Source organism: Symphalangus syndactylus, chromosome 18 (genome assembly GCF_028878055.3).
Source record: "Symphalangus syndactylus isolate Jambi chromosome 18, NHGRI_mSymSyn1-v2.1_pri, whole genome shotgun sequence".
In the NCBI taxonomy this organism is placed as follows: Eukaryota; Metazoa; Chordata; class Mammalia; order Primates; family Hylobatidae; genus Symphalangus; species Symphalangus syndactylus.
In genome coordinates this window covers 27,185,700-27,329,878 of record NC_072440.2, presented here as the reverse complement: position 1 = coordinate 27,329,878, position 144,179 = coordinate 27,185,700, and the positions used below count along the sequence as shown (strand labels likewise).

Here is a 144,179-nt window from a genome sequence, read left to right as displayed (position 1 = left end):
TATAAACCCAACCACATTTTTTTGATGAAACATGAAGGTTCTTAGAGCACCGTGTCTTGCCAGAATGTTTCGATAATGTACAGATTTGAATCCCAGACTTAATGTAAATATCATTAGCAAAACATTGAATTTTAGGAAAATCCAGGTTTTGATAGTTTTGGCATTCTAAGATGACCACATCAGGGTCCAGTAAGTCATTTGATGGCATGTTTATAATGCTTTCTATTTTTAAAGGCCTTTTATGCAATTTCTTAGGCAATAATCAAAACACCCTGAGTGTAGGATGAGACCCATTCACATTAGTAAGTTTCTGTTAGTCCTTTTCAGATGAGGAAAAGGTATGGAACATTCACCTCACCTGCGGTGCTCCAGAAAATCAGCCACGCCCTCGATGTCAAATTAGGAGGAATCTGAGGGGGCTGTGCGGGCTCTGTCTTGGAACTGTTCGGAACCGAATGGGCGGGTTTGTGCTTCTGATGGAGAGCCCTAAGGGAGCCAGGACAAAGGTTTTTCCAACCTCAGCACTTTGCCTCATATGCTTGTTACCCATGACCTGTGTGCTGTTTAGAAATTTTCTAAAGCTAGTAATAAGTATGCTAGAAATGTGGACCTGCAGGGAAGGTGAATTTTTGTGACCTTTCTGAACCTATCTGAACTTCATTTCCATTTCGAGCCCCCATTCCCTTTCCCAGGATTGTGGCTAAGTCCCACTTCATGACGTAATTCTAAGGTGTTGGGGAGGGGAGAAATGAGTCTGAGCCCTGCCTTCCACCTTTGCAGGCTGACATTCCGAGATGTATATTGTTCCATCCAAACATCTGACATCCGGGCAAACAGGCCAAGGGCAGGGGCCCCACCTCCCTGAGATTCTCAGACTTGGCTGGGACCTGCCCAGTGGTGGGGAAGGCCCCGCCACAGTGACCCGCTAGACTGCCATCTTCCTTCCCTTCTGACTGTCCTTTCCCTCAGTCTGGATAACTTTCCCTAGTCCAGGGTAAGGGATGGTGTCAGAGGGAAGGGAAAATAATTCTAACGAATTACATAGTTACCCGAATATTTTGTCTTAGGTTTAGGCTTCTGGACGGGAGATGCCAAGAGTTTGATTCTCTTCTCATCCATGCTTGGGTAGCAGCATCCCTTCCTGGGGGTGACAGAAGACAAAATTCCCAGGTGTTCAAATTGTTGCTGTGAGTGGGGGGGAAGCAGGGAGAAACTACCCCAAGGTTGTTAATACACGGTTGCCCCGCTACATGGGCATGGATGCCTCATTCTAAAATTGCTTCACCCAGAACGGTAAAACCAACACAATGCTCAGCAGGCTGTGATGCTGGCACCGGGATGCCTGCACATCGATGGTGAAGGGCTCAGATGCTCTCTAGGAGAGTAGGATGTCCTGATGACAGGCGTTTGAGGCAAGAGCCCCAAGCAAAGAGTGGTACATTCTCACATGAATTCTGGAATCCTGCTCAAAGCAAATTTTCCAGTCCTGGGGAAATTTGTTTTTAAGTTTCCATGTGATGGAGTCTACCTGGGAGGCCCCATCTCACTTGGCATCATCCCACTCCAAAGAGGCCTCACTTGAAAATCTCATTTTTCTTACAACAGATGCTGGGTTTCAGTCCAGATGCCTTAGACATGTTTTTAGTGTATATGCAGTGCTGGGGCTGGGATGGAAATAGAGCCAAAAAATGGTGGGAGAGTGTATGAAAGCCTCCCTCTTCTCCTGCCTGGCTCTTTCAACATATTTGTTTTCTCCAAGAAAATTGGCTGGAGGTAGCAAAGGCTACAGAAGTTGAACCTGTAAGGAGCTAAGGCTAGCAATCTGGACTCATGATAGCTTCCCAGTGGAAAATACTCCTGGCGATCTTAGCAGGACTCTTCCATCTCTGGGACAGTTGACAGCTTTGTTTGGAACAGCAGCTTTCAAACTTCAATTAGCACAACAATCGGCTAGGGAGTTTATCAATAATGCAGATTATCAAGCCTCCCCCTCATGATAGTCTGGTTCCTTGTATCTGGATTGGGGTCCAATAATTAGCATTTTTAGTAAGTACCCCAATGTGATTTTGATACAAATGTTCCCAGATCACAAGCTGAGAAGCACAGTGGGTGGGACCTCTTTGGTGGTTCTTCATGAGGCCAGCTATAAAGATGCCTGGGTTTCTGTGAAGTCACCTGGTTATTCCCCTCCGGTAGCTAATCCCTAAGCCCCAGAACTCACCTGTTCTCTACAGCCAGGTGAATCTAGATGCCTCCTGTACCTGCCCACCTATTTTCCATTAACAGTGAAATAGCACTTGGGCAACTTGTGAATAACATTGAGTCCACAGGACATCTCAAAACAGGTGTCTTAGAAGCCAATGTAAATAATGGAAAAGAAATTTGGGGCTTGCTTTTGCAACTCTGAAACAATTGTCAGTCCCACACAGTTTAAGACTTGCTTATATACTGCCTGGTCTGTTCTTGTGTGTCTTCATCTTCCAAATGTAACTTCTTGGGAAGAAGCCTCAAACTTTTCTTATTTCCCCTACAGCATGTACTATAAAATTGGTATTCAAGATAGGATGAGAGCTTAACTTATCAGGTTACTTCCAAAGGTTCATTTTTCAGCCAGTTATTTGGATTTTGTTTCTCATTAGGACAATGTTATAAAGGGTAGTTATGTTCCCAGACCAGCCCCCAAATGTCTATTTAATTGGCAATATAGCTGAGTAGTACTACGAGACCTAAAATCATCTACAATAGTGCTTTTGTGGGGAAATGCATTGCAGATTCCAACTGAAGATGCCAGGAGCTCATGTTTCTGACGTTGGTTCCAGGACAGGCCTTGACCCATGTGTAGTTAGAACTGTCCTCCTGCCTCCACACACGCCTACATATATTAGACTGGCCGTCTTGAGGTTCGTGTCCCAAAGTTGGGGAAAGGGGTGGCACAAGTTCCTGTTGGGAGACTGCACAGGGATACAGGGCAAGGTGCGCTCCTGCCAGAGTCAGGACAAGGGATTTGGAAGAAAGCACATACCAGGGATATAAGTGGGGAAGTGGTACTGGTGGGAGACTGGAGGGGTCCAGAGGGCACCGACTCCCTTGGCTGCAGTTGCAGAGGCCAGCTGCGGCTGTCTTGGCAGTCACAGCAGTGGCAGCACAAGCTATAATGGCCACATTGGCTGGGGTCCCATCATAAGCCTGCAGATATGTTTTGGGTAGTGGCATTTTAGTTATTGCTGGGTAACCATTCTAAAATGTGGTTTAAAAAAGCAACCATTTTATTTGCTAATGATCATGTAATGTGGGCTTGCCAGTGGCCATTGTGTGGCTGCAATCAGCTGGCGGAGAGTTTGGGGGTCTGTACTTTTGCGGAATGCCGGGACTACTGGTTTCTCCTTGTCTTCATGTAGTCGTGGGACTTTTCTATGTGGCCTCTCCAGTGGAGTAGCCAGACTTCTTACATGGCAACTTGAGAGCCAAGAAGCAAAAATAAAAACTTCTAGGACTCCGTAAAGGTAGGCTGACCACTGGCAGTTTCACTTCTGGTTTGTGGTCCCAGGACAGTCCAGATTCACAGGAAGGGGCTTCACAAAAGCATGAATTCCAGGAGGCATAGTCCAGTAGGGGCCACCAAGCCAACATATACCGTTTTTGGTGTCGTGTGAGAGGCCCTGAGGCCAAGAGTATTTCATTAAGAGTATTTCCATTACGACCACCACAACCAGATTGCTAACATACCTAGAAAAAGCCTCTAAAGAATTTTCTACTTCTCACATCTTTTCATGTCTAAAAGTAAGTCATCTTTCTGCAGAATCCATCCTGTCACTTTTTCCTTCATTTTCTCAGTCCATTTTTTTTCATCAACACAGCTACCTACTTAGGCAGCATTCTTAGTCAATGTCACAACACCTTGGTAAATTACAGTGGATTTTGAGGTGTGTCAGGATAGTAGCACATAAATCTCTAAAGTTTGCAAGTAGTTTATTCTTAAAAAGCCAACTAATGTAGGTACAAGGTTAGCCCTATAATAATACTCCTCTTTATGTATTTACTCGAGGGAGTAGAGAAAGGGGTGGAGTTTGGTGATAGTGCTTTGGAAATGGATGTGTAATCCTGGTATGGCAGAGGCAGACCTGGCTGCTTCCCCAGTCTCCTCTTCCCTCTAGCAAAACTTCTGTTTTATATGTGGTGGCAATGTGCCCAGCCTCCTCTCCATCTAAGTATGGGCAATACGACTAAGTTCTGGCTAATGAAATAGAAGGGGAAATAGTGTCTGAGACTTCTAGAAAGGTTGCTTAAAGGATGCAGACTTAACTGGGAAGGGAGCCTTGTGGCTCGCTTTGGATTTCTTCCTCCTGTTGCCTGTACTATGGATGTAATGATTGGTTCACCACCAGCCATTTGGGACCACAAAGTGACTTTAGGTTAGAAATCAGTTAAGGATGGTAGGTATAGAAATAGATGGGTTAGTAATGACCCATGGAGCTTTGTTCCAACCCTGGACTCTAGAAATAGAGATAAAGATCAGGGTGGACATAGGTTCTCTTTGTTTAAGCCACTATTTTGGATTTCCTGTTATAATTAACCCTATTTTCTGTACTTGGTCATGCCCATGAGGATATATAGCCTGTTGTGAATTCCATTGCTATGAATAGTGCAGCAGAAAAAATGGTTAACAACCACTGGTCAAGGTTGTGGAGAATTTTCACCGGGACTATCTCTCAATCTCTGTTCATCAGCCCTCTTGTCAATCCTTAATGGATTGAGGAAGTATTGTTCTGCTTGGACTATAGTGATGCCATTCTCCATCGCAAGGGCTTTCCATCTGTTTCCTAAAGATCTTTCTCATCTGCACTCTCATTTTTTTTTTTCTTGTGTGTCTGCATTGACTAGCATAGCACCTGACACAGTGTAAGTTTAATAAATAGTCGTTAAATGAACAAACTTTTCTTCCCTGTGTCTGTGCACAGAATCTAGAACACCTTTTCCCTTTCCTGTTCACTACCACATTTCTATTTTGGCTGTATAGCTTATGTTCACCAAGCCCAGGGCTGAGCCAGATAAGCTTGGTAACCAAACTCCATTAGTACCCATGAACAATACTTGCCAAGTAGATGGTGTGTTCGTTTCATGTTTAAGACATTGCTTTACTTGGGTTCTGTAAGAGGAAGGAACAGAGTCCCACTAGAAGACATTGCTTTACTTGGGTTCTGTAAGAGGAAGGAACAGTCTCACTAGAAGAGGAGGGATCATTCATTGCAAACCAGTCACTCTCCTAATCAAAGAGATGAGTACGTGATTTTAGTCAGGACAGGGGTGGGGAAATAAGGAATAGAAGTGACTGAAGAGATAAACTACTCAGGGGAAGAGGCATCTCTCAGCCTTGACGTTGAGGAGACAAGGGCATGGGGAGGTAGTTCCCACAAAGCAGGAAATCAAATGGCAGCTTCTCTATGGAGGTTTAAGCTGAAAAGCAAGAAAACTTGGGTACCATGGGATCTAGGGCCCACCTAGGTAGGCATTTCTAATGGGGCCATTCACCTGGTATTTTCCATTCTTCTCACATAACTTCATTGTAGTAGCCAAGTAGGTTCTCAACCTTGGTATCTCTTATATTTATTCCTATAGATTTTTTTTCTTGTTTACAATTAAACCATTTTATTTCAATTATCTGAATTAAGAAGGTACATATTTAACATAATCCAAATAACAAAACTGATAGTCCCTTATCTCTGCTTTAACTTTTAACTGAAGACTTTATGAAGATGATAAAAGGGCTTGATGAGTGATTACGCCCATATGCTGAAGTAAGAGCCAATGTAATTTTCAAATATTAACTGCATGCAATTAATAAAAAGGTATACCCTAAGCTTTATAGCTTTCCCGATTCCCTTCTCAGAGGCCCCAGAGACAGCCTTTAACCTGTGGGGCTAAGGGAGCCATCTCTCTATTGGTCTAGTCTCTAGAGCCTGTTGAATGTTCCATGGTAATCTTGCCTCAAACACTGTTACCCATGTTTAGGTGTGTGCTTCTTGCTTCAATGTATTCATTATTAAATTTTACTTTTTGGCTTATAATTTATCCAAATGCAGGTTTCGAAGATGATGTCTTTAATTGATTTCTATGGAAGATCCTGATTTCCTCTAATGTCTTCTGCAAAATATTGTGTGTCATTCTGGGATAAGGTAGCTCTGTTTATCTAACTCGAAGGCTTATGATTATCTTTGCAAAAATCAGCATCCTCTGTCCTGGTACCATTTGCAAGCTCATGGGAGGAGTTATTTAAATACTCATTGGTTGGAAAGAGGTTCTTTCTGATTGAACTTTAAAACAAAAAGGGAGAAATGCATTCCTGAGATCCAACCTGGTGGGCAAAAGGTGTTAGAAAACATGACCAGCCTTTTAAGCCACCCATAAGGAAGATCTCCATGTAGTGCTAAAACTGGGAAAGTGTGTGTGGTGTGTTTTGTGTATGTTATAACGGTTGTTCCATTTAAGCTTGCAATAGCCACCACTGCTCCTTATACCACATCATGTATGACCCTTTTCCCTGTTCGTGATATTAATATTTTCTGTAGATGTTTGCTTTGTTTATATTTGACTAAACATGGTTTGGCTGGTAGTGCATATTTCTCTAATGTCCATCTTTGTGAGTGCTATCTCAAGTCTTAAGTTTTTAGAAATATAGCTCCCTCCTAATTTGACTATTATATAGCACAGAGCTCCATGTAAACATGGTGTTAAAAATCAATTTTGATAATTTATCAAAAACTTTAGAGAATGATACTGAGATGCCTTTGAACAAGGTTGAGGTTTTGGTATAGCCCCACTGCTGGAGTGTCTTCCTTCAAAAGATGTAGGCATTTTAAAACCAGACGGAAGCACAGTATGAAAAGCATTTGGTCACACTTTCCAAGGGATTAACTGAACTAAAAAAGCATAAACATCTCACACAGATTGGCGATGCTGGTGTTGATTACGATCTCAACCTTTTACTTTAAGGAATCTAAAACGTTTCTGGAAATAAACATGTGGACTAGAAGCCAACCATGTAAATAAGAACTAGCCTCTATTGCTCCTGTCTGAAAAGAAATCTGAAGGGGTTGGTTGAGATTTGTTGCGCTTGTCTTAAAAATAAGTTGAATATCCTCAGCCTTTCCTTTCTCTTACCTTTATTGTTTATTTTTTTTCATAGGAATCTGTATCATTGCTCCAACATGGGCAAAAAAAAAACAGCCTTCAGGTCTAAACATAATTCCTTTTAATTTTTTTATTTTTTCTTTATTTTTTTTTGAGATGGAGTCTTGCTCTGTCACCCAGGCTGGAGTGCAGTGGCACGATCTCGGCTCACTGCAAGCTCCACCTCCCGGGTCCATGCCATTCTCCTGCCTCAGCCTCCCGAGTAGCTGGGATTATAGGCACCTGCCACCATGCCCAGCTAATTTTTCTATTTTTAGTAGAGACGGGGTTTCACCGTGTTAGCCAGGATGGTCTCGATCTCCTGATCTTGTGATCTGCCCGCCTCGGCCTCCCAAAGTGCTGGGATTACAGGCGTGAGCCACCGCGCCCGGCCCCAAACATATTTACTTGTTAGAGCTTTGTATTACAGTTAGAGCTGGAAAATGAATGCCAAACATAAATTCCTGCATGCAAAATGCTTCCCCATCTACATGGGCTTGACAATGACCAAGTCTGGGACTCAGGATGGTGGAGGCTCGTTTAGGCTGTAACCTCCATGAGGTTGCACCAGTTACGCTTTGAACTTTGCCTGTAACCCACAAAGTGGTACTTTCCTTTGTGCCTTGTTGAGCTTCGGAAATCTTTCAAAGTTACCATAAAATATTTAAGACACAAATAGAAAACTCTAAACTATTCCTGCATATCATTAGCGTGAGTGTGGAATCGTTTTTGCAATGTTGACACTGTCCATTTTTCCGTGTACTTAAAACTGTTTATTTTTAGTTTCTTTTCAGTCTGCTTTTCAAAGATTACCTGGCTTTCAAATATCATTTTCTCCAGGGAGTCTTTAATTTTGCAAACACTCTGAATAAACATTCCATGGTAATTAAGGCTGTCAGAGGAAAAAAACACTTGTAGTGTCTCATCATCTTCACCAAGTTGTCACCTTCTTAAGGAAACCAGTCTCAAAGTGACCCACTACATATTTTACTATGTTGACTTTTTGAAGGAACAAGGATATTTATTCATCATTTAATTATCCCCAGGGACCACTGTTTGACAAAACATTTTTAAAAGGAAAATCGGTGTTTTCAGGGTCAATTCTGCAACCTTAAACATTAGTCAGCATCAAATACCCTCTAGAGATGAAAGGTGACCTCAGCAGCAGCACACTGAGATTTAAGCTCAGCATATTTTTCCAGAAAATATGGATCTTGCTCTTGGCTTTCTAGTGGTGATCTAATTTTCATGGCTATGTTAAAAAGAAAACACACAATAAAAGGATTTGAAGAGCTCTGCTTGTTTCATGTTGGAAAGGCACTGGAATTTATAGTCATGTACTTAATCAAAATGCTTTATCTTAGTGTTAGGAACTCTGTTTCATTTCAAAGGGATATCTGAAGATCACCAAATGGAAAAGCCAGGATTATCTGGGTAAATTCCAGATATGTTCTTCTGCTGGAAGAAATCACAGCACAACTGCTTTCTAATGCTTGTCCTGGTGGATAAGGCCGAAGGCCGTGTTCCAGAATGTTGAATTCTAGAGCAATGGTTCTGAAACTTGAGGATGCTTCAAAATCACCTGTGGGAGGGGGGAGGTTATTAAAACAGATTCCTGAGCTACCCCTGGACTGGAGTTTCTGATTCAGTAGACTTTGAATGCATTCTGAGAATTGAATTTCTGTTAATGCTGTTGGCTCAGGGACTGTACTTTGAGAACCACTGGCCTAAACTTTGGGCAGGAGATGTTCATCAGTAGTTCAAATAAAACAGACTGGGAGATATCAGAACATAGAATTAAATGTACTAAGGGAATGAGGGGACACAAATTGAGGCAGGGAGGTCAGGCTTATATAGTGAGATTGAGCAGAGAACCTGAAAAGAAGCAAACAAGTTGGCACTGGGATATCACATCTGCCAAAGCACCTCAGTCCAGTGATGAGAGAATAGAGGTAAATTCTCCCCAGGCCAGATGGATATTTAGCATTAAGATAGTAGCTGTCAAGGTTCAGTTCACTCAGCTGGGGTTCAGGGATGGCTCCAAACCTGTGGGGACAACTGATAAGAGTATTGTAAGGCCCTAGTCCTCAAAAGGACTTGGAAAAACCAAAGAAGATGGTAACAGGTATTCAATGTGTCAGTTAAGGTAACTCTTGCTGCTGTAACAGATGCAAGAGAACCCCCAAGTCACAGTGACTCAATTCAGAGTTTATCTCTTGCTCACATTTCAAACCAAGTATTCTTGATTAATAAGTACCTCTTTTTAAGGAGTGACTCAGTTACCCAGTGACCCAGGCTCCTTTCATCTTGTGGCTCTCCCATCATCAAGTGTAAGTTACCAAAAGGAAAGCATAGAGGATCACATGTAGGAGGTTTTTAATGGACCAGGGCTGGAAGGGACCCTTATCACTTCTGCCTAAAATCCACTTATCAGGAATTGATCACGTGGCCACATCAACTCAGCAGATCTACTTGTGTCCATCAGCTAAGTGTCCAGGAGGAAGAAGAAACAGGTTTGCTGGCCAGCTAGCCCATCTCTGCCACATTCAGATAAGAGGAGTAAGGTGGAATTATAGTTATTAAAATTGAATCACAAGAGGAAGTTTTGCCCACCAACCAGTGATGCACTGGATGTGTTAGCTGGGGATGTTAGCTCATCATTGCATGGATCCTGTAGGTGGCGAGCAAAGAGGGTTGCAGGGCTGCAAGACAAGGACCAGACATGGATTAACAGCTTTTCCTGAATATGCTTGAGGAAGGTTGCATTCTTTCTCTGAAAACCTCTCATCTAAAAATGACACATTGAGGAACTCAATGTCCTACAGCCATAAAAGAAGATGGGTGTTTTCTCCATCTTACATCTTTTGAATGAATCCATCCAAAATATCATGGTAGAGTTCATGTTACTAGTGCAAGGTACACATTTCTTGTTCAATGTATTTTTAAAATTGTATTGTTTGGAAATGTCAATTGAGAAACATTACTGCCAATTTTCCTCTCTAACACATTTAGAGAAGATCTTCAATGATAACGCAATTGCACATGAAAGGTTTTCAACAAAGACTGAAGACTGTTCACTTTGGGGAAAATGAAGACAGAGTGGGAATATAATCACACATAAAAAATAGGGAAGTATCTTAGTGTCCCAATTCCCCTTTTCAGCACTGCTCAGGAGAAGTAGCCCACTCCCTACTTCAATTTGCCTTGAAAAACAATATAAAATCTAGGATTCTGATCTCAAAAAGCATGCCAATCACAGAATGATTCTTAAGTTTTCAAAGGCTCAATCCTTTTAAAGTAATCTTGCCATTTTGAAATAATTAGGGATGATGCCATGCCATGCCTGCTATGGGGTGATAGTGTGATCCACAGGCCAAGTCAGTGGGGTTAGCAGGGTCATGGTTGAATCCATGGTGATGTCATAGCAGTCTTACTGATTGCTCATGAACTTCCGTTGCTTTCCTTCTTAATTTTTTAGTCATTGGTTACTTATTCGTTGCAGCTGTTTTTGCTTGGGGATGGAGTAATAATTGGTTTAAAGCACTAATCTATATCATTGTGCAAAAATCTTACATAAAAACGTCTTTATAAAATCAGTGTGTTTTTGATCTTACGCTCCTTAAACACAAGGAATATCCTTAATAGCAATTAATTCAGACCTCATCATTTTGGATAAGCAGTCTTCTGCAACACAGTCTGCCATCCATAGCCGTAGGTTCTGCATCCACAGGTTCAACCACAGATCAAAAATATTTTTTTAAAAATAGGCCAGGTGCAATGGCTCATGCCTGTAATCCCAGCACTTTGGGAGGCTGAGGCGGGTGGATTACCTTAGGTCGGGAGTTCAAAACCAGCCTGGTCAACATGGCAAAACCCTGTCTCTACTAATAATACAAAAATTAGCTGGGCATGGTGGCGCATGCCTGTAAATCCCAGCTACTTAGGAGGCTGGGGCAGGAGAATCGTTCGAACCCAGGAGATGGAGGTTGGAGTGAGCCGAGATCATGCCACTGCACTCCAGCCTGGGCAACAGAGCAAGACTCTGTCTTAAATAAAAATAAAAAATACAAGTAAAGGCAGCTATTTGTGTAGCTTTTACATTGTATTAGGTATTATATGTAATCTAGAGATGACCTAAACCATATGGGAAAAGGTGCATAAGTGATATGCCCATCATATACCGTTTTATATAAGGGACTTGAGCATCTTCAGATTTTGGTATCTGCACGGGCGTCGTGGAACCAATCCTCTGAAGATATCGAGGGACAACTGTACTTAAAAGTGAATATGAAGAGAAAATAACCCTTCCGATTCTTTAAAGGAAGGAAAGGAGATGGCTCTTATACATCTTAGCTATTCACATTAAGAAGTATGTGCCAGAGGAGAGAGGGATTAACATCGTGCTATCAACCCCAGCTACACTTGAAAATCATCTAGGGAACCTGTGAAAAATACCACTCCCCGGGGTGCCTCCAGCCAATTAAATCTGAATCTCTGGGATGGGCTCAGCATTGGTATATTTTTAAAGCTCAGAAGAACCACTGGCCTGGAAGATTCTCACTCACCTCCCTTTGTTTACGTGACCTATGATTGAAAGTGTAGGTGGGGAAATGCCCAAAATAGGGCAAGGAGAACACTCTGGGAAAAGTGGATGGGAAAGTGCTATTGCCTTAATCTAGTCCTACAAACAGAAGGGCCTCAACCTAATCTGACCCGTACACAGTTCTACCAACTGGTTTGTTTGGGCCTCCCATCATCTCTTGTTTTGTCATGAGGATCTCAAGGTTCTCAGATGCCAAGAATCAAGAGTCCTAATTGTATTATGTGCATCCAAGCCTGCTGTAGTCATGGGACATGCCTTGTTTCCTCTCAGCATGGTTATCAAGCTGAGACAGGTGGCTCCAGACCCAGAGTGTTTTGCTGACCTTATACTCAGTGGCATTCATCCATTTACTTACAAATATATTCACTTGCCTATTCTAGGTACAGGCAACTTATTTGGCACCTGGCTTAACCTGTGTAGTTGAAGTAACCAGATTCAAGGCCTCACACTGGAGCCCTGTGGTTATGATGCCACCTCGCTCCTGAGCCTTGGTGATTGTTGCCATTGTCAGAGGCTGGCTCCTGGGGTGCAGCCTGCTTGCTGATGGGTAGTGACAAGCTCCCCAATACATCCATGCTCAAGCAGTGGAGGTTGCTAGTGACCAACACCTTTTATCAGGTTAATACCAACCAGTGCCACCTAGGGATTAGAATCTTTACAAGTTAAAATAACAGCTAGAAAACTCCTCTTTGATGCTAACCCTTTCTTCTGGGCCATGATTTCAAAGGAAAGACATGATTTGGCATAATGTTTTGTCATTGAGTCTCTGTTGGACCATGCAGAATAGCTTTCTCCAGGCAACGATTAGCCATTTCTGTTGCTAAAGAGGTCTCCATCCGACAGACACAAAAAAGAGGCTACATTTTGTAGCCTCTCAGAAGAACAATTCAAAGTATTACCTTAGAGTGTGCCATAGGTAGATTATTTTATGCCCACAAGTAATACCTGCCTTTAAAAGTTTCTGGACCAAAGTTGCCTCAACTTTGTGGGAAATTTCAAGCTTTAACTATTCAGATAATTATTTACTCACAGTAAATTCTGGCCCTAAGTATATAAGTATATGAGACTTTTAGCCTAGAAACTGGGAAAGGTAGGGTAGTCCTACTTTACAGATAAATGTTTATCTCATGTCTTAGTCTATTAGTGCTGCCATAACAATACCACAGATTGGGTAGCTTAGGAAGAACAGAAATTTATTAAAGTTCTGGAGTCTGGGAAGTCCAAGACCAAGTCACTGGCATCTTGTGTGGACATTCTTGCTGTGTCTTCACATAGCATAAGATACAAGGGCAAGAAGGAGTGAACACCCTTCAAGTGCCTTTATAAGGGCACCTAATCTCATTCACTAGGGAGGAGCCCTCATGACCTCATGACCTCTTAAAGGCTTCACCTCTTAATACTACTACATTGGCAACACCGGAATTTTGGAGGGAATGCATTCTAACCATATCATCTAATGATAAAATTTCAGTGTTGATACCTGTCATCAGAGCATATGGCTCACTTTGCTTTCAAACACATGGACTGGGCTCCCGCTTCTGCCTAGCAATCAGTACAAACAACTAAGTCTCAAGAGTGAGCATCTCTGAGTCATGCTAATCACCATTTTCTAGGCCCTTTGAGGTCTCTCTGTATGTCGAGATAAATCACCAGGAAGTTATGGGTCTAAACTCCCAAAGAAATATCTTCAGAGTTATGATTTAATAAACAGCTTGCCCTCAGTGTCTATTGCAGGTCAGTGTAAGAAATAGCTGCCTGAAAATCATTTCTACGTCTTTTGTAAGCCACTTTTTAGTCTATATTGTCATTTATGTAAAAATCAACCCAACAAAAACCTCCCTCAAATAATTTATTGTCAGGAGAAAAACAAGCCACTACCAAAGAACTTACAAGTTTCTCTTATCAGATACTGAAAACCATAAAGCTAAACATATTTCCCCTTTTCCTTCGATTGCTATGAGACTTAGAGTTTAATTTCATGCTCAGTTATAGCAATTCTATTTAACTTAGGTCTCTGATGTATCTATTTTCTCTCTTCTGATATCTAGTTTTTAGTCCATTTTGATCCTTATTTTATGGTTCTAATACACCTGTCTTTCAGAATGTGTTACTTTTGGAAGCCTCACTACTTCATGGTCTGACTGTTAGATAGCTCTCATCTCACCAAAGGAAGATCCCAAAGGAGCAAGATGCAAATTGTATTTATTTTCACAGGGTTTGGGATCTCCCATGTGGGTCTGGGCCCAAGAAGCAGACTGAGGTGTGGGGAGTGCCAAGCATCCTGGGAAAATCTTCGTCTGAATAGGGAGGCTAGGAAACTGAATGGACCAAGGTGGTAAAAGATGGGAATCCTGAAGACAAATCGGTAGTCTGGTGTCTGTTAAAACCATCAGCTCTGACTTGGAATATGTAGACTGCACATAGTTCTATCTTATAAAAATGATATTTGCTGAAAAGTTCATATGTTGCAAAGTCATTAAAGCCTTACTTATCGACATATTATTTCCTGCTCATTAACAAATAAAAAGTAAGAGGCAGAGCTGTGGATAGTCCTACTGGAATGTGCTGCCAGGTCCATTGGTTTTGAATAGTCCTAAATCTTTGAATTGGGGCCAAGTGGGTAAATGTCCTAGCCCATCTCTGTTTTAATAACATGCAACCCTTTCTACAGGGGTGTTAATGGCTACAGGAGTGTGATATTACTGATCGGAAAGATGACGCCTCTGTAGATTTTCCATACCTGAACTACTCACAGATAGAATGGAGGGGAAAGAAGAACAATCTGAAAGGCACTTGCAAAACCTTGGGAATCAAAGCAAGGCAGTAGGAAAGCCTTTACCCTGGACTAATGGCAGACATTTGCAAGTGGGGGGTTTTACTTGAAAGGAAGTCTGAACTTGATGAGAGGTGTGGATAGTGCATGGGAGCAGAGAATGGCAAGATCTTTGGAAACCCAAAGCAGAGGTTGGGGATTGGGGACCTGCTGATAAAGGGTTGAAACAGAAGAGATAAATAATTGCCAAAGGAAAGGAGATGCTGAATGCAGACATTTCTTTAAAAAAAAAATCAAAGATCAATACACATGACTCAGGCAGGTGAAACCAAAAGAAGGATCTCCAAAAGAATGAGCAGGTAGATGTAGATTCTGGGGCAGCTGTTAAAACGGAATCAGTAAAGTTCATCTTGCCAAGCTGTAAAATACTTGAACTGTGTGTGGGTTCTGGCCTGAATACAAGGTTCCTGTATAGACACAAGAGAGGACCTTCAGGTTGAAAGAAAATGAAATTATAAATGGAGATTAGGCATATTTTTGGACATCAAATGGTTCTTACAAAATGGCATTTTGATTAGTTAAGTATAAATGAATCAAACACATGAACAGAATTTCTCTTGAAGCATGTACACATTTTTAAAGAACTTCTGTAAAGCTGTTGTGTAAAATTTCTATCAACAAAGGAAGCTATCAACAAAAAGGCAGCTTGCGAATTGGGAGAAAATATTTGTGAAGCATATAGCTTGTAAGAGGTTAATATCCAAAATATGTAAGAAACTTACACAGCTCAACAGCAAGAAAAAACCCCAAATAACCCTATTTTTAAACATGAGCAAAGGACCTGAATAGATATTTCTCCAAAGGCATAAAAATGGCCAAAAGGTATGTGGAAAGGTGCTCAGCATCACTAATTATATCAGAGAAATACAAATCAAAACTGCAGTGAGATATCATCTCATATCCATAAGGATGGCTTTATCAAAAACACAAGAAATAGCAAGTGTAGATGAGGATATGGAGAGAAGGGAAACCCTAGTACACTGTTGGTGGAGATGTAGGTTGGTGTAGCTGTTGTGGCAAATAGTATGGAGGTTCCTAAAAACATTAATAGAACTGCCATATGACCCAGCAATTCTTCTGGGTATATACCCAAAGAAAATGAAATCACCACCAAATAAAGATATCTGCACTCCCATGTTCACTGCAGCACTATTCACAATAGCCAAGAGATGGAAGCAACCTAAGTGTCCATGAATGGATCAAAATTCTGGTGTGTGTGTGTGTGTGTGAGAGAGAGAGAGGACAGAGAATATTTTTCAGCCTTTAAAAAGGAGATCTTGCCATTTGCAACAACATGGATGAAACTACAGGACATTATGCCAAGTGAAATAAGCTAGACAAAATGAAAAATACTGTATGTCACTCATATATGGAATCTTAAGCCACTAAAGGCATAGAAACAAAGGGTGAAGCAGGAGTTACTGGGGTGAGGGGAAATGGGAACATGTAGATCACAATGTGCAAAGTGGCAGTTATGAAAGATAAATGAATCTAGAGATTTAATGTACAGCATGAAGGTTACAGTTAATAATAATGTAGTCTTGGAATTTGCCAAGAGAGGAGATTTCAGGTACTTACCACACATAAAAACAGAAAAAAGAAAGGTAACTATATGAGATGATGGGTGTGTTGATTTGTTTGACTGTAGTAATCACTACAGTCTTATAAGTATACTTACAAGTATATCAAAACATGTTGTACACCTCAAATACATATAACGAATACTTTTACAAATGAAAAAGTGAAAGTGCTCACATAATACATTTGGAAATCTGATAAATGGATGAGGTGGAAAACAGTTTGAGATGTTCTTCTCAACCCGAATGACTAGTGGAATCTCACAGTCCTCCCTTGTTATTTTCACGGTAGGATTTCTATCCTGTCTCTGTGTCCATGTTTTGGTGTCTCCTCTTAACTAAATGATTTCCAATGTCAGTCTGAAAAGTTTCCCAAAACCTTTCATTATAGATGTCTACTAAAAATACCATTTCTTAATCTGAGATTAGAACAAATGCATTGCCTTAATAATCTGTGCCCACTTAATAGCTAAAAATTTGTAGCTTTCCTTGTATCTCTTGGAAACAGCACCTTTGATAAACTGTTCTTGTCCAATCCTTCTGTGACATATTAATTATGTGAATGTCTTTGAGTCATGCTTCTGATAGCAGAGACAGAGATGCCCAAGAAACCGAGGGCTGCACATCTCAGCCTGCTGCTGAGAGGGGGATGCCAAGGCATAAAGTGTTCATTTTCCCCAAATGCCACTTGAAATTTCTGGTCCTGGTGATTTGGGCAGAATTAAGGACTTTAAACATCAAGCACTCCTTTTTGCTACTGTACACTGACTCCTGAGGGGAAAACAACACTTCACCAAAGGTTCTTAGACAAGTGCCATCCAATAGAAATGAGTCACAAATGTGAGCTACATTTTCTAGTAGCAAGTGAAATGAATTTTAGTAGTATATTTTAACATAATACATCAAATATTACCATTTCAACATTTAAGCGATAGTAAACATTTATCCTGAGATCTTACAATTTTAATTTGGTACTAAGTCTTTGAAATCCTGTGTATATTTTACAGTTAAAGCCCCACATTTCAACTTCCCATTATCCACATATTGAACAGCCTAGCCCTGGACCTAGATTTTAACACTGTCCTTGAGGTTGCATCACTGATGATGAGAGAAAGAATAAGATGTTGAATTAAAGAGAATGATGAAGCTGGGGAAAGAGGAATCCATCTCTCTAAAAGGAGTGTTACTCAGAGTGAAATCTATGAACCTCATATATCAAAATCACCCAAGAGGTGTGTTAAAAATGCAGAATTCTGGGTTTGGCCCTACCTCTACCTAATTATAACCTCCGAGGTTGGGACTTAGGAATCTGAGTTTTCTAGGATAATTCTCTTGCACACTCACCACTCTGATGTCTAGAAAAATCATGAACATGGGCCATTTGCTATTCGCAGAGTTAGCTGTATTTTCTTCATCCTTAATGGGGTTTTTAAATGTTTGAGTTGCTGTTTTGAAATCAGGATCATACACACACACTTTTAAATAAGCTCAAAAAAGTCAGAAAATCTGTAAATCTAGTGGCTGCATTTCCCACATGGCAACAATGGGCTAGAGGTGAGCAGTTGGGCATTCTCTAGATAGGACAAGAGCTGACCAGTTTGTGGTGGGCCCAACCTGGTCCACTTCACTCCTCCATATTACATGCTAGCTTCCATAGACTGTTCCAAATATTTTAAACATTTTTACAGGAATTTTAGATTTACAGAAAAAATTGCAAAGATAATTCAGATATTTCCCGTATACTCTTTACTCAGCTCCCCTGATGTTAACATCTTACATAGCCATAGTGTATTTGCCAGAACTAAGCAATTAACACCAGTATAATTCTATTAACTAAACTACAGACTTTATTCTGATTTTACCATTTCTACCTTAAAAGCACCTTTTCTATTCTAGCATCCAATCTAAGATTCCATGTTGCATTTAGCTCTGTAGCCTTTTGAGTTTGATTGCTGGTGGAGAGCAGCAGACCTAAGCTGGCTACTTCATACCCCTGCCTTTTTTTTTTTTTTTTTTTTTTTTTTTGAACCTTTCCCAGGTCCTGTCAGGCTCATCAGGAGGAGGTGATTCCTCTTAAGCAGTATGCAACCCCAGACACACTTTAATTCAACAGCTGCACTGGCTGTGCAACAATAGCTGCAGCCGCAAATTGAAGAACAGTCTTCACACATCCAGTGTGGAAAGAACTCTTCATTACAGGGATCTTTTAGCACACCTGCACTCACTAATGGCAATGCCAGTAGCACCATCTTCTAATAAGTCAGACAGCATTATGATTTATCTATGAAGATTATTATGACTATAATGTTCAGAAGGGACATGAGCTGCTGGATTTGTGGCCACACAACTTCTTATGCATGCACTTTCTCCAAAGGACTACCTAACCCAATGGCTTTTTGGCACGTGGAAATGCTTAAATACATTGCATCTGAATCTCCCATCCCAAGAAGTGAAATTTAGACATATAGAACTTTCACTTTCCTTTCTGGCTCTGTTTAACATGTAAATATTCTTTCAGTCCATTAGGACTAAACTTCTTGAGAAAGTGCCTTTATTTCTTGGCCACCTTTCCTTGAGCAGAATTCCAATTTTGCAGTGCCTGGAACCACTAACTAGAATATATGCTGATTTGCCTTAACGGCAAGAACAAATCCAATTAACAAGTCCACAAGGAATAGGGTTGGAACTGAGCCATTCTTGCAGGTGGAAACATCTTTCTGTTAGACATGTTTCTTGTACTATTCATCCCCGGTCCTCTGATTGTACAGACAATCCATGGCCTGACTGGGGGGATTTGGAGTCTAATAAATTCATCTTCACAAACTCTGGGGATCAATGACATATTCAGAGACTTTTCTTTCTAATCTTTATTATTTCCAAGGCTGTCGCCCTCTGACTGTAACACCTGAAATAATTTAATGAAGAATTTAAAACAGAAGCTTTTTGCATGTAGTGAAGTTCTGGAAAGGTTAGCTAGTTCAGAGAGCATAAAAGTGAAGGTTCAAATCAAAATAACTCCAGAGGTTGGGTTTCTATGGTTGAGCCATTAAGTGTCTCCTATCTTAAACATCTGATACTGCAAACATACACAGTCACTCGGCTTCCTGGATTACTGTCTAGCAGTTTCATCACTGTTTTGTTGTATCATAAAAAAGATGAGAGTTCCTAAAAATGCATGCACTGTTTATAGACAACTCTTATTTTTTTTGGAGATGGGTTCTTGCTCTGATGCCCAGGCTAGAGTGCAGTGGTGAAATCATAGCTCACTGCAGCCTCAAACTCTTGGGTTTAAGTAATTCTCCCTCTTTAGCCTCTGGAGTAGCTGGGACTACAGGGGCACACCACCATGCCTTGCTAAAAATCACTCTTTTAAAAGAATTTCAGCTCACTTCCAGTGTGTTTGTTGGTACCCGGTATCCCTGGAAGGTCAGCTCTACTTTATACAAGACTAGGAAATTGCCTTAGAAAACAATAGTCCATATTTGTAGAAGACTCATTTTCAAAATCATTTCAAACTATCATTTCATTCTATTCTGTCAGTAGCCTTGGAGTGATAAGATGTAGGGTAAGAATGATCATGATCTGTCAGATGGAGAAACTTCACTCTTATGAGACATCAACTTTCCTAATATATCTTCCTAGCAACAGGCTGGAAATAGAAACTGTCTCAAGACTTCTGTGCCCTATTTTCTCTAATGGTGCACCCACTGTGGGCTCCAAGGGCCTTTGTGAGTTCTCCCTTTTCCTTCCAAAATGCTTCACTTTTTGGGACATTTAAAAGTGTTGCCCATCCTACTGCTATTTGTGTCTTGCTGGAATTCAGAGCTTCAGAATGAAGCTCCCACTGTAGGATTCACAGCCAGCCAGTAAGTAGAAGAGGAAATGGGGAGAACAAAGTCTTCTGACTGCACTGAAATCACGTTGGTGGGGGCTTTTGGTTTCTTTTTTTGTTTGTTGTTTTTGATTGTGTTTTGAGTTTGGGAATAACAGAAAGGGCTTCTCTTCAATGCAAGGCATCAGGATAATGCTGGCCTGGTGCAGACATACTGATTTTCTATCTTTTAGAACTGGATTCTGTTGGGTTCAACTTCTAAAACCAGAGTCAGTGACAAGTCTTGATTAATAAGGTTCTTAGATTTGTGAAATAAAACTATCCAAGGAATTTGTCAATTCCAAGTTAGCATTTGCCTTTGTTTTATTGCTAGCTGGACGAAGTCATTATGCTACTGGCAAAATAACTAAATAAAATCATTTTTAAATTATCTGATAGAATGAAGTTAGTGGTACTACCCTGATCCCAAAAATATGCTTCCTAAGCCAAATAGTCAAACAGTATTGAAATTAAGAGAAAGAGGAAGAAAGTGCCAGAACTTGAATATGTTTTTCTGTCACATTTAACTCATTGTTAGAGGAATCCTCCAATGTCTGCTTGGCTTCCTCTCCCTAAGGGTTTCCCACGGGTCCTCAATTTCCCAAGACCTCCCAGCACCTGGGGTCCCACTTACCCCTCCTTTTCCCAGCAGTGTCCTAGGGACCTTGAGGGTAGAGGTAGTACCATGCATTTAATCCAGAAGCTAGTGACCCTCATGTGGTTTGCTTGTGTTCATAATGACATGCTCAGAGTGTCAGCCAGTACCATCTGGGGTGCCTGGAGCAGTGTCTGGGAGCCTGTGACAACTCAATCTCAGGCCCGAGGATGGGAAAACATTGGATGATTGCAATTCCCTTTTAGGCAGGGAGACTCTCTGGCATTAAGATGTCCACATCTGCTAAACCCATTACAAAGTCTCTATTCTTCATGAGTATTACAATAAGAATAGCCATTAATCTGGCTAAATCACAGTTCCTTTCTGGCCTGATCCAATCTGTTCCTAAAAACATGTTGGGGTGTGTTAGTTTCTAGTTACAGCTTCTGGCCAGTCTTCTGGCTGCTTATGTTGGAAAAGGCGAGCCAGGCCACTTGGTACTGAATTGACAGTCCCTGAAAAAGGCCGAGACCTGATGTCACCCTGGGGACTATTTGCTGGGGAAAAGTACATGTATCCAGAATTCAACGCATCTGGCCCTCACAGCACTTAATCTCTGTACCAGTGCTTCTCAGTCTTTAGAATGTGTAAAAATTACCTGGAGAATTTGTTAAAACACCATTCATGAGCCCATCCCCATGGATTCAGATTCAGTGGGGTCTTGAGAAGGGCCTGGGAATTTGGTGACCGTACTTTAAGTAGCAATTTTCTATCCTGTTGCAATACAAAGTGTGGTCCTCATCCCAACAACATTGCCATCACCTGGGAATCTCTTGCACCTATAAGTACTAGGGCCCCACTTAGACCCATTAAATCTGAATCTGTATCTTAACAGGCATTCTTTGCACTTTGAAGATTGAGGCACACAAATCTATATCACTCATTCAGTGTCTAAAACAGAACAGCAAATCATGGACTTGGAAGGGACCCTTAGGAGTTCAAGTGCTTTAGGTCACTGCCTACAAAATGATACGTTATTAATTCTATATTGCTTTTTATTGACTTTCTATGGATATCTGTGTCTTTCACCTAAATTGTAATAACCTCAAAAGGCAGTGGCCTTGTCTTAAAATTCTTGCACAAAATATCCTGCATATAGTAGGCACATATCAAGTATTCATTGGTTGATTGGTTGGTTGTGACAATATTCCAAAAATATCTCATAAAATGAAGGGATGGTCCCTGTTTCATTCAAAAAGGTGTATCACCAGTTGTGGTCTGTGCTTATTTTTAAATTTACAAAACACTGTTTTAAATTTACAAATTCACAAAGCAGAAAGCTGGGGAATAATCTAAAATTGCAACATCTGAACTCTCACTGGCATAGTCCCCCCTGTTCTGAGAGTTTGTTGCTCATTGTTTTATAGGGAAGGTATCAACGGTAAATAAGGACTCTATTCAGCTAGGAAGCTAGTGATCCTTTCCATCTCATTCAGTGCTGTATTTGGAAAGTTTTGCTTTAAGGAATGATGAAAGGAATCATGGGGAGAAGGGAATAAAACCTTCAACAGGAAATGGATCATATCAGGCCTTGAAACCACTGTGGGAAGCTGGTATTGTTCTCTAAGAGCACAACAAGGCCCTGATAGATCTCAAGCAGGGGGAGTCATTATCTGATTCAGACTCAGGATATATGTTGTTGTTGTTGTTTTTAATCCATAGGCTTCGCTCGTTAACTGGATGTAGGATACGGCTGGGTGAGCAGGGGCTGAGAAATAGAACTTGAGAATAATTTCTTGATTTTTGGAAGATTATAGTGCTATTGCCAAGGTTGGGGAGGTAAAAGCAATATTGGGGGTGGAATCAAATGTTATGTGTCAGATGCCATGAGACATATACGTAAAGAGGTGGGCTTGGCAGTTAGATACCAAAATCTGGAGATGAAGGCAAATCATGGCTAGAATTTGAATTCTGTAGCCTCTCAGATGCCATGTTGTCTTCAACTTTAAGTTGCAGGCAAACGGCCATTTGTTTCTAGTGACATTGAGCCATTTTCAATATTATTCTCCATATTCTGTGGAAATACCAAAGCTCTGCATTTCTGAAGAGCCATGAAGTGGATAGTCCCATTGCTTGGGAGTTGCTAAGAAGTGAACAGAAATGGACTCTGAGCATACAAGGTTCTTGGATCCTAGCTATTCTTATTTTAAAAATTGAGACAGTCTTGCTCCATCACCCAGGCTGGAGTGCAGTGGCACCATCTCGGCTCACTGCAACCTCTGTCTCCCAGCTTCAAGTGATCATCTTGCCTCAGCCTCCCAAGTAGCTGGGACTACAGGTGCATGCCACCACACCCTGCTCACTTTTGTGTTTTTAGTAGAGATGGAGTTTCACCATGCTGACCAGGCTGCTCTTGAACTCCTGGCCTCAACTGATAGACCCGCCTCAGTCTCCCAAAGTGCTGGGATTACAGGCGTGAGCCACCATACCTGGACTAGATCCTATTTATTCTTAATTTAGGTTTAGCCCTCGTAAATGTGATGATTCACTACCCCAGACCAAAGCAAAGGAGAATTATTTTGCTTAACTGTGGCTTGTTTGCTGTTTGACTCTCCTGCCAGCAGGTATGCTCCATGCGAGTAGGCCCCTCTGTACTGTGGTCTCCATCTAACTGTCTTTTCTGCATATAGAAGCAAGCCCTGCCACACAGCGAATGCTCAAAACGTACTCTCTGAATAAAAGGCTGAGGGTGGGAAATGGTTCCTTAGAGACAAACACAAGACAGTCACAAGTAAAAACCTGACATTTAGAGGAGAATTAGAAAAGTTGTAAAGGCTCAATAAATCTAAGGCCCTGAGACCATTTACCTAGGAATTTTCCCAATGCAGCTCATAACTCAACAGGCCCTGATGTCATTGTTTATCTGTAGCACAGTAAAATTATTCATGCTCACAGTGAGGACTCTGACTCACCAAAAAGAAGATAAAATATGTTCAGTCACTAGATGTAAAAATGGCAAGAAATACAAAATCACATCTTGAAAATCATTTCATCTAAAGTGGTCAAGATGAATATTTCGGACCTGAAGTCTTAGGATAATCCTACAACACATACCTGGAAAATCTCATCACCCATCGATGCTATCTGCACAAATGAGGCAAAACTTGCATTATTCTTCACAAATGATTACTGTCTGCAATCTACAGTCAGTTTCATTTTGTGTTGAGTATATGCTTCTGATTACCTATATTCATCTGAACATTAACAATTTTTTTCTGGAAGAATTACATACTCATTACATGCTAACTAGGACATTTTCCTGCCGTACACAGTTACCTCTGCAAACAGAATGCTGAAAGTATCTTCCAGATAGTGAATAAACGTGAAACACCACATGAGGACAGGTAAGCAAAGGAACGAAAGCCACGTGTGACTATCTTCTGGAAAGCCTGTTGGCAGTGGACTGATTCTCAGAACCCTCTGGAGTAGAGGCTGTGTTCACATAGATGCTCCCAGCATGGGAGGAATACCATGTATGCTGTACCTATCATAGGTGTTCAATAAACATGTTTTTGAGAAAAGAGCATATATATTTCTTTCCCATTTCCCTCGGAAGGGTGAAGATTATAGTTGGAGTCTCAGCTCCAGTGCTGTGAGCCTTATTGTATTTAAGCGATCAGAGTGGGTATTTAAAGGAGGTTATCTCTGAAGAAACTACTTAAAACTTTACTGGGCATTATGGAAAGGTGTGTGATGAGTTTTGGAAGATTGTCTAAACTCCCAGGGTAGCACACAACTGAAATATGTTGAGTCTTCTTGAAAGATAGCATTTGTTCACTATGTTCTTTTCCTTCATTGCATTAATCACACACATGCACGTACAATGCACACTTCCTTGTTTATTGGCTGTCATCTCTAGTTGAACCTAAATTCCCTGAGGGCTGGGACCATGTCTTCTCCATGAATATGGGAGCTGTATACAGGGGCTGTAAGGTGAGATATGTATGTTGAGGAGGAGTTGTTTATTTCTGTTCTGACCTCATGACAGTATTTGTAAGATAATTTGGATGTTTTTGATTCAGTAACACCAAAAGCCATGTTTGTATATTACACGGCAATTACACGACATTGGGATGTATTTTGACCACATCCCTGCCAAGCTGGCTTTTAGGTGCAAGCACCATCTAAAAACATGCATAATATGCAGTTTAGAATGACTAGTTCTCTAGCCAAAAAGACTCACTTAAATCAAAAATAGAATCTAGAAAAGAAGTACAATTAAGGGGAAAAGATCCTTCAACTCCCAATAAGAGGCCCACTGAACCATGAGCTATAATCATAATGAAAAGTAATGATAATCTCCAGTAAAATTTTAGAGGATTTCTGTGCTAGCACCACACTAAAGCACATTCATGGAGCAGCTCATCTAACCTTTACAACCCCATGTGGAAGGTCCTATTCAATCTCGACTTACGGTTGAGGAAACCGGAAGACCAGGAGATCAGCTAAGAGGCTCCTACAAGGGAGGTGACAAATGATGGTGGCTGGAAGAGGGGCTAGCAGATAGGGCAGTGAGGCTTAAAGAGGTCAGTGACTTGTCTAAAGTTAACGGACAGGTGAGTGGTGGAGGCAGAGACTGCTCTGACCATACTCCCCAGGCTGGGCACATCGTGGGGCTCAATGGTTAGTATATCAAATGGGTCCATTTTCTCCAAGCATATTCCTACTGACCAAAGCTAAATAAAGTGAAATATGGGAATGCAGGCACTTAGCAGGGCAAAGAAAGTCTTTGAGACTCCATCTCAAAAAAAAAATAAAAAATACAAAATAAAAAAAAGTCTTTTCTTCTTGTAACAGCTGGGCCAAAATGTCAGTTTCTATGCTTATAAGAATATGGTTCTTTGAATATTAAAATACCACCAGATGCACAGACATGTCTTTATGGCCACTCAGAGAACAGAAGTTTGATAAGGCAGAGTCACCACACCCAGGAGGAGAAAAAAAGTCTGAAACTCTAAACTTTTGTGAAATTGGCTAAAAGCCAAATGTCAGCATTTTCACCTCTTTTCCCATACGGCAGGAGGCATTTCACACCACTTTCCATCATTTCAATAAATCTAGTAAATGATATGAGTACTCTGCATGCCAAGAGACATATAATATGTGTATCAAAATAGATGTCTAGGTCGGTTTGTGACAAGAACCAGATTTCAGCAACTGCGGAGAACAGATCTGGCCTGGCTTTGGTTCAGTGAATGAGTGAGCGCTATCCAGGATCACTTTCTGCTTATTTTATTTTCCCTTAGTTTTTAAATAATACTTCTCCTACATTCACTTCTTCTCTAAAAGGCCTTGACCATCTCAATAGTCCCTTTTTTGGCATTCCCATCACCACCTACAGCCGTATGGGGCAAGTTCCAGCTGAGGATACAGGGCATTATTAGGACCAGGAATTCATTCATCCATTCAATATTTAGTGAGCTCCAGCCATATGCCCAGAGTTGTCTTAGGCACTGGGGATACTGTAGTGAACAAAAGTCCCTGTTCATAGGCCAGGTGCAGTGGCTCACACTTGTAATCCCAGTACTTTGGGAGGCCAAGGCAGGAGGATGGCTTGAGGCCAGGAGTTCGAGACCAGCCTGGGCCACACATTGAGACCCCCCCATCTCTACAAAAAATTTAAGAATTATGCAGGCATGGTGGCACCCACCTGTAGAGTCCCAGTGACTCAGGAGGCTGAAGCAAAGAGTTCAAGCCTGCAGTGAGCTATGGTTACACCACAGCACTCCAGCCTGGGGGACACAGTGAGACCTGTCTCAAAAAAAAAAAAAAAAAAAAAAAAAAAAGAAAAGTCCCTGCTCACGTAATAAAAATGCTGACAACAATCAAATGAACAAATTTCAACTTGATGCATGTCAGGTAGTGATCAATAATATAACAACTAAAACAGGGCAGGACAGACAGCGACCGGGGTGTCAAAGGCCTCAGTGATGACAAGATGGCATTTCATCATGAGACTATGAGGAAAGAAGGGAACACACTGTGAGAGGAGAAGATTCAGTGATCTCCGTAGAGAGCATGGCAAATGCAAAGACCCTGGGGTCCAGGCTTGTTTTTATTCAAAGACTAGCAAGGAAGCCATTGAGGTAAGAACAGAATGCAAGATGGGAGGGTAGTGGGAGGTAAGCTCTGAGAGTTAGCTGGGCTGTGTGGGCCCTGATAAAGACTGGATTTCATTCTGAGTGAGATGGGAAGCTATTAGATGGTTGAACAGAAGAGTGAGATGGCTTGACATTTTCAAAGTTTATTCTGGCTCCTGTTGGAGAATTGACTGAGGGCAGCCAGGGTGGGTGGAGGCAGAAGGGCTTCTGCAAAGTCCCCCTAACAATGACAGAAACTGGGCTGTTTTGAACACAAGGACTACATAGTTGCTGATGGATGAGAGATTGAAAGTGAGAGAAGTTAAGATAATTTCACACTTTGGGGGGAACTTTGGTTATAAACTTGGAAAAAAATATATTGCCTATGACAAAAAGATATGCACCCTCCAGCTGAAGACTCTTTTTGTGTCATATTTTGTGCAAACATATTTCAATACACTAATAGGATGAATGAATCCCAGAGCATGACGTAACAAGTTTCTCTCATCAGGTTGTTCTAGGACTTTCCTAGGAAACATGTTGCTTTCAAGTTTCCATCAAGTAATTATTAAAAATAAAAATGGATGGCTCTTTCCTGGAGCCATTTTAAAAGAGTGAATTTGCCTTTAATGGCCCTGTTGCAACACTGTTCCTATAGAAAAGTCAGGGAAGGAAAAGCGAATTTTCAAGGAAATTTGCAAAATTGCCAGTTTGAGTGTCAATCAGGCAAGTTAAGCATTACAGAGAAGCTGCTTTTGTTTCTCTAGAAAATAGCACTATTTTTTGATGTGCAAAAGGGAGCAGAAGGAAGAAGAGGTGTGAAGACCTTTGCCAGTGCTTGTCTATGCCTTAAGTGAGTCTGCAGCTTTGAGGCTTGTTCATTTTAAATCAAGTAACCTGGAGCTCCTTTAAAGGTGGGAACTGTATCATAATTATTCAGAGCAAACAGTTGTTCTAGGTGGCCTTGATTTTTCCCAGTGGGTGATTGCATACACCCCTCCACACCCTTCTTCTCTGGGTGGTCACCACATGTTTTTAGTGCAGATCTAGACAGCAGGAATATAGAGAGAAGAAAGAAGTGCCTGGCAACCACTGAGCCTTCCCTCACTCCAGCTGACCCCTGCTGCTGAGGATCAGGGATGAGAAGGTCCCTTGCCCTGCAGTTTCTCACTGTCCATACCTTCCAAAGATGACTGTGAATAGTACCTGAGAAACAGGTTCCAGAGGTCCCAGGGGCTGGACTTTGCTGCCTCCCCAAGTGAACAGAATAACAAAAGTAAGGTTGCAGAGGCTGTCCCCAAGGGAGCTTAGTATTTTGGCCACAAGCCCCTTTCCCCTGATCCATTTTGTGCTTTGTCTTAGGAAGTGCAGACATGGATTGGGAAATGACGGAGCTTCAAAATGTCATGGGACACCCTTGGGAGATGAAGCTGGATATGGGAACAGTGGCTCTCTGGGATGTGCCATGTGCTGCTGAAGGGAATCAGGGTTGGTTCCACAGTCATGTTCTAGAACTATGTTTGACCACAGTGGCTTGAGAAAGAGATGATGGTGGTTGAGTAGTGGGAGGCAGTTGAAGAGAGGATGACTGGAGCCAGCTGACAAAGGACTTCTTGACAGTGTGACTGTCCTGGAGAACCTTTCAAGACTACCTGTATCTCAGAGACCCTTGTCTTTACCCAAATAGGCACACACTAAGGAGATTCAAGAAAGTTTCATAACCCTTTGCCCAGCATCTGAGTGAAAAAGCTCTAAGGATGCCTAATCTCCAGGTCATACGCCTGATGTCTCCCTTCTGGATAACTTCCAAGTCTTCTTGTCTTCTGAGGTCACGCCTTTAATGTTCAAATAAAATGGCTTTATCTTTCCCCATCTAACATACTACGGCAGCCCAGACTACCCCACAGCCCCTTCCTTCTTTGTGCCAGTATTCTTTCTATTAACAGAAGGGGATTAGTGTCCTGCTTAGCCCCAAGATGGTTCACACCGTGACCTGGTTCTCTGCTGTCTCCTGGATCCCAGGCACCATTTTCAGCTCCTGCAGCTGCTGCCTCAATTTGGTACCACTTTTGCCAACTGTGGACACTCCTCTTCCTTCCTCCCTGACAAGACCCCACTAAACATTAAAGTATTATGAAAAGCAGACACATACTAAAGTTCTAGAGAGTCAGGAGGGTAACAAAGAGAATTATAAAGCAGAAAAACTCAAGATGGAGAAAAGAGTCATACAAGGGATGCCCTGTGAACCATGCCATGTTTTAGCTTGTCCTAAAGCCCTTTTCCTCTAAGAAACTTCTTTCTCTGTTTTGCTTTGTCACCTGCCCAGACCCCTCAGCTCACTCACTCAGGTTGCCACCTGAAAAAGCCGAGGTTCTGTTACTTTAGTGAGAAAAACAATTAAGTGCTCTCATTCAAGTTGGATCTAGGCTCTAGCCAAGGAGAGCCAGGCTCTTCATTACCTATAACCACAAAGGCTCATTAAGCTGTGGTGGACCTGGAGTATAAGTGCTTGTCTTGCCAGACTCAGCTGGAAAATGGCAAGACGATAAAGGAATGCTAGGGGAGGAAATTCCCTCTTTCCCTATCTCTCTCCATAAGGCAGAAGTCGCCAGTGAGAACCAGCATTTCGACCAAGGAAACATACTTAAGCCTATAGACACTCGTTAGGTCTCTGTCTGGGTCTATATTTGCCCTGACTCCAGCCATCGTCAAACTGAGGGTTCAGACTGGGTCTAGTTCTGGACTTTCTTGTGTGAGCTACTCAGAGCCCAGACAACTCCAGCTGAGCCTTTAAAGTTGTAGCATTGGCAGCCACCAGCACCAGTCACAGTAATCCCGCCACTTTGTCCCATGAACTCTAAGAGGCTTGTAGATGTTTACCATGCACAGACTGAGCAAATGTTTACAGTGAACTTTTACACAGAACCCAGAGAAGCTCCCTAATCCATAGAAGGCTTCCAGCAAAAGCAAGCCCACAGAATTCAATGTATGCCCAGGCTGTAGCCTGCACGCTGAATGGCTCCTTTCAAAGGCCATAGGCCTGGCTGTGGCAGATAAGTGTCCACGTTTGTGGTCTTTGCGAGGTTTTCACAGCGAGGACCTTCCTTCAGACAAAGTACAATAATCTTTCATGATTCCCATAAATCAGAAAACTGAATATGTCAACGAAGGTTAGGTCACTCTGGGGGCTCCTGTCTGAAGCTTAAGAAACAAAAAAGGCATGTTTGAGGCAGTAACAGAATTGAGAGGGGAGGAATGTTATGAATTTTGTTCTGAAAAATTCAGCTCAACAGTTCTAATAGGGCCAATATTTAGGCTATGATATTTGGCTGGATCTGTTACATAATTCATCTTCTCACAAGCAGACCCAAATGATCTGACCCAGAGTCAGTTTATTTTTATGGAGTTAAATTAGTCACTATTTATAAACTGAAGAGGTTCAAAAAGGCTATTTAAGGAGGGCATCACTACTTTTTCCACCAGTATGTTTGCCTTTCGATCCTTCTGGTTTGCTTTGGTTTGATTGTGGTTTCTGGGTAAAAGGGTGGGCACTATTTGTAAGCTTGGTGAAAATAACTTCAGCCAAGTATGTAGATCACTTATCCTTGAAATGGGAATGATAGGTTGGGAAACTGTGCACTGGACAGGAATGTGTGAGTTGGAGGCCTGAGTCAGCTGTGCAAGTACAGCTAAATGGTACCTGGATGTAGGTTTTAGTTAGTGGCCAAAAAAGTGAAGAGGACTTCATTTCACAGCATGACCTGGATCTCCTTCCCATATTTCTTTCCCCAGTGGTACTAGATCTAAAGAAAGAGATGCCAAAGGAATTACTTGACCAAACCTATGCTATCTCAGACAGATGCCAGCGTTGCACAAAGACCCACTCCTTAGGCTCCCAGCCAGCTTTTCCAAAATGACCCATCCTTCCTCACTCTTCTCTATTAAACTCCATCTTCAGCAAACCAATATTGGTGACCCAAGGGAAGTACATCAGAGGATCATAAAGTGTTCAGCTGAAAAATCTTAGAGATCATTTGTTAAGGGAACCTCCTTTTACACAATGGATGGCAGGAGAGGTAGGAAGCTCGTCTAAGGCCATATAAAGAGTGTCACTGTTAGGGCTAGAATTCAGTTCTCCACATCAGTGGCCTCTCTCACATCTACCCAAGAGGACACAGCCAAAGATGAGGCATTGGTTTGAGAAGGTGGGAGCTGGAAGTGTCAGGCTGATCCCACCACGCTGACATTAGACCCTCATCTTCCCATTCACCATTCCTGAGAAAGAAGGAAGCCCTGCCAAGATCATAACCTCCTCCTCCCCAAATCACCTGTCCATCTTCAGTTAAAGACCAGTTTACAGATTTTTCCCTCTAGGATTCAGAGTTCTTGGAACATTTCTCCTTGCTCACATCTCTGTTTCTCTGCTCTCCTAGTTAGTGCCTAGTAACCAGAAATCACTTGTGTTTCTACCAAAATAGCTTATTTAATCTGCTCCATTTCTGACCTGGGCAGGTTCGTTCACCCCTTCTTAGGCAACCTAGTGGTCCTCTGCTCCCAGAAGGTCACCATATTGATGCTGAACTTAGTGTGGACATCCCATCAGCATAGCTGTCTACAGCCCAGAACTCCAGGGCTCAAGTGATCCTCCCACTTTAGCCTCCCAAGTGGCTGGGACTAGAGGTGTGCCACAATGTCTTATTAATTTTTAAAAAATTTTGCTAGAGATGGAGTCTTGCTATGTTGCCTAGCTGGTTTTGAACTCCTGGCCCCAAGTGATCCTCCTACCTTGGCCTTCTGAGACTACAGGTGTGTGCCACCATACCTTGTAGCAAAATACTTTACTTGTATCCAGATATTACCCCACCATCTAACAGGGTTCATCCAAATACTTGTAAACCACAGCACTCATGGAAGGAACTATGAGACAACTGTTTTGATGACAGAAGAAAATAGCAAGTGCCCCTGTCACCATCTTCTTCCTAGGCTCCTTCTTTAGCTGCCATTAACGTGCTCTCCAGGTGCCAGCTCTGATCCTGGATCCTTTCTCCTGCTCTCTGCTCAGAATCTTCACATCTTCCTGCTTCTACCAGACAGGAATCCATGAAGCTGCCTCATTTGTCCCCTCAGAGTTGTATGTCAAGTTTACAAAATACAAAATAGCCCCTGTATCTCCTATTATGTATTCCAAAATGCTGATTGCTAACAACAAATCTGTGAGCCCTGACTCAAACCAACTTTGTCAGGAAAAAAAATTTTAGTCCCAGATTTGCCACTAATTTTCTGTGTGACCTTCAGCAAATCACAACCTCCTTGAATTATAACTTTCTCATCTGTACAATGGGGATGATGATAGTTTTTATGCAGCAGCATTTATTGACCCCTCGTCCCCTGGTTTCTAGACAATGGGAAACCCACAGGAACACAGTGAGATGCCTACCTTCAGGAAGCTCCACAGATCTAAGTACATAGTATGGCACCCCTTTCAGAAAACTTCCCCATTCTTGCACTAAACTAAGAGTCAGCATCTAAGAATTTTAGAATATTGTATCTTCATGGTTTCACATGATATGTGAAAGCTGCTTGTAAGGTTAAAAAAGAAAAAACAATCTATTTTTTATTTTAAGCAAAGAGCAAATTCAGAATTATTTTTAAAACTTGCACTATTTTCCAAGTACAAACTAAATAGGGCAAATAGAGCAAACTTTGAAACTCTAACCCTGGAGTTTGGGGCCGAAACATTTCTTGTATTAGATCATTGTACTTAAAAGAAGAATATTGATTAGTAGACAAGATTAGACTATCTCTAACAGTGTTCTCCCTCAGACTCAGAAAAAAGGAGAAAGAACAAATAAAGTTCTTGAAGCCTTAACTGTAGAGTTGAAGTTTCTATGCAGCAGGCATTTTCCTTGTGTTTGCTGAGTGACTAATACTGTGCCAACTGTTGTAGGAAATAAGGAAAAAGGCTACACATGGCTTTACCCCGACTGAGCAAGAATCTTGATGGAAAGTGAAGACATACATACACAGGAAATTATGCAATTTGACATAGTGGTTTTATTAGGGTCCTCCAGAGAAATAGAACCAATAGAAAATATTTAGATCTATACAAGGAGATCTATTATGGGAATTGGCTCATGTGATGATACAAGCAGAGAAAGTGCCATGATATACTGTCTATAAGCTAGAGAGCTAAGAAAGCTGCTACTTTAAGTCCTGGAGTCCAAAGACCAAAGAACCAGGAACTCTGATGTCTGGGGGCAGTAAAGACAGATGCCCCAGCTCAAGGAGAGGAGAGAATTTTCCCTTCCTCTGCCTTTCTATTCTATTCAGGCCATCAGTGGATTACAGGATGCCCATCCAAACTGGTGACAGCAGATCTTCTGTACTTAGTCTACTGATTCAAAAACTAATCTCTTCCAGAAACACTCTCACAGACACACCCAGAAATATGTTTTACCAGTTATCTTGGCATCCCTTAGCCCAATGAAACTGACACATAAATCAACCATTGTAGCAGTACAGGAAGACCTAGGAGATAGAGTGCTCTGGGTGCCAGTGAGGGCTTCAGCAATGGTGGTGGCCAAAGAAGACAACAATGGCCCAGAAGAGGAGCTAAGCCTCTAGAATGGTGAGCTATGGGTATATTGTGCCAAGAGAAGGGCCAGCGGCAGAGAAGAAGTCCTACAAACAGACAATGGCAGGCCCTACGGGGCCTGTACAACTTGGTGTCCTGCTGCCTCTGACCTCTTCCTCCTACTCTCCTGCTTGTTCACCACAGCACAGCCGCACTGGGCTTTATACTGTTTCTCTGCATGCCAGGCTCCTGCCACAGGGCCTCTGCAATCAACCCCAGTAGACTCATAGCATACTCCCTCCCTTCCTTCAAGTCCTCATTTGAATATCGTCATCTCAGCAAAGCTTCCCTGTCCATTCCCACTTCCACCTTGGCTCTCCCTGTCTGCCTTCTCTGCTTTCATTTTTTCCATAGCATTTATTGCCATTTGACGTAGTCTACATTTTAGCTATGTTTTTTTATTGCCTGTCTTGTCCTTCCAGAATGTACCCTCGAGAGTAGAGATTCATGTCTGCTTTGTTCACTGCCATCCCTTGCTCCTAGAACACTGTGGCACATAGTAGTCTTTCAGTAAGTATCTGTGGAATGGGTGAGTGTTGCACTCTAAGGGATTGGAAATAACCATCAGCCTTCTTCCCAAGTGTTTTCAACTCAGCATACTGATGGATTGTTTCCATGGCAATAGAGCCCTGATTATCATAAAAGTCAACTGGAAAATATCATCTGCTTTACCAGCACTTGTTCTTTTTCCAAGCCTGCTAGGTGGTATCTGTTCTATAAATCAAGAAATATATTTATTTGCAAAGTTTCTGCAGAATGATCACTGAAAATATCACCAACCATATACAAGCCTGTTATCCTCAATGATTCTAAAGAGAATGTGTTTTTCCTTTGCACAAAGGCCTATATTCCTAGGCAATATGGCAAATAATGCACATTTGTAAGCCAACGTAGAAACTTCCACCCCTGAAGGAAGTTCAACAGCTTGGAATATCATGATCAAGCATCCTAGGTTTCATGGAGTTCCTTGCAGACTAGGTCCTGCATTTTTATAGCGGATGCTTTTCCTCTAGGCAGTGAATATTTCTCAGGGCTTCCCTAACGAGTTACAGATAAGGCTCTATGTGGCTCCTATGTCAGGATGAGCATCTGTCCTAAAGGGTCAAAGGGTCAGAGGTGCAGGCACTGAGGAAGTGGCAGGCCAACTGAAGAGGGACCACTGGCTATGGAGACACATGCCACCGGGACCAGGCTGTATTGGGGGAAAACCACCAGATAGTCACTGGAAACATGAAGATTCCATGGGTCCTCGGTTTAAGAAAAATTCAGGAAATCAAAAGAGAGATCCATTATATATTAAATAGCATGGGTTTTGTTTCATAATTTCTGAATCAAAAGTCCCATCAAGTTTCGTCTTCTCTTCCCTGAGTCCTGTTCCTTTTCCCTTTCTTAACCATCCGAAATCAGAAGAGACTCAAGGGCAAAAAGAGCTTCAATCTCTCCCCTATGGAGTGAAGCAATTCTAGCACAAATCACTGTAACCCCAGGAATTATCTCCTAGCCCTATTATAAATGTCTATTCCAGGGAGTACTTTCAAAGGCAGTGCAAACCTTTCCGAGGGATTTATGTAAACCAGCTAGTGACTCAAGGTTTCTTGACAAAAACTCCTGTCCCCAGGAGGTGAGATGGCTCAGCTGGGCTCACAGAACTTTCCAATCTTATCTGCTTAGCAACAGTGGAGTCAAGGAAGCCTGAAGGGACTTTATCAGCCAAGGAGAGCTGTTGGCCTCTTGTTTCTCTTTCTGGGCTCTGCCAAGAATGACATCACCTCGCTGGATTATTAGCAAGCCCTATCAGCAACCTCTATCCAATCCATCACATCAAAGCTGCCCCACATATGTTCATGCTGGTCAGAGGAGCCAGTTTCCATCAGCTCTACGCCCTAGTTTAAACATTCCCAAGATGGTCAGGAATGGAAATGTGAACTGAAAAAGTCACTGCTAGTATTACTTTTTAACCACAGAGGAAGATTCAGCAGGATAACATGATAACAGAGATACTATAGAGATTTGAATATACCATGGGTCAAGTTGTTCTTCCCAAAACTAAAATAAACCAATATTTATAGTAAGCACATGGATTGGCATAGCCAACTGGCAGGTGAGAGCCACTAAGCTTGTAAAATGTCAGATGCTCCTTCTCTTGCCTTGATCAAATGCCCCAGACTAACTATGGTTAGAATACTGCAGAGAGTGAGAGAGTCACTGTGTAGCTTTTCTTGGGGAGAAAATAGCAGAAATGGTTCACCGCTAGAAGGAATTTTCTTTCCTGTCATGATATCCTGCACATTTATCTGGGCTGATCCGTGTTCACACCAAGAGGGGTATCTCACAGAATCTTAGCATAGAGAAGGACCTTAGAGATCATTTATCCCAACCACCTCATGTTGTAATTCAGTTCATTTAACTACAGAAGACAATTTTGAGGCCCAGCAAGGTTAAATGTGCACTAGTCAGCTAACTAGCTAACTAGTGGTGGTGATTAAAGCCTAGGATTAAAGTCCCTGATTTAGCTTTAGGAGGTTACTACCAAGGTAAATTGATAAAAGAAATTGATAAAAGATAAAAGGCATAATTGTTTTTTTTTTATAATAATACCAACCAGTTAAAAAGTCACTCAGAGACCATTGCTCTTGCCTCCATGACATAACTGGTCACTTTATGAATTCATGAGGGTCTGTCCCATTTGTCTGAATGCTCATGGCAACAAGGTTCATTGCGATTGCACTTGGCTTCCGTAAGGTCATGCACTTGTCCAGGTAATGCTCTTATAACCAAGACCTCATCGTTAGCCTGGTCTGCCTTCTCCTGCCCCCTCATGCCTGGAGAACCCACCTCCCTCCTCCAGCCAGCCTAACTTTAGAGAACATGGGAGGAGAAAAGATTTGCCATTCTTTCAGTCAGTCAGTCTGTCTGTCAGTTGCTGGGGCCTGCTATGTGCTAGACTCTGGGAGCTCTGCATGTTTAAGGACAGACAGAAGCAACATTAAAACTGGTGTAAACTACATTAATTTCTAGAATACTAAACAAAAGAAATCTATGGCATCACTAACCATACCTAGTGAAAAATACACTTTTTTGTTTTATGACTTTTAAAACATTGATAAACTAAGTCAATTTGAATCAGAATTAAACCTACATATAATTTTCTGATGCTTTTGTTTAAATAGAGCATTGTGTTAGTCCAAAACCTCCAAGACATAGACACCAAGATGCCATTAAACATGCAATGATTTATTATGAGATTGGGATGCAGGCTTGACCTGCAGTGGAGGCAAGAGGAAGGGAAAGAGAAGAAGGTGGGTGAAGCTTCCTATACTGCCTGCAGAGTAACGGAGGCTTGGCAGGCTGTCAGGGAGTCCCTGAGCCAAAATGGGCCACCACGTAAGTCCCACATCTCCCAGGAACAGGATGCCTTAGTCTCCCTGCCATTGTTTGGGCATTGGCTGGGAGCAGCCCATGGGAAGCGTGGCCTCAGTGATAACATAGTGACAGATTTCAAAGCACAGGAGCCGGGCCTTTGTTCAATTGATTTCCCCATAGATGGAAGTCTCTGAGCCATATTCTCACGGCTACCACAGACATCAAAATAGTCTCTATGCTGAACCCCATAAAGTAGAGGCTGTGTAGAATAGTTGTTGACGGAATCTGCTGTGGAATTAGACTACTGTTTTTGAGTCTGGTTCTGATCTTACCAGCAGCGTGACCTTGGGCAAGTTACTCTTGCCATGGACTCAATCTGCTCATTTGCAAAATGTGGGTAATAATGATACCAACTTCATAGGATTGTGAGGATTACAATTATTAAGGCACTCTGAGCAATGCCAAACTCAGACTACGAATGCTCAATAAAAGTTTTTATTATTGCATTCCATTTTAATTGTGGTCTATTCGGGTTAAATTGTGTCCCCTCAAAAAGACACATTGGAGTCCTAACCCTCAGTACCTCAGAATGTGGCTGTATTTGGAGACTGGGCCTTTACAGAGGCAATCAATTTAAAATGGAGTTACGAGGGTGGTCCCTAATTCAGTGTGACTAGCATCTTTATAAAGGAGAAATCTGAACAGAGACAGACACACAGAGGGAAGACATTGTGAAGAGACAGAGAGAAAGGAAGGCCCTCTACAAGCCAAGGAGAGATGGCTGGAGCAGATCCTTCCCTCACAGCCCTCAGAGATAACCAACCGTGCCTACACCTTGATCTTGGATCTTCAGCCTCTGGAATTATGAGCCACCCAGTCTGGAATAGTTTTGTTATGACAGCCCTAGAAAACCAATACATGGTTCGTTCCTGAATTTTGAAACTCTGGTCCTGTCCAAGAAAGCTTTGAATGAGAATACTGTCTGGAAGTGGGGGCATTGGCCCCTGGCCCAAAGGCACTACAGCCTCCTTCAACACTGAAGCTGACAAACGTGTCCAGTGTCACAGCCCACCAGGCAGTGCCTTTTCCTCTATGGCGGCACATGCCTTCTGCGTGTGGGTCCCAACCCTAGGGCCAGAGCCGGTGCCTTGCTGTTATTTTAGATCAGGTACAATTTAACTGACAGTGGCAGACTTGGAAACAGACATTTGCCCATAATTGCCATGATCTGTGACCAGCATAGCTAGAGGATGAAACCACTGGGCCTTATTCAAAGTGGATGTCCTGTGCAGAGTGAATTACAAAATTCAAGATCAAGTTTACTGAGATTTCATGTGAGCTTATCCTGAAAAACAGTGGTCAAATAAATTCAGTCAAGAGAATTGGGAGAACTTTAAAAAACCCATCCAGAGTCTAATTTCTCCATCTGAAGTGCAGTACGATCTTATTTCATGTGAACGATTGCCTCAGCAAAGAGGTAGGGAGGGTGGGGTGGCGGGGGAGGGACAAAAAGGAGAAAAAGAAAAAAAAGTCACATTTTTCTGATGTTATCTCTGGTTGCCCAAGAGTCAATGCAAGTTTAATGAGCTTTGATCTGAGTTTCAACAATTGAATTCTTTCCATTATCTAAATGGAATCAGTTTCTAACTGCCTCACAAGGAATCAGTGCTACCTATGTTAGACTTGAGACAGTACCAGAGACATCATAACCGAGGGCAGAGCAAGAACCATCTCCACGGGCTGTTGCCTGCCCCTCCCTTTGGCTGGATTGCACGGCTCGGGGAGCGTCTGTTAGGTTCAAATAGCTTGTGAGTAAAGGGTTAGGTGGTTCTGGGGTTAAGGAGCTGACAGCATCTTACCAACTGCAGCTCATGCCGGGCCTCTTGAATTGACAAGCACTTGCCACCCCAGAGGGATCATGGGGTCAGAGGCTGGTCCAAATGTGGTTTTCAAAGGGTTCATAGGTAGCACCGAATGCATGAGGTTAGAGAGCATCCTGCAAACGTTGGATATTTCCAGGATAAAAGAAAACGCCTACGGGAGCAGTATCTCTCAGTTAAGTAGGTTTTGCCAGGGGGAGGGTGAAGCCTGTGGGAATGTAACTCTTTCTCCCCTCCCACCTTTCTGTCTCTCCTGGCGGGGATGCACTTTGCTAAATTTATCACTTCTTATATCATCTGAAGCCAGAGAGTAGATGAGTAAGAAGCTCCAACCCTGTGTCCTAACAGATCTAGGGCAGAGGGTGTGGACAAGGAGAGAGTAAATCATTGGTTCTCCATGCTGGCTGCATGTCAGAATCACCTGGAGAACATTAGCAAATATTTTTCCCAGTTGTGCCTCCAGATATTCTGATTTAAAAGGGCTGGGCTGGGGCTCGGGCAATGGTAGCTTGTAAGGCTCCCCAGGAAATTCTAATGCACAGCCTGGGTTGGACACCAGTGAGGTCACCTCAGGCGCCTCTGGCAATAAAGTAGCAACCCAGAAAGTCTGTTCCTCCACCCCTGAGTGCAGCCCAGCCCACTGCCCTCACTGATGGAGAAGCTTCCAGAAATGAAGGGAGCCAGTCAAGTTGAGGGAAACTCTTGGACCTTGAAGCTGCCACGGGAATGTCCCTCCATCACAGTCGTGCATGAGGCCACTGGAATCACGAAGTCTGTGGAGACTGCCTTCCCAGGCAGGCAGGCAGGCAGGCATTTGGGTGGAAAGGGGAGCATGGAATCTGTTAAGCAAGAAAAGAGAGGTCCAAGGGTTTCTGCCAAAAGGAAGAAGGTAGAAGTGGGTGTTAGGGAGCCTGAATCTGAAGCCAGGAAACTGCACAGAGGCAAGAGGGCGTGCGGTCCTCACCAGAGCCTGAGGAGAGAGGCACTGCCCTCGGACCTGCCCTCAGGCCCCAGCTCCACAGCACCCAACTCGACGAGGGTGGGTCACAAATCACAAGGGGACTGCAATAGTGGTTTTCTTCTTTCTTGAGAATAAATAGAGACCCTATTTGTCCTTTTTACTCAAAGGACTTACTTACAAAGGAGGCCCTTTATAAGCTGGGCATTTAATCCTTATGCTTCTCTAGCCTAGTGAGTGAGAGAGAAGGTGTCCTTCAATCCCTGGCTATGGTGTGGGACAGGGACAGTAATTCACCTGGCTAGACTGAAAGAAGGAATTGCGTTTTCTCACCTGCTTACATTTTGTTTCTGGGAATAGTTCCTTTTACCTTATCTAGATGGAAAATTTCCTGAAGTGAGAAATGCTTTTGCCATCTGCCATGCCCAGGTGGTCTACCTCAGAGTCAGCACAAACAATTGTGTGCGTGTCTCCTGATGTCCATCACTGTCACAGGGAGAGAGGCCAACTGTCACCCCACTGGGGCCCTCCTTCTAGAGGGCATCAGTGGCCCTTATCCTATCTGCAGCTGGGCTGAGGCTAGAATGTACATGTGCCACACACTAGCTGGAGCCCGGCTGCAGCTACTGCATTGCGGGTTCTCCATCCAGCAAGTACAACCTTAGAGCAGAGGAAGACTTTCCAGAGGCATTTGCTCTCGCTGGTCGGAAGAGACACTCGGGAATACATAAAAACTAAGAGGAGGGGGTGTAGGTTTGAAACTGCCAATAGCTCATTTTGTGAAGGAAACAAATTTGGCTTTGCTAAATTGATGGGCTCCTGTTGGCTGCTGTCGCCTACTACTCATAGTAGCCACAACCTCAGAGGGGAGAGAAAGGGCAGTTGTAAATGACAGCTCTGGGAAGGGTGTGGGCCAAGATGGTGTCACCAGGACAGAGAGCCACTATCTTCCTCTCCTGCTTCCCTGAAGCAGGATTCGTGCCACACTCCATCTGGCCATGTGGCCCTGACATGCACTGGAACCTGGCCTGGAGACATCCCCTACTCCTTTTGTCTAGGTCATTTCTTCTCCTTCAGATTCATGGTCAATCTACCTTAAGTCCTTCAGAAACCTGTCTTAACCTCTCTGATTAGGCTCAGTTCCCTTACTGATGTCCTCATAGCACCAGGCACCTCTCCTTCACAGCACTAACCAGAGTTATAGTTTTACTACTCATCTCCTTCAGTAGACTGCAAACCCCAGGGAGCCAGGAGCAGTGTCTCTTCCTGCTTATGGTTTTATTCCCATCACCTTCCACAGTATATAACATAGTAGAAACTTAATATGTAACCAATGTACTCCTACAAGATTTGTGTGCATGTGTTTACTTTATGAATGCATTATCCCTTAAAAATAACAGGTGTGGCAACTGTAATATACACTGACACTGTCCTCTCCCACCCAAACATACACCATTTCCCCCTATAGGTTTGAGAGCACTGATGTCTCCCCTATGGGTGAGTATGGGTGATAAATGGAACCCTAGCCAATGCCTTGGGGACACTGTGCCTGGAAACCAGACAGTCCTTACTCACCTGGCCCTCCACTACTGCCCAAACCTCAGAGTCAGCCAATAGCCCTTTCAGACCACAAACAGAGGAAAACAGAATGGTCTCTGGAGAAGTTAAAAGGGATATGAAACCACATTACTATGCTTTGGGAATGAAAAGTATTAGAATAAATCCTTAAGGATCTAATCTCATCCTTGGAAACACTTTTCTAAAACCATACAGGCGTCTGACATGTGTTAGCTCCACCCCCACTTATTAAAGCCATCCGCTGGCCATTTAAGGAAGGACAAATCCATTCTGTGCACTGTCATTAGGTTAAAGGCAAGGGAAAACAAATGCACTTGGACACAGGCCACAGACTATTTCTAGACAGTGGAACCTCAGGGAATTGGCTCCATCCAGATCCTCCTGGGAGACAGGAGGCTGCAGACGTGCCATTAGTAGTTCCATGCAATTACCATGGATGACTGGGGAGAGTGGAGAGGGCAGGGCTTGTTGGGTTTAAGAGCAGGGAGTATGGTCATATAGACCAGCATAGGGACTGGGCTCCACAATTCAGAGTAGACTAACTCCGCAAATCAGTTAATCTTATCATCCTCTTTTCCTCATGTAAAATAGACATGATAATGGTATCTCACAGAGCTGCCATACAAATTAACAAAGTAATTCATGAGGCCACCACGCCTGGCCTCATGTAAAGCACTTTGCCCAGCACATAGAAAATAATTAATATTAGATATTAATATTAAGAATGAGGCAAATGTTAGAAAAGAAAATCTGTACATTTATAAACACACAGGTTAGCTCCTTTCCAAGTGATCAATAAATGAAACACTGTACTATTATATATCTCCTTTCATTCAAACATCTTTTCCAAAATATAGTTGCCACCTCGGTGCCCACTCGTATCCCTTGCTTTCTTTCAGGATCCATAGTAAATGAGGTATGGTTGTTGTCAAAGCTGATTTTTGTGTTAAAATTATGCATTTAAAAGAATTTTTGGCAAGGAGGAGCATTTTGGGTAGTCTGGATACCATGAGTAAAGAGAAATTTGAGTTGACAGGATTATTGTCTCATGCGATTGAAAATTCCAACAATTCATGAGGAAGTCTCTTAAAAGGTATATTCAAGTCTGGAAGGACCAAAGCATAGTTTCTCTAAATGATATGTCCTTCAGGACATTCCTTAAGTGATTTGCTTTGTTTGGGGCTCTTTTAAGAAACCACATGTAATTACATTCAAGTATTCAGAAGGTTAAGCCTCAAACTAGCAAATGCCAAGGAATTCAATGTTCTGATTGCCAGCCCATCTCTAATTCAGCAAGTGGGCCTTTGTTCCTCCCCGAAAGCATGAGGCTGTCAGAAAAGAATGTGAGCTGTAGTGTCCATGGCTTTTGGCTTCTCTCTGTAGCATTCCTTTCCATTATTTGGGCAGGTCTTTTGATATTAATCAATTATAGTATTTATAAATAGTCTCATGTAGGGAGAAAGGCACATACATATCTTAAGACAGGCACTACATGCTAATGACAGGGCATTGTGAGGTTTTTCAAAGTCTATATGAGTCAAGTCTACAAAAGCATTCTGAAACCGAGTTCCCGAGGGTTTGTGATACCTTCTTTTTACTAACTCACTTCTAACAGGGGTAGCCATGCCTTGTGCATGCTGAAATGTTGCTTTTACTCATCATGGACTAGATCATTGTTGAATCCAATATTCTAATTTTTTGAGACCACTGAGACCTCAGATGTTTTTCTTTCCTGCTATTGCTTAAATGATCACCAGTCTATAAGGTAGAAGCTGAAAGAAATAAAGCCATGCCTAAAGGAAATCAGACTTCACACAATTGTGTCTTGCAACTAAAGACAAAATGTGTAACTATTCTCTATGACTACTCTCTATGCTGGATTCTCGAAGTTTTGGTGCTCACAGAACTATCAAATGAATACCTGTAATGGGAGTGGAAAAGCAAAGAAAGGCTGTTGACAAAAGAGCTTCAGCCATTCATTCAGAAAAAAAAAAAAAAAAAATTAGCAATGTCTAGTTTGAACCAAGTGCTGTTCGGGGCACAGAGGATACACACAAAAATACTCAGATTTGCAGTGTTGGGAAACATACGATAAATGTGTGGTATGTATGGCACTTCAGTGTAAAATGTATGGCATGTTGGGAGGAAGTGATATGTATAAAAATAACATGGGGAAGAGGAATAAAGAGTTCTGAGGGCAGGGCACAGGTAACTACAATTTATAGTTACAAAGGTGGCCAAGGAATCCCCACTAATATCTGAGCAAAGACCTTGAAAGAACTGAATCAGGGATTCTTGTGGATGTCTAAAGAAAAACGCATTCTCAGCAGAAAGGGCGCTACTTTAGCCTTGTGCAAGGAAGAGGCCAGCATGACTGGAGAAAGGGAGGGGGAGTGGCAGGAGTCAAGGTGAGAGAAGAGGGTGGAGGGGCAGTTGAAGTAGCACATTGTGGGCCATTTTTTACTCTGAGTGAGATACAGTCATTGCAGTGTCATGAGTAGGGGTGACCAGATGTGCCTTTTGCTTTATAAGAACCCCCGGATGCTGTATTAAGAATGGGTGGTATGGGGCGAAGGCAGAAACAAGCCAATTAGGAAGAATGTTGAAGACGTGGACAAAAGGTCTGAGAAGTGGCCAGATTCTGAATTATTTATTTCAAAGGAAGAGCTAATAGGATTTGCTAATGGGATTAGATATAGGTTTGAAAGAAAGACATGAGTCAAGAGTAACTCCAAGATTTTTTTGCTTGAACACCAAAAGATGGATTTGTTATATTTTAAAAGAGTTGGGGCGGGGGTGGTGGTGAGGATTTGAATATTGATGTGTTAAGTTTAAGATGCTTATTAGACATCAAAATAGAGATGTTGAGTAGGTAGCTGGAGTGAAAAATATGGAATTCAAGGAAAAAGTCTAGACGAGATATATTTTTAGGTTTTATCAGCCTTTGGATGATACTTAGAGACACGTAACTGGCTGAGGTCACTCACATAGTGAACGTAGGTGGAAAAGAGAAAACATCCAAGGACCAAACCCTGTGGTATTCCAGCATTTGAAAGTATATATCTGGTGCAACTCTGGACAATTGCATTATTCATAAATTTCTTAATCCTGCTTTGTTTAGAAAACCTCATTTTGTTAAATCAAGCAATTTAATATCTTCCAAATTTTTTCAACTGGAGTGCTCCTATAATACAGCAATACTTACTGCTATAATTACAGAAACTCTAAAATCCTTTTTGTGCTGAAGGAATTCTTAGTCATCAACCTTCATGAACAATTTTTGAAAGCTTCTTTGTCAATGACTAGGCTATAGTGCTATAAATCCAAGAAAGGCAGATATCCAAAAGCCTTTTTGTATTGCTTACATTAAATCAAGTGATACTATCCCAAAATCAAAAGTGTAAACTCAAATACTATGTTTTACTAGGAATGAATGTGTTTACCTATTACTACATAATAAATTACCCCCCAAAACTTTAGTGGCTTGAAACAAGCATTTATTATCTCACAGTTCCTGTAGGTTGGGAATCCAGGCATGGTTTAGCTGGATTCTTTGGCTTAGGGTCCCTCATGAGGCTGCAATAAGGCTGTTAGTTGGGACTGTGGTCTCATCTGAAGGTTCAACTGGGGGAATAATCTGCAGTTGATCAGAGGCAACCCCCAGTTCCTTGCCACATGGGCCTCTCCAGCTTAATTCATGAGAGAAAGCATGTGAGAAGGGCCAGAAAGACAGTGCTAGCACGAGAGTGAATGCAAGCAAGATGACAGTCAGTCTTTTGTAAACCAAACATAAAAATGGCATCCCATCGCTTTTACTGTATTCTATTAATTCGAAGCAGGTGAGTAGGCCCAGACTACACACAAGAGAAAGAGACTACATAAGAGCGTGAATACCAGGAGGCAGGAAATATTAGAGACTGTCTTAGAAGTTTGCCTACCACAGACAGCATGGGTAATTATTCTTTATAATTAATAAACTATTTTTAGGACAATTTTAGGTTCACAGGAAAATTGAGCAGAAGATACAAAGATTCCCATATACTCCTTACCCCCTCAGACACATAACCTCCCCCCATTATCAACATTCCTTCATCATAGTAATACCTTTGTTATAATCAATGAACCTACATTGACACATCATTATCACCCAAAGTCTATAGAGTCATTATTTTTGTTATACATGGACAACATATCCATATTCTATGGATTTTAACATATAACGAAGTGTATTCATCATTGTAGTATCATAAAAAGTAGTTTCACTGCCCTAAAAATGATCTGTGCTTTGCCTATTCATCTCTTACTCCCCTCAACCCCTGGCAACCACTGATCTTTTTAGTGTCCATAGTTTTACCCTTTCCAGGATGTCATAGAGTTGGAATTATTAAATATGTAACTTTTCTGATTGGCTTCTTTCACTTAGTAATATGCATTTAAGTTTCATCTATGCATTTTCATGGCTTCACAGCTCCTTTCTTTGTAGTGGTAAATAATATTCCATTATCCAGATGGACAGATTTATTCACCCACCTACTGAAAGGCATTTTGGTTGCTTCTAAGATTGAGCAATTATGAATAAGGTTGCTATAAATATCTGTGTACAGGTTTTTTGTAGACATAAGTTTTCTATTTATTTGGGTAAATACCAGGAAGTGTGATTGCCAGATCACATGTAAGAGTATGTTTAGTTCTGTAAGAAACCACCAAACTGTCTTCCAAAGTGGCTGTATGATTTTCCCTTGCTCTATATCCTCACCAGCATTTGTTGTTACCACTGTTTTGGATTTCGGCCACTCTAACAGGTATGCAGGGATACCTCACTGTCTTAATTTGAAATTCTCTAATAGCATATGATGGTGAATATCTTTTAATATGCTTCCTTGCCATCTGTATATCTTCATTGATGGGATGTCTATTCGGGCCTTTTTAAATTTTTTAATTAGTTGATTTTTTAAATTGTTGAGTTTAAAGAGTTCTTCACATATTTTGGATAATAGTCCTTTATCAGCTGTGTCTTTTTCAAATATTTCCTCCCAGTCTGTGGCTTGTCTTCTCATTCTCTTGATGCTGTCTTTTGCATAGGAGGAATTTTTAATTTTAATGAAGTACAGCTTATCAATTGTTTCTTTCATGGTTTGTGCCTTTGGCATTGTATCTAAAAAGTCCTTGCCATACCCAAAGTCATCTAGGTTTTCCCTTATGTTACCTTCTAGGAGTTTTATAGGTTTGTATTTTGCATTTAGGTTCATCATCCATCTTGAGTTAAATTTTATGACAGTGTAAGAGTCTGTGTTCTGTGTCTAGATTTCTTTTTTGCATATGGATGTCCAGTTGTCTTAACTATTTCTTCAAAAACCTATCCAACAATAGCCATTGTCAAAGATCAGTTGCCTATATTTATGTGGGTGTAGGTCTATTTCTGGGCTCTCTGTTCTGTTCCATTGATCTATTTGCCTATGCTTTTACCAACACCACACTGCCTTAATTACTATAGCTTTATAATAAGTACTGAGGTTGAGTAGTGTTAGTCTTTCAACTTTGTTATTCTTTCAATATTGACTTGATTATTCTGGGCCTTTTGCCTCTCCATACAAACTTTATAATGAATTTGTCAATATCCACAAAATAACTTGTTGGAATTTTGGTTGGGATTGCATTGAATCTATGAGTCAAGTTGGGAAAAGTTGATATCCTTACCATATGGAGTCTTTGTATCTATAAACATGGAATATCTCTCCATTTATTTTAGCTCTTCATTGATACTTTCATCAGAGTTTTATAGTTTACCTCTAATAGATTTTGTACATATTTTGGTAGTTTTGTAAGTATTCGGACTTAGAGGATGTTAATATATTTACATTATAATATATGTTACATTATGTACAATGTACATGTACATCATATACATTACATGTTACATTATATTACATATAATTATATTTTATTACATTATAACATGTTTTTAACTTCAAATTCGACTTGTTCATTGCTGGTATATAGATAAGTGATTGGCTTTTGTATATTAACCTTGTATCCTGCAATCTTGCTACAGCTACTTATTAGTTTCAGGAGTTTTGTTTTTTGTTGATTCTCTCAGATTATCTATAGGTAATCATGGATTGCAAAAAAGACACTTTTATTTCTTCTCAGCCTGTATACTTCTATTTCCTTTTCTTGTCTTCTTGCATTAGCTAAGACTTCCAGTGTGATGTTGAAAAGCAGTGGTGAGAGGGAACATCTTGCCTTATTCCTGTTCTTGATGAGAAAGCTTTGAGTTTCTCACCATTAATTATGTAGACTTTTTATAGATGTTCTTGATCAAGTTGAGGAAGGTCTCTTCTCCTGATTTGCTGAGAGCAGCGGTAATTTTTAACATCAATACATTTAGATTTATGCCATTATTACTAGGTGGTTAGATGCATCTTTAACTCAAAAATATTTTGTCCTTTGAAATCCCAGTTTTTTAATACTTCAAGTTGTAACTCCTTAGTGTGTCAGAAAATAAATTTAGTGGGCCTGGCCAGCGTTTAAAAAAAAAAAACATAAAGCAGAAGCTACTATACACTGCGTATACAAAGGCTTAGAAGATGTCCTACATTGTGAAGTAAATACTATTTCTTTTTAAGAGTCGTGGTCAAAATTAGTGATTTCCATAATACTGTTAAGTATGAGTGTGCCACCAAAACATATTCGGCAGAAACCACCACCCCAAAACTACATAAAGGAATGTATATCAGAAGAAAAGAAATGCACTCAGGTGAACTAACACAAACATGAGTTTGCCAGTTCATACTTCTTATCCATTCCCTCGTGGGTCCTGTAAAGAATGATCAATAAAAGATGATGAAACCCTGAACAGACATGACATGTATGACATCTTGCCTCTGCAGAGGCAAAGCAGACATACCACAACCTAATGAAAATACCCTGCACAATCGTACCCATCTTGAAGGGTGAGAAGCAAGATTTTTTTTGACAAAAACAACAAAAAACGGTAGGCCTTCTTAAGACAAATAATGCCATTTTTCAACTAGAGCACCCCCTTCCTTCTCTAGGGAGGTGGCCACCAGACAAATCAAATTTCCCAGCCACAGATAGAATGCTGTCAGTGCTTTTCTCAAGGCCTCGACCTATTTGAAGCCTGAGACCCTGTCACTCTGCCTCCCCAAACTCCATTTCCAGCTCGTGGCCCATCTAAATGTCCAGGCAGCTCCAACTTTAGCAGTGATTACCAATAGGAAGAAAGTAAGAGACTGTCCAGTTTAATCACTCCTTCTTCCTGAAAGGTGCCTGTTAAGATCAATGCTTCTGCCATGAGAGACAGCAAAGCAAAGTCTTCATCTCTCATCCATCCTTATCAGCCAGACAGCAGACAAGCCAAGTTTCGGTTACAGAACCCAGATTTTAAAAATACATCATATGCCTGATGTTTCACATTTTCCACAGTGCTGCACTGCAGATCTTCCTGGTTTCATGTGAGTGCTTCACATCACATGAAACCAAAGCCAGGAACTGGTGAGACACGCTGAAAGTCAGGGTGTCTTGGCAGTGTTGACTTTGTAGAGGAACAGGGGTTCCGTTAACAGCATGTGTAATCTATTAGCTTTGGGTTTCGAGGGAAAAGGCAAGGAGAAACACAGAGGTGGAAGGGCTAAATTCATGGTTTTAGTCAAAGCTTTAGGCTCCTCTAATTTTTAGAGATGAAAAGAGCTAACCATTTTAGAGACTTTGCATAAAGTGAATTTGGAAATATTTCTGCATTTTCATTTAGCATTTAGTAACCATAGTCTAAAAGATTTCATTTAAAGTTGGATGATGGGCCAAAAAGCCTATTGTTCTACACATCTCATTTGTTACAGACATGGAATCACACCATAGAAGTTTGAAAGTTAAAAACCGTTTGCCTGATATATAGTAGATTATTTACTTCCAAAATAGCTTTGAAACTAATTTGAGGGTTGTGTCTAGGTCTTAGACCTACTAGAAGTTGGGAAAAAGGATATTTCTACTTTTCTTAAAAATGAGTCACATTCTTCAAAGCTTTTTATGGGGTAAAATCTGAGAAATGTAGTATGAGATGTATTTATTTTTGCTATGAAGTAAGATGGAAGAGCCAAATCATCCTTAGATATAGAGTCATCTGGATTAGCATTATTATAAGTTGCTATTTGTGGTCTCATCAGAAAAACAAGATATACAAAAGAGAAAGGCTGTTACCCCTTCTCAAGTCTAGGCCCCTTAAAATATTTATGTTAATATTAGATTCATATTAGATAAGTTTAGCTTTATATGAAGATTAGATTTATGTTCAGATTAAGATTAAATTAGATTAAGGGTATATTTAGATTTAGAGTAAGAAGCTGGGTAAAAATAGCCTACCTAGCTTTATCAGTTAGGAATGCTTTGGGCTGCAATTAATAGCAAGCCAACAAATGCAGCCTTAAACAAGCAGAAATTTACCTCCATAACAAAAAACTCTCAGGCAGTGTCCAGAACTGGTCACTATGCTAACAAAAGCCAGCTTATTTTTACTGTCTGCTTCATCATCCTTGTCACACCAGCTCATTGCTCCACAGTTGCAAGATGGCTGCTGCATCTCCAATCATCATGTCCATATTCAAGCATAAAAAGTAGAACATGTTGACATTAGCAACATCTGTTCCTTTTATCAGGAATGCTAACAACTTCAGTTTGTATCTCATTAGCCCCAACTCAGCCTTTTGGCAAAATCTAATTTTGGGGGAGACTGAGAAAGCAAGTATTTAGATTTTCCATTCTTTAGAGTGGAGATGGGTAGGAGAAAAGGGTCTTATGAATTGATGTCGAGTCGGGAGAGAAGCATTATGAGAGAAATGTTTACCACAACAGTCCATTAGCAGGAATGCCAGAGACTCAAGGAAGAACAGCAGTCAGCTCTGAACAATAAAGGGTACAGCCTCACTCAGGACCACTGCTACTGCCCACGTGGGTTGTAGAGATTTGTACACCATAGGTAGAAATATAAGTAGAAATCTGGACTTTTAAAGATCAATGGCAAAGCTCATTACTATATCTGTGTTACTCTATAGGACACTAAAACTATGTAGTCTAATATGGTAATAACTACGTCAGAATTACAAACTAAAAGTTAGACATTATAGACCATATATGTTAAAAAAGGAAACAAAATAATATTATAATGTTTATGTGCAGCAAATTAGATAGAAATGTTTTCAATGAGACCTGGTTTAAACCCTGACATTTCTTATAATCATCTCTTACACGTTATCTATGCATGCATTCATTCAACTATCAATTGATCACTTAATCATTCAACTCAATCATTGAAGTTAAATCATTTAAACTTCGGCAAGGCTCTGGTCTAGGCACTGAGGATTCAGTTGTGGGCAGAAGCAGCCATGGTCCCTGTCCTCAGCTTTGATTACAATGGTAATCAGTGTCATCAAGCTCAGGGTGTTGTGAGAATGTCTAAGAACAAGATCAAACCTAAGGAAAGGGCAAGGGGTAGGGGTGAGAACTCTATCCTGAGAATATAAGACATACTCTGAGTCCTGGGAGATCACCAGGAGTTGGCCAGGCAGAGAGGCAAAGCAAGAGCAGTCTCCAGAGGAAAAAGGACTCTGCCAGGACCTGGAAAACACACAATAGTTCAGGCTTCAAAATAGATTTACTAAAGAATATTTGTCCAAGCTCATTTTAGGATGTTTATTTCCCCTGTACTCGAACTATGATAAAAATGATTGAGAGTGTTATATCAAAAAAAATCTACAAATATAATAATTTTCACATTTCTAACTCACACGAAAGTCTAACTCAGACCGAAGATGAAAGCTACTTCCAACAAAAGCTCTAACTATAAAAGTATGGTTCTCTAAAATTGACATTATTCATATTTTAAGCACAAAATGGAAATAAGTTAATGAGTTAACTATCTCAGGGTATTTACCTTAACCATACTATAGGATCTTGAAAAGAGAACGTTTCATTACAAAATCACTATGGGTCTTAACAAACTAGCCACTTAGGACTTCTTGCTAGGGTCGTTATGGGCATCTCAGTATTTATACAGTTACTTTTGACCATGTATGTTCATGCTGGTCTAGCAGGAAAATAAAATGTTCAAAATCTAATGAATGATAGATTGTTGGTCATTTACTTGATAAGAACATACTAAAAGCCAAAGGATTTGTGGCCCTGAAGATGTGGATGGAAGGAGAGAAGTTTGGATAATTAGAAATCAAATAAGTATTGGGTTAATTACTAGAAGAATGGAGTTGACACAATGAGAAAATACAGACGTTGTGTTTCAGAAAATGGAAGTGGAGGAAACAAGTGGGAAATCAACACGGAACTGAGAAGATCATGAAGGTTTTGAAGGGAGGTGAAGTAGAAGGGGCAGGAAGGAAGAATACTGACATCAAGCTGGTTCGACCAGTGAGTGTCATTGGGCAGACAGAAATAAAACTACCGATACAGAAGAGTTCTTAACTGAGAGGCTGGGGTCTACTGTACCCAAAGGGATCAAAGTACAAGGTTAGGAGGACCCAGTAGTCTGTAGGGCTATGCTTTAGATTTGGTGATATGCAATGTCAGTATTTCTGGAAGATTATTGCTGTTGGATCTGCTGATGAGTGACCTCCATGCCTAGACCAGAGGTGGCTTTTCAGGCCCCCTCTTAGGAATCAGGGCAGAATACTGTTGTCACTGTCTGGGTTCATGCTACAGAGCTTAGGCCGCCAGTTCTTTGGCAGTGTGTGTAACTAAACTCTTTCAGACTTAAAGAATGAAGCTGTACCCACCTCTAAACCACTCTGTTCGCCATTCTTGACAGAAACTAAGTGAGAAGATTTTCCTTTTCTAAAAGTTTAATTGAGCCTTTAAAAGCATAATTTCTAAGTTGCAGCTGGGTCTTGTGTGTTGTACATGGCTCAGCAGCAGGTCAATTTCTTATTCCCTGCAGGTTCAAATAATGCACTTTGAAGAGAGAGCAAGGAAGAGATTGGAAATAAAATCTAATTTCCATTCTCAGAGAGAAGGTCATGCAAATTCTGAGGCAGTTAGAAAAATATTCCCACTTTCTCCTTATGCTTTTAGCCTCTACTGCATTTAAGAATTCATACATGTTTTTGAAAGGTCTATTTGTATGTGTTTGAACCATTACCAGTTAGACAATAAGAAAATAAGAAGATAGATATCTAAGTTTTATTTATCTAATGTAGATTAGATGAATGATTCCTGATGATTCTATGAGACTTAGAACACCAAAGCTTCCTTCTGGAAAGATCTAAGGAATATGGAATGCGCAAACCTTCCACCATAGATTCTCCTGCTGGAGTTCCCTTGGGTATCACTATGAGCTGAATAACTCAAACTTAAGGAAATACACTGTTTGAAAAATAGATTAATCTTAAAGATAAAAACAACTTCGTGGGTAGGTTTGGGATTTCTCAAAAAGTCTATGAAGATTGTCATGCAGATTACAAAAAGAGGTTCTCCAAGAGATGAGGGGAGACATGAAGGCAGATACAAGAGCTCGACTCCCTGTTAGCTCCTTCAAGACATTTCATTTGTAATCTGGGCAGAGTCATGCCCATAATGTAGTGTTATTTCTTCACATATCGTTATTCCCTCTGGTTCCCTCAGGACTTCACAAAATCTGATGAATCCACACAAATGTGGTTTATGCTTTTGTCAAGGGAAGTGAGAAATGGGCCCCACCCTGTGCTGCCTGCCGCCTCGATGGAGACCATGTGGAGGTAGTAGAAATGTATCCTGGATACCTTATTTATTATTGGAGGCCAAGATCATCATCAAGGGGCAGTGGCCTGCAGTGGAGCTAGGAAGGATACTCTATGGAGGAGCAGCTTGCTGTTATGTGGACAATTTGGAAGCTGAATTGAAATAGCCTCCCTTTCTCAAACATGTCATGAGGGAGGTGATCCTTAAGGGGAAAAAAGAGAATTTATCCTTGATGTGGCCTTTTTAAGACAAGGCCACAAACTTCTTGACCTTCTTCCCATTGAGAAGTGGCATTGACATCCCCTCCCCATGAAGCTGGGTGAGCCTGTGCCTGCTTGGACCAGTGGATTATGGTGGAACCGATGTTATATGACTTCCAAGATTAGGTCAAATAGCCCATGTTCCTTCTGTCTTGCTCACTGGAATATTTACTCATGGAATTTTGATCCACACGGAGAGACCATGCATAGATGCTCTAATGGACAGTCCCAGCTAAGCCTACCCTTTCAGTCATGCCAGCCCAGATAGCAGGCTTTGGAGTGAACATATCTCCAGATGATTTCTGTTCCAGCTGTTCTAGGTTAGTCCCAGATGAGGCCACAGACATTGCTGAGCAGACACATGTCATGCCCACTGATCTCTGTTTAAATTCCTGTCCCACAGAATCTGTGAGCACCATAAAATGATCATTGCTTCATGCCACTGACTTTTGGGATGATTTCTTAGGCAGCAATAAATAACAGGAACACTTGGGTTATAAATGCGATTTAACTATCTGCGATTCCCTAGTTTGCCATGGTTCACATTTTCTCATAGTGAATGATTGATTCAAGCCCCAGTACAATATGACTATCTTAGGCCGGGCGCGGTGGCTCACGCTTGTAATCCCAGCACTTTGGGAGGCCGAGGCGGGCGGATCACGAGGTCAGGAGATCAAGACCACTGTGAAACCCCGTCTCTACTAAAAATACAAAAAATTAGCCAGGCGTGGTGGCGGGCGCCTGTAGTCCCAGCTACTGGGAGAGGCTGAGGCAGGAGAATGGCGTGAACCCGGGAGGCGGGGTTTGCAGTGAGCCGAGATCGCGCCACTGCACTCCAGCCTGGGCGACAGAGCGAGACTCCGTCTCAAAAAAAAAAAAAAAAAAAAAAAATATGACTATCTTAGCCATTGTCTCATGTAATAATCCTACTAAGGGCATACAATCTGTTTGCATCAATTTCCAGTGAAGTGTGTACTGTGCTAAAAGCATGTTAATGAAGTGTCATGTCAGCATGTTGAAGGGAGGAATTGGTGTATTGGTCAGACCAAACCTCAGAAAGCCTGACATGCCCATAACATCCTTCTAAGAGATTAATTCAGCAAAAATAATCCCTACATGAGCTCCATTATTTTGACCCATAATGATTAAATTAGGAACAAGCACCTAACTTAAGAATAGTTGACAGCATGCCTCAATTGGCTGACAGTGTGTAAGCTAGAGCTGGCCAAGAGGAATGATGATAACTAACTGGTCTAATAGGAGTCTTTCTCTGTGAGCATCTGGACTCAAGAGACAAAGAGACGCATACAGACACACGTACACACACAGAAGACATTTGGAAATTGATAGTAGAAGGTAGATATGTAAAGGCAACACAGAGAAAGCAGTCAGAAGTCCTGGGGTAGTAAGAGCCCTATGAAACAGACACCAGAGTACACCAAAGTCATGAATAAGCACGAGCTAGGAGACAGAAGTGTAGCCAGGTCAATTGCTGCCATCAGGAGCAGTGGAGCAGAGTAGGAATATGGGACTAGGAATCAATGAGTGCTGATTGCAAAGGAAGCTGCCAGATACAGAGAACACTAGAGTTGAAGTTTATCCAAGCCTTTATTCAGTGATGTTCCTTTCAAATATAAAATTGTTCTGTGATGAAAATAAATTTCCTTTTGATCAGTTAGTGACAGCATGTTTATTCAGATATAAAGCACACACTGTACATGTTTCCCACCATTTTTCCCACTTAGTAAGTCATACCATGGAAAGACTTTAGTATGTTTCTGCTTAACATCCTGTCGTGGTTGCTCCGCCCACCCTCTTGCTGACATCATTGCCAGAGCTGAAACCCTACAGAATTCTGAGTTCTGAGGAAGCAGCAGCCACAGCCACGTAGTCCTGAGCTCTGAGTCCTCACTCAGTGGGCTCCTTCATCTGTCCCTGCCTGGTTTCTGTAAACCCAGCATAGGACTGTCACAATGTAGCCACAGAAGCCTGGGCCTCCTCCTCAAGCTCACCCCACGGTGATAGTCAACAGCCAGCAGAACAGAGTTGGGCAAATGCCACACAGCCACCCAATCCATTGAGACACTGGGATGGCAGCAGCACAGAGCCATCACGAAGAGACTTGGAGAGGGAGAATGGATAGTTTTGAAACTATGGGGAGGAAAATGTTTGCACAAAACTGAGATCACACTGATACCTCAGAATTCCAGCTCATCTCTGAAGATTTTCCTTATGCAACATTCCAAGTAATCCATGAAATAGCCTCGGCCTTCCACCAGCAGCTTTAGCATGAGTGCTCAGAGTGGAGGCTGGAGCAGAGAAATCCATCTCTGCCCTGGGGCCCACATTCCAGTGAGTGTCAGAGAGAGCATGGGCTTTCTCCAGAGGATGCCAAAGGGAGGAATTTCACCTGTGAGCTGCCTCCACCCCATCTTAACTAAAGGAGATGACCCTGACTTTATAGAACTGTACTGTGCCTTGTACAGGCACTCTGGACCACTCGACCTAGGCATAAAATAAACAATGTGGCCTCTTTTTCCAGACCCCTGTTGTTGGCAGCCATACATCTCTCATCAGAGTAATCAGTACCCCCAGTCTGAGGACCACACGGGGCAAGTCTGTTAATGCTCAGTTAATGGATAAGAAGTATTTGCCCAGACATGCTGTCAACCAGACAGGTATCTGCATGCGAGTGAGGAAAAGAAGTCTCAGAGCAGAACCAGCACTGTCAGGGTGGATGCATGAAGTCTAGGAAGCAGGAAGGAATCCCTGCCTTACCATGTGCTGGGTTTCCATAAAAATCATCATTTAGGCCGGGCGCGGTGGCTCATGCCTGTAATCACAGCACTTTGGGAGGCTGAGGCGGGCAGATCATGAGGTCAGGAGATGGAGACCATCCCGGCTAATGTGGTGAAACCCTGTCTCTACTAAAAATACAAAAAATTAGCCGGACATAGTGATGGGCACATGTAGTCCCAGCTACTGGGGAGGCTGAGGCAGGAGAATGGCGTGAACCCAGAAGGCGGAGCTTGCAGAGAGCCAAGATCACGCCACTGCACTCCAGCCTGGGCGACAGAGCGAGACTCCGTCTCAAAAAAAAAAAATCATTTAATAATAAAAATAGATGCTCTAAGAAATAAAGCAGGGAGGGGCCTGACAATACAGCTGCAACACACAGAATTAGGAGTGATTAGTAGGAACAAAGGAAGGGCCAGTTAATGTTTTGGGCAAACAGGGTGACTTGACAGGTGCAGCGTGTGCTCTGTACATACAGTGTTGGCGAGGGTTAAGAGTGGCCTCCACACAGCATCAGGTTTAGTCATGTAAGATGTGCTTCCAAGACTAATTGACATTCGCTATTATATCCTTTGGCAACAGCGCTACCTTTGTTAATGTCCTTGAAGGAAATAGAAAACCTTCTGGTTTTGATTTTGCTTCATTGACCCTTCTTTGCCCTGAATCTGGTCCTGGAAAGGTGGTGTGTGTCTCAGATGCACTTCAGAAGTCATGACCTGAGACTAAACTCAATCCTGGTGGAAAGAGGGGAAGGAAAGTCATGCTGCAGGTTTGTGACCTTTATGTCAATGGCTAGGGGGACAGAGGCACCTCAGTGCTACTCTAAACAAAGGGCTCCCTGAGGTCCCATGCATTTGTTCCATGCCACCACCTGCTTTGCCCTTGGGAATAAAGCTCTATCCCTATGTTCCCCTGAAGTTCCCCTTTCCATCAGGGATTATCTGACATGCTTTTCCTTGGAGGACAGAAACCCACCTTTGTGGGGGGCTCATGCTATAGAGGCTACAACCCTTCAGAGAGCACATTCTGAAAAGAGAATTCTAGACGGGAGGAGTCCGTTGTATAATCTGCCCCAACACTTGTTTACCTTGACATTTCCTTCTGGGAGATTTCTGCTATTAAAACCTGGAGCTTTGTTCCAGGAAAGAGGTCATCCGCTTGCACAGGAACACTTGTTCACGGCAATGTAATGTATTCCTTGGATTTTTCTTCTCCATGCTCGCTCCAAGGCCAGCAAGGGCTAGTTTTCTTGGCTTTTGGCACTGAAAGCAACAAAGCCTGTGGTGTGCTTGCCAGATTCTGTGGCCACAATTGAGCCAAAGCTGTTCTTGAAATGCTCTTTCCACTCTGGCACACGACACTCCCACTCCCATTCCCTGTACCCAAGGGAACCTTCTCCCACCACCTGCTCAGCCCAGCCTTTCTTTCCAGCGCCATCTAGCCTGCTCAATGCGGAGGACTTTATCAGGTCATCTCTGACTCATTTCAAATGGTTATTTATACCACCTGCATTTATAATTAACAGCAAAGGGGAGTTCTTCAGGAGTTGAAGTAGCAACCCAAAGCAGATGTTAAAGACCCCAGAGAACAGAGGCTGAGGGCAGCTGACCTAAAAGAATCACACTCTGTTAGGAAGAATGAAGTGAGTGAAATGAAGGAGGCTAGGAAAATGAAGACGGCTAGGGAGGAAGCATGAGAGTGGATCCCTATGGCTCTGTGGCTTCAGAAAGAGGAAATGAATCACTTGGATTTGACTACAGATATTGTATATAAGATGACAAATTCTGAGAGTTTCCTGAATGCAGGGCCATTTGATTCTCATTCTGGCTCAGCCTCATCTCCCCCATGGGAACCGCAGCCCCAGCAGCCTGTCACCAACCCAGAGGCTCTGAAGACAGTGGCCCTGGAGAGACAGGATCTTTCTTTTCAAAGTAAACACTGACGAAAACCACTTAAGATGTCCATGGTCAGGAGATGACACTAAGAGTAATGAAAATCAAATTCTGAATCCTCTTCTGGCACCCACATCACAAATCATGTTCTTATATCCCAATTTTGTGCTTAGAGTTTTAAAAAACTTACTGCTGAATTACTCAGATTGAGTTAAGTTGAAAGGGCCCTGGGCTCAGTCCTAGGAAAGCAAATAACTAGTGTTGCTTCTCCATCCCAGCTCTTACAGCCTTGTTTCCAAACAGCCATGCTCTAGCCATGGAGAATACTGCCCCTGGCAGCGGTGAGTGAGACTGTAACCTCCAGGAACATGTAATAACAACTTACATCTACTGCAACTGGCTTGTGCCAGATATTTTATTAATATATACACAAGCTTCTAATTCTTACAGATCTGTAAAGTCAGCATTTTCATCTCAATTTTACAGATAAAGAAACAGGTTCAAATAGGACTAGTAATTTTTCCAAAGTCATACAGTAAATAGCGAGGGTGAATGCCCATCATGGGTTAGGATCCCCAGAAACAGACAGTGTGAGACAAGGAGTCATTGAAAATGCTTCATTAGGAAAGCTTCCTAGGAAAACTGGTCAAAGAATGGGAAAATGGTGCCAGGAAGGGAAATAGACAAAGTAAACAGGCAATGTCAGGGAAAGGCCTTGAAAGTAGGCTCTGAAGACAATGTCAGTCTTAGAGTGATCCAATCAGGAGGCAGGACAGTGGGGGTATTAGGTCCTTAGCTGAGGACTCCTCCCAGCAAAAGGTAAACTTCCAGGTATGTTCCTGCTCTGCTAACATACTTGTTTCAGCAGTCGTTGATGTCAGTTACAGCATGGAAATTCTCTGGCTAAGAGAAACAGAAGCTGGTTGTTTCCATGAGACTAGACAGGTGCTTGCCAATGGTAGAGGGACCCAGGCATGGGTGGAGCACTGACACCAAGAGCTGTCCCAGATGTCCTCGGGTCTAAAGCCCATGCTTCTGCACTGGCACATGCCCTTGTCACAGACATGGCTAGGAGGCTATAGGCCTTCTGCATTCACAGGCTGCCATCCTGGGGCCAGGGTTGGTGTGGGCAGGGCCTATTTATAGTGCTGTCTCAGGGGACAAAGAAGGGGCAAAAACCCAGGAAGAGGTCTGTCTCAGAAGCAGGAGATCCTGCACCTCCTGGCCACCATGGCCACAAGCTCTTCAGGAGTTGGGCCCCGGAAGTGCAGGAAGGTAACATATGTCCAGGAAATGTTGGTTGGCTAGATGAAAGGATGAAGCATCCTAATGACCCATGGACGGTGAGGACAGTTCCAGTCCAGGCAAAGGGGCTTTGAATCTGGAGAGGCTAGGCCAGCAGCCTGAATCATCTAGGTTTAAAGGCAGCAGAAAGCCTGGCTCACAGCAGTGTGAAAGGACTCCAACCTGGGCACCTTCCCCAGCTTCATGGCCTGGGTTCCAAAGGGATTGACCCCTGACTCTTCATATCCACCTCAGGGGTAGCTGCCTGGGATACCCAGGCTCTGCCTTGGATCCTTGGAATTTGGAGGAGCCCAGCAGTCTGAAGGAATATGCATGCTCTTGACTCTGTTTACAGTTGGTCTCCAAACTTTTTCTCAGTACCTGTATTGGGTAAAAAAATATATATATATATACATTCCCAATATTGGCAGGACAGAATTGTGACCTAGCTCATCGAATTCTTAAACCATGAGGTGATATATGTGTAATGGTCTCCAGAGGGGTTATATCAGAATAACTTGATTTCAGTTCTGTTCAGCATGTCACTGGCCCCTGACTGAGTGCCAAGCACTTTGCTGTGTTCTGGGATCCAAAGTCAAATAAGACCTATTCCTTGCCTTGGAGAAGCTTATGGTCCTGTGGGGAAAATAGCCCATATCTATAAGGTAAGGGCATAAATCAGGGAGTAAAGCCAGGGTTTAATGGTAGGTCACACGGGACCCTTAGGCTGGAGTGAAGCTCAATTCATCCATCTTTAAGAAGATTGAATATAATTATCATCCCGATTACCGAATGCACTAACGGAAGTGGGAATATCAGAGTATAAAGGCAAAATCTTATTTTAAGTACAATAGGAATGTATTTTCAGACTTGAAGCAAAGAGCTCTGGCTTCGGTGGGAGACTTGGATGGAAGTGGGAATTCATATCATTCTCTGCAGAGACCCAAGGGAGGAAAATCCTGAGCCATACTCTCTGGAGACAACATTCCAGTTTCTAAAATCTGATGTAAAGCTCACAGGGTTAGAAGACAGGGACAGGGAGGTAGTGTGCATCTACCCCCTTGGTAGATGAGCTATGCCTTTGACCTTCTGAACAGAACTTTCAGAAAAAGAGATAGCCCGAAGCTGGTGAACAGGTGCAAAATTACAGCCAGGTAGAAGGAATAAGTTATAGGGTTCCATAACAATGTAGGATAACTATAATTAACAACAATGTATTATATATTTTCAGATAGCTAGAAGAGGGGATTTTGAATGTTTCTCACACAGAAAAATGACACGTTTGGGGTGATATATGCTAACTACCCTGATTTCATCATTACCCATTGTATACATGTATCAAAATATCACACTGTACTCCCCAAATATGGACAATTATGTCAACTAAAAATAATAATAATAAGGCCAGAAACAAAGAGTTAAGTCACCAACTATTTTTTCCTTCTTAGTGAATTGATCTTCAGTAAGACTTTTTTCTTTTCCCTTCCACTACCCCAACCCTGCTCTCTCTGTTCTCTTACCCAAGCTTGTGTCCTCTAGTTTTATGGGTGTTGCTATCCTTCCAGCTCCTGCTTGTACTGACTGCCCATTCAGCCTCTTTTTCATGCCCCTTCCCTGCAAGAAAACTGCTATAGCTGAATGTTTATGTCCCCCAAAATTCAAATGGTGAAATGTAATCACAATGTGATGATACTACTAGGTGGGGTCTATGATCAGGTCATAAGGCTGCAGCCCTCGTGAATGGTATTAGTACCCTTATAAAAGAGGTCCCAGGGAGCTATCGTGCCTCTTTTACCATGTGAGGACACAGCAAGAAGGCATCATGTATAAGGAAGCAGGCTTTCACCAGACACTGTATCTGCTGGCACCTTGATTGTGGACTTCTCAGCCTCCAGAACTGTAAAAAACTAATTTATGTTGTTTATAAGCCACCTAGTTTATAATATTATTTTACAGTCACCCAAATAGACTAAGACAGAAACATCCAAAAGCGTTGGAAGCAGAAGATGTGCAAAGATAGTCCCATCACTTCTCAGATGGCAACTCAGTCCCATGAGTGTTGGCCACTTCAGCTGGGGAGGCTTAGTTTGGCTCAGCTTTGAGGAGCTGGTAAGCAGCTTCCAGGTAACAGACTGAATATCTGTGTCCCCCAAAATTCATACATTGAAGCCTAACCCCCGATATGATGGTATTTGGAGGCGGGGCCTTTGGAAGGTAATTAGGTATAGATGAGATCACAAGAGTGGGAATCCAGTGATGGAATTAGTGTCCTTAGAAGAAGAGGAAGAGAAACCAGAGCTTGCTCACTCTATTTCTCCCACCTCTCCTTTTCTGTCTCTTCTTTGTTTCTCTCCCTCTCTCTTTCTCTGCCATGTGAGGCAACAAACTAAAAACAGCTGTCTACAAGCCAGGAAGAAGGCTGTCACCAAGAACCCAACCATGCTGGTACTCTGATCTTGGACTTCTCAACCTTCAGAACTGTGAGAAATAAACATCTGTTGTTTAAGTCACCCAGTCTATGGTATTTTGTTATAACAGCGCAAGCTGTCCAAACACAGGTTAAAATGGCTAAAACATTATGCAGTTTTTTACTCATTTTATTTTTCAAAATCCTCTCTCATTTAGAACATCTTTCAATTAACTTGAAAAATGACTCTATTGTAGTGTTGCATATTTGCCACACAGAGAAAGTACAAACTATGGAACAAAGAACTGCTAACTATTACCTCCATTCTGACTCTGGCAAGAGCTATGTTTCGAGGTAGTTCTGTCAGTTAGTGGTTCTCAGACTGGGTTTCCCTATCACATAATCAGAATTCCTTAGGGTATGAACTATTCAGATTCTTGTCCTACCCTCCCCTCTCAGGGCAGAGTAGGTGAATGAAGGTAATTTTTTTTTTCCTAATTGACATTTGGAACTCATTGCTCCAGAGAACATAAGTTGGAATTGCTTTTCTTCCCAATTTAGAAATTATCTAGTTTTCCTCAAGTTGTGAACATTCAGACTCTCTGAAAGCCTGTGTTTTCCCTCCAAAGGGAATGACACATTGGCCCCCACTCCACTGCACACACAGTTGCCTCCCTCCTCCTCTGATCACAGCCAAGCCCATGGCACATTGCCCAGCTGGTGAGCACGTTCTGGCTGCCCAACAGCTCTTCAGTCATCTCTTTAAAATTCATTATCCAAATGTGCAGAAATGATCATTTGGAGTTGCTATCATATTTCTCTGCAATGTGACACTCCTCCAACAGGATCATGTGTGGAGAAAACGTGCCCCTTTGACAGAGATGTTATTTCAGCGGGGTGTCTTCTTTCAAAGGGTTCTCCCTTTATCTGAACTATCAAATTGTTCCTAGTTCCATAAAAGCAGGGCAGCTATTGTGATGGAAATTTACATACACAGTGCAAATGCTGAGCTTGTTTGTTATTTGAAAGAAGCTGCTAGAGACTGAATAGATGAGGTGTGTCCTGGTCCTTCATTCAGGCGGTGGATTCAAAGGCTGATCTTAAAGCGAATCCCTCCCTTTTCCTTTTTCAGGTTACAGAGGCCACCGATGAGGAAGCATGTGCCACCTAGCAGCTGAGCACAAGCACCCAGTCTCCTCACCCTCTCAGCGTGTGCAGCTCCTGCCTGGCGTTGGGTGCCTGGTTTGCCAATGCTTCAGCATAATTATTTTACTCTATCTCCTAGGAGAACGCACTGCCCCTCTTTCATGTACAATAACACTTCTTTTGGTATTTACTTTTCCCATTCCATACCTGGCCTTCTGTTCCCATAGACCATACTTCATAAAAGATGGAGAACTCCTGGTTCACTGGAGATTAACTATATAAAATCTAGTCTGTGGGCCGCAACCTGTGAGTCATTCTTGAGAAAGTTTCTGAGTGGCCATCTCAGAAATAAGAGCTTTCTAAATCTGGCGAGAGCTTAAAGTCACAGCAGGAATAGAAAAAGTGTTAATGCATGAAGCACCAGCATTTTAAACATAGTAAAACACTCAAGGGCATTTTAAACATAGTAAGATACTCAAGGGCATTTTAAACATAGTAAAGATACTCAATTGTGAGCACAATTATGGCTTTAAGGGATTGCTGATTCATGTATTCCTATTTCTAAAACTTAAAAACAATTATACATGTAGGCCCAAGCATGAGCCATACTGCCCAAGCAAGAGCTTGATGGCAACATTTATTTTTCTCATAAAATACAAATGGGAAAAAATAGAGGCCACATACCATAATGAGCAATGGACTCAAAAGATCAGAGTTCATATCCCACCTCCATCAGCACTTGTGTCCTTTCACATGTCATTTAATCCACATGTATTTTTTAAGGAATAGTATTAGTGAAAAAAGGCAGACAGAAAGAGACTTTAGGAACTTCACCAAATACCACATTTATTAGATAAAGAAACTGGCCACAAGAGAGGTTAACTGACATAGCCAAGGCAACCCAGCAATTTTTAGCATAGCACGGGCCAAATCCCATTCTGACTTCTAACCAGTGATCTTTCTCACTGTGGCCTTGATTTTGTCACCCCTCACATGAAGACATTAATGCTTACTCTACTTAACTCATAAAAGTCTTAGAAAAATCAAAGATAATACATGGATTGGATTGAATTATCTCTAGAGAGGTATTTAAAGGCAATGTGCTGGTTCTTTTATAGTTTTCTTTATCACAATGAATGGCACCACCATCCATTCTGTTTTACAAGATAAAAACCTTGACACTTCCCTTTCTCATTCTCAAATCCAAACCATCACTAAATCTTATTGAGTTACCTTCTCAAGGCATCTTAAATCTGTCCACTTTTTGCCAGCTTTTATTTATTGTCTTTGTCTAAGTATCAATGTCTCTCATTTGGACCACTGAAGTAGCCTCTAGATTGGCCTTCCCTCACCCATTCTTATGCCTTTAAATGAATTCCCAACACAGACCCAAGAGGGGTCTTTAAAAATACAATCATAGTCATGGCCATTCCTGTTTAGAATCCTTCAGTGACTTTCCATTGCTTCTAAAATATAAACAAAATCTTAGCCCATTTGATATAGCATAAAAAAGAACAAAATACTTAGCAATAAATTTAATGAAAGAAACATAAAACTTATCCTCTGCAAACTACAAAACATTGAAAGAAACTAAGACCTCTGTAAATGGAGAGATAGCCTATGTTCATGAATCAAAGATGTTATACTGTTAAACAGAAATACTTTCCAAATTGATCTATAAATTTAATGTAATTCCTATCAAAATCCTAGCTGGCTTTTCTATAGAAACTGACAAGCTGACCTTAAAATTCATATGAAAACTCAAGAAACTCACAATAGCCAAAATAATCTTGCAAAAGAGGAATAAAGTAGGATTTACACTTTCTGATTTCAAGACTTACTACAAAGCTACCATAATCAAGACAGTTTGGTAATGGCATAAAGATAGATATATATATGTTAATAGAATAGGATTGAGAGTCCAGAAATTGACTCTCGCGTTTATGGTCAGTTGATTTTTAACAAAGGTGCCAAGACAATTATAATGGAGAAAGAATAATCTTCTCAACAAATAGTGCTAAGACAATAATATACGTATGTAAAAGAAAGATGTTGGACCCCATTCTCACAAATATATGAAAATTAAATCAAACATCATAGACCTAAGTGTAAAAGCTAAAACTACAAAATTTGTAGAAGAAAGTATAGGAGTAAATCTTTATGACTTTGAGTTAGGGAAAGCCTTCTTAGATATGACACTAAAAGCACAAGTGACAAAAGAAAAAGCACAGGTGACAAAAAGAAAAAATTTGACCTCTTCAAAATTAAAAAACTTTTGTACTTCAAAGGGAACCATTAAGAAAGTTAAAAGAAATCCACAGAATTGAAGAAAATATTTGCAAATCATATGTCTGATAAAGAACTTGTGTCTAGAATACGTAAGAACTCTTACAATTAGTCAATTTAAAAAATCAATTAAATGAGCAAAGGACTTGAATAGACATTTCTACGAATATTATAAACAAATAGCCAATAAGAATATAAAAAATATTCAATATCACCCATCAAGGAAATCCAAATCCAAACCATGATTAGATACCACTTCACTAACATTTATTTTTTGACTTTTTGATAATAGCCGTCCTAACAGGTATGAGGTGATGTCTTCCACTAGGACGCATATTTTTAAAAACGATGAACAACCACAAGTGTTCATAAGAAGATGGAGAAATCTGGACCCTCATATATGACTCATGGGAATGTAAAATCATACAGCCACTTTGGAAAATAATCTGGCAGTTCCTTGAAAGTTTAAACATAGAGTTACTATGTGACCCAGCAATTCCACTGCTAGGTCCATACTCAGAAGTGAAAACATCTGTCCACACAAAAATTAATACATGAATGTTCACAGAAACATTATTCATAGTAGCCAAAAGGTGGAAGCAACTGAAATGATGAAAGAATAAATAAAATGTAGTATATTCATGCAAAGGAATATGACTCAGAAATAAAAGAAATGAAGTACTAATACATGCTACAACATGGAAGAATCTTGAAAAAATTACCTCAAGTGAAATAAGCCAGATGAAAAATACCATATATTATGTGATTTCATTTATATGAAATGTCCAGAATTAGCAAATCTATTGAGACTGAAAGTAAATTAGTGTTTGCTTAAGGTTAGGGAAGACATGGGTTTAGGGGAATGGGGAGTGACTTTTAATGGCTATAGGATTTCTTTTGGGGGTGATGAAAGTGTCCTGTAATTGATTGTAGTGATGGTTACCCAACCCTGTGAATATACTAAAAGCCATTGAGTTGTATATTTTAATGGGTAAATTTTATGGCATGTGAATTCTGTCTCAATAAAGCTGTTATTATTTTTTAAAGTACCTTAGCCTACAAGACCCTGCACAATGTGTCTCCGAATGATCATTTCAGCCCCATCTCCCTGAACAGGTCAATGATTCCTTTTTATATGTCCTCATAATACCATGTACCTCTCCACCAAATCATTTCTCATGGATACAATTGTGGATTTGTTGTCATGGTTCATTAATTATTGGTTCCCCTACTAGGCTATAAATTCAATGAAAATTGAGACAGTGTAAGTTAAAAATGTAAGTATTCATTAAGTAATAACCATCATATATCCAGTGTTTAGCATAGTGTCTGGCAAATAATAAGCACTCAATAAATATGTGTAAAGTTAGTGAAAGAATGAATTACAGAACTGTCCACAGACTGAATATTGGGCCCATGGGTAGCAGAAAAGAAGCTCTTTGCCATCTGTTATACTGCATCCTTAAAATGATATCTTAGAAGTAATAGTGAAGGTTCAGAGTCTAGGGGCTGTCACAGAAGAGAACTGGAGATCATCTCAATGTTTCTATAAATGTTGTGCCCTGTGTTAAGGAGACATTCATTCATTTAATAAATAGCTACTGAGAAGTTACCATATGCCACCCACTGTGTTAGGACCTGGGATATTGCAAGAAGTAAAAGACAAAAGTCCCTGCCCTTGTGACTCCAGCTGTGTGGGAGATGGGTATTAAGCTAATATACAATGAACGACTAAATCATTTCATGTGTAGGAAGGTGAAAGTGCCAAAGAAAGGACAAACTGAGCATTAGGTAAAGGGAATCGGGAGTGCCGGTAGTAGGTGATGAGTTTCCACTTAGAATAAGATGGCCTTCAGTGTAGGCTCTAAAGACCCCCACTTTCTGGTCTTCACACACTGGGGTAGTCCCTTGCACCACTGTGCCAGAGTTGGTCTGTGTGGCCAATAGAATATGGCAGAAATACTGATACGTCATTTCTGAATCTAGGTCATAAAATATAATGGCCTCTGCCTTTCTCTTGGGTCACTAAATCTAGAAGAAGCCAGCCACCATACTGTGAGAAGGGCCCACATGGGGAGGCACCAAGGCCTCCGGCTAACAGCCAGTGGCAGGAGCTTAGAGGACCCTCCTGCCCAGGGAACCGTTCAATGACTGCAGCCTGGATGGCACCTGGACTGCAGCTTCCTGAGAACCTTGAGGCACAACTACTCATCTGCTCCTTCCAAATTTCCTGATCCACAATTAACTGTGGGATAATAAATGTTTGTTGCTTTAATTCACTAAGTTTCAGGATAATTCTTTATGCAGCATATGCAGGGTGGGCCTCATATGAAGCTGGCATCTGAATGAAACTATAAAGGAGGAGAGGAAATTAGCTATGTGGTTGTCAGGGGAAAGGTGTTACAGGCAGAGGAAACAGCTGGTGCAAAGGCCCCAGAAGGGAACACACCTGATGGGTACAATGAGCAGTAAGGTGGCCAGGAATATCCGAGAGGGAGACTGGGAGGCGATGCAGTCAGAGACATGATGGGGACCTTGTGAGCATTAAAATGACTTTGACCTTCACCCGGAGTGAAACGGGCAGCCATTGGAAGGTTTTGTTTTATTTTTTTCTGAGACTGAGTCTCACCCTATTGCCCAGGCTGGAGTGCAGTGGTGTGATCTCGGCTCACTGCAACCTCCGCCTCCCAGGTTGAAGAGATTCTTGTGCCTCAGCCTCCTGAGTAGCTGGGATTACAGGTGCCTGCCACCACGCCTGGCTAATTTTTGTATTTTTAGTAGAGATGAGATTCCACCATGTTGATCAGGCTGGTCTCAAACTCCTGACCTCAAGTGATCTGCCCGCCTAGGCCTCCCAAAGTGCTGGGATTACAGGCATGAGCCACCACACCTAGCCCATTGGAGGGTTTTAAACAGAGAGGTCATGTGATCTGAATTAATATCTAGTAAAGCTCAGCCCAATCATTTAAGTATTTGACCCTTTTTCAGAAATCATGCACTGAAATCTGGAAAGAGACATAGCTGCCCTCCTTTCCAAGGGTCCCCAGCAGGGTGACTGGTGCTTGATATCAGTTGCAGTTCTTAAAATTGGCTAGCTGCCCTCATCTCTCTCATATCGGCTCTGCTCCTGTAGGGGTTGCCCAACACCCCTCTTCCTTTGGGTCATCTTCTAGTGTGGTCTCACCAGCTCCACTAGCCTGAGACAGGACCAGAGTCTCACAGGAGCCACCTTCGGTGGTAGAGCTCTGAAAATACGCGCCTACCAGGACCCTACTTCTGAAGATTCTGATTCAGCAGGCCTGGGATGGGGTTCCACATATGTTTATCTGTACTTGTATGTGCACCTATATCTATACCCAATGTATAGCTACATCAAATGGATGCCTATAGCTATAGTTTTATTTTTTAAACCCTTCAGATGATTCTAATGCATATGACTGAAAATCCCTTCTATAAGAAGTGTGGAGAGCTGGGGTCACGTCACATTTACTCTCGTACCCACATCAGGTCCTGGCACTTGGTAGGTACTCAGTTTACATGTCGTGAATGAAGTAATTACTCACATTGAAACATGGGAATAGCCCACCCAGGACCCAAGGTCCTGCCTCTGCACTACCCAAGTTAACCTATCTGGACTTGGTGATGTGCACGGCTCTGGGAAGAATGCAAATCAATGAAAAAGCTTGGTTCCAGTTTTCAAGGAGGACATCACCTTTTTGGAGTGAGGGGCAGGCACACATGTAATAGGAAAGGATCAGTCCAACAGAGTATAAAGTGGTCATCAAAAGGCAGGATTCCTGGAATAAAAGCGTGAGTTGGAAGAGCAGAGTCTGAGCTCTGTCCTTTGTGGAATTATTAAAAAATTGTTCTCTAAGTTTTAGGGCCTGTGTGCCCAGGAAGATGAAAATTGTTGAGTAGGGTTTAAAGAGAGAATGATCTCGAATTCTAAGAAACAGCATTCTGTTGGAGGAAGATAAGGAGGCCAGTGGGGCAGGTAGATTGAGGAAGGGAAGGGGGATCAGGAGACACCTTCAGAGACAGAAGGTTGCAGGTTGCTGGATTGGATTGTTAGGCCAATATACTGACTTTGTTTTTTTACTCTGAGTGACTTGGGGAGTCAGCAGATGATTCCGAAAAGACAAGTGACATGCTCTGGCTTCAGTAGGGTAGGGAGAAGGGAGATCAGTTAGGAAATTCTGTGTAATAACCCAGGTGAGAGATAGCAATGGCTCGGATCAGGGTAGTAAGTCTGGAAATGGTTAGAATAAAAGGCCATCCCCACTGTGCCATAAATAACAAATAGCAAGGGCTTATACAGAGCCTACTGTGAACAAGACTTGTGCTAACAAACTCAGCCCTCGCATCAACCCCATGAGGTGGGTACTAGTATTGCCATTCCCATTTTACAAAGAGACTGAGGCACACAAATATTACCTAGCTTGTCCAAGGTCACACGGCTGGAAAGCAGCAGTTTCAGGATTCACCTCCAGAAAACCTGACTCCGTGCATGATTTACGCCATTTGTCATTTCCGCTGCCTCTCCTGGCAGTGCCAGATTTGAACAAGACCATCTAATCTATATCCTGGTCTCTCTCTGTGTCTTTTTTAGCCAGTACAAAGCCTGGGTTTCAACCCAAGAGGACAAGTATATGAAGAGAAAGTACACTGGGTGAAGGCAATTTGTGGCAGGTACACAGTTCTACAATGAGGTAGAACTGGTTCCCCAGCCCTAATGACTCCATAAGCAACTAATGAGTTACACAAACACAGACTCAGTCAAGTGATGCCTGTGAGATTTGTACTCTCTCTCTCTCTCACACACATTCATACACACATACATACACATTCATGCTCACCTGCTGCACATTAGAATTTTCTTTGTCACCCACCTTTACCAACGGACCTGGTATGGAGAATTTTTTTTCTTAAAGCAAGGATCTGTGGTTGGTTTGCAGCTGTCAAAGGGTCAGGTTTTTTGGCAAGCATTGAATAGATGGCACACTCTGGGATCCTGGCATTATCGAGAGCTGGGCCACACGATTGTTCTCTCCTGAGGGGTGTGTGTGTGTGTGTGTGCGTGAGACTGAGTGTGTGTGTGTGTTTGTAGGGGGAGAGGGTTGTGGGCAGGAGGGGCTATGCCACCAGAAGAGTAACACATAAGGAAATGAATCCACACATATCAAAGACAAGACATATGGGTACACTAAGTAGGAAAACACAGAGTCATTCTGAAGTGGGGGTAGAGATCATGTTGCTCTTTCATGTGAAGCCAAAAAGAACTTAACACTGTGTTAATTGTGCCTGAAAAACAGCCACAGTCACACGGGACTCAGGTACGTGTGAACACAGCATCAGGAAATGCTGTATTTCTAGCCTCAGAGCCCCATTTACACCCATATAATAGGCCTGGAACCTCAGCTAGGATCTGCCTTGCCTTGGGAAGCTACCACCTCCATAGATCCCCCCTGAGCCCACTCAAAGCCTGATGAATCCTATTGGGCAACTCACTTGAAAAGATCTAAAGACTTCCTTAAATAACCCCATTTGCCTCAAGAGAACCGGAAGATGGTCCTTCTTGACCATCTGCCGTGGCACAGAAATGCTGGGGCATTGGGGAATGATCTCAGAAACACTAGTGATTCAGGGAAAGGACAAGAATGAGAGACACACACAATGAAGACCACATGAGCATGGAAACACCTCCCAAAATGTGACTTTTGCTTCCAACCCAGGCGTCCCAGTCAGATACTGCATGTTTTTAATATTTCACTTAAAGCAAGAGGTAAGGAAGGAGTTCTAGGAACGGGACGTTTGGATCACTAGCGAAGAGGGAAGTTGTAAAGAAGATACAGACCTCTAAGTGTTTGCAATCTCCTCCAACCCTGCCTGGCTACACTCTAAAAGGAAGATACCCAGGGATCTTCCCAGCAACTCTTCTGCGTGGGAGTGTTACAGAGCTGGTGGGGTTAAAATGGCCACAGTGAAACCAAACTGGAGAAGAATGAGAGCTGGCAGATTCCCATTGATTGGATAGAGAGGACATGAACAAGAAAAAGACATCTGATAAGGAGGGGGGCGGGAAAGGGAAAGAGGAGGAAGAAGATCCTACCTCTGTCAACTGAGTTAAGGACTCCAGTGGAAGGGGCAGAGGAAAGGACTTTGGAAGGAGCTATGGTATATGTGAAGCAGGTGAAGGTGCAGGAGACAGAGGAGAAGTTATGCTTTGGTGATGAAACTAATATCCTTTGGAAGGATTTTTTTGAGGTAAAGACATAAGTGTTTTGTTTTCATTGTTTAAAAACTTCAGCAAACATTTAAATTGCTTTTTAATTAGTTTCCATATTGGATTGATTGAACTGAGATGAAGCCACAAAACAATTTTATTAGGGTTTCATTTCTTTTTAAAATACATGACCTTAGAGATAAGGGGGTGAGAGCCAAGGTTAAGTCTGGTTTCACAGTTAGTTTCCAGAGATCTAGGGTTCCTTGGGTTATCCAAATAGAGAGGGGCCAGGGAAGGCTAGTGGCAGAGAGGGAGCCCCCCCTTCTCTATTTCAACTGGAATAGCTCCATTTTTAACATCTATTTTAAAGATAAAATGGAATGCAGTGTAAGATTTTCTTTGAGAAAAAGAAGATTCCTCTGCTAAATTCAAAAAACAAGTTCATCTCACTTATCAAGAAGTAAACTGAGCCCTGGAGTTTGTGGCTTGCTCAAGCTCTGGCTGTTCAGTTCTCAAGCCAGCACCAATTCCAGGCCAGCCTCGCCACCCACCTGTCTCTCCACTACACATTCTCCTGCCTCTGGACACACACATATTTCAAACCCATCACTGCTCTGCTCCTCGTCTGGGAGCAGACAATTTAGGGAATATGAAAAAAAGCAACAAAATCCTAAAGCTTAGAGAGAAACTATTCCCCAAATATTACGTTATAATATATACGAATCCCACGATGCCAGCTAGAACACCAGCTGCTAGAAACAAAATCTGCATGGCTACCCAGCACCTTGCCTTTACTCCTAGAGTAGTACAGTTTTGGTTCTATGACTTTTTTGCTTTAATTCTAAACTCAACCACAATTTCCTTCAGACAATTCCCTGCCAGCATCCTGTGTATCAACATCCTGGAATTAAGTGGCGGACTTGCTGTGCTCCCTGGTTTAGTGCTCAGCTTTGCCTCCATCCATTTCCACCAGCACTTTAAAGGCACCTACACTCTCCTTTCTAATGTCTCAGATCCAGCAACTGGCATCACCCAAATTTAATGGAAGCTACGTTCCTTTCCTTTTCTTTCCTTATTGAAAACAACAAAAACAGAGTTGACAAAACAGGCTTTAAACCAACAAAGATCAAAAGAGACAAAGAAGGCCATTATATAATGGTAAAGGGATAAATTCAACAAGAGCTAACTATCCTAAATATATATGTACCCAATACAAGAGCACCCAGATTCATAAAGCAAGTCCTTAGGGACTTACAAAGAGACTTAGACTCCCAAACAATAATAATGGGAGACTTTAACACCCTACTGCCAATATTAGACAGATCAACGAGACAGAAGGGTAACGAAGATATCCAGGACTTGAACTCAGCTCTGCACCACACAGACCTAATAGACATCTACAGAACTCTCCACCCCAAATCAACGAATATACATTCTTCTCAGCACCACATCACACTTATTCTAAAATTGACCACATAATTGGAAGTAAAGCACTCCTCAGCAAATATAAAAGAACAGAAATCACAACAAACTGTCTCTCAGACAACAGTGTGATCAAATTAGAATTCAGGATTAAGAAACTCACTCAAAACTGCACAACTACATGGAAACTGAACAACCTGCTCCTGAATAGTCAGGAGTTATGTACTGGGTACATAACGAAATGAAGGCAGAAATAAAGATGTTATTTGAAACCAATAAAAAAAGGCACAATGTACCAGAATCTCTGGGACACATTTAGAGCAGTGTGTAGAGGGAAACTTAGCACTAAATGCCCACAAGAGAAAGCAGGAAAGATCTAAAATCAACACCCTAACACCACAACTGAAAGAACTAGAGAAGCAAGAGCAAACAAAGTCAAAAGCTAGCAGAAGGCAAGAAATAACTAAGATCAGAGCAGAACTGAAGGAGATAGAGAAACAAAAAACCCTTCAAAAAATCAATGAATCCAGGAGCTGGGTTTTTTTTTTCTTTTGTTTTGTTTTGTTTTTGTTTTTTTTAAAAAAAGGATCAGCAAAGCTGATAGACTGCCAGCAAGACTAATAAGGAAGAAAAGGGAGAAGAATCAAATAGACGCGATAAAAAACGATAAAGGGGATATCACCACTGATCCCACAGAAATACAAACTACCATCAGAGAATACTATAAACACCTCTACACAAACTAGAAAATCTAGAAGAAATGGATAAATTCCTGGGCACATACACCCTCCCATGACTAAACTAGGAAGAAGTTGAATCTCTGAATAGACCAATAACAGGCTCTGAAATTGAGGGAATAATTAATAGCCCCCCATAAAAAAAGTCCAGGACCAGACGGATTCACAGCTGAATTCTACCAGAGGTACAAAGAAAACCTGGTACCATTCCTTCTGAAACTATTCCAATCAATAGAAAAAGAGGGAATCCTCCCTAACTCATTTTATTAGTCCAGCATCATCCTGATACCAAAGCCTGGCAGAGACACAACAGAAAGAATTTTAGACCAATATCCCTGATGAACATCAATGTGAAAATCCTTAACAAAATACTGGCAAACTGAATCCAGCAGCACATCAAAAAGCTTATCCACCACAATCAACTTGGCTTCATCCCTGGGAGGCAAATCTGGTTCAACATAGGCAAATCAATAAACATAATCCATCACATAAACAGAACCAAAGACAAAATCCACATGATTATCTCATTAGATGCAGAAAAGTCCTTCAACAAAATTCAACAGCCTTCATGCTAAAAACTCTAAATAAACTGGGTATTGATGGAACGTATCTCAAAATAATAGCTATTTATGACAAACCCACAGCCAATATCATACTGAATGGGCAAAAACTGGAAGCATTCCCTTCGAAAACCAGCACAAGACAAGGATGCCCTCTCTCACCACTCCTATTCAACATAGTGTTGGAAGTTCTGGCCAGGGTAATCAGGCAGGAGAAAGAAATAAAGGTTATTCAATTAGGAAAAGAGGAAGTCTAATTGTCCCGGTTTGCAGATGACATTATTGTATATTTAGAAAACCCCATCTTAGCCCAAAATCTCCTTAGGCTGATAAGCAACTTCAGCAAAGTCTCAGGATACAAAATCAATGTGCAAAAATCACAAGCATTCCTATACACCAATAACAGACAAACAGCCAATCATGAGTGAACTCCCATTCACTATTGCTTCAAAGAGAATAAAATACCTAGGAATCCAACTTACAAGGGATGTGAAAGATCTCTTCAAGGAGAACTACAAACCACTGCTCAACGAAATTAAAGAGGACACAAGCAAATGGAAGAACATTCCATGCTCATGGGTTGGAAGAATCAATATCATGAAAATAGCTGTACTGCCCAAGGTAATTTATAGATTCAATGCCATCCCCATCAAGCTACCAATGACTTTCTTCACAGAAATGGAAAAAAAACTACTTTAACATTCATATGGAACCACAAAAGAGCCCACATTGCCAAGACAATCCTAAGCCAAAAGAACAAAACTGGAGGCATCATGCTACCTGACTTCAAACTAGACTACAAGGCTACAGTAACCCAAACAGCATGGTACTGGTACCAAAACAGATATAGACCAATGGAATGGAACAGAGCCCTCAGAAATAACACCACACATCTACAACCATCTGATTTTTGACAAACCTGACAGAAACAAACAATGGGGAAAGGATTCCCTATTTAATAAGTGGTGCTGGGAAAACTGGCTAGCCATATGTAGAAAGCTGAAACTGGATCCCTTCCTTACACCTTATACAAAAATTAATTCAAGATGGATTAAAGACTTGAATGTCAGACCTAAAACCATAAAAACCCTAGAAGAAAACCTAAGCAATACCATTCAGGACACAGGCATGGGCAAAGACTTCATGACTAGAACACCAAAGCAATGGCAACAAAAGCCAAAATAGACAAATGGGATCTAATTAAACTGAAGAGTTTCTGCACAGCAAAAGAAACTACCATCAGAGTGAACACGCAACCTAAAGAATGGGAGAAAATGTTTGCAATCTACTCATCTGACAAACCGCTAATATCCAGAATCTACAAAGAACTCAAACAAATTTATAAGAAAAAAGCAAACAACCCCATCACAAAGTGGGCAAAGGATATGAACAGACACTTCTCCAAAGGAGACATCTATGCAGCCCACAAACACTTGAAAAAGTTCTCGTCATCACTGGTCATCAGAGAAATGCAAATCAAAACCACAATGAGATACTATCTCATGCCAGTTACAATGGCGATCATTAAAAAGTCAGGAAACAACAGATGCTGGAGAGGATGTGGAGAAATAGGAATGCTTTTACACTGTTGGTGGGAGCATAAATTAGTTCAACCATTGTGGAAGACAGTGTGGCGATTCCTCAAGGATCTAGAACTAGAAATACCATTTGACCCAGCAATCCCATTACTGGGTATATACCAAAAGGATTGTAAATCTTGATACTATAAAGACACATGAACATGTATGTTTATTGCGACACTATTCACAATAGCAAAGACATGGAACCAACCCAAATGTCCATCAATGATAGACTGGACTAAGAATATGTGGCACATATACACCGTGGAATACTATGCAGCCATAGAAAAAGGATGAGTTCATGTCCTTTGCAGGGATATGGATGAAGCTGGAAACCATCATTCTGAGCAAACTATCACAAGGACAGGAAACCAAACACTACATGTTCTCCCTCATAAGTGGGAATTGAACAATGAGAACACTTGGACACAGGGTGGGGAACATCACACACCGGGTCTGTCATTGGGTGGGGATGGGGGAGGGATAGCATTAGGAGATATATCTAATGTAAATAACGAGTTGATGGGTGCAGCAAACCAACATGGTACATGTATACCTATGTATCAAACCTGCATGTTGTCCACATGCACCCTAGAACTTAAAGTATAATAAAAAATAAAAACAAAAAAACAGAGTTATGACTCTGAGAGGTGACCTGACCAGCCCAGGGCCCATTAAACCCCTATCACAGGACTACTATTTCTCACCTGTTCTCTGCATTTTACGGAAAGGTGGGTGTTGGGACCCTACCTGCTTCCCAACTGTTCCTAATTATATTTAAAGACTTACTTAGAGCAAATGACTTGGCACAACTCAGGAATCTGATTTTTGTAAAGAGGTGAGAATGTTTTGAAATACAACCAGCATATGCTAAAGAAAATTGTACCATTTAACACACCAATTATAAGTTAAAGTGCAGCAACAACAAAACAGTTTTCCTCACACTGAAAAATCCAAAATAAGCAACTCCAACCAAATTTGAAATATATTGATTTCATTTCAACCAACACAAGTCAGTGGGTTTAAATATGTCCAACTTAGAAATTCACATTTGACCAATAAAAAGTTATATCTGGTCCTCATCTTTGGCCACCTCACCGTTTACCTTCCTTATGAGCAGTATGGCAGTATGGCCTGGAGAAGCTTTTTTCCTCTGAGCTCCATGTGGGCCAATCTAACCCCCGGCCCCAGGTACTGGGCTGAGTTCTTTCTTTTTTTTTCTGATGTACATTAATTCGTCGGTTTGTCTTTACGCTTTTATTCCATGAGTTAGGTTTATATAATGGCAAAAGGGGAAAAAACACAAAAGATAGTTATGTCTATTTACATATATAGTATGCATATAGTATGTATAATGTCTGTGTATATTTACATGCAAACATGGCATACATAACATTGACATAAAGTATATGTATATAGTTAAATATGTGTGCATCTATTGAAGACATATAGTTAAATATGTGTGCATCTATTGAAGATGCATCTACTGAAGATGGATCTATTGAGATGGGTCTCCTGAATATGGCACACTGATGGGTCTTGACTCTTTATCCAATTTGCCAGTCTATGTCTTTTAATTGGAGCATTTAGCCCATTTACATTTAAGGTTAATATTGTTATGTGTGAATTTGATCCTGTCATTATGATGTTAGCTGGTTATTTTGCTCATTAGTTGATGCAGTTTCTTCCTAGCATCGACAGTCTTTACAATTTGGCATGTTTTTGCCATGGCTGGTACCGGTTGTTCCTTTCCATGTTTAGTGCTTCCTTCAGGAGCTCTTGTAGGGCAGGCCTGATGGTGATAAAATCTCTCAGCATTTGCTTGTCTGTAAAGTATTTTATTTCTCCTTCACTTATGAAGCTTAGTTTGGCTGGATATGACATTCTGGGTTGAAAATTCTTTTCTTTAAGAATGTTGAATATTAGCCCCCACTGTCTTCTGGTTTGTAGAGTTTCTGCTGAGAGATCTGCTGTTAGTCTGATGGGCTTCTCTTTGTGGGTAACCCAACCTTTCTCTCTGGCTGCCCTTAACATTTTTTCCTTCATTTCAACTTTGGTAAATCTGACAATTATGTGTCTTGGAGTTGCTCTTCTCGAGGAGTATCTTTGTGGCATTCTCTGTATTTCCTGAATTTGAATGTTGACGTGCCTTGCTAGGTTGGGGAAGTTCTCCTGGATAATATCCTGCAGAGTGTTTTCCAACTTGGTTCCATTCTCCCCGTCACTTTCAGGTACACCCATCAGACATAGATTTGGTCTTTTCACATAGTCCCATATTTCTTGGAGGCTTTCATTTCTTCTTACTCTTTTTTCTCTAAACTTCCCTTCTCGCTTCATTTCATTCATTTGATCTTCAATCACTGATACTCTTTCTTCCAGTTGATCGAGTTGGCTACTGAAGCTTGTGCATTCATCACATAGTTCTTGTGCCATGTTTTTCAGCTCCATTAAGAAGTCATTTAAGGACTTCTCTACATTGGTTATTCTAGTTAGCCATTCGTCCAATCTTTTTTCAAGGTTTTTAGCTTCTTTGCGATGGGTTCGAACTTCCTCCTTCAGCTCGGAGAAGTTTGATCGTCTGAAGCCTTCTTCTCTCAACTGGTCAAAGTCATTCTCCATCCAGCTTTGTTCCATTGCTGGCGAGGAGCTGCGTTCCTTTGGAGGGGGAGAGGTGCTCTGATTTTTAGAATTTTCAGCTTTTCTGCTTTGTTTCTTCCCCATCTTTGTGGTTTTATCTACCTTGGTCTTTGATGACGGTGACATACAGATGGGGTTTTGGTGTGGATGTCCTTTCTGTTTGTTAGTTTTCCTTCTAACAGGACCTTCAGCTGCATGTCTGTTGGAGTTTGCTGGAGGTCTACTCCAGACCCTGATTTCCTGGGTATCAGCAGCGGAGGCTGCAGAACAGTGAATATTGCTGAACTGCAAATGTTGCTGCCTGATCGTTCCTCTGGAAGTTTTGTCTCAGAAGGGTACCCGGCCATGTGAGGTGTCAGTCTGCCCTTACTAGGGGGTGCCTCCCAGTTAGGCTACTCGGAGGTCAGGGACCCACTTGAGGATGCAGTCTGTCCGTTCTCAGATCTCAAACTCCATGCTGGGAGAACCACTACTCACTTCAAAGCTGTCAGACAGGGACATTTAAGTCTGCAGAGGTTTCTGCTGCCTTTTGTTTGGCTATGCCTTGCCCCCAGAGGTAGAGTCTACAGAGGCAGGCAGGCCTCCTTGAGCTGCAGTGGGCTCCACCCAGTTCGAGCTTCCTAGCCACTTTGTTTACCTACTCAAGCCTCAGCAATGGTGGGCACCCCTCCCCCAGCCTCGCTGCTGCCTTGCAGATAGATCTCAGACTGCTGTGCTAACAATGAGCGAGGCTCCGTGGGCATGGGACCCTCTGAGCCAGGCACGGGATATAATCTCCCGGTGTGCCATTTGCTCAGTTGGAAATGCAGAAATCCCCCGTCTTCTGAGTCGCTCACTCTGGGAGCTGTAGACTGGAGCTGTTCCTATTCCGCCATCTTGGAACCACCCCACTGGGCTGGGTTCTTGCATGCACTGAACTCACAGTCCTTGGAGGGAAATAGTACCATGGCATAGAAACAGGGTGGAAATACAATCACAATGTGTTGAAGTGTGCTGTGCTGTGGCAGCAAAGAGGAAGTGGCTTATTCTGCCAGAGGGCATCATGAAAACTCTCTGCCCACCTTAGAGGGATGCGTTTTGAATGAGTGGCAGGGGTTCTCTAGAGATCCAGGCCAGAAGGAACAACATGTGTAAAGACATAGATTCATGAAAACGCAGGATCCAGTTCAGAAAACGCCAAGAAATTCATTGTTGGTATAGCAACATTGAGCTGGTAGTGAGTGCTCAAGGGAGGTGAAAATGGAAAGGGTAGATGGAAACATTATAAAGGGTCTGTATTTGCCACATTTAGAGGATTTGACTTTATTCCAGAGATCATTTTAAAATATGTACATTGACTTTTTTCTTTCCAAATTATAAAAGTAATACATACTCACTATGAAAATTTTTAAAGTGTTAAATGGAGGAAGGAATCACCCATAATCCTACCTCCAATGAGGACCACTGTGAACATTTTCAGTCATCATTTCAGATACACGTGCACATATACACACACACTTATAGGCCCAGATGTGCAGATGGTCTTGATACTTGCTGTTTGCATTTAACTGCATGTTGTGAACATTTTCCATCTCATTAGAATTTATAAAGCCTGCATGTATCTCATCCTATAGCTATATCAAAATTTTTTAACCAAACTTCTACTGTGAGATATTAGACTACTTGTAATTTTTCCACGTTTTAATGAAGCTATAAAGAATATAGGTGACCAATTCTGTTTGCATAGTTGCTCACTTTTTACCATAATTTAAAATCACAATTTCTGATTCAAAGAGAATACGGATGTTAAAGTCTTTCACACGTATGGCAAAATTGCTCTTGAGAAAGCCCGTACCCATTAAGATACCACTTAATAGGGCATAAAAGCATTGATTTCCTAATTCCTTTGCCATTATTGGTTATTGCAATTTTTATAATTTTTGCCAATGTGTTATCCAAAACTAACACATTATCAACATTTAACATGCTCTTTGTTACTACAAGAGCATTTTTTTTTTTTTATGTTCATTGACCTTTTGATTTTCTTCTTTTGTGAAATGCCTGTCCCTGTTCTAGGATCATTTTTCTATTAGGATATATATTTTTCCGATTTATAAAAGCTCCTCATACATTAATAATATTAACTTTTGTCTCACAAATACTTTTTCCAGCTTGTTAATTCTTTGTAATTTTGTTTATGGTAATTGTAGGCATAAACAAGTGTTTAATTTCTACATAAGCAAGACCATCAATCTTTTATGTTTAAAAAGGCAATCTGAGATCCAGTAACAATTTGCCTTAATATCTTTTAATTATTTGACACATCATGCATTTATTCACTGTAGGGGTGAAATAAGAATCTAGTTCACCCCTGTCACAGGCTGAATAATGACCACCCAAAGATTTCAGGTCCTAATCTCTGGAACCTGTAAATGTTACCATATAAGGAAAAGAAGACCTTGACAGTTGTATTAAGGATCTAGACCTGGCAGGGTATCTTGGACTATTCAGGTGTCCATAAATCCAGTCACAGGTGTCCTTGTAATAGAGACAGAGGAGGGAGGTTTGACATGCACAGAAGAGGGGAAGGCAATGTGAAGATGGGGGCAGAGACTGGAGTGATGTGGCCACAAGCCAAGGAACACCAGCTGCCACCAGAAACTGGGAGAGGCAAGGAACAGATTCTTGCCTAGTGCTTCCAGAGGGAGCTTAGCCCTGTGAACACTGATTTTGGCTTAGTGAAACTGATTTGGGACTTCTGGCCTCCAGATTTGTGGGAGAACAAATTTCTGTCACTCTAAGCCACCAAATTTGTGTTAATTTGTTGCACTAGCCACAAGAAATGAATACAACACCTCATAAATAGCTTTCCTGAAACCATAAAGAATCCTTCTCTTCCTTGTCTGAAATGTCACCTCTTTCAAATATAAAATATTTATATGTAGCAGTCAACAAGTCCCCACCAGCTGCTGGTTTCTGGGAGTAAATTTGTCTGAACTAAAACCTAATTGCTATATTCGTCCAGGTTGCAGATTCATGGAGAATCACCAGCTCGTGATCACCAGCAGCTGAGCATGCGAGCCAGGAGCACTGGGGTTTTGAGAACTGAGCACCACTGCAGGATTTTACACCTGGCAGCAGCAGCTCAGCCCAAGAGGTGGTGACACACCCAGAAGACTGTCAGTCCCACAGACATGAGCCATCATCAATATGGATTCTGAAATCCTCAATGGCTTCAACATTTGTTGCACAAACATGCTCGCCTGGTGCATCAAGGGAGGCCATTCTTCTCAACAGAGCCAAGAGATGTATCTGGCAACTTTTTTCTGGGACAGGCACATTTGGTATCATTTATTAAATTACTGGGTTTCCTGGCATTGTCCCTTGCCAACCTGCCCAACAGGAACTTATATATCTTTTAATAAATTTCCTTTTATAAAAAATGTATGTTCATATATGTATGTGTTTGTTCCTGTTTTTTTAACCCATCAGTCTATTCTTGTATCAGTAAGCATCATTTTAATTATTTTATCTTTTAAATTTTATATCTGACAATACCAGTATCCCCTAATTTTTTTTAACAAAATTTAGTATTCTTAACTAATCTTCTAGATAATATATTTAGAATAGCTTTTTTAAAGTTCTTTTTAAAAATTTCATTTATGAATACATGAAGTCTATAAATTAATTTGGAAAGAAATTATCTATCTTTTCAAAAGATTACTTGTTCCAATTCAAAAAAGTAGATGTCTATTATTAAACCTTGTTTTATGTCCTACAGGAACTCTCAAAATTTCCTTCATACACTTCCTGCACATTTCTTAAGTTTCTGTGTAGTGTGTCTGATCTCCCTCCTGCCCTTCCTTCCTTTCCTTCCTTTCCTTCCTTCCTTTCCTTCCTTTCCTTCCTTTCCTTCCTTCCTTTCCTTCCTTCCTTTCCTTCCTTTCCTTCCTTCCTTTCCTTCCTTTCCTTCCTTCCTTTCCTTCCTTCCTTCCCTTCCTTCCTTTCCTTCCTTCCTTTCCTTCCTTCCTTCCCTTCCTTCCTTTCCTTCCTTCCTTTCCTTCCTTCCTTTCCTTCCTTCCTTTCCTTCCTTTCTTCTTCCCTCCCTCCCCTTCCTCCCTCCCCTTCCTCCCTTCCTCTTCCTTCCTCCCTTCCTCTTCCTTTCTTCCTTCCTCCCTTCCTCTCTTCCTTCCTCCCTTCCTCTCTTCCTTCCTCCCTTCCTCTCTTCCTTCCTCCCTTCCTCTCTTCCTTCCTCCCTCCCTCCCTTCCTCCCTCCCTTCTCTCCCTCCCTCTTTCCTTCCTCCCTCCCTTTTTTCCTCCCTTCCTTTGTGCCTTCTCCATTCTCTCTCCCTCCCTCTCTGCCTTCCTCCTTCCTTTTTTCTTTTCTTGGTGTTTATACAGTGTTTTTAAGCAGAGGAGTGACATATGATTTCTTCTTTGGCAGCTAATTTTAATTTCTAACTTTGTTTTGTTATTTTCATAGGCTAATACTGAAACTCATTTTTAGGTTCTAGCAGATGCTGTGTGGGTGGTGGCAAGAGGTAGTGCAAGTTTAAGATGTTGGGGACAAAGCCTGTAATTTTTAATTAGCTCTTTATAATCAAGGGATCATTATTCATATATTTTGAAGTTGCATACAACAGGATCTTATGACTTTTTAAAAAGAGAAAAATAGCCCTCAAAAAGCAGCAATTAGAAGCTTTGAAATCTAATCAATTGTGTGTGTTGTTTTTTTACCTCCTTGCTTTAGATGAGGGAGGAAAATGTCTATGCATCAGTATGAGCTCTGAGCCCCACTCCAGCCTCAATCATGCTCTACATTATAAATCTAGGCTTTAGGAAAGCTTTAGAAGAAGAGGTAGCCTAATCATCAGGCCTGAGAAATAGCCCTCTGATCACATCTTCCAAACTAAGACAGTTACAAGATAGAATTTGGTGAAGACCTACTCTGTAAAAAGATAGAAGAAAGACATGATTTCATTTTTATCAGTGACAGAAATGGCAGAATAAAAGAAACCAGTCTCTACTTCATTTTTCCCATCCTAAATGAATAGAAAATTTTGGGTAGAAAAACTGAAGGGAATGATTCCAGGCTTGGAATAAATGAAGCAGATGTTTTAATGGCACCTCATCTTAGGTGCCACATTAATGATCAGTAAAGATTGATTAATGTTGGTGATAATGACTATAATATCATTTTTATTAAAGTGCAAGAGCCATCTGTAAAAAAAAAAAAAAAAAAAAAAAAAAAAAAAAAAAAAGTCTTCCTAGCTAAGCAGACTTTCACTAATCAACACCCTGCCAAGGAAAAGGGGACATTCTGCCAGAATTTAAACTGAAAAAAAGAAAGTCCTCAGGCAAGTTTATATAAAACCCAAGAAAAGTGATGCATAATAAATTAAATATACTGAAATAAGCAAAGCATGAATATTTAATTACTTGGCTGTTTTAATTTAAAGGGAGCTGTAAGACTAACCAAGGCTCACTCACATAGGATGGAAAGTTTAAGCCTTGATTGGCAGTACCAGAAGCTGTCCTGAATCTTTCTTTATTCAGGAGACTGGCAAACATTACATGGCACCAACATGGCATCAAGCTTCAGGCCAAGCCAAAGGTTTGCCAGGGACTGACTGCATCCCAGCATCGGCGTGGCTGAGGGACCTGGATGCAGAACATGCAGCGCATCTAGCTTCTTGCATCACTGGAAGCTTGCGGGTGCCAAATGACAAGACAGAACCTTCTGTTGGTATCCTGGGATGGGGCCAGCCCCCTTAAGGAGACCAGTTCTCCTAGATTAAACCCCAAAGCAGAGATGAGTGCAAACACATCTAAGAACTAACCGTTCTGTGGACTGAATGGGTGAACAATGAGTAATGGGTTCAGAGAGAGCAGCTGAGGAAGGCGCCCAGAGAGGCAACACGGGGATCCCACTGCCATACAGAGGGACGCCTGTTCCAGCTTCAGCAAAAGGAGGCTCTATGTTTTGGGGAAGGTTATTCTCCCTCTCTGGGCCTCCATTTCCATCTGTGTTTGAAACCCTGCCCTTTGTGAGTTATAGCAAATTGATTCCACACCCCACCATTCTATGTCCTGTCAGAAGTCCAAGGCCATACTCCCCGATATTTCTGTGCACAAAATAGCACACAATTCTCTGCCCTCATGAGGTTAACTATCTGGGAGGGAGAATGGATCCAAGACAAAATAGTAGGAAAAAGACAAAATAGTAGGAAAGCATAGGAAAAAGGGGGGACATTTACTGATTGGTCTATGTCCTGAGGGAGTATCTCATAGAGCTCCAGAAAGATGGCCAGAAGCAGAGATGAGTGGAAGATGGCTTTGCAAACCACAGGAGACCAACGCTGTCTGTACTGTGGTATGGGAAAGAGGTTCCGATACACTTATAAGATGGGTAATCCCTACCTGGCACTGGACTAAGAGCTTACTATGCATGATTTTATTTTAACCTCCTACAGTTCTGTGAGATAGGTGTTATTATCATCATCCCATTTTATAGACGCAAAAACAGACTCAGAGAGGCTAGGGAACTTGCTAAAAGGAAAAAGTGAATGAGCGCCAAAGCTGGCACCCAAACTCCAGCCTCTGCTCCAAATTCACGCTCTTTAGCACCACACTATACTTCTGTCCAGTGGCAGAGGAGGCCAGTCAGTCAGTCCAGCATTTAAAAATATTCTGTGATCTATGTGGATTCAGAACCGGTGGATAGGTCTGGGAGAGCCTACAGTCTTATTTGACTATGTTAGAGCTTACATACATCTACGATAGGTATTGCTCAAAATGCAGAGAGGTAGTGGATTCTTGAAAATAATTACAATTTGACAGGTAGCACTAGAAAATATCAGCTAAAGCAACAAATCAAAGTACTTAATAGTATAAGCAAAAATAGACTTTTGGTACTGGCAGAACACAGTAAAACACTTTGTAGTTCCACAGCTTTTTCCACTTAATTGTTTAGTGTTTCCCCAAAACTCTTGTAAACCTCTCTGTCTTCATTCTTTTAAGTTGCCCCATTGTCTCTGAGTAATGGGTAATGTAATAGAAACCTCTAGAAAATGTTTCTTTCTTCCCAATACTATCACCAGAGTATTCTGTATTTATCTCATATTCAAGGAAATTGAAGCATAGAGAAATTAACTATGTCCTATATATGCACTAAGGGATCAGGGCACAGAAAGGGGAGAAGTGGTTCAGGGATTCTAACGATCAAACCTGTATCTTTTATGAGATGCAAGTCATTCCTTTGCAATCAGTAGGCAGAAAAAAATCCAAGTTTCCTCAGAAGAAATTACCTACACAAACAGATTCTTACCAGTGGACCTAAAATGCTTTTCACAGGCAATAGTGAAACAGAGGAAATTCATGCTGGCAGGCTTTTTTTCCTTGTAAGCTTTGTAAATGTGAAGACAAGGGGGATAAATGAGAAGGAATAAAAGCTTCCTTTAAGTCTTACTTACTGATGGTTTTTGTCACAGCTTTATAAAAACAGCTCGGGTCTAATCTAAAGTGCAATTTGGCTGGACTTCTACAGCATCAACAGCCTTAGGAGAACACATTTCACTCCCAAGGTTGACATTTAAGCAATGCCTGTTGGTCTGGCCTTCAGAACCACAGCCCACCTTTAAAAACCAGGGTTGAGCCCGGGGTTGGAGCTCTCCATGCCTCAGGTTACCTTCTTGAACTGCTTGGGTGGAACATTAAAATATGACCTGCCCAGTTTCTCAGTGCTTCTCCTGGACAAAGGGATTTCATCATGGGCACACTAGTCAGAGTCAGCTGGGCCCTGCCTCTTCCGTGACTGTGTGGTTTCCCGACTTGGGCCCATTAAACTGAGATAATAGTTATTAAATTGTGTTCAGATACTAAATCCATTGGTGTGCATTTAACTAAGTCTGGGTTGTGTTTATAAATGGTGAGGGATGGAAGCCGGCCTAATTTTTTTCTTTGAAAAATAACGGTAAAGGAGGATTTTCCTTTATAGTGTATATTTATATTTATACTATATATTATATAATATACAATAATATAAATTATGTATTTATACTATTATATTTACTATATTGCTTGAACTTTTACAATTAGAATATATCCATTTATTGTGTAATTTAACAGACATTTGGAAAAATGTGAATGTCACATTTATGTTCAGAATTTTTAAAAATAGCGTGGACAGGTTCATTTCAAAGAAAGCTCTGGATACTGTATTGGTCTGTTTTCGTGCCACTGATAAAGACATATCCAAGACTGGGTAATTTCAAAATAAAGAGGTTTAATGGACTCACAGTTCCACGTGGCTTACAATCATGGTGGAAGGCGAAAGGCACATCTTTCATGGAGGCAGGCAAGAGAGAAAATGAGAACCAAGTGAAAAGGGAAACCCCTTATAAAACCATCAGATCTTGTGAGACTTATTCACTACCACGAGAACAGTATGCGGGAAACAGCCCCTATGATTCAATTATCTCCCCCTGGGTTCCTCCCACAACACGCAGGAATTAGAGGGGCTACAATTCAAGATGAGGTTGGGGTGGGGACACAGCAAAGCCATGTGAGATGCAATGATTAAAAAGACTTTATAGCAGATCATCCATAATCATACTTTGCAGAGGTAACCCCTGATGATACTTAGATGTATGGCATTTCATCCTTTTATTGTTCTCCTAAAGATGTACACATATACACATATATAGAATTACATATTTGCTGTTTTGAATCTATCCTATGCTCTTTCACCTAAAAATATAAATGCCTTTGCATTTGTGCAAATATATATATATATATGCATATACATACATGCACTAACCTAATATATAAAATATGAAATAAGTTTTAAATTGGCAAAGCATTTCATTGTAACTTGACCCTGTTAATCCCAGATTTTTCTAATAGAAACAATACCGAAAATAATATTTCTGTCCAAACATTTTTGTGCTTATACCCTGTTACCATCATGGGATAAACCCCCATATAAAAAATTGCTGGATCAAAGGGCATATCTTTTCAAAGATTTTCCACACCTATTGCCAAATTGCTCTCCAGAAAAGTGCTGTTTCTTCCTTCCTCCAGCAGTGTGTGACAGAGTCCATTTCACCATGCTCCAGACAATGTGGACATTAGAATTCTTTTTACTCTACCAATTTGATAGGCAAAAATGAAATGTGACTCATTGTTTTTATTTGATAGGCAAATATAAAATGGTGCATTATTACTTTTGTTAAAGAAATTATATCCCTGTATTTTTCCTGTTGGACTGTTTATCCTTTCTAATTTAGTTGTAGAATTTCTTCATGTTAAGAATACCATTTATTTGTCTTTCATAATGTTACAAAAGTTTCTCAGTTTTAATTTTTCTCAATTTGGTTTACTTCTAAAGATTTTAATTTGTCTGTAGTTAAACTTGTCAGTCTTTTTCTTTATGGTTTCTACCACTCATGACATTTGCTACACTATTGATTGCATGTTTTGTGGTATATTTCATAGATGGAATATAACCTAGTACATACCCTGAGTCAGTTCAGATTCCAGACTGAGCGCTGTGTGTGCTAAATAGCTTTGAAAGAATGAGATTTCTGCTAGAATTGTGACAGAGATCCTAAGTGTTAAGAGCCTCAGATGTACTCACAGGTATCCAGACCACATAGGTGTTTACAGGGAATAAAAGCTTTATAATGTATCTCACAAATGTCACTGAAACATCGGTGTGGCACATGGGTATATTCTAGAGATAATCGATGTCTTCCCTCCCACATGTTCTTCTTACCACGTAACTTTGACCCTAGTCCCATGGAGAAGTGGGGTCTGTGCTCTCTCCCCTTGAATCTGGGCATTCTTGGCAGTACAGAGGAGGTGACACTGTGTGACTTCAGAGGATGGGTTATCAGAAGGCACCAAGCTTCTTCCTGGTCCTCTTGGTACACTTGCCTTTGAATCCCTGGTCCTCCAGGTCTGACGGCTCTGAAGCCACAGTGAGTAAGCGCAAACTAGCCCACAAGGAGAGACCCCACAGAGGGAACCTGAACTAATTGGGAAAGATGGACAAGAAATTATCATGTAGTGTGATAGGAAATATACCTAATATTGTGATAACATATAAGAAGAGACCCAACCTAGCCTTGGGGGTCAGAGGAGGCTTCCTGGGGGAGCTGATGCAGGGACTGAGTGAGATCTGAAGGACAAGTAGCAGCAGGGGATGTAGGGCAGACTTAGCACGGAGGGAACTCCAGCCAGAGGTGGCAGCAGGCGTGACTAAGGCCTGGAGGCAGAGGTGAGTTACTTTATTAAAGGAAAAGTAAACAGTTCAGTGTGGCTGAGAATGGAGCAGAAATGGTAGAGAGATGAGTGATGAAGCCAGAGAGGTAAGAAAGAAATAGATGACGAAGGACCCTGTTTACCAGGTTGAGAAGTAGACAGAAACATGTGTATTTTCAGCAAAATTTTTATCATTAGCATTTCCAGGCCTTGGTAGGATTTAGATATAAAATGTGGGACTTGGACAGTCTGGGTATTTTTCTATTTTTTTTTTTTTTTGAAAGTGAATTCCATCTGTCTTGGTTTGCCCTTCCTGGCGGTACTTTTTCTTATTCCATGGGAAGCTGTGCCTTTGTCTTTAAGCCCTTGGCCTAAAGCTTAGCTTCTCAATGGGGGCTATGTCCCATTCTCCTTTGTGCCCCCAGAATGCCTAGGACAAAGACAGCCCTTGTCCTGGTTAATGCTTGCTGCTTTGTGGTGTCTTAACTTGCCCATCCCTGTCCTCCCTCTCCCTTTTTTCTTCTCCTGTCCCCTCCTTTCCCTACTCAGAACTTCTTTGTAGTCAACCCACACATATGAATCACAGTAGCATCTCCCAAAGGGGAAACCCCCCCTGCCAACCAGCTGGTCCAGCCTCATTCCATTAACATTGCTGAGTGTGAATTTCCCCATTACACAACCAATTTCATTATGTATGGGACTCAGATGCTGCCCCTGAAGAATTCTGAAGGAGGGCGTTTGGGAGTACAGCCCAGTGTGGCTAAGCACAACTCTCTCATTTGGCCAAACTCCTCCAAATCCTCATCTTTCCCATCATCTTCTGTCTTGTTTTCCTTTTCCTAGAGAATCTGATTTCTTGCCTTCAAGTCCCATTTATTGTCACGTATGTGTATCTGGCCTCAGAGTGAAAAGAAGAACTTATCCAATTGGTAAGAAAGATAGCCTCCCCATAGTGTGCTTAGAGAAAAAGATCAGTTGAAGATAAATTACAGAGTTTAGAGCTTGAATGATGGAAATCCTTTAGACCAAGACTGAACAAACATTTTCCTTAAAGGACCAGATGTTGAATATTTAGGCTTTGTGGGTCGTAAGGTTTCTATCACAACTCTGCCTTTTGTAGCAAGAGAACAGTCATCGGCAGGATCTAAACAAATGGCCATGGCTGTGTCCCAGCACAATGTCACTTACAGTAGCAAGTTGGGGACTAATTGGGCCCACAGACCATAGTTGGCCAGCAACCCCCAATCTAGACCAACTATCTCATTATACAGATGAGGGCACTGAAACCCACAGGGGATGTGTTCCAGTTCATTCGGGTAATTAATGGAAGTACCAGGCTGAAGCCCCAGGGCTCCTGACCCTTGGTCCTCTGTCCTTTCCACCACTCTAGTCCTTAAGTCTTGCCTGTTCTGTTTTGACTTGTATTCTCACCACTGCTCACCCCCACCCAGTTTGTCCCACCCTTTGAAACTTCCCAACACTTAGGAACTGAACCAAGCTATCAAAACCTTAAAAGTTGTGAATACTTTCCAAGTCTTCCTGTAGTTTCTAAACTCAATCTATGCTTGTGGAATGATGAACCCCAACCCCAGTGAAGGGTGTATGTGTATCACTCAGTGTACAGAAACATGCACATCTACAGATAGGCAAAAACACTGACAAATGGATCTTGCCCAAATTAAGAAAACAATTTTTTCTGGGTTGCTCAAATCCAATTGAAATGTCTGCATTTTTAGGAAGAAGCCTTTTACATAATGCAAATATGAAGAGGCTGAAGATGAAAAGCAAAGTAAACAAAGCAATGAAACCTAGCTGAGTCAGTGGTTGGACATTCCAAATTGCTTAGCGTGCTGTTAATGACTTTAAAAGGCAAGAGGGACAAGGGAACTAGTTCCCACAAAGAGGGCTGTTTTGTCTCATGTCTCAGCCAAAACAGGCCCTGAGACTTGAATGGTCTGAAAAGTGTTCTCCATTATATAACAATTTATCTGTCCTTTTAAAAATAGGTGCCCTGAAGCTGTTTCTTCAAAATGCAGGAGAGGGATGGCAGAACATTATTAAAGGCTTAAGCAAGGGCACTGCTGGCTCTTCTCTGACCTGGGACCACAACAGCAAATGGCCTGGTTTGATAGAACAGCAATGAATAACAAAGTTCTCCTAGGCCCAAGGGTCTGTTCTAACTGCTAGACCATTGCCAGCAATCAGGAACAGTAGCTATAGATGTGCAGCAGAGGACAAATCTCACCTGGTGTATTCATCTATTCTCACATTGCTATAAAGAGATATCTGAGACTGGGTAATTTATAAAGGAAAGAGATTTAAGTGGCTCATGGTTCTGTGGGCTGTATAGGCTTCTGCTTCTAGGGAGAAACTTACAATTGTGGCAGAAGGTGAAGGAGAAGCAAGCACATCCTCACATGGTCAGCAAGAACTCATTATCATGAGAACAGCAAGGGAGATGTCTGCCCCCATGAGCTAATCACCTCTCACCAGGCCCCTCTTCCAACTCTGGGGATTACAATTTGACATGAGATTTGGGTAGGGACACAGAGCCCAAAACATATCACCTAGGCACAACGTGGTGACATCTTTCATTCCCTGTTGGCCATGCCAGCCATTCTCCCAAAACAAATCTTAATTTCAGTGGGGTCATCTTCAAAACGGCTCAACAGCATTCGAAAGTATTAATTAGTAAATAAAATGGCATGGAACTATATGGGGGTTAGGGGAAGAATCATATCTATTCTGGTGATGACTTAAGGACTATGTGAAGTGACTATCCTGGTGATGACCTTTGGCAGCTACTGTAGTGAAAATCAACAGGAATCTCTGTCTCTGACTCTGCTCCAGCCATTTTTAAAAATTGGACTCTCAGCACCAAAAATCTCTCACCAGCCAGGAAGTCAAAGGAAAAGGGCAACTGACCAAAGGTAACAAAACTCATTCTCAGAAAGGAGGAATTTAAGCTAACGTACCCCTCCCCCAACCCAGGGGACTTACCCAGATTTATGCCAGTGCCTCCTAGACATTTTAACTTTATATTTATTTTCACATTTATTTCATAAAAGAGCTAAATTCCCTATTGTTATTACAGCATCAAGAGATACCCCACCTCCACCTATCCCCTTGCATCAATTTTTTAAAAATATTCCTAAAACTTAATGGGCAAGCATGCATGTCTCTGGTGAAAAGTGAACAAAAGGGCAAATAGAAGAAATACAAGAAAAAAGGAAAAAAAATATTCACTATGCATAAACCAAGAAAACAGTAATTCTTCTTGAAAAGATTCTTGAAAAATCTCCATAAAAAAGGAGGAAATTTTTTCTCCAAACCTTCAGAAACTGTTAATTATAACATTTTACATAATATAATAAGGGAGAAAAACTTTCCTGAATGTCTAATATGCTGGGCATCTTACTTAGATTATTTTACTTAATTCTCATCTCCTTTCTGGAAGATCGTTATCCCCATTTCACAGATGAGAAAATTGAAACTCAAAAAGGTTGTGTTTTGATCCATGTCACAAACTAGTAAACGACTCTAGATTTAAAATCCAACCCCCAGCTCCCTGCGCTTTCTCTAGCACAACACTGCCTCTGATGAAATAAAGGGAAAAAAATGTCGTGTACATATTAGATGACCACACTACTAGGGAAGGTAGAGATCAAATCCATTATTTAGAAAACAAGTATTAGTCCTATTTCAAAGTTATAGATAATGAAAGGCAAGAATTTTAAGGTTCCATTGGAAGTCACTAGTGACACCAACAGAAACTCAAAACTCTCAAGTTCCCAATTCATTTTTTGTCCAGTAGATCACATTGATTTAGACACTTTGGAGACATCTGAGACGAGCAACAGACTGCAAATTTAAAAATGAGTGTGAACCTCAATGAAAGTGCTGTCACTCAAATCTCACATCCGGACCATGATTAATGCCACTGTAAATATTAATGAAATGTAAAATACTCACTAGAAAACAGTGATCAATAATGCAGCTTTTATGGGTGCATTAAAATATTTTTGTTACCAGTGAGAAATTTCTTTCCCTTTATTTAAATCCATTAAAGAATGATTTCAACACTGGAATGCGGGTCTTAAAGGTTTGTTTTACATTATATGGGAGAAAACATGGCCTCACTATTATTTTTATGCAACTTGTGCATAACCGGCCACAGATTCCTTTTTTCTTTTCTTAATTTTATAAGATACTGATTATGCCTGTCATTTAATGGAATAAATGTGATATATTCCTTTGCATTGGATGGTAGGGTATGTGGCCTAAAACACTCCTTGAATTGAAAGTCCATTTTATTTTGTGCAGATATAGGAAGATGCTAATATGTAAATAGTGATAGTGAGAAATAACCACTGGACTATTTATCAGACATGCTAACACAAATAAAAACTATATGCAAAAGCATATGCAAATCAAACAGTTTTGCATATGTACAACTGTTGACTTGACTTGACTAGCTGTTGGACAGTATATAGACACAGCTTAGTTCCACTGTCTTGTCAGAATGAAAAAAGCAAAGATATTCAAGTCATCTAAGTTTTTCTGTATATAATAGGGAGAATGCCACATTCATATTTTTGTAGTGAGGATTAAATATTGCAATAGATATAAAGTGTTAGGAAGTTCTAATAAGTAGTCACCTGAGGTGGTTGTAATTACTGTTGTTATTGCCATTTCTACTACTATTATTACAACACAGCCTTCATTCAGTCACCCTAGTGGATCAATCAGTAGGATGCATACAGTGACGTGCAGCAAGAGAGTCACCCTATGTGACTTAAAAGAGGCCACTGTCCAGAAAACTACTAAGGAAAGCACAAACACTGCCACTCTTCCCTTCTTATATTGGAGAGGTCAAAACCTTCCCAATTCTATTCTTGAGTTACCAGTCCCTGAAAAACTAAGAGAATAGTTGCTAAACCTCAAGAAATATGCTTTGAGAGGCAAGTGTCTCAGAAATAAAAACTGTTTTCTTAAACCTAATTTGAATAAGAAAGTGTAATTCAAAACATTTCCAAGTGAAAGTTCTATGAATTATGCAGAAGAATAAATTGCTTTCTTTGAAGGCAAAGGCCCTTGATGTGGTGACCATCTGACAATCTGACAATAGACTACTGATAGAGTCATTCCAAAGACTTTGTCCTTTTCAGTCTATTCTCAGTGGTTCATCACTCAATACAGAAACTTACCTGAAAAGTAGACTCCTGGGCCAGCTGGGTTTAATGAAAGTTTGGCCATTTTGGGTTGGAATGCAGGCATGACTTTGATTCATACTGAAGCTGGTCCAGAGTGTGTACTGGCCTTGCATCTTTCTATCTATACTTGAAACTTTCTTCCCATCCACATCTCTTTAAAGAGATTTCAAACCCACAGACACCTCAGAAATTTATCCTCCCCACTCTAAATTTTCCCAGCTCCTGTCCTTAATCCGGGGCACAATATCAGACCAAAGGTAGATGCTTGATCCAAGCAAGGCCAATCAGATTTAGTCTCCCAGGGACATGGAATTAAGATCCAGAAATTGGGTCAGTTACCTCTGGGGAGGGGAGATAGAAGATTATGAAGACCCTGGGACTAGGATGGCTATCCACAGGGGGCTATGAAAACCTCCTGTAGTTAGAGTCAAGAAGAAACTCTTCGTGTAAAGAAAGATGAAGTGAGCATGTGCGGAAATGGACAAGAGATGGACTCTTCCAGAGACTTTCCAGTTCCCAGAAGGCTTTGCTATATTTCCTGTGTGTTTCTATGGGATCTCTTTGCATCCTTATAAACTCCCTATTGACTTGAGCTTCCTTGAAAGGGTTTCTGTTCCCCAAAACCAACAGTTCCTTGGCTAAAACATCCTTTAGCCACGCTGGCATTTTATTTTGAACTCACCCTCTCCTTGCCCTAGTCTCCAGAGGCTGCAGTCACCTTCTACCTTAGGGAGTGCCTAACTGGTAACTACCTTGATTGCTGATGAGAAATGGGAAAGAGGCAGACACAGAAACTGGTGAGAAGTAAACAGTGAGTAACACCAAATAGAAGATCAAAGTTCTGTCCTGCCCTAAACAAGGTGGGGCACCGCTACTACCTTTGAAACAGGTTGTCCTTTCTCATCTGCCTCAGGTAGGTCTTTGGTTCTTTCAGTAACATTTGGAGCAAGAACTAAAGGAGTCCTTGCAGCTCAGCCTCATCCTTTTATTACAAGAGGAAGATTGATAGAAATTGACCCCAACACAGATACACACACATATAAACGATATTATCTGTCCTAATAGATAACAAATCTCTACAACATTCAAACTAACTATTGTAAGTAATTCATAAGAAAGTCTTAACTGAAGAGGAAACAGAATTGCTCATGATTATCCCAGAAGAGAACTAGGTACAAAAGAGAAGAAAGAGTGATTTCGAAATACAGAAAGAAGTTGTTTTTGTTTGTGTGGTTTTTATAATTCTATTGAAAATGGAGACTCAGTGATTGAAAGAATGTGGTTCATTGGAAAGTTCCTTGGACTTGGAATCAAGAAGCTTATTTTAGGAAGAAAGATGAGACGAGTGCAGAAATAGAACCAGGCAACAATAAATCAACAAATACCATGAGAGAAGGACACAAAGAGGTGTGGAGCTTTGGAAAAAGGGAGATATTACTTCCACATGGAAATGAATGTGGAGGATTTCATGGTAAAAGGCAGAACCAAAGGAATACTTTTAGGCAAACTAGCAGGATCATGATATAGGCATTTTCTGGACCACAAAGCTTTGATAGGAGTATTTGGAACACGGTGCTTCAAATGACTACCACCAGAAGAAGGCTGACTTCCTCATCCCACAATATGTCTCTGTGGCCATATCTACTATGGGGACCCAGGGTTGAATATCTAAATATCAGTGCTAACACCTCTAGGAAAGAAATTAAGAAGAGCATTACTATCAGGAAAAAAAGGTGATGACTGACTGGCTGTGGCAGTTTTCCTGGGGATTAGGGTGTGCAGAGGGGGAAAAGGGAGAGTGAGCTGAAAATGAAAACAAGCAGATGCCATGCATCTCTATAGTCCTTGCAGCCTTCCCCCAAAGCTCCTATGCCTTTTGAGGTTATATGTGCAAGACTGTGAGGGGATGCTCTTCCATTGGTCAGTGAACTAATTAGGAGATTCTTTGGAAGTGTCCATATCGTTGCCTCAGCCTGGAATCTACAGGGCTCACCAGTCCAGGACAGGCTTCTAGGTTGGTCTCTCCATTCCTGCACTACAAGTTTTCCATACTGCATGTGAAACAAGAATTCAAGTCCCTTGGCCCCATCCTGTGCCACAGAACTGGGGTCTGACTGGCTCTCAATCAACTCTGTTTCAACATGGTCTAGAGCAGGGAGCCAAGTCTATGCCACTCTATGGATGGGATGGAAATTTTCTTCGCCCCATTCATGAGAACCTTTTTGGTTCTCAGCTTTGTCCTGAGAACCCAGTTCTGGCTTCCTCTGATGCATGAGGCCAGATGACTTCCACTCCCACATTGGCTATAAAACCTTTTCCTTTAAGCAACACATACTGTCTGTCACCACAGGCCATGTGGCCCCCACTCCCCCTCACCACTACAGTTCCCTCTTTATCTCTGCTCCTTGAAGGTTCCCTTTCTCATTTTTGAATTCAACTAGGTATTTTAATTTTCTTAATTTTTAAAAGCATATTTATGCATTAAAACTGGGGTGGGGGGGTGTCCATGGAAGCTCAGCCCACTATCTTGGCTGAAAGTCCTTTTTAAGTGGCAGAGCTGAGTTTCAAATCTAGATATTCTGACTCTAAAACCAAGATTAATTTTTTATGATAACGTGTATCTTCCAAGGAATCTCAATAAGGCTGAAAGACTATCCAAAGTGAATTTTAACAAAGAATAGATATAGGCAAACCCATGGAATGATTACCCCCAAAAGCTATTATGGGCTAAAATATTTGGGAAGTTTTCAGAAAATGGCAAGAAATGAAGCTCTGTCATGAGTTAGGATATTCTAAAGACTGTCTGACCTTCTGAATATGGCAGAAGGCAGCTTGCCTCTCACAACACTCTCCTATGTGAACAGGGGTCTAACTCCACCTGGTAATTTCTATACCCTTCTTGGCTGCAGTAGGAAGGAATCATTGTTTGCAGATGCTCTTCTCAACACTCACATATTCATCTGCCTGTGCACGTACATCTCGATGCAAACCCAACGAGATGATGTTAAGAGCATGGGCTGTGCTCTGGGAAGATGTGAAGAAGTCACACAACCTGGTATCTCTTGGGGGACAGGGAGAAGAAATATGAGAAACACAGATACTCCTTAAAAAAGAGGGCCTTTGTCCCCAGCTGCTACAACCTCAAGGAGGCTGCCACATACTTTGTACCAAGTTTCCATGCACTAGACAGCAAAATCTCATCAAAAACACAGCTATATTGATTATTCATTTTTTTCCATTTCCACTAATGCTATCTTCTATAATGCAAGTAATTGAGTATTGATTGAGTATTGACTATACTGTAACAATTCAGTTAACTGACTTGTCTGGGAATTAGAGTGCTTGGTTAAGTGAGGTTCCTGTTTCTAAATAATTTAGGAGGTTGGAACCTACCTCTGAAATTTTCTTTTATGCATGTGTAGATATATTGATTAACTTAAATTAATAAACATCAAGTACAAAATATGAGAGCATAGGCTTTGGCACAAGCTTGAGTATGCATCAAGACTTTGCATCTCGTTGGCTGCATGATTTTGGAATACTTTTTTAATTCCTGAGCCTTGGTTGCCTCACCTATAGATTGAAGATAACCTCATTTCCTAGGATTATTGTGAAGATTTTATTAGATCATGTATGAAGAATGCTTGGCAATAGTCCTGATGTAGAATTCATGTCAACAAGTAGCACCTATTATGACTATTATTGTTATTATGAAACTGAAACTGTCTCATTTCAGGGGAGGCTCCCACAGCATGACAGATCCAAGGTAGACTCAGAGCAACAGACAAAGTCATTTGGAAAAAGTGAGGTTGGAAAATGAAACCAACAATTGGCTATGGATTTGCACAAGAGAAAGTAAGCAAGTAAAGACTAGATCCTGGGCACCCGTTTTGTGGCTGAGCTTACATTGCTTGAGTCAATGCCCTGAAGCCCATGTGGTTAGTTGTTGACAAAGAAGAGAATTCCTTGTCTTTATCAGACGCAAATCCCCAAGAGGTTCAATTTAAGAGCCATTTCTTGGACTGGCTAATATAACCCAGCAGTTAGAGTCAAGATTATATTCTGTGTGATTATAGCCTGGTTGGAAGAATCATGGCTTGAGTCTAGCTAAGGAGATTTAGACTGTTGTCACTTACGGAATCCCAGCTAATGAACTCTCACACAGCAGGACACGGTTTGAGGCACATCATGAGACGTTTATTCTTTAGAAAAGCCACCCCTCTTTGGCCATTCCAGGCCACCTTCCAGAGCCCCTCTCTGGTTTCCCACACACAGTGTTTGTTCCTCTGGGCATTGCTTCTCAGGAGGCTGGGAAAAAAAAAAAGATTGGTCTTCCAAGGTTACTGAACTTATCGCTTTTCCCTTGCTATACAAACAACGTGTCTGAAGGCCACCCAGACTTTTGCAATTAAAGAGGAACTTGCAGGGAAGGGTATGGCCAAGGCTATTTCATAGTCTGCCAAGTCAAGGCTCAAGTTGCCTCTGTGGGAGAACTCTCCTGCCATTGCTAACTAAGCAGCCTGTCTGTCGATGGGAGCAGTGGGTATATGGGACTGGGGGCTCGAGTCCCAGGTCATTTTTCTGCCACTGGGAAATGTTTTGAGCTCTGCCAGCATCTGCTTATGGGCCACAAGTTGAAAGTGATTTTACATTAGCAACAGAGATTCAAACAAGGAACATCCAACAAATCCTGGTGACCTGCAGCAGTGGTTCTCAGTGTGCTGTGGACCAGTAGCAGCAGCATTACCTGGGAAATGGTTAGAAATGCAAATTCTTGGGCTCCACCCCATTCCTGCCTACTGATTCAGAAACTCTGAGGCTTGAGCCCAGGAAGTGGTTTTAAAAGCCCTCCAGGCAATTCAGATGCAGGCTAAAGTTTGAGAACCACTGGCCTAAGGAACTCTGGCAGTGGGAGTGAAGAAAATCATTGCAGGGGTCTTAAGAAAACCCAGGTGTGGCTAAACAGATATGCCTGTCCCCATTTCCCACCTACCCCCAGCCCCCACCCCCATGATCTAAGAAAGCAAAAGCTCATTGAGGCAGGTGATGTGTTGGACAGAGCATATATGTGAGAGGAACACACTTGAGCCTTCCTGAGTGGTGTTCAGCATCTGTCTTCATTTGCTCACTTATTAATTTTGTCATTCCCATGTGGAGGTTTCTGTTTGTCTTCTGTAAATAGCCATCATTACGTACAGGATTCTCCAACTAGCAAGGTGGAGAGATGATCCAGGATGGGCAAGGGAGAGAGAGAGCAGCAGCACCAGTCCTCAAGGTCAGAACCAGACCTCAAAACATCCCCACTAGTCCACGGCTCAGAGGAGAAAAGAAGACTGGATATAAAGGGAAGCAAAGCAGAAAAGAGAGAATGGATGAAGGAGTGGGCATGGGCAGACCCACTCCAATATTTGCAGAACCAGGGGCAAAATGATAAATGGAGACCCATGTACCATGTATCTAAACATTTAAAATGTATAAATCAGTGAACATCAAGTGAACAGACTATTAAGTAAATTATGTAATATTTTCTTATCTTGACAAATATATCTTCATAGCAAACTGGAAGCGCAGGCTTGGTCAATTTAGAATTCCTGGACTTCTCAGAGTTACAGAATGCAATAATGCAAGGAGGGTGATCACCTAGCTCAGTCTCTGGCCCATGACCTGCTCTCATTCTCTTTCCACTCTGGCTCTGTCCCCATACCAGGAAGGGCTTCATTGGAATGCATAAATACACGAGCCCATACATTCAAGCTCCATCCACACCTCTTGCAAAAACAGCTTCTCTTGGTGACGCCTCAGACCTAGGAGGAGTACCTTAGCACCAGAGGCTGGTTTAGGAGAAGATATCCATGCGGGCTCTGGAAATAGGATCATGCCTTTTGGGTAGAGAATTCTAGGGTCCCAGTTTCTTGAAGCATGGTCTTGCAGGGGAGCAGACTCTATAGATAGTCACAATTCCTTGGCCTGTGGATTCTTCAACCCACGGGAAGGGTAAGAAAAACAGGAGCAGATTCTCTGAAGCATGGGTCCAGGACAAGGACCATCTTGCCCAGGTCCAAGGATAGACCAGATAGAACAGAGGAGGAAAGGTCAAAGACATAAGAGAGAAGGAAGGAAATAACAGGTGAAAAAGACCTTAGAAGAAATTCTTCATAAAGTGGATTTTACTGTTACCTATGTACCTTGAGGGACCTGATGTTTCTCTGGGCATCGAAGGAATGGGAATGATTCTTCCTCTGAATTCGCCTTACCCCCAAACGGTGGGGAGAAGTGAATGTTCGTGCCTGCTTCATGTTTTATTCTTCTGCATAAATTACAGTGCAGAGACTAGAGACATCTAATTTTCTTGTCATAACCATAGATCTACTATAACTTTCTTGCTACACATTAAAGGGAAGGAAAAGAGGGAGGGAGGGAGGATGGAAGTTAGTCAGTCAATGATCAGAGACCAGAAGTTTCTCTTATTGAAACAAAAGAATATTTCATGAGACAAACAACTGAAAAGCAAGTTTACACAGAAAATTGGTAATGATGCAGCATTTTGGGCTTGATCATGTGGGTTGGTTGTTACTTGGCTTAGCTTCTGATGCTGCAAAAATATCATTTGTGAAGGTTTCTATGGCCAATTGTTTTGATGTAGATTACTTGAATTTTGTTGTTTGCTGTTTAGCAGACATGAAATATGATCCATTTTCTCTGGGAATGTTTCATTTCCTGGAGCTGGAAATGCAGTGGGGTTAGGTAAACTGCTCCATTTCTGAGCCATGTGTTATAGTGCTGAAGTACAGGGCAATCCAGATCACAGCATTCTTAGGCTATCAGAATAATTATTTTAACTGTTTCTTGGGAAAAAAATTACTTTCTAAGGATAAAATCAACAGAAAGAATCACACAGAAAAAAATGATAGAAAAACATCATGATAAAATGTAAAACAGCATGAAAAAATGTAAAATAAGTCAAACTTAGAAACAGATATGTTACAAATATGACAAAACCAATAATTATAAACACTTTATATAAAAACTTATGCACACATATATTTTAAAATCATCAGTGCTCCAATTTTAAAAACATAAAGACAATAGCAGACCATTCACAAAGGAAAAATGACTAAAAAATATTTTAAGATATCCAAAATGATGTAAAATAAAATTAGATTATGTTAATTGATATCTCATTTCTGGACGTAGCTTTATAAATATGTCAACAGCCTTAAAAAATGTCCACGGCCTTGACCTGGACAATTTTTTCCTAAGGACATATTAAAAATGTGGGAAAATATTCATAAAGAAGTGATCTTTGCAGGTTTCTCTGAAACAGAATTTTGTAGAAAAACACTATCTCTGCTCTGTCAGAATTCACTCATGCTCTGGATCTCATACTTTGGCTCAACTCTTTGGGAATTTCATTCATTCAGTTATTCTGTTATATATCATCAATCTCTCTTTCCACTAAACACAAATATGCTTGGTATCTCACAAATATTTAAATCCTTTTTTGACCCCACATCTCTGTCAGGCTTGCACTCTACTCCTCTGCTTCCTTTTACAGGAAACTCAAGAGCTATCCCTACATATTCCCTTCACGTCCTTGCATCCCACTCACTGAATTGCATTCCCTTGTCAACATCGCAGGTGACCTCCCTCTTTGCAAATCCAACGAACAGTATTGCAATGTTTAACCTGTGTCTTCTGTACTTTTCTTTGGCTTCCGGGACACCAGTCCTGTTTTCCTGTTACCTCAGTGGCCACTCTTTGTTGGACTACTTTGCTGAATCTCCCTTCTTCATCCAGCTTTTAAAGAAGAGAAATACTTCAGGGTTCAGTGAAAACATCTCCATCCATATCTATTTCCTTAAGTGATTTCATCCAATCCCATTGTTTCTGATGTCATCTTATACCAATGACTCCAAAATTTATATCTCTGGATTGAATCTCTCCTCTGGAACCTGGACTCATACAGCCAACTGCCTACTTGATATTAACACTTGTATATCTCAGGCATTTTAAACTTTAGATATCCAAAACAGACTGCTTAATCCCATCTCCCTCTCCCCACATACCCAGATCTCCCCCTACCTTCCCCATCTCCTTAAATATCCCCATCTGCTCAGTTATTAAAATGAGATAATTGCATGTCATCCTTGACTCCTCCCTCTCTTCAAATTCTACATCCAACAATCAAGAAATTTCACTGGTGCTACTTGCAGAATATGTCTTAAATTTGACCAGTTTCTTCCTTCTGCACTGCCATTGCCACCCTCTTAGTCCAAGTCACCACTTCCTTCTGCCTTAACTAAGTTGATTGCCTTCTAAATGGTCTTTCTACATCTATGCTTGCCCCTACCCCTACAATCCTTTCTTTAAGAAACACCAAAATTTTTAAAATGCAAATCAGAGAGTGGCTGTCCATTTCACTTAGAATAATTACTGAATTATTACAATGGACGGCTAGGCCGTGCATGCTCCATCTCCTGCTTGGTGGTCTGACTTTATCTCATAGCAACTGTCTGCATGCTCACTCCAGCTCTGCCCACTCCTCCGTCTGCTACTTCCTGGAACACAGATTTTTGCACATGTGCCCACACAGTGGTGCTCTCACTGTGGTCATCCGTAAGACACAGAATGTAAGCTTTGAAGGACATGAAGTTAATTTATTTTTAAACACATTAAACGAGTTTATTAACATGCACCTTAAATTTGGCAACTGAACTGGCAACTGAACTCAAATTCCACATTAATTAGGAGTTGCTTTTGGCTAAAACTGCAGTGGCACAAATTATATTGAGGGTTTTTCTTCTTTCATGGAACATAAAGTCCTGAGGTAGGCCATCCAAGGCTGACGGGCACCTATTCACTGTAAACTATGTCCTGAGTTTCTTCTATATTGTCACTCCTCCACCTTATATGGGCTTTCCAACCTCAAGGTCACCTCCTGGTCTCAGGGGGACTATTGGAGTTCCAGCCAAAATGTCCACATTCCGGAATAGAGGAGAAAAATTTTTGGAATTCCATTTGAAACTAATGATGTAGGGTCTTTGCAAAGGGGAAATATAAAGACAGATTGCTTTCCATGATTTCTCACAAAGGAAAGGAGGAACAATTACATTGAAGGTAAAGGAAATACATTCCCTTCTATGCAAGGGACAACGAATGAAAATTGAGAGAAGGAAGGAGAGCTAACATTTTTTGCATCTTTATTATGTACCAGGCACTTTATCTGCAATATTTCAGAACACCCCTTTAGGAAAGATGTGTGCTATGCGTTGAAGTGTGTCCGCCACTACAGATTAATATGTTGAAGCCCTAACCTTCAGTACCTCAGAATGTGACTGAATTTGGATATAGGGTCTTTAAAGAAGTAATTAATTAAAATTAGGTCATTAGGCTGGGCCCTAATCTAACATAACTGATGTCTTTATGAGAAGAGGAGATTAGGATGCAGACACACAAAGGGAAAACTATGTGAAGACGCAGAGAAGACAGCCATCTACAAGTCAGGGAGAGAAACCACAGAAGCAAACAACCCCACCAACACCTTGACCTTGGACTTCTAGCCCCCAAACCATGAAAGAATAAATTCCTGTTGTTTAAGCCATGCAGTCTGTAGTACTCTGTTATGGTAGCCTTATCAAACAAACTCATGCAATTATGCCTATTCTTCAGATAAAGAGACTGACACTCCAAAAATGCAACTTACTCAAGATCACAAGCCAGCAAGTGGCAGTGCCAAGATTCCCAAGTCCAGCCTCAAAGTCTGTGCCCTTCCATCCTGCCAGGTGATTCGCACCCACTCCTTCTCTTAACAGTTGAGAATTTATTTCCCCCAAAGACTTAACTGGTCCACAATCTGTTCAGATGTTTCATTAGAAGGAGGTGAACACAAGAAAGAAGTGTGGATCAGATGGAAAGAGGAATGTTCCAAGTTCAGCTTCTGAAAACCAACCAAGACAAGATGGCAATGAAAATCACTTGTGAACATGCATCATGTTCAGAAATACTTTAAACACTTGAAATCATCTGTCAACCCAGGTGGAAGATAATCAATGATTTATTCCCCATTTAACAAAACTGTAATTATTTAGGAATTTTAATCTTTTAGGTCCTGACATTCTGTTTACAGATCCTGATGATTTTAGAATTGTTGAGTCCACATGAAATTAGGAGGGCATTATTATTTTTACTTCTCCTTGGGTGACACTCTGCTCTGGTTATTTTGTGCCAAGCTGCCTTGATAGATTAATGACATTTAGAAGTAGCTTATCTTACTGATCAAACAGATGAACACCTAGAAATTCCCCTAAATTACAAATTAATGTCATCTGTGCACACAGACAAGGTCAGAGGAAGAATGCAGCAGAGCTGGGCCTTACTAAGTGACAAGAGCTGACTGATAAACTAATTGACACTGACATGCAAATAAAGAATGGGGTTTTATGGAATAACATGGTATGTTAATTGGAAACTAAATCACAAGTTTCTGTTCAAGGTGGCAATTTGAGAACACATTTTTATTTTCTCTTCACCCACAATTCTACTAAAATGAACAAGGAAGCACAAAGATAAGAAAATATCTTTATCAATACGAAATGGGGAAAGAGAACATGAAAGGCCAGACGTTGTGAAAAATATTTGCCATATGTAAAAGCAGAATGAGACTGAGGACACCTCCACCTGCAAGTTACCATGTGTGTTCCACTTATCTACTGCTGTGCAACTAAGCACCCCTGAACTTAGTGACTTAAAGCAAGATCATTTATTTTGGTCATGAATCTTAATTTGGGCAAGACTTGGCAGGATCAGCTTATCTCTGCTCCACTGGAGAAGCTCAAAGGCTGGAGTACGGACTTATCTGGAGGCTCACTTATTCACATGTGTCACGGTTCATGCGAGAAGACCCACGGGGCTTCTGGGGCATTTCCACCTCTCTCTATGTGGTCTCTCCCCCAGCGTCTCTGCAGCATGGTGGTTCGGGGCAGCAAAGGTCTTGTATGTTGGCTCAGGGCTCCCAAGGTACATATACCCAGAAAGGAGAGAAAAAAGAAGAGAAGACAGAGGAGAAACAGACAGAAAGGGAGAATCAGGCTAAAGCAAGATTGCATTTCTTGTTTTGGCTCTGGAAGTCATGAATGCCATTCCCACTGTATTCTGTTCATAAAGGCCAGATCATTTGCAAGGGAAAGAGAACCGTACATCCTTTGTGATAGGGGCTGCAGAAATGAATGGCATGTGGCCATTTACAAAATATGATCTGTTCAGTACATGACAGAAAAACACAACTAGGAGGAATTGATTGTGGTCACTAACAAAGCTGAAATATGCCTTCAAGGTCAATGGGAAAGGAGCTAGAAACTGAAGGTGAGCTGGGGGACAAACAGGTCTGGGAAATCCCACACATGGGGCAGCTCACCATGGGGACCTCACTGCAGTGTCACCTGATGTGGGCTGGAGGACCAGGTAAAAGAAAGCTTTCTTTTGGTTGTTTATTAAAAGAGGGCATCCACCTCAATCAGAAAATAGGAGCAGTTAACTTGGTTTTATCACAACAGGTATACATAGGAAATGCTTCTCAGAGCAGGAACTTCCCTGCCCCGGGGCTGGGCTTCACAGACAATGAGAACCTCAGTTTAATTAAATTGGACTAGAGAAAAGATAAACTTTGAATGTTCACCTTTAGTTGGGGACTAAAATATGCAGACAAGTACCTACATAAACTCTAATAAAATCTACCTCAACACTTAGTATTGGACATGCATAGACTTTTCTCTGTGGTGGAGAAGAAAGCAAGGAACAAAGGAAGGGAGGAAGGAATGGAGGGAGGGAAGAAGGGAGGAAGGGAGGGAAAGAGGAAGGAATGGAGGGAGGAAGGAAGGAACGGAGTGAGGAAGGAAGGAAGGTCAGTCACTGGACATACACAAAGATAAAATTGTTTAAAACAAGGGCCAATTTTACAATTCAGAGCAAATACATGCTCTACCTCTGAGAAACAGCAAAACACATTTTAAAAAATATGAGGCTGGGTGTGGTGGCTCATACCTGTAATCCCAGCACTTTGGGAGGCCAAGGTGGGTGTATCAACTGAGGTCAGGAGTTTGAAACCAGCCTGGTCAACATGGTGAAACCCAGTCTCTACAAAAATACAAAAATTAGCTGGGCATGATGGCGGGTGCCTGTAGTCCCAGCTACTCAGCAGGCTGAGGCAGGAGAATTCCCTTGAACCCGGGAAGCGGAGGTGCCGTGAGCTGAGATCATGCCGCTGCACTCCAAATTGAGATCTGAGAAAACACAATCTGTGGTGAACAAGGATTGCTTTCAGAAGTTAAAAAATTAACAAATTAAAGAAACAATGGAGACAACAGAGATAATAGTAAGCTAGATACTAAACTAATAAATGAGAATTTTAAGACAAGATATTTGCCTACTATTCACCAGGAAAAGATAAAGAAAATTAAACAATGAGCCAACCTATCAAAGACAGAATGGGCAAATCCAATAAAACTTTTTTTTTTTTTTTTTTTTTTTTCCAGGAGAGAACAGCAATAGGATCCCTGAAGAAAGACTTGAGACTTCTAATCAAAGGTTTACAAATGGTTTGGGGCAAAAGTTTCCACACATGGCATACTCTGGTGAAGTTATAAAAATTCAAATTCAACTTCAAATTTAAAGATTATGGAAACCCACAAACATTTTGGTATATAAAATTACATTGAAAATGGAAATAAACTAGATTATCAGAATTTCCCATAATACTTCATCACAAAAGCTAAGAGTCAAATAATTCCTTCGAATCCTGACAAATAATTAGAACAAATGAGGTAACTTGATAATGTGGCTGGTTACAAAATAAATAATCAAAAGTAAAAATCTTTCCTGCTCCTGACAATGTGGCAAAGTAAACTCAATTCTGAAAAATTCCAACAAGTGAGAGGGAAATTGAGGACCCAAGAGCCTAACAAAAAAAACAAAAGAAATCCATGGGGAGACACAAGGGTGTTGGGTCTTGACTGAAAGCTGTACAGAAGAAGAGTGGGCACCAGCAATGGGGGATGGGATTGGTTAGTGCTTTCTCGTGTTTGCCCTCCTTACAACCCCACCTTGCACTGGGCAGGTCATTGCTGACCTTATTACTCCAGTAGGACAAGAAAACATCAGCCTCAGCTGAGTGCCAGCTAGGCCAGTTGGAGGTGATGGGGTAGCACTGTGGCCATGTCATAAGCTGGTGGGTGAACCTGGGCAGAGTAGGTGCCCGTGTGCTGGCCAGCTCCCAGGAATATCTCCTCACCAACTTCCCTAGTGGGACACTATCTGTTTCTGTCTGCATATAAAATAAGGAGCCAACCACAAACACAATCCTTATCTTTCTACCGTTAAGTTCCAAGAACCTGCATCCTCTAGCATTTTCTCTCCCCAGCCTAGGATGTCTGCTTGACTTCATCTATGGCAGGGAATGTGTACCAGGAGAAGGGTATTGAGGGATGTTTGCTGTTCACCATAATATGCTGTTTCACTTAACAAAGTGGAAGCAAGAAATCTTTTCTCCAGGGCGTTCACAATATTCACCATCACACCACATATACAGCACACATGAACACTCACACACACACACCAACATCATCATCACCACTCCCTCTGCATTATCCCCACCAGCATGCCACACCTACACACACACACACACATACACACACATACACACACACTCTCTTCTTATTCTAAGATTCTGTTTGTCCATAACATAAACCAATGGCTCTTTCAACATTTTTAGGCCAGTGTATAACTCAGGGACTGAGTAATATGCACTCGTGTTTCAGTAGGATAAAGAAAGAGGTTTAGGCGAGTATACGAGGAAAATTGTATTGCCAGGAAGTCATTGTTGCCTCTGCTTGTGTTGCTTAGGAAGCAAAAGGCTGCCCCTTCCAACTGTGGAATGGCTCAGTGCCTTCCTGAATCACTACTCCCCCAAGCACGCACACTTTCAGAGCCACTCCTCCTCACATCCTGCTGTAAATATCTCTGAAGGCCGAGCTATCCCTCCCTCGTAACATGTCCATCAAGCAGGCTTACATTAAGCAATGCTTTGTTCGTGGTTTCTCCAGGATGTCTCCTCCCACAGCCCAGAGGAGACTGAGGAAGATGGATGCATTTGACCTGATGTGGAAAGGAGCAAAGTGGGTGATCTTCTCACTCTGGCATTTGCCTGTGAACTTTTCTTATGTGCACAAAAATCGTGGAGGGCTTTGAGTGTCTCCCAAGTCCCTGTTGGAATCAGCACAGTATCTAATCGAAGCTTTCTTTTGGCTTTATTTCTTGGGAATGTCATCCAAAGGAACGGAGTGAAGCAATACTGAGAACCTCAACTTGTGCTGTAGCTTTGATCCATTTGGCCAGGCTTTAGTAGAATTTCCCTAAGCTTCATGTTTGAAATGATGAGGACATTTTTCCATGTGGATAATGCTGTACATCAAATTCAGGCTCTGAGGACACTTACAAATGCCTGTGTGATACATGATGTTTTTAGACTTAGAGGCTGACTCTTGCAGCAAAACCTGCCAGCCACCTGGGCCACGGCTGAGTGAACGCAGGACCACCGAGCAGAGCAGCTCAGGCCCCAGCCTTGGTTCTAATTCAAACTCTCCTCTTACCAGCAGTGAGACCTGGGGCAAATCCCCTGATCTCTCACTGCCTCAGCTTCACAGTTAAGATGGGGAGACTAAGAGGTCTTCCTCCTAGAGTTGTTGTGTAGATTAACTCAGATCATACAGGAAGATAGCACAGTTCCTAAGTTATTACAAATAAATTAATGTTAGCTTTTAATATTCAACAAAGGCTGACTCAGCGGGGCCAAGCTCTGTGCTGGATGCTGGGACACAACATGAGTAAAACAGAAAAATCCCAAACTCCCCTCCCTCATTCAGGCCTTGGGTGCGGACACATCTGGTTGGCAGGGGTCCAGCTGAGTGGACAAGGACCTGTAAGGGGTGAAGATCTCCTGCCAGGGCAAGCTCCAGGGCACCTGCAGACCCTGGACTTGGTTCTTGTCACTGTGCTTCCTGCTCAGGGCTCCAACGTGCCTTTTCCCGTTTCCCCCTTGCTGCTGAGACCCATCCCTCCTTTCCCAGATGACCGCCAAGTTGAAATGCTTTCTGCCTCCCCTCATCCTTCTGGCTGGCAGACAGTTTCAAGGGGTGTTTTTTTGTTTGGTGACACTGGGAAGGGCACACTCCTAGGCTCAAGTCTTCTCACCCCTCACTGCCCGGCCAAACTGCAGAGGAAAAGACACTGATTCATGTCATGTGATGAGTCTTTCCATACATGAAGGACCAAAACACAAGTTCATAAAGACTGTCATTTATCAATAACTGCTTATATGAATGATTGAAGGACATTTCTGGCCATTTCTATTCAAAGGGTCTGCAGTGAGGCATGAGTATTTTTTCAAAGTTCCCTGGTGATTCTGATGATCAGATTCCAGTAGGATCAAAGGGACACCCAGCTCCCTAGGACTCCTGGCCACTCCAGTACACGAGCACTTTCCGATAGCTGGGCTGAGTCTGAAGACTCATAGGGTGATTGTGGAAGGCAGTCAATAACCATGAGGGTCTCCCTCCCACCCATACCCTTGGCCACTGCCACCAGGGAAAAAGAACAAGCAGAAAAAGTGGCAGGAATATGCCTGATGAACATAGACACAAAAATCCTCAACAAAATACTCACAAATGAAACCCACCAGCACATCAAAGAGAGAATACATTATGATCAAGTGGAATTTATCCCAGGGATGCAAAAATGATTCAACATACACAAATCAATAAACATGATATATCACATCAACAGAATGAAGGACAGAAACTGTATGATTATCTCAATAGATGAAGAAAATCATTTGATAAAGTTCAACATCCCTTCATGATAAAAACTCAATGAACTGGGCAATAGAAGGAACATACCCTTACCTATAATAAAGGTCATATTTTGCAAATCCACAGGTAACATCATACTGAATGGAGAAAAACTGAAAGCCTTTCCTCTAAAAACTGAAACAAGACAAGGATGCCCACTTTTACCACTCCTATTCAACATAGTACAGGAAGTCTTAACCAGAGCATTAGGCAGGAGAAAAAAATAAAGGCATCCAAATTGGAAAGGAGAAAATCAAATTGCCCTTCTTTGCAGATGACATAATTTTATATTTAGAAAAACCTAGACTCCATCAAGAAACTGTTAGCTCTGATAAACAAAATCAGTAAAGTTGCAGGATACAAAATCAACATACAAAAATCAGTAGCATTTCTATATGCTAATAATGAACTCACTGAAAAAGAAATCAAGCAGGCAATCTCATTTACAATAGCTACAAAAAATAATAAACTACCTAGGAATAAATTAAATGAGGGAGGTAAAAGAACTCTTTAAGGAAAGCTATGGAACACTGATGGAAGAAATTGAAGCAGACACATATAAATGGAAAAATATCCCATGTTCATGATTGGAAGAATTAATATTTTTTAAAAGACCATACTACCCAAAGCAATCTACAGATTCAAAGCAATCCCTATCAAAATACCAATGACATTTTTCACAGAAAAAGAAAAAAAATCATAAAATTCAAACAAAATTTCAAAAGAACCAAAATAGCCAAAGCAATGCTGAGCAAAAAGAGCAAAGCTGCAGGCATCACACTACGTGACTTTAAAGTATATTACAAGGCTGTAGTAACCAAAACATCATGGTGTTGGTATAAAAGCAGACACAAGGCCCAGTGGAAGAGTACAGAGAACTCAGAAACAAATCCACATATTTATAGCCAAGAGATTTTTGACAAAAGGTGCCAAGGACATACCTTAGGGAAAAGGCACCCTCTTCAATAAACAGTGATGGGGAAACTGAATATCCATAAGTAGAAGAATGAATCTAGAGCCCTACCTCTCACCACATAAAAGAAAAACTCAAAATGGATTAAAAATTTAAACATAAACCCCAAATTACAAATCTGGAAGAAAACATAGGGGAAATTCTCCAGGACATTGATCTAGGCAAACGTTTGATGACCAATAGCTCAAAAATATAGGCAACAAAAACAAAAATAGACAAATGGGACTGTATTAAACTAAAAAGCATCTGCATAACAAAGGAAACAATCAACAGAGGGAAGAGACAACCTGTTGAATGGGAGGAAATATTTGCAAACTGTTTTTTTGACAAGGGACTAGTATCCAGAATACACAAGGAACTCAAACAACACAATAGGAAAAATCAAATAATCCCATTAGAAAATGGACAAAGGATCTGAATAGACATTTCTCACAGGAAGACATACAAATGGCAAACAGGCACATGAAAAGAATGCTCAACATCACCAATCAGGAAAATGCCAGTCAGAGCCACATGAGATATCATCTCACCCCAGCTGGAATGGCTACTGTCAAAAAGACAAAAATAGCAGGTGCTGGCAAGACAGCCAAGAAAAAGGATCTCTTAGACACTGTTGGTGGGAATATAAATTAGTACAGCCATTATGGAAAACAGTATGGAGGTTCCTCAAATAACTAAAGATAGAACTATCATAAGATCCAGCCATACAACTACTGGATGTTTATCCAAAGGAAATAAAATCAGTATATCAAAGGGATACCTGCATGCCCATGTTTATTGCAGCACTATCCACAATAACCAAGATATGGAATCAACCTAAATGTCCATCAACAGATGAATGAATAAAATGTGGTATATATACACAATGGATTATTATTTGGGCAAAAAAGAATGAAATATTGTCATTTGCTGAAACATGGATGGAACTGGATGTCATTACGATAAGTGAAATAAGCCAGGCACAGAAAGACAAATTTTGCATGTTCTCACTCATATTTGGGAGATAATAAAGTTGATCTTATGGAAGCAAAGTAGAATGATTGTTAGATACCAGATGCTGGGAAGAGTGAAGAGGGGAATAAAAACAGGTTGGTTAATGGGTATAAACAAGTTCTAATGTTTGATAGCAATGTAGGATGACTATAATTAACAGCAATGTATTGCATATTTCAACATAGCCAGAAGAGAGGACTTGAAATGTTCCCAACACACAGAAATGATAAGTGCTTGAGGTGATGAATTCCCTAGATAGCCTGACTCTTGATCATTACACGTTCTATGCATGTAACAAAATATCACATGTACCCTATAAATATATAGGAATATTATGTATCAATAATATATATAAAGATGACAGTTCCTTAAGCAGGAGGTGAAGCAGGTGGGAGTAGTAGGGGTGGAGACGGTTGTGGGAAATCCCACAACTTTTAGGGAGGGTAGAGAATTCCTTTGGTCACAGGGCTGGCCCAGCCAGTCCTGAGATCCCAAGCAGTCTTGGGGCCTCTCAGGGATGCCTATAAATCAATTCACACAAGCCAGAGACTACCTGTTGTAAATTGCCATAAAATATTTTTTAGTTAAAAAAAAAAAGCAGCAGCTCTGGCCCCTTTTGTTAAGTTACAAGACCCCATCCCTCCTGGCAGATCCCAAGAGAGACAAATTGCTGAAGAATAAGCTCTGTGCCCTGGCCTCCCACCTGTTGAACCCTCGGCTAGCCCTCTGTGAGCCTAGGCTGTTGCTATTGCCCTGGGACCAGTCATGAGGTTGAGTCTCCTGACAGGTGTGCCAGCAAGGCAGCAGGAGTCTGAAAAAGACAGAGCTTTGTATGGGGCCCCTTTTTGGACCTAGGAGCTGATCCAAGCTACATTATTATGAAAAGTTATTAAGTGATATTGAGTTACAGGATCACGGGCTGAACAAAGAATGAGGCCCGGTACAGCCGAAAACCATATGGTCTGGGAGGCTGCACACACCTGCGAGAGAACAGGCAGGCCTGGTTAGGAACCATCATCAATTCTAGGAAAGCCATAAAGTTTGGACTTGCTTCATGGCACTTTCTAATTAACTGTGCAGTGAGTTTTCTCCACTTCTTTATAAAGGCCTGTGCCCCCTCCTCCACCTGGCTCCATCTCCCATGGCCCCCAAAATGTGGGGAGAAGGTTCCTGCTAAGACTTCTAGCACTCAGGCCATGGAAGATGTTGTAAACAGGAAAATAGCATTTACCTCTGTGTCCAAAGCAAAAATCGAGGTGAACCTCTCAGAAAGTTATCATAAGGAAATTATCCAAAAGGGGAAAAAAACCATAGTGCTTTTATATACCAGCTAGAAGCCAAAAGCCACTTGCCTTGATTAAGTGTAGAAAAGCGATTAAACCAATTCTATTTAGCCAATGGACTGGATTAGCAGAGAATAGAAAGATGAATGTAAATTGTATGTGACAACATGGAAAAAAACTTACCATATAATGTTCACTTAAAAGTAGATGCAAAGATATATGTCTGCTATAATTGTGCTGGTAAAGTGACATATTCACGTGGCACTCGGTAGAATAGGATGAAAAAAACTGAAAGCAACTTGGCTGGTTTGTGGTAGGATTGTGGATGTTTCTTCTGCCTTTTACTTATAATTTTGTTAATGCTTTTGTAATGTTTGCATAATGCCCATTTAAAAATAAAATGAAAAGAAAAATAAAAGTAAAGATTATTATTTTAAAAAACAGGGTAGGGAAGAGAAACATAAATAGATAAGGTGGTCAGAGCCAAACTTCCACCCAAGTTTTCCAAAACGCAGCCACATAAAGTTACTTTCATGAGGAAGAATTATTTTTCACCACTGCTCATCTGCATGAGAAAGAAGAAGAAAAATTAAAAGTGTCTTGGAAGGGAGCAGAGGTTTCCACGGGCTTCTTTGCTGGGTGGGGCGATGATTTGACCATAGAGAGACTGAAGTCATTGGTTGGCAGTTACCAGGGTGAAGCTGTTCCTGGCTTTACTCCATTTAACCTCTGCCATGTGAGCAGGAAGATAAATGTCAACCAAACGCAAAACAAGGCCCCCCAGTGCCCAGGCAGATGCTTGCGTCCCAACAGCTGCAGGGGGAATGGCAAGGGAAGATTTGCGAAGAATTCCCAGAAAGCAGCTCTTGGCCACCTCTCAGCTGGGGTCCCAGCTCTGGGTCAGAGCCCCTGATGCTTTCCTGGAAGGCTTGGCCGCTAGCTGCCTGTCTCCTGGAACGGCAAAGATGTGGTGCCCAGGTCCCAGCCCACCATGTGCTTTTCGAAAGGAATTGCCTTACAGGAACTCAGAATTCTACTCTTGGTCAATTAAAAGATACATTTCTACTGTCTCGGGATTCGTGTAAACCTGGAGTTGGGGGCTGGCCACTTCTATTAAACTTGAGGATTGAATTAAATAGGTCTTATACTTAAAATTCAGGAGATTCTTTAGAAGAAGAAAACTCACTTGGGGGATAGGTATTCATCCTGTATGACTCTGGGTGTGAGAGGAAGACTCGGAGGAAGAGATTGTGCCTTCCAGGGAGGGAGACTGCGTGTGGGAAGGGTCGGGGAAAGGGTGCTTCACAGGATGAGACAAGCTTATAAAATAGCTCCTATTCCAGCCCCAGAAGGGAGGCGGCCACACCGTGTAATATTTCCAGTTAAGAGAAACACATAAATGTTCAAGAAACAGCCTGGAACCATCAGGGTTATAACTCCTGGCTGCAGCACCCGGAAGGGAGGGAGCAAAAGGAGCCACGCAAGAGTAATTAGGCAATTGCTGACCACAGCTCTGAACCTGCAGTCACTGATAAACACAACATAAGTTTTTAAGGGGCCACTCTGCATGGAACACAACTTTGATATCTGAGAAGCAGCCAGACTTTGCCCTTATGAGGAATCAACTTAAAGCTTGTAAAATACACCTGTGATTCCAGCATGATTTTTTTTTTCTTTTTTAGGCAAATACGCTGCTGCCTCCTGGCCGCTCTGTAGTTTCTAATGCCATTTGCATGTCTTCTTTTGAGGAATTGGCCTCTTGGTACTTCAGGGACGCTTTAGAGACAGTGAAAATAGTTTTACCAGTTGCTGCCTCCCCGTCACTCGGGGTGATATTAAATCTGGGGACAGTTAACACTCCCTTGAGAAATAAATCAGGGAGATAAAAGTCTCTCTTAAGCCCTACAAGACTGTCTGCTTTCAGGTGTCTTCAATGTTTTAAAAACCTCTCCCTCACTCTCATTTCATGGCATTTCTCTTTGTGTTTCAGCAGACAGATGGAAGAGAAGATCTTCATGAGGATTTCCACTGGAAGCAGGTCCAAAGGAAGAAATCCTGCATTCCCAGAATATATTGTTCTTTCCTGTCCTTTGCCCAAATCTTCCCAAATTCTTGCATTTTGCAGCTGAACATCTTGAGGGGAAAAAAAGAAAAACTAGGAAAATCAAATGTAAACATAATGTATAGATTATGTTGTCAAATTGAAAATCAAATAAAAAACATAATAGCTTTTATTTTTTTTCCTTCTTTTTTATCCTTTTTCAAATGGAGATTAAGTCTTACACTCAGCAACATTAAGTCATACTGAAGATATAGACCATCTATTCCTGATCTTAGGGCCGCTGCAGATGTGTTGGCATCCAGAATGCACTCCCATTCTCTACCTGCAATGCCCTGCCCTCTATTTCCAAACATCCAACTCCTACCGGTTCCTCCATAGTCAGCTTCTAATGCCCCACCCTCCTTGAAATTTTCTCTGATTTTCCTAGTCCCACAGGTATGAGAGACTTCATAGTGTCGTGGTTAGTTAGCACAGATGCTGGATCTCGTCTTCCTGTGTTCACATCTCAGCACTGCCTCTGGACATCTGTGCAACCATGTACAAGTTGCCCAGCCTCTCTGTGTACCAGTCTCTTCTCCTACAAAATAAAGACACAAGTAGAATCCACTTCATAGTTCTAAAATTAAGTGTTTTGATACACTTGAAACACTTTCAAGAGTGCCTTGCCTATAGTAATCACTCAAGTATTAGCTACTATTAATACTCTGTTAACTTTTTTATTTCTCACGGGATTATCTGAATGCTTTCTATTGGCACCCATTTTTGTAAGATATTTTGCCTGTATTCTTCTTATTTGAAACCATATTTTATCTTCCATCTCTTAAGGGAAAATTTGGAACTCCATTCTGTTTTCCTTAAAGTCATCTGATAGAAAAGGCGGATTAACTACCAAGCTCGAGAGCAAATAAAAATGGCGTGCTAGGCCACACAGCCTCCTCGACATCTGGAATCGAGGCATAGAGAGGCGAAATTAAAGGAAGTATCACAGAAGACTTGAGTTGTGAGCAGAGTATATAAGGAAAGAAGGGCATGAAATGGAGAGAGAGAGAAAGATTGCAGGGTTCAAAGAAAAATGTGTGGAAAGGCAGGGTGCCACCAGGTCGGGCGTGTGCAGGGTGGGGGAATGAGGGAATGGTGGAAAAAAATTTTACCAAGACTGTAACCTAAGGGATCACTGTTGTTGTTTTTCCAAAAAATCACAACAACTTCCTCTGGCATCCAAGTAACCACAGCTTCTGTGTCTTTCCAGGGGGCGCTGCTCTTCACCCTGCCCAGTTCCTTCCAAAGCAGCTCCACTTTTGCCAAAGGCAGAGGGAAACAAACCCGTGGACCTCTGTACTGCCCACTAGCACTGTCTCAATGACACCTGCTGCCCTCCTCAACCTCCACTCCCTACCATCAGCTCCACTCTGAGAGCCACTCCCTAGTCCTGAGCACTGCTGGATTCTCCCTGCCAACCTTGCCCTCCCCCCAACCCCTGCCAGGCAGTGCAGCTTCCCTGTGGGATACCCTTGGTGCCAGGCAGATGTTCTCTCCCATGCCAGCAGCAAGAATGAGCTCCCATGGGTGGCCTCTTGTGTGCTCTCCCTCTGTACCCAGCTGGGGAGGTTCCCTGCGCTCTAAACCACTCAGGCTAGGACTTAAAGATATCAACGCAGGAGGGTATGCATGTGTGCCAACACTTCAGGAAGGGACTCGATGCTGAGTATCCGTGTTAGTGAGAACACCAAAGATCATCCAGTTCAGCCCCTTGTTTTAGAAATGTGGAAAGGAGGCTCAAAGACACACGATCTGCTGCATGTCACACCGCAACTTGGCTGCAAAGCTAAGGCTCCTTTCATTCCTTTAACCTGTGGGAAAACCCCTTCCAATTCAGAACGCTGTTGTTTTCTTCTCTCTGGTCTCATTTCCCATAGTGAAATTATACTGAGTTTTAACGAGTAGAATGTCAAAAGCATTTAGAACTATGATCTTCAAACTCTTTTGACCATGACCCACAGCAACAAATACATTTTTATCATAAGCCAGCATATACAACTGAACAAAAGGGTTTGTGATTCACTACTTATCCTTTCTAACTGTGATGCATAATGGTATTTTTCTATTGCTGGGAAATGTTGGTTAGGCCCACTAAATTGAATTTATGACAGACAATTTAGAAAACATTGACTTGGGAAGTGTCTTTATGTGGGAACCACACAAGAGCAGATGAGACAAGGACTTTACTCGGCAGGTGAGTCCAGGAAGCACCAAAGCGGGGGTGAGAAAAATAAGATAGGAAAAGAGAAAAGCCACAGGTCACTTGTGTAGGCAAACTGAGCCTCAATCCCACTAGGACCCTCTAAGAAACTGTTTAGCATGCATCCTAGGATTATCCCACCATCGTTGGGGGACCCCAGGTACCTATCTATGGACTTCATAGCCTTACCTTGAATATTTTCACTGGGAATATTAAATCCATAAAACTGCTGCACTGCTCTGGGAGTGAGGCCACAGAAAGCCTTCAGGCAGAGAGAAGCAGAGAAAAGCAGAGGGTCTAGGTGTTTGGGGTGGGAAGCTGTCAGCTGCAGAAGCCATCCACTTCTGCTGCAGGTGAACTCGGGGTGCTGGGAAAGGGACCTGGAGGGGTGTTAACAGCAGCTGCTGCAGAAAATACCATGTTGTCTGAGGCTGCTGTGCCTTCCTGTAAAGCAACCTTACTTGGTTTCAAAAGGAAAAAGCCGACAGGGCGCCGTGGCTCATGCCTGTAATCCCAGCACTTTGGGAGGCTGAGGTGGGCCGACCACCCGAGGTTGGGAGTTTGAGACCAGCCTGACCAACATGGAGAAACCCCGTCTCTACTAAAAGTACAAAATTAGGCGTGGTGGCGCATGCCTGTAATCCCAGCTACTCAGGAGGCTGAGGCAGGAGAATTGCTTGAACCCAGGAGGCAGAGGTTGCGGTGAGCCGAGATTGAGCCATTGCACTCCAGCCTGTGCAACAAGAGTGAAACTCCGTCTCAAAAAAAAAAAAAAAAGGAAAAAAGGAAAAAGCCAAAAAGTGCCATGTAAGTAGGAAAGAAAGGGTTAACAAAATGAGAGATGCTGTTAGATTCAGTTAATCCAGGAAACATACCAAACACCCCCTTCTCATTTTTCACTTCATTGTAATATTGCTGACTTAAAGAAAAGACCAGGAGAAAATTAACTGCATTCTGTAATCAAACTGTGTAGAATATTGCTGCTTGAAATGTTATGATCTGAAATGTCTGTGACTATAAATCCAGACCTTAATGATATAAAGATTTTGACTGCAGATTTTCTTCATCTACTTTTGGTTTTCTACCCACATATCTGGAGGTCCAACAGCTAGGCACCTCCGTGATACTTGGGCCTGCAGAGTGGTCCGGGAAGCCAAACAGAAGGCACTCACATATTTATTATCTAAAAAAACTTCGAAGCCCATAAGGTTGAAAGACTCCATGTAACTACAAATTGTCATCATAATACAAATATGTCCGGATAGACAAGTCCAGTGGAAGACTGAGTTTTCACCAAGGACTAGGTCCTGCTGTTCATTGATCGAACACACATTTCAAATTTCCCAAGCCTGGCATGTTCATACCCCAGCATGTGCAGTCCATCTGGAACACATGGACAGGGGAGGCGGACAGGCTCTGGAGCTGCTGGGGGAAGAGGTCTGGATACTCAGCTCGCTTCTGCCTGTAGCTTGTTGCCTTAGACAAGTTCTCTGAACCCAGTTTTTCTCAAGAAAGCACTTTGAAGGGTAAGAAAGGGCTATATCCTAGTCCTGGATAAGGGATCAAACAGAGAACTGCATCTTCTTAGCTGCATAACTTGGGATGCCCCACTGGTCACTGCCTTGACCTTTCTATCCCATTTTCAGATGCATAAACTACAAATGAAACCAGATATTGGAAAAAAGTATCAGGGCTTATTAAAATGGGACTCTCTGTCTGGTTTTCATAATCATCTTGCTTTAAGCTCTATACAAGATCTGGAAAAAATGGATATGCTCTCTTTTTATGCTATTTTTATCACCATTGTCATCATCTACTCCCATAGCAGCACACTTACTGAGTGCTTACAGTGCACAAAGCATTGTGCTAACTAATCAATGGGGATACAGGGCACAATAGTCATGGTTCTCAAGAGGATTTTATTGAAAGTTAAAACTTACATGTATAAATAGAGACATAACAACATGAGGTATCATGTGATAAAGACAAGACAAGTGGCCTGAATAGCTGATGCCATCAAAGGTTAGACATGCCCTTCTGGTAAATCAGGCTAATATCCTGTGATTTGCACTAAACCTCAACAACAATTCCTTCTCTTTTTAATATTTACAACCAGCTCTCCACTGGGTACTTCCTATAAGATTTTAAAAGGCTCAAGCATTTTCTATTCAAAACAAAATTCTCACCAGGCCCCTTCTGTAATTGCTACTATCCTGAGGCTAGCATCTCTTAAGTGTCATCACCCTCACTCTCCCCATTTCCTCTCTTCTCACTTACTCTACAACTGTTTACAACCTGACTGCCACCCTGAAACAGCTGTCCTTAGGGTTACCAGTCACTAGCCTGCTATGAAATCCCAGGGACACTCTGCAGTCTTCATTCTTCTTGACTTCTCAGCAATCGTGATCACTTCCACCTTTCATTCTTTTTTTTTGACAGAGTCTCACTCTGTCGCCCAGGCTGGAGTGCAGTGGCACTATCTCGGCTCACTGCAACCTCTGTCTCCCGGGTTCAAGTGATCTTCCTGCCTCAGTCTCCTGAGAAGCTGGGACTACAGGCGTGCACCACCAGGCCCAGCTAATTTTTTTGTACTTTTAATAGAGATGGGGTTTCACCATGTTGGTCAGCCTGGTCTCGAACTCCTGACCTCAAATGATCTGCCCGCCTTGGCTTCCCAAACTGCTGAGATTACAGGCATGAGCCACCTCGCTCAGCCCCTTTCATTCTTAAATAAGCTCTTTTATGACATAGAATATAATATTATAAAGTGCAATAACCATGAACATAAATGTTTACAAAATGAACATGCCTTTGTAACCACCATTTGGATAAACAGGGTATTACCAGACCCCTAGAAACCCCTATCCTGGTGTCCCCTTCCAGTCACTAGTCACTAGTCCTACTGAGAGGTAACTACAAACAGTGGATGCTGTGGTGTGCCCCCCGGGCCCCCTCCACGACTCAAGCATTTATTCCCCTACTGGGAGTGTTGGCTACTAGCAGCTCTTAGCCTAGTCCCACTCGAAGACTTCCCTGGGTAAAGAGAGCCTTACCCAAGGTCCTGCACCATTCCTCAAGGTGTCTCACATCCAGTGACTGGTTGATCTGTAAATGACTGGGATGTAAAGGTTGTTTGTGTGTGTGTTTAAAGACAAGGCCTCACTTCACTCTGTTGCCCAGGCTGGAGTGCAGTGGTATGATCACTGCAGCCTCAACTTCCTGGGCTCAAGTGATCCTCCCACTTTGGCCTCCCAAAACCACTGGGGTTACAGGTGTGAGTCATCATGCCCAGCTGCCATCATCAGTAGAAAGCTCCCGTTTAGGTTAGCTGAGGCCCTGGTTGTGACTTCATCACCGTTCACCTTTTCCTTCTGACCTTCACAGCATCCTTCATTCACTCTCATGGGCTGACCCTCAGGTCACACCCCAATCGACTTACTGCACACAAATCTCTGCTTCCTGGGGAATCTAAGATGTGATACCACAGACTAACTGCTAACGTAGATTGCTTCACATGATTTTGAACTTTATAATAAATTACACAGTGTGTGCTTTTAAGTGCCTGCCTTCTTGTGTTTAATGTTCTGTGAGATTCATACATGTTGTACATAACTGTAGTTTGCTCTTTTTTATTGTAGTATCATTTATGATATTCTTTAAATAAATGTGCCACAGCATAGTTATAATTTTTCTGTTTATGGCCTTTTAGGTATTTTCTAATTTTTGGTTATTATGAATAATACTGCAATAAACATTTGTGTACCTATCTTTTGGTGCTTATAAATAAGAATTTCTGTTGGGCATATGCCTAGAGGTATAATCCTGTTATATAAGGTATATTTATGTTCGGATGTAGTGAATATTGCTAAGGAGTATTTAAATTATTTGTACCACTTTATACTCCAATTAGCAGAGCATGAGGCTTTCCATTGGATTTGCTATCTGGCCCTTTATAGAAAAGGTTGGCCATTCCCTGATCTAAGCCAAAGAAATGAGAGAAGCACAAGTGTTAAGGTACAAAAACACCTGATATGTCTTCAAGCAAGGGTAAGAACACCAGTTTGTTTAGGTAGATAAGACTAGGTAGAAATACAGTTTAGATCAGAGATCAGCAAACTTTTTTTGTAAAGGGCCAGATTGTAATTTTAGGCTTTGCAGGCCATACGGTCTCTGTTGCAACATTCAACTCTGCCATTGTAGCTCAAAAGCAGTCACAAAAGATAAGCAAAAAAATGAGAGTGGGTATATGCCAATAAACCTTATTTAAGGACACTAAAATTTGAATTTTATCATTTTAATGTTGTCACAAAGTATTACTCTTCTTATTTTGTCCAACCATTAAAAATGTATAAGAAACATTCTTATCTTGTGGGGTAAACACAAATGGGCAGTAGGCTGGGCTCAGCCCACGGGCCATAGTTTGCTGACCCTTTTCATAGATGGTGGAGGTCTAAATTATCTCAACTTATTTGGTAAACAAAACATTGAGCATTTTGGGGGGAATGGTATGATGTCAACAAAGCAGTGTTTCTGGGACTCTGAGCTGATTGCGGTATCTAGGATGAATTGGGGAGGGAGAGATTGGAGGTTGGATGACCAGTTAGGGGTCAGCGTGGGTAGACCTAGTAAGGGTTGGTAAGGATCTGTCACCTGGTGGTGACAGAGAGAGTGTGGTGAAAGAGATGGGGTGTATGCAAGAGGATATTAGGAAGAGGTAAGAAAAAGATTTGGTGACTGGTGACAGAGAAAGAAAGAAGACTCGGTGCCTAGTGCCAGAGTTTTCAGCATAGGAGACGGGGTGAAGAGTTTGATGATAAAACGGTTGAGAGACATTAGAGATCAGTACTGGAGCCAAAAGACCTGAATCTAAAACCTGGCTTCCTGTTTTACAAACTGTAATCTCTCTGTTTCCTCCTGTGCAAAATGGGATTAATCATAGCATCTATTTCATGAGGTTATTATAATTCATGCAAAATGCTTAGAACAGTGCCTGGCACATAGCATGCACACTACAGGTGCTAGCTTTTATTGTTAATTGTATAGTGTCATTTTAAAAATAACAAAATAGGACTGGACACAGTGGTTCACACCTGTAATCCCAGCACTTTGGACAGCCGAGGCGGGATGATCACTTGGGACCAGGAGTTCAAGACCAGCATGGGCAACATGGCAAAACTCTGTCTCTACAAAAAATTAAAAAATAAAATACATTAGCTAGGCATGGCAGTGTGTGCCTATAGTCCTAGCCACTCAGGAGGCTGAGGTGGGAAGAGCACTTGAGCCCGGGAATTTGAGGCTGTAGCGAGCCTTGGCTGCATGCCTGTACTCCGGCCTGGGTGACAGACTGAACCTCTGCCTCAAAAATACATATATAATCTTCAAAATAATATAATAAAGTAAAAATGTTAAAGATAGAAAGGAAGTTTAAGGGAAAAAGTGTTATCTGGCTTTAAATGGTTTTCAGCTGACCCTGGGCAGCAAACAGAACACTAAGAATAAACGCTCTGAAAGGTGGAAGTCCTAGCATTGTGGGTGTGTGTTCCCATAGAGAGCAACTTGGTTTCACAGGAGTGGAAAAGAAGGCCAGAAGGTCAAAGATTAAAGTATAAAAGCACACATTGTGGTCAAGAGCTCAGGCTCTAGTGAAATCTCTTCTGTCTCTCTTAGTAGCTATGAACCCTTGGGAAGGTGAGTTACGTAACCTCTCTATACCTTAGTTCTCCCATCTGTAAAATGGTATAACCATAGTACTTACTACATGGAGTAGCTGTCATGGTTTAAAAGTAAATGTGAGGCCCAAACAGAGCCTATCACAAAATGAGTCTTCCATAAATGTGTATCCTTTGTTATTCTTGTGACTACTTTTAAGGAAACTAGAGACTAGGGAAGCCCCAGGAAAGGAAGGCCTCAAAGGCACAAAGGAATTTGCCCGGTGAGATTGTCCTTGAGGACTTCTCTGTCTCTGTCTCTGCTACACTGCATCAGGGTTAGGAAGAATGATTTTCTGAGAACTTGATCAACTCCTTTAGGATCAATGGGCAAAATCCCAAACTTCTCATTTAAATAGAGTTGACCTAAATCTGCTGAATGACAATGTCTTTAGGATCAGCCCCTGAAGCTTTTCAAGTGGCATTGATTGGGCTGCCTGGAAAATCCTCTGACCTAGAGAAATCTCCTTCTTAGTGAAGCTGACATATAACCCCCAGGTTGCTCCTTTTCCATTCAGGAGGAGGAGGGGCAGCTCATCATTGCGAAAGCAGCAGCTCAGACTCTGGCTCTCGCATTTAGCTCTGTATCACATCCATCAGGATCCCACACTACAAAGTTGCTCATTTTCTAATCCACAGTGACTGTGGTTATTTCTTCTTAGGCTTCTTAATTTGCTGCTTAGAAAATTACTTTGGGTGAAAGCAATTAGTGTTATACATTTTTGAGGAGAAAATTGCAGCCTAGCCCACTCTGACTGCATGGGTCAGGGATTTCCTCTGCATCTCATTTGATCCTTCTTTCTTTTGTTCATAGCTCTGATTCAAACAATCTGGCTCCTTAAAACTCTGAGATGGTAACCTGGTGCCGTGTTTAAAATTTATGGAAGCAACACTTGGCAAAGGAGAGAGCTTGGGTGTGAGGAATACAGGTGACAAATAAGATTGGCTTCAATAAGATTTTCCCAGCCAGGTGCAGAGGCTCACATCTGTAATCCCAGCACTTAGGGAGGCTGATGCAGGAGGATCGCTTGAGGCCAGGAGTTTGAGACCAGCCAGGCAACATAATGAGATCCTGCCTTATATATATATATATATATATATATATATATATGAGATAAAATGCTTAAATAAAAAATTTAAAAAGGAAGGTTTTCTCTGTTATTAATTGGTAAACACTGTATGGGTTTTTGCGAGGGGTATGTGTGTGTGTATGTGTGTGTGTGTGTGTGTGTGTGTGGTGTAGGGCAAGAGGCTGAATAGGGAGTAGAGACTGACTTAGGAAACTTTTTTTAAAAATTTTCCTAGTGATCACAGACTCTCTAATGTCATCTTGATCATTTCTGGAAAAGTCATTGTAGAAATCTCTGCTAGGCCAGTCAAATAAAAATAACTGATGGGAAAGAAAGTCAAAAGGGCATAGCGCAAGCTGGAAAAATCAGTCTTAGAAAGAGACGAGCAAGATGGAGTCTAGGGCCTGTAGGGGACTTCAGCTTTGCCCTCTCCACTTGCGGGGGTAACAGAACTAGCCAGAGGCTGACTGGGTCTCTCCCATCTGACCACAGGCCTGACTATAGTGATGGACTGCTTGGCCAAAGGTCTGACTGTGTGCTTGAACGCCCTAGCCATGGAATTAGAGTTGCAGCTAGTGTGTTCAGGGCCCTTCTCTGGCTTTTTCAACCCTCGATTTCATGATTCCTAGCTCTCATACTTCACAGGACACAATCCTCCACCTGAGACGTGTTCTCTACCCCAGGCCCTGGGTGCACATTCAGATGGCCCCTTTACCGTTCCATGGCATGGGATATGGGTCTTTGGATGTCAGAATCATTTTGTCCTTCCTCAGGTGGAAGGCTGGGACCTACTGGGATTGGTCCAGTAGGTCCAAAGCTGCTGATGGTGGCAGCTTTGATGACAGCTCTGTGTGGAGCCCAGTAAGTCTTCCTCCATCACCCTAGTGTGTGATGGTGGGGGCGAGTTCTCTCACTGCCCACAACTCCTCTCCCCTGTCCCTGCAGCTTTTTTCTGAGAGCTTCACTGTTTGGTGCCTGGCTCCTGGACTGTGAAAAATCATACCCCTCACAACCCCAGCGTCTTTCCCAGAATAGAGAAATAATAATCCAGGCCAAACGTACACTCCTGAGAGTCAGTCCCTAGAGCTTTGTTCTTTTAGGTGTATGGTGTTTATTAGAGGAGAGAGGGTAAAAGTGTCATTTATCTCCACATATGTGGGAATGTTATTGAATTGTCATCAACAAGGAGTGCAGCCCTCATGAGTGGAACAACCTTTTCTCCCCTGATGGATGATTGCGTTTCTGGAAATCAGTCAGTCCTTTATGCTAACAGGGCCCGGGTCTGGATTCTATAAGGCGGAGAGTAGTTTACTCAGTGGAGTCCTTCAGTCCTACAATTACGTCCTCCCCATAGACCCACCCGCCCGTCAACTTTTTCACTCATAAATCCAACACTGCTTTGTCTGAAATATGGCAGATTTGCTTTCATTTTCATTTGAATTTGAAGTGGGAGGTTGGAAGGGTAAGGTCTGGGCTCCAAGAGTAAGCATAAGTTATAATTATATTTCTTCACATTGTGCCTTTGATTATGTTTTGATTTGATGGATTGCATATCCCCTACTGCACAACCAGGATCCTTCTGACAAAACTAAATAGATGTATTTTCATTAACCTACCCAGTGGCTTTCCAGAAATACCTTTTCAGAAGTTTCTCCAGGGTTTCATGACAGAGTCTGTTTCTAAAATCTTAACTGAAAGCCACAAAATTACTAGTATGAAATACTCTTTAGAGACCTTGGGACGCTTCTCTTCCAACATAGGACTTTTAAGGACCCCCAATGTGACCACTTTGATTGAACCAATTATTTGCTTTATTTAAATAGCAGGACAGACTGAAGATTGCCTTCCTGAAGTGATTTCTCCTTTGACTAAATGGGAGAACACCGAATCAATAAATTATTTGAGCTTGTATAGTGATGACCTCAGGGGCACAGTATCTGAATCCAGCAACCAAATCCTTGTTATCTGACCACAGAAAAAATCATTCTGTCTCAGTTTTCATGACTGTTAAGGATAAGCTGAGAGTTCCATTTAAGCCCGCAAATTGCCAGTCAACATTCATAACTGGTAGGCTGGGATAACTATTATTAAGAAATACTCAACAATGTTAATAATGATAACAACTATCATTTCTAGCATTCGTTTGCCTTGAGTTTGTAAGCATGGAAGGAATGTTTTGTTTTAGGGGCTAAAAGAGGAGGATGAAAGTCGGGGGTGGTTGTACATTTATTTGGATTTTTTAATGCCTAATGCCCGCATCCCTGAGAAAGTATAAAGAGATGTTTTGTATGACGGAGAGACTGTTATCTGTTCCCTATTCCACCTCTTAAGCTAGTCTTGAGTTCACTAAAAAGTTAGGTTAGAATAGCAATTAGAGAAGTTGAATTTTTTAGAAACTTTGTGAGACTCTGGACAAAAACAGTGCTACTTTTAGGCCTGGAGACTTTGAGTTGAAACAAAAGACAGTTTCCCCATTGCTATGTGGAACTTAGCTCCCCCTGACACCTCCATAGTTGCCAGCAACATTGAAGACAGGAAGGCGGCACTGCACAATGGACACGGGCATTCTCCCACAGCACTGTGGAGTCAATGGTAGGACAGCGGGCTAAGGTGTAGCGAGAAAGAGAGGGAGTCCACGGCTTGGACTGAAGGGAAGGAGTATGACTCACGTGCTGCTCCCAAGCCAGTGGGAGATCCTCTTTAGAAGCAGTAGGAAATATCTTGAAGGAAGGCACTTAAGGTGGTCGAGCAAGGTGGGAAAATTGGAGACTTTTCATGAGTGAGTGTGAAGAAGAAATTCAGGATTATTGATGTCATTTTGATTTCACTTGTATCTGCAGAAAATAAGAAATAAAAATTGCTTTAAATACTTAAAAAATAAACAGAAACCAAATAATCTTGAATGTGTGTGTCTCTATTCTGGATTCCCTTGTGTTCTATTTTTTATATGTTTAGATTTATACCAATACCTCACTATGTAGTTTATTATACGTAAGTCAGTCTAAAAATCAGGTCAAGTAAAACCTCAAGAATTGTTGGTTTTTCCCCCACAATTGTTTATAGACTATTCTAGTTCCCTTGCATTTCCATATAAATTTTTAAATAAGCTAGCCAATTTATAAAATAGAAAAAGAGCCTGATGGGATTTGGATTGAATTTGACAAAGGTGCCAAAGTAACTCAATGAACAAAGCATCGTCTTTGCAACAAATGTTGCTGAAAAAATTGAATAGACTTACACAAGAGAAAAATAAAAACCCTCCATTATTACCTTATCATACACAAAAATTAACTTGAAATGGATTATAAGAAGAAAACATAGGAGAAGGTCTTTGCGGCCTTGGGTTAGGGGAATAATTCTTAAAGAAGACATTAAAAAGCAGAAACCATACAAGAACTAATCAATAATTGTACTTTATCAAAATAAAAATTTTGAGACACTAGAGAAAATGAAAAGGCAAGCTACAGACTGTCAGAAAATATTTGCAAACCATATATCTGATAAAAAAAACTCTTAGAACTAAATAATAAGACAACAAACAATACAATAAAATAAATGAGCATTAAAATAAATAGTAAGTTGGACATTAATCCCAAATAAGACCTAGGAACAGCAAAAGAGTGCATGCAAAGATGCTCAATATCATTAGTCATTAAAATAATGCAAATTGAAACTATGGTAAGCTACTACTACACATCCACTAGAATGGCTGACACTAAAGACTAACAAGACCAAATGTTGTGGAGGATGTAGGGCAACTAGAATTGTCATATATCACTGTTAGGAATGCCAAATGATAGTGCTACTTTGGGAAACAATTTGACAGTTTATTATAATGTTAAATATATATGTACGTGTAACTCAGAAATCCTATTTCTAGGTATTCACCAAAGGGAAGTGAAAATATGTATCTATACAAAGACATATAACAATTATTTTCCTCTATAATTATGATATCTTCCTAATGCTTGGTTTGCCATTTTTTAAAAGCTAACATTTCTCTATAAATAATTTCCTTTTTAATATTTTGAGTGACTGAATATCTTGGTTCTTTCTCTCCTTTACTTGAAACTTAGAACACATAAACTAGAACTCTTATCAACATTGTCATGGACTCTTAAAAGGATGTTATGATTTTTGATGAAATAGAAGAGGGACTTCAGACCCAAACTGGTACATATTAAGCTGGTGCAATAGTAATTGCAGTTTGCCATTACTTTTAATGGCAAAGACCGCAATTACTTTTGCACCAACATAATATTATTGCTATATGTATATCCGGCCACCTGAGAAGGTTCTAGGTTTTTAGATTTTGTGTGTGTGTGTGTCTGTGTTGCTACCCCTGGAACTCCTCAAAATCTTAATGGAGCAATTATGCGTGTCATTTCCTTTAACTTTTTCCTTCAGGTTACTTTTACATGTAGCCTGTCTTTATGTGTCTAAATATTTAACTGCATGAATGGAGCCTTCTTCTAGTTTTTTTCTTGAGGGTTGGATTCTGTGTAGGTACACATCTTGACCCCTGACATCTTTATGCACAAAGAACAATGGTCAAATCAGCAGTCATTACTCTTTGGTTTAAGAGGAGGTCAGCCAGGACAATGAGCTGAAAGTCAAGGTAACAAAAGAACTGAGGGCTGCACTGGGTCCTCTTCACAAATGAGTGAACTTGATTCTTGCTTATTGGGATGTGAGGAATCTGGGGCTATTTCAGGAATGTTAGCAATTTTGCCCTAAAGCAACTTTGATCTTGTTGCTCCTCCCCTTGCTTGGTCATTAACTGGGAACATGGAGACCAGCTCCACTCTTTGACTTCTCAAAGAGTCACTGCTTACCACATAAATACATCTCCTCTTACTGTTCTCTTTTCCTGGAAGAAAAAATGCCAATCCTCTCCCCTGAGAGGGGCTTCAAATTCTTGTTTTCAAAACTATTTACCCCAGCTGATGCCCTAACTAAAGAAGCATGCCTTTGAAACTGGTAAGCAAAGGCCAGGGAAGGAAAATGAGAATCTGCCAGCCACAACTTCCTCAAGTAAGAATTCCCTTCTGTCTTCTCCAACCCATCCTCAAATCCCACCAGAGATGGGGTTTCCAGTGGCTTTAGGAAATTCCTCAAAAACAGGGGAGGGGGAAATTATGTACAACTTCCATTGTAGCTAGCCACAAGAAAAGGTGGTCTGTTACCCACCCTTTAGGCTTTTAACTGTTAGCAGTGGCAATTAATATAAATTAGCCAATGTCATTGTATGCTTCATTCTTCTGGAAACAGCTAGTTGGTTGTGGTTAGGCCTACTTACCTCCCAGAGAAATCTGTGGGCGTTCTTCATATGAAGAAACTCTCCAAAATCCTCATGTTTCCACATAAGTGAGGATCAAAGTAAGAATTCCATTGTCTCCTGTTAAATTCTGTTCCTCAGACTATAGCCTGGGTAGAGTCATCTTTCATTCAAATTCTCCCCACACATTTCTGAGGTTTAGGGGCTGTCATCTACAAGATTTAGAGATTTGCATGCATTTTATTGTGTTTTCAAAACTTAAGAGGCAAATTCCCTCAGTGCAATTACCAAGACTTGTGTAAGAGTCCCTCACCTTAGGAAAAGAAATCACCAGCATACTTGTTCAAACAAAACCCACGCCAGTTTTCTTTATTTTATAATCTTATAAAAATGTTTTACTTACACCATGGGATTCCGAACACGTTTATGAACATTTTCCAAATGTTTTGAAGTCCAGGGTTGGAAGCCCAGTAATTGTCAATGGATGAGTTAGAGGGTATGTTTGCACCGGCAGCTTTTGTCTTTCCCTCCCACTCACCGGGACCGTCTCTCACAGACTCACGGTGACCTTGGTGTGGTTGGCTAGTTTTGGAGACCAGCTTTGATTTATGAAGTTCTCACAGGGCAATGTTTTCAAATGAGTTGTTTGTGTGGCCATCAGCCCAGTGGTTTCCAGAGTGTTTCCCACTTGCTCTCTCCTTGAGTCCCACAATAACAAAAGAGGATAGGCCCTTGGCACCAAGCTTGAGAGACCTGGGTTGTTCTAATAAGTTCAATTTTCTAGCTAATAGAAATTTATCTTATATACTATCCAATTGATAAATAAAAATTTATTGAGGAATTCCTAACTGTTCAGAGTTAGTATTCAGTAAAGCACTTTTAAATTTAAAAATAAAGGAATACTAGGCAAGATTGATTTATCTTTTGATGATTCAAAAAGTACCTCAGGATTCTGCAGCATTTCAGGCTCATTTTGCTGAAACTCCATTATCCCTGTTGTTGGCATTCAGTGCTAGGTTATGTTAGATTATCCTGAAAGTTACTTCATACACATATTTATGGAGCACAATGTGGCATTCAGAATTGCAGCAGGCCCCCAACTAATGAAAATGTATGCTTGCAAGACAGATGCATGTGGCAGTAATTATTCAATTTACAAAGCATTCACCTTTAGAATTCCTTTGCATAGCATTTAGATTTCCAATTACACCTATAGCTTTATGAACATACTTCTGGTTCACGGAGTTCCTTTTGTCTCCCTCCAGCATAACCACACACTCACACATGCATATCCCTACACAGATACTCTAATTTGTCTGATGAACTTCCCTCCCAAGTAGTAGTCCCTAAGAATAAGATGAAAAAGAATCTCGTTGCTCTCCTATGGCCATTCTGCCTTCCTCCTAGAGTCAATATGCTGCAGTGAGGTCTTCTAGATCACCTAGTCTGGTCTCATTTTCCAGATGAGAACCCATGGCCCAGAGAAGTTAAGTCACTTAGCTGAAGTCACAGAGTTTGTTAGTGGCAGATCTGGGACTAGAAACCAAGCCATGAGCCTCACATCACAGCCTCTGCTCTTCCCACTAAATTCTCTTCCCACAACTCCCTTGGAAAGATATGCCTCTTTTTCCAGAGACCTACTCAGACAACAACTTTGCAGTGTGCCTGAGAAACTCATTTTCCAGATTTAATCATGTATACTCTCACTGAAGCTGATTTAACCTGATTGGAATTGTCCATGGTATAGAAAAAAGGTCACATCCAGATGGAGATGGGTCGAGGTGGTCACCATTTAACACAACATACTGTTTCTACCCAAAATGGTTATACTAACCTAACCCTCTATAATTTTTTTTAACCAAGGCTGAGTATTCTAAATTCCTTAGCATTGTCTCAAAACCCTATGTTTTATTCTTTAATTATTTTGATGGACTTCTCCAAAGCCATCCTATTTTAGCATCTGTTCTTCCCATTCCTCTTGATTCAATGGTGCAGCTCAAGTTGAAATACAGGGTTGTACACAGGCCCTGCTCAGTGCTGTCCAGTGCAGAAAGGTAGCACAGGCTTATTACCAATTTTAGTTGTTTCATTTTACAAAATTTTAGCACTTTCCTTTGATTAGAATAAAATTCCCACAAGATTAAATCATGTCTTCTTGTAGGCATGTGAACTAAAGCAGCCATCTCTTTGGGGCTGTGAATGGAAGCATACCATTTTCATCATTACAACTATTGTTGCAACAGACTTTATTTTTAAACTACTTAATATATGACTTTTTAGACGCCTGATCTGTCTTTTCTTTGAGGTGGAAATATTTGTCACAATCTTGTTCTGCTGCCCAATAAATCAAAATGTTGAGCCTCTTGTAATAAAAATAGTTGCTTTGATGTATAACCTTAAATGTCTAATTTCCTACCAGCAATAATGAGGCTTTCTCCAGCCATTCTGGGGTAACTGGGTTTCCTTTTTTCTGTCCTTTTGTTTTTCTAACATGTGGGCTGTCTAATGACAGGATTTTGTATTCCAGATGTTTTGGCGAGAGAAAGCAGTAAGCGACGGTACACATCTCAGGCCTTCATACCACCCAAGTGGCTGTTACACCACTGGCCAGTGTGAGCCTATCCAGACTATCTCTGCCCCCCCCACTGCCGCCCACCCTTTATTTAATGTTGCTAACCCTTTAGACATCAACACAAAATAACAGAAATTCTTTTATGCAGCTATTACTACACAGACATCCAAAGAGCAGGGACAGAATCTAAAACCACACAGAAGTTAAAACTCATGTGGTTTTAATAAGAAGAAAAGAAAGAGATGGTTTAATTAAGTAATAAGACTAGACTCCCTGGTGGTTAATAAGGTAATTTGCGACATGATTAAAGGTATGTATATGCAAGTTGAATTTCTGCGGTAACATTCTTGCTCAAATGGAGGCTTTTTGGAAACTGGGATTGTTAGTCACTTAAATACTATAATCTTTTGAAGCAATAGAAGGGGAACAACAAAGAATCACTTTTGAGATTCTTTCATCGTTATCTCAATGTTTTTTAAAAAACAGAGGACGTTATGCAAGACTACAATCTAGCAGCGGCACTGTCAGATTTCAGAGTGAATGTCTCCCCTCTGTGTTTTCGGCTCTGGGACTGCAGAGGCGCCATGACGCTCTTAGAAAACAGAGACCAGGCCCTGCTCTGATCATTCTCTGGAATGGATTATCAGGTGATTAAGGTTTGATCAACTAAAGCCTCCAAGACACCAGTTCTTTTAAAAAATGTTGCCATTGATTTATTTTCCATCTCTTTTCTTGCTTCTGTCTCTCTTCCCTGTGCATCACGTTGGCATGCCTCCATTGCTTCTTGAAATCTTTGTCCTCCTTGGGGAATTCCTTTTAGCTTTGCTATATATTCAGGTGACAGGACCTGATGCAGACCACCAGAAGCCCCTGCTGCTGGGTAAACAGTGAAGGCTGCACAGCTGCTGGGGGTGACAGGAGCATCTCGTTCCAAAGCACTCCACCAGATGCCTGTGTGCTAAGCTGAACTGTCTTATCTGGATTCCAGGCTCCTGCCTGCTCCTATCAGTGTGACCCTAAGGAACCTCACTTCTTTTTATTTGTTGAATGAAAATAATGATATCCTGTCCACTTCGTGCAGCTGTAGGTGCTACAGTTCAAAACGCTCTACACACTTGTTAAGGTACTCTATGAACATATTAGGTTACTGTCATTACTTCTCAAGACCCTCCAAATGTTCCCAGAGGAATTGTCTTGGGGCAAAAACATTCCTGCCAGTTCTAATGGTTTATAATTCATCCCTCATTCTTCTATTCATTCACTTGTTCAGCAAGTACCTATTGAGCTCAGGCTACTACAGTCAACAGGAAGGCAAAATCCCTGCCCTCATGAAGCTTATGTTCTAGGGGAATGACAGACAATACATAAGAAAACAAATAGGATAATTAGAAAGCATAATAAACATGATGGAGAAAATTAATAGGCTGATATAACGGAGTCAATGAAGTGGGAGCTGCTTTAGAAAAGGATAAAGAAAGGCCACCTGGATATGGGGCATTTCAACTGCAACACAATGGATAAGAAAGAGAACCAGCTGCACAAAGAGCAGCAAGAGGTCCCTTCCAAGGAGAGGGGTGAGGCCTTGATGCATGGAACATCTTAGATGGTGAAGGAACAGAAAAGCTGCCAGTGTACCTGAGGAAAAGTGAGGCCAGGGAAATGGGCAGGGGCCAGGACATGCAGAATCCTGCAGGCCATAGCACCAAGTTTACATTTTACTCCAAGTGCAAGGGGAGCTATTAAGGGTGCTAAGTAGGCAATCGGATGTACACTATTAGAATACTATGTGGGCTGCTCTATGGAGCATGGATTTTAAGGGGAAAAGATGGAAAAATGAGGACCAAGAAGAAAATATTGAAGTAATCCACACGGGCAATGAAAGTGATTTGGGCAAGGAAGATGGTGATGGATAAAGAAAGGAGTGGGAAAGTAAAAATATAGTTTGGAGGCAGAGCTCAGATAAGGGTCTGGGTATATATGGTATGCACATTATTCAGAAAGACCAGCCCATGAGCACAGAAGTCCAAACTGGAAGGAAAAGGAGGAAATTCCAAAGAAGGAGCCTTTCTGTTTTGTGGCCTATACCTCTCTAGGAAAACTGTGTTTTTAGAGCTCTCAATTAGCCCACTCCATGTCTTTTGATGCATAGGGAAAGGGGACATCTCTGAATAAACCATGTCCTGGCCACATATGGCTAGGTAAATGAAAATCAATATATTGATTCCCTTGAAAGGACACGGGAAACCAAGATGTGTTTCAGGCACAAGATCATCTTGTTTCAGGCTGACCCACAGACGCCTCAGTTCAATTAGTGTAGTCTCCATCTAGCCAGAACTTAGACATCTTAAAGCCACTTGGGCTTTTTCTAGATACCATAAAATCAAACAAGTATACCAAGAAAAACATGAAAATTGTAGCACTCTGTGTTCTACCACTCGCTCTCGCTCTCGCTCTCTTCTCACTCTCTCTCCTCTTATCTTGAAATAATTGCAGATTTACAGGAAATTGCAAAGATAAGACGAAGAGTTCCCATGTACCCAGAGCAGAGAGCTCCCATTTACCCTTTACTCAATTTTCTCAATATTACACTTGTATAATTATAATACAATATTAAAACCAGGAAATTGGCATTGGTATAATGTGTGTGTATAGTTCTATTTCATTTTATCGCACATATAGATAGATTTTTTAACCACCATCACAACCAAGATAGAGATCACCACAAAGATCTACTATTGTCAGTATTTTACTAGTTTGAGTGAAGGGTAGAAAGCTTATTTCCTCTTAGTCCCTTCACTTTTCCTGCCCTGGCTATTTACAACACAATTGTCTAAAACATTCCCTATGTACATTGAAATTCATATTAGACAATATCATGCATTTTTGCCTTGACTGTCAAATCTAATTTAGAAAACTTACGAATAGGAGAGACTATTGTATGTATCCTATTTTTACCCCTCCATTGCTCGCTTGCTTTCAGATGTTCCAAGACTCCTTCTTTTCTAATTTTCCTTCTGTTTCAAGAACTTCCTTTGGCTATGCTTTTAGGGTAGGTCTATTAGTGAAAAACTCTTAGTTTTCCTTTCTCTGAGAATGTCTCGATTTCACTTCTTGAAGGATAATTTCATGGGACATGGAATTCAAAGCTGACAGTTATTTTCTTTCAGCTCTTAAAAAATCCTGTGCCACTTCTTTCTGGCCCCTGTAGTTTCTGATGAGGAATCCACTGTCATTTCCTCTATAGGTAAAATGGCATTTCTCTCTCGCTGCTTTTAAGATGTTTTATTTTTGTCTTTCGTTTTCTGAAGTTTGATTATAAGATGTCTTGGTGTGTATATCTTTGGGTTTATTCTCTTTGAGATTCTCCCAGGTTCTTGAAACTGTAGGTTTTCCAGTTTTTGCCAAATTTGGAAAGCTTTCAGCCTTCATTTATTTGAATACTTTTCCACCTCCATCTTCTTTCTCCTCTCTTTCTGAAACTAATGACACAAATGTTAGGTCTTTTGTTATTTTTGCTCGGGTTCCTGAAAGAGTCTGTTCATTTCTTTTTTTAGTCTATTTTTTTTCTCTGCTGCTCAGATTGAGTAATTTCTATTGTTATATCTTTAAGTTCATGGATTCTTGCCTGTGGCCTCTCCTGCTATTGAGTCCATTCATTATGTTTTTTTAAAGATTTTGTTATCATATTTTCAATTCTAAAAATTTCACTTAGTTCTTCTTTACATTTTTTTGCTGAGAATTTCTATTTTTTCATTTGTTCCAAGCACATTCATAACTGCTTGTGAAAGCATTTTTATGATGGCTGCTTTAAAATCCTTGCCAGATAATTCCAATATACGTGACATCTCAGTGTGGGTGTTTGTTGATTCCCTCTATCCTTTTATAAAATTTTTTACTCTTGACCCCATTGTCAGAGAGATTTGACAATGGACCAAGATTTGACAATGGACCAATTTGCTCCAAGGACAAGCACAGATGCAAGTTTCCTAAGGGCCTCCAGAGATTTTGATCCATGTTATTTTTTGTTGCATAACACAGGCATTTTACAGTGGTTAGGAGTACAGACTTTGGGGTCTGATAGACTCAGGTTGAAACTTGATTCTACTGTTTACCAGCTCTGTGGCTATGGACATGCTATTTAACTTGTAAGACTCAGTTTCTTCATCTGTAATGGGATATGAATGGATTTCATTCAGCATTTGGGTGGGGAGAGAGATGAGGTAAATAAGATAATGTTTTTGTAATTGGTACAAATTGTTCCATTGTATTTAAGAAGTGAGAACATTTCAACACAAATTTATCATGAAAGATAGTGTATATACAGAAAAGCTCATAAAATATGTATGTACATTTTTAAAAAATAAAGTGAATGCTCTCAGTCAAGTAATAGCATAGCCATGGTCAAGAAATACATCATGGTCGGTGCCTTAAAAGCAGTGTTGCTAGATTAGCAAATTAAAAATGTGCAAATTGAATTTCAGATAAACAATGAATGATTTTTTTAGTATAAGTTTGTTCCATGCAGTATTTGGAAAATCACATACTAAAATATCATTTATTATTTACCTAAAATTCAAATTCAATTGGGGGCCCTGTATTTTGTCTTGAGGCCCTACTTAGGTGGCTAATCCCCATTATATTAACTTTCTTCCCACCTAAATTTTCTGATAATTATTCTTTTTCTTTTCTTTAGTTTTACCATCTATGTACTGATTCCAAAGTGTAGAGTTTAGTTCTTCCTGTTTTGGACTATCATGGATTTTTTCCAATTATTTTTTTCTGAAGTATGGCAAGTCCATGCACAGGTCTAACCAATGTCATGAGCAGTCCAGTAGCTGTCATTTTTCTTTATAGTTCCCTACTGCTAACCCTGGTAATCCAGGAACCCAATCAAAGACCTTTGGTGTGAGGCTTCAGATTGTCAGTCTACTGAGATCACCTCCAAAGGCACTTCGTGCCACACTCACACACCCTTGTCAAAGACACCCACTGGTGGCTGCAATCCCTCCATGCCCAGCTGACCTTGGGGACCCATTGCTTTTGGTTCCCAGTGCCCACATGCAACTCTGAGCTGTTTCCTTCCAACCACCAGCACCCTCTAGAGTGCTGGGAACATGTTGCTCAAGTTTTACCACTCTTGGATCTGCCCACCACCCCCCTTTCCTTGTCCTGACTCATGGGGAATTCCACTCTTTTCTGCCTTGAACCCTTCTTTTTTAACACTTAGAAGAAAAAAAACATGTCTTTCTACCCCTTGGTTTCATGATGGGGATAGCATCTTCAGAGATTATTTCAGTAGACTGAGAAACTGAGGCCTCTTCCCAGATTTCCTTGATTGGGTTCCTGGATTACAAGGTTAAGGAGTAAGAAAACATTTTTAAAAATGATGGATATTAGACTGCTCCTAGGGAGAAGTGGTAGATGATTTATGAAGCCAATAGCCCATCACCACCAAAGAGCTGTTTTGTCTTTCTTAAGAGAAAGGAGGCTCAGCCCTCAGAAAAGCAGTAGCAGCTTTCTTTCCTCCAGGAGCAAAGAGCTCACTTCTTCCAAGTAGCATAAATAAATAATGTAGTTACATTTGCATATTCTGCTACATTAAATTCTTTAAAATTTACACAAAAAGCACCCATCTCAATGTCTGGAAAATAATGAGAGTCATTATGTGCATCAGACTTTGTTCCCAAATTGTAGAAAGCCAGAATCTAATCTTCAAGGCAAATACACCATGTCTCCTCTACCTTGAACCCACTTCTTAAAAAAAATCCAGTTGGACTCCGGAGAAAATTGACATCACATATAGCCTGGAAGGGAAAACAAGTGGTAGCAGGGCGGGAGACAGCCTGAAGAACAAGCATGTGGGAAAGAAAGGAAGAGCTGTACCCCTCCTCACCTTGATGGCCCAGGGAGTTAATGGGCTGCTTGTGTGCCAACAAGGGACTCTGGTTTCTTTCTCACCACCTGGCAGTCTTTTCTCCCCAGCTGCCTCTCTGAGTCACTGCCCAGCTGAGCCCCATGAAAAAGCAGCAGAGACAGAATGGGGAAGAGAGGTTGCCTGGCCGACCCCAGGGGGAGCTGGCCCTGTAAATATTTCTTGACCACCACATTGCTCGCCGTCTGTCAAGGCAATGACACGAACAAGGGCAAATAAGTCAACAAATGGCCTAGCTTGTATGTGATGAGATCAAAGCCAATAAGAAGTAAGTCAGAGATGCTAATGTTAAATAATTGTAACATAAGCAATTCTGTGTCAACACGTAAGATAATCTCTATTTTATAGATTAAAAGGATTTATTCCTTTCAAAGGTAAAACAAAATAAAACACTACTGAAAACAAAAGCATGACACATGCATTGTAAGTGTTTTAAATTAAAATTATATTTGGAAAAGCACCATTCTATCAAACAATTGCTAAGAAAATTATCCAAAATCTGGAAATAAGTTAAAAAGATTACTAGGTATCCTTTCAGTGGACTGCTCGACATAATCTAGTAGATCTTCCTGGGATTCTATTCTTCTATCGGGGTGTGCACCTTTGAACAATTTTTCATTGAATAGGCTATTTTTGAAATTTGTAGAGGTAGAGGTTAACTCATTAGAAAACTGATATTATTGCAAAGATTATTTTTTGAGTCAAAGAATTCCCATGTGTAATAATGCAAAGGGATAAGATACAATTGATGCAATTGGATGTGCTTGATTTCTCTCTGACAGAAAAGACAGCCTTAAATATCGTTGCCCTTTAGCATTTCAAACATGTTTATATCTGTTCACATATTTATCTCATATTTCTTTTGACTGGTTATATTTATCCCTGTTCCTCTAAATCAGTCCTAATACCTTACTGATTTCTTTTATTATTTATGAGTTGAATAAACTCATTGACATTTGGTCATTTTATATTTGTATGTGCCAATTTTTTAACTTTAAAATCTTTGTTATGCTTTATATTTTATATGTCAAATGATAAATGTAAAAAAAGACACATGTGATAAATATAAGAAAAAGAGAAATCAGAGAACTGGGTTATAGTATTACCTTAAGATTTGCACCTCTGCAAGGTAAGAAATCTTTCTAAAACCATACGGAAGATCTGAACCCTAATTCCCCTTAGTTTGGCAAAATTTAGAAGTGGAGTCAGCTGGAACTTCGGTCGCACAAGGTTTCTTGCATTGTCATCAGGCATTGGATTGCCAAGCCTCCATGTGAGCCATCACCCTCAGGTTTCCATATCACATCTGCACTAGTATTTGAAGAAAGCAAAGGACATGTAGGCTATCTCATCAGTTCATGGTTGCCCTGAATTGCAGCACCCCAGACTGAAAGTTAAAAATGCTTCTGGACTCAGCAACCCTACAGAACATATGCATTGGGCTTGTAGGACCAAAGGGGCTTTATGGGTGAAGAGCGCTAGCAGAACATTTCAGTGGGTACAGGGAGATGATTCTTCCATATATACTGAATTGACCTCATAGATAATTTTGCTTGTTAGTTACATATAGTGCTATTTCAAAGACCTTTTCAAGATTGCAGATATATATCTTTGTTGGTTTTATTGTTACTCTGAGATTTGGATAATAATTCTTCATAAAGTAAACCAGAGAACAGGCCTAAAGAATACCACTGTCACATCAGATGGTAAGAACTCCATAGAAAAGCATTATGGCCAGATCCTAGCAATGTTAATGAGAGATGCTACTACTGCCTGACAGACAGCAGGTGGCATTTGTTAAGAGAAGTTCAGGAATTCTACCTCAGTCAAATTGGCTAAAGGGGAAAAGGAACTTTGGGCCCACATATTCCACTAATTTGTAGAAAAGAAAGACCCCTTCTGATGTTTCCCTGAAGCCAGTCTGAGGTAGACACCCTCTACTGACCTCCCACAGGGTGGACCAAGGGAGGGAGTTGGAAGAGCTCCAAGAAATGGACCTCATGGCTCACCAAGCCAGCCTTAGCATTAACATTTGTGTAGTACTTACCAGTTCACAAAGTCCTCCGCATACACTATCTTTGCAGCCGCTAGGGTCTGTGACTGTGTCTGTCTACACATGAGCAAGGAGAGGTTGAAGGAGGTCACAGTGGCTGTAGAACACACATGATTAGGCTATTAGCTATTGGGGGCAGGTGTCCACCTGGATCACAGGTCTTCTGATTCCACATCTGTGCTTCTTTTTGCTTCCTTTCTGAAGTATTACCAGTTCACAGAGAAACTTTGGAAAGCACAGAACAATATGAAGAAAAGGGGAGAATTTCACACCATTACCATTCAGAAGCAGTCATTATTTACATTTTGCTGCATTTTTGATACTTATATTTACCTATCTTCATCGGAAAAAAAAATTGCAAAGTACAAGTATGTATGAAGGTGAAATCTGAGTCACACAGAAATAAATTTACATTTCTTTCCATTCTTTTTTCCTAATCATGTTTTAAAACCAATATAACTCATTATATAGTATTCCCTTGCCTATATCCTTTGTTTATGAGAAGATTATACTAACTACACAGACCAGCAAGGCTTCCCAAGGCCTTTCCAGCCTCTGGATCTAAAGTGGTATTGACAGCACCAACCCAAGGAGTGCTCGTGTGTGACACAAGATCCCTGCCTTCTTCAAACCCCAATGATATTTTTGAGACCTCCCACCATATCTCATGCTTGTTCTCAATCCTCACCCACTTTTCTCTCTCAGCTGCTGTCACCTGGTTTCCACCACCTGAAAAACCTCTTGAGGATTGTGTTCTAACCGCCACTCCTCCCTCCCTGAGACCTCAAGGTCCTGACAGGTTCTCTTCCATACTTTGTGTCCCACCCTGGGGAAAGCTTTAAGCAGACGTGAGGAGAGGCTGCTCTTTTGCACTCTCTCAGATGTATTCAGATACCATGGGTCTCCTAGGACAGCACTCCTCAAACATCAATGTGCACACAAGTCATCTGGGATCATATTAAAATGCAGATCCAGAATCATGAAGTCTTGGGTGGGTCTACTCTCGTGCTGGTGGTCCCAGCACCGCACATTGAGTAACAAAGCCCTAAAGTTCCTCTGGGAAAATCGCCTCTCTTCTTAGGCCCATGAGGTCGGCCCATGAGGTCTGCCCGTGGGCCAGATGGGTACCACTTTGTCTTCCCCATCCAGCTTTTCTCCTTTTTCCTTTATCTTTCCCTCATTCAAATAAACTTATACAGATAGATGCCAGCAGGCCACACACACCTTCAATTTGCCCAGCAAACCCTGACATTTCTAAATAGCTCCTATGCCACCCTGCTTCCCGATGCTCTGTTTCTCATTCTCTCCCCTCTGTCTGTTCTATCGTCTCTTCCTAACCCCTCGATAACCGTAAGCATCATGGACAGAATACTTTTGTTATCTTTTTGTCCAGTTCCTGTCCCTCACCAGACACTCATCTTCATAGGCTTCATCAGACATATTCATGAAGCCTTAGCTTTACCCCAGAAGTTGTCACCTGACTCAAGGCAGCTTTCTCACTCAAAAGTATTCTGTGACTAGCTCTTAGACTAATTAATCTTCCAGCTGGAAAAATACCACTGCAATAAACATTTACATGCATAAGCATTGTCTGGGTCTGAATATTTCTTCTTTAAGACAGATTCCTAGAGCTGCAACTCCTGAATCAAAAGATATGGAAACACTGGACCTCTTTATACCCATCATCTTTCCATTCTTTTCCCATGAGGCCACACTGCCTAATACGGGCTCTTCGTGGCTTAATTTGAGAGGCTTTGAAAATGGAAAGATACTTCCTGCTCCCAAATAGCTCCCAAACCAGCTCTTTCATGATGACTGAAATTGACCCTGCCCTACCTTGGTTATAAGCACAGCTATGTTGTAAAAATACAAAAGTTACCATTAGCCGGGTTGGTAAACAGACTAATCCACGGAGAGACATTAATACTTTAACTCAGAGTTTTCCTTCAATTTAGGAAGCCCTCACTGAGCCCTGAGTGCCAGAAAGCATGGATTTTATTGTTGTTGGGGGGTGTGAGGATATAAAGATGAGAAACAGTATGAAAGGGGGAGAATCTGAAACATAGGTCTTGTCCCCCAGCCCCCAAACCTCCCCACCCTACTTTGTAGGAAGCAAGGGACTGGGAGAACAGAGCAGCCAGGGACAGCCGAGGGTGTCATCCTATAATGAGGAGGACAGAGAGGCCCATAGCCCACCTGACCCCGCCCCCCCCCACACACACACACAATTCTGCCTTTTCCAGTCGAGTGGTGGTTGAAGCTTCTATGGCTGTCTTCACCCATAAACTATAACTCTACACTCCCTGGCCCTAATGATTCCCATACACAGGGGGCTGTGCCAGGGAGGTGACACAGACACTTCCAGAACTCTCCAGACGCTTTGGGAATCATCCCACATACAACCACTTGTTTCCATGTTGCTTCACAGGAAGCCCAGGGTCTCCGTTCGAGGCAGCCCTGCACAGTCACAATGAGTACTCATGGTTCATCAAAAGCAAATTGTGCAAAGGAGGGCACACAAAAGAACAATTAATACAATTTATGGAACCAAAGTGGCATCGGGAGCTGTACATTTTATAGAGCCTACTCACTAAAAGAGAAAAACAATGAGCCCTCTGACAGGGAACCACTCCCTCAAGGCTGGCCACGGTGGATCCCACAGTCTATTATCTCAGCACCTCATTTCCAATTCGAATGGATGCCACCTGTCTTGTTTTGGCCTGCAATGGATGGTGTTTTCTGGTTTAAAAAGCAGGAAGAAAAAGACTCATGTTGTGCTTTTTACTTAGCCAGGGTAGCATCTGTTCTTATCCACAACAGGACTGCTGGCTAAAGGACATATGCCAGGATTTTTCTTTTTTTTCCAGTGATGATTTTTTGAAATCTCCCAGAAAGTTCCTATTACAACCTTTTGACAGATTATCTTTAACTAACAGCCTCAGTCCCCTGGCTGGAAGAATTGGCATTTGCAGGCTTGGTACATACCTATCCACGCTGTGGGTTGGTGTCATCAACTAATTGATAATTGTTTACATGAAGTCTGGGGAGCTGGGATTTTTCTGAAGTGATTTCAGTTCCCACATGTGAAAAGGTAGCTGCCAGCAAAATTCTATCTGAAACATTCACTATAATTTATTTTGTTAGGTGCATTTTTTTTTAAAGAAAAACAAGCCATGAGTAGCTTAGTTGGCATGCTATTGGTTCAAAAAATCAGTCTTTAATTCAGCAAAGATTGATCAAGGAGATACTATGTACAAAGCACCTCCTAGCCCATGGGGTAGATGAACTGGAGTAGTGTTAAATAAATGGAAGATTCTAGAACCACATGACATTAAAGGAACACTGGAAAACAAATCTGCCCATCTCACATCCCTCTTTTCCTGGCATCTTAGAAAGACAATCTTCCAGAGTTAATAGCCAAGGATGAAGTAAGAGAGGCCCCTTTCACTTCTCAGCAACTCCATTACATCATGGTGGCATCTGAATGATTGAAGGCTGTGCAGCCTTCTTTTCTGACATATGCCAGGGAGACAGATGTTAAACTTGTCTGTTGATTGACTTGGTAAGATAAGTCTCTCAACCTTGTCTTAAGAAAAAGGTAATAGCTTGGTGTCGCAGGATATGCTGCTTAGAGAAATAGGAGTCGAATCTGTGCCAGACTTTTTCTCAGAGACACTAGAACACCAGGCTTTCCAGAACAGTAACAACTGCAGCAGAAGCAAAAGGGTAACAATCCTAACTGCCATAAATGGAACACCAGCTATGTGTCAGGCACGCAGATACTATCTCCATTTTATAGATGAGAAAGTCAAGGCTCAGAGAGATTAAGTAACTTGCTCAAGGTCACGAAGTCAGTTACTGTGATAGTTAAAAGCACAAGTTTTGGCCAAAGACTGACTTGGGTTGAAAACCAAATGATTAACTATTAATTAATCACTTAATTAATAATTAAGTGATTAATCATTAATTAATGAATCTCTCTGCTACTTAATCTCCATCTGCCACCTTGTTAGAATGGATCTAACACCAGTTTTGATGTTTGACTGCTGACAGCCTTTAAGACTCACTCCTCCCTCTTCTTCCACCCCCAGCCCCCATCTTGACAAGCTGATTAGAAAGCCTGGGTACTTTCTCTTTGGTACAGGCTGGAATTTTAAACCATGTATGAGAACCCTCACCCTGCCATATTAGTCTCCTTTCCTTGCTCTCTTAACCTATTATCAAACCTGCTTAGGGGCTGCCATGCTCTTCCCAGAAAGCCTCATTATGTGAGTTAAGCCTTTCATACCCACTTGGCATTTGTGTGGCATCATCAGTTTCAATATCCAAACCAAATGGGGTCCATCCTGTTTCTTCAGGATAAAGACACTCTGAATGCATCGGTCCTCTAATCTGCCTATGCCCTGGGATTGATCTGCAAAGCATCATCACTCTCCCTTGCTCTCTGGCTTCCCATTGGGTTTAGTCAACAAGAAGCACAGATAGATCAGAGGG

At 41.3% G+C, this 144,179-nt stretch overlaps 1 long non-coding RNA gene across 1 annotated transcript; it reads right to left on the bottom strand.

The window, feature by feature from the left end:
* Nucleotides 1–30,485: 30,485 nt before the first annotated feature.
* LOC134733619 (uncharacterized) lies at nucleotides 30,486–129,334 on the bottom strand. The gene is made up of 3 exons (XR_010117274.1): nucleotides 129,150–129,334; nucleotides 126,520–126,684; nucleotides 30,486–30,589 (listed from the first exon to the last, which is right to left on the bottom strand). It is a non-coding gene; the product is annotated as an uncharacterized lncRNA (long non-coding RNA).
* Between the last annotated feature and the right edge of the window lie 14,845 nt (nucleotides 129,335–144,179).